Genomic DNA, 144,179 nt, shown 5'->3' with positions numbered 1-144,179 from the left:
AGTTATGCCTGAGAAAACCAGACCATTTTTGTTAGCAATGAGCTCCACATAAAGCAGCCTGGTTTCTCTGAACACCTTTCCCAGTACATATAAGACCTGTGCTAAAGCAGTGAAAATATTATTCAAAAGACACAGGATAAATGTTACAGATTCTGGATTTTTAAACCCTCTCTTCAAACCAAAACTTAACCTTTATCTTAAAAAACTGACTATGTGTATTTGGACTAAGAGTACCAAGCGATATTTTTCTTATAGGTTGTTTAAAGGGAGAGTTAATATCTGGGTTTTATTCTTTTCTTTTAGCCCTTGGGAAAGAGAAACACAATATATACACATTGAGAGAAAAAGCACAGCAATCTTTGCAGAAAGAAAAACCACAGAAATCCTTGCAAAGCCATCATTTTTTTTCCTTTGGGTATTTATTTTTGGTGATGTCTTATCTGGGTGACAGAAAACACAAATGACAACAGAAAACAGTGCAGAGACTGGCAGCTGTCTGCATGAAATATGACAAGGTTTATGCAACCAGCTCTGGTTCATTTCTCAACCCATTATTCAAAAAGTGTTACACACTGAACCTGCATGACTCTGATGACCAGCAGCATGCATTCAGATCACCTCCAGGGACAGAGCACCAGGGCTGCAAGTCACCAGATCCAGGGTGGCAGGTCAGGAAGTCGGTCAAATTGTGCACTTATCTTTTCTGTGTGCTTCCAGTTCCTTGTGAATGAGAGGAAAATACAATAATTCTTCAGCAATTTGGGAATAAAACTGAATTAAAATGACCATACTCTTTTAAGAAATTACAAATTACAAAAGATGGGTTTTTTCTTTATTACCATTTTTTCCTGAAATAATATGTGTCAATTACTAGAGAACTTATTCCACTAGGGAATATACATAACCATTTTGAAAAGCTGAAAAGGCAGGGGAGAGATCTGGGCTGACCTACCAGAATCATAGTATAATTTAGGTTAGAAAATACCTTTAAGGTCAGTAATTCCACTGTTAACCCAGCACTGCCAGATCTACCACAAATCACAACATGTAATAATGCCCTCAAGAAAATATCCCTGAGATAAAATATCAGCAAAAAATTTCCTATGGAATGCAGTTTGTAAACTGACAGCTGAAGAACAAGCTCCCACAGATAAGTGCTGCAATATTCTGAGGAAGCACTTGGATGTTTGAATAACTACTTGATGAATAAGTGCAAGAATCTAACTGTATTTCCATCAAAAACCTGCTTTGTTTGGATGCAAATAGAGTCCAAGCTGGACCCTAACATACAGGATTGTAAATAGGCCAAGTACTTCCTGATGGGAAGCAAAATTTGATATAATTCCATTCTTTAACAAATAAAGATGTTCAGGAAAAGGCTCTGTAAGATAACTAAGTCAAGCTTCTTCCTCACCATGTCTGGCATCCCCTCCTGTCAGGAATTGTGTGTTTTGTAGGCAATTGGCTGTTGAAGTGCATATCCTTGTGCACTAGGTGCTTTCTCATTCTCAGGCTCACAGACAACAGTAGCTTAATGCTGCTCTCAAGGTGAGTCTCCTCTCCATCTCTAACCTATAATACCTTCTTATCTATAGACTATTTCTAAAGATTTGCACTGGTGCTAGCACAGGTAACAGCTTGAGAGGTTTTAATATTTTCAGACTCTGCTCCCTTAAGCCAGCTGCAGTGAAATGCAAATACAATACAGTTAGCAATGGGCTAACTGTTTGATCCCTATTTGCATATCTGGCACAGTGGTCAAGAACTGTTGTTCCAAGAACAGCAATATTTTCAGGCTTTGTCCCAGAGCTGGTCAGCATCATTGAGGTGGTGACACCACATTTATAACATCCTATTAGTGTTAGAAGTAAACAGTGAGATTCACACAAATGCCCCAGAAAAGCAAAACAGAATGACTTGCTTCTGAAGTCCAGCGGGTCAGGGGAGGGGATTCCACCCCTCTTCTTTCTCCTGATGAGACCCCATGTGAAGTACTGCGTCCAGCTCTGTGGTCATCACCACAGGAAAGACATGGACCTGTTGGAGCAGGTCTGGAGGAGTGTCACAGAAGTGGTCAGAGGAAAGACTGAAAGAGTTGTAGTTGTTCAGCCTGGAAAAGGGAAGGTTCTGGGGACACTTTACTGCAGCATTTCAATACTTAAAAGAGGGCTTATAAGAGACACAGAGAAAGACTGTTTTAGCCGGGCCTGCTGCAGTAACACAATGTGTAGTGGGTTTAAGCTAAAATATGGTACATTTAGGCTAGCTCTAAGGAAGAAGATTTTCACAATAAAAGTGATGAGACACTGGAATGTGTTGCCCAGAGAAGTAGTGGATGCCTCATCCCTGGAAGGGTTCAAGGTCAGGCTGACCTAGCTGTCCAGAGAAACTTGATCTAGTTGAAGATGTCCCTGACATCATTTCAAGAGAGTTGGACAAGATGACCTTCAGAAGTCCATTCCAAACCCAAACTTTTACATGATACTGTGATAATGTCTGGGCCTATAAATAAGCACAGTATAGGCTTGGCCCATTAAAATTACTTTCCTTTGATAACAAATGGAAAAGTCATTTAGGTATGTTTCCTGTCTTCTGCTCAAATCACTAATATAATAAAAAGTTGCTCATATGAAGAACAGGCACCCAGTGGAAGAGCCCCAAGCATCTCGTTTTCTTTCTGCTTTCACTATAATTAAAATAAAACATTAGATTTTCTTCTAGATAACACTTAGACTTGGTTTTCTGCCATGGTTTGATTGGATTTCTGAAAAATTTTTATCCCACTGTTGTACAGGTGAAAATCTATATATGACAATCTTTCAAATTAATAGTGTAAACCTCTGTGTTTGCACTAGATAGTGTATTTTCTACAGTTGAAATGACATGAAAAATATATGTGTAGAGAACACAGTATGAACTGTCAGTCATCTGCTAAGCAGGGAAAGCTCACAGACCTGTGGGCCTCAACAATACCATGTGAAGGATGCAAAATTAACTTTTGAGGTAGGAAGGAAGAATATGCCCTTTTTTATTGATGCATTTTCAGGTACTGACTGATCACTGCTAAGCTTAAGCACATAAACATCACAGGCATGGGGAAGAGAGTCTAAAACATCCCTGTGAGATTGCCAGCTCTGTATTTCCTCCCAACAATCAAACTCTCGATCAGCTCCTGACGCACAAGTAACTCCCTTCTTCCAAATCCCTGCAGGTGTTGACTCACCATGAGATGCAGAAAATCTGCCAAGGCAGCTCCTGACACAGAAAGTAACTACCAGGATACATCACTGGGTTTGAGCAAATATTCTTTATTTCTTGAAAGGTTTTTTTTAATTTTTAATGCACTTGCACCATGAATGCACTGTTATTCTCTATTCTCTATGTATCATCCAGGCTTGTCCTTCAACAGATCTATAATACCACTAGCTGGCATAACTGCATCTGAGGAGGTGAATGAAACTTCCTGGCCTCTCCTTGTCGTGGATTTTTTAGATGACAGAATTGCTCCAGTTTACATTTTCTTTAAGGCCAAAAAGGCTGTTTTTCTTTCCAGAGTGCTTTTGCCAGGGAACCAGTTGCTCTCTGCTCACAAACCTTTTGTTCTGTACCTATGGGAATTTCAACAGCCAAAACAAACCTAAACAGCTTAAGTCACCAGAAGGATATTTTCCAAATACCTGGTGGGACTGAAGATGTAGCTCATGTTACAAAATGCTGGTCTAGAATGCAGTCCAGACCTCTCACACCTAAGCTAGCATGAATTGCAAGAACTGGTGGTTCCTTACAGGCCCAAGTTAACAAAGAAGATTCTTAGCAGCTGCCAAACAAAAGCCATGCTGGCATTGTGGCTAAAGATCCTCTGACATGTATTTAGAAGGTTTTTTTTGTGCGAAGAATCACATGAGGAAGAAGAATGACCAGAAGATGCCAGAGGGGAACCAGAGATGGAGAAATAATGAGTCATCTTAACAACAATGCCAATTCTTTCCCTGCTGCTTTCTGACACAAAGGGATCAAGTTCAGCACTTGGAGCCCCCAAGAGAGCTGCATTTTGCAGCAGCTGTATTTCTCTTCAACACTGAACTTTTTATTCTGGAAAGGGGCACCTCCCTTATCCCTGGTTTAAATGATGATTCTCTTCCAACTCTGATCCTTTTTCTGAAAACCTAAAATATTTTCCTCCCATGAGGGGAGCAGCAATGACACTATCTGACAGTCGAAACTCAAGTGAAGAATATAATCCATGTTCTGGATCCCAGCTATTACAGCCAAATGCATCATATCTCTCTATTAATTGTTTGTAAAAAATTCATTTTGAAACAACTAAGGCTTCTCAATCTATTATTGACCTACCATTTCCCAGCAGGAGACTGTTAAGGATTGAATTTATGCAACAGGAAGCAATCTCTCAATCTCTAGTGTGTGCTTTCAAGAACAAATTAAAATTACTACTGATAAGCCCCATCTTATCTTGATAAAACATTTAGGAATATGGGCAGATATGTATTTCACCCATAACTATTCAGTAAAATTGTTTGCTTAATAAATTCTTCTTTTTTCAGTTTGCTGCAACATCCCAACAGGTTAAGGTTAAAGAACAATTGTGTCTGATTTTGAAATATGCTGCACAATAAATAGCTTTAATTTACAAAAGGGTTGGAATTCAGAGCCTTCTAGAAATTTAGATGCTTTTAAAATGTCCTACTTTTTCTTATTCAACAGTCTGGAAATGCATTTCTTTACAAATTCTCCTTATCTTATAAGCTTACAAGAATTGCTTATAATTTTATTTGCAGTGTTTTTTTCATGCTTCCTGTGCATCTGAAAGTCTGTCTTCTGGGATATAATCCCTTTGCTAAAACAAGATTAACGTCTGAAATTGCTCTTTTCATGATTCTTGCCCTTTAAGTCCTGTTTGCCTGCACCACTAGTACTTGCTCACAATCCTGCACTTGCAAATCCAAGGGAACAACATTCATCCTTGCTCCAACAAACCCTTAAATGAGTTAAGGAGTGATGCTGTAAGTTCTGCTCACACATATGGGAGCTCGGGCTCCTCCAAGGTCTGTAATGCAGCACCCTCTAGTCCAGAAGGCAAGAGTCACAGTGCTCAACCCCAAGGGCCAACCTTCTCAGCAGCTTGGGGGTAAAGTATCCAGTAGGTCACCACTTACCCTACAAACTGGGAGCATATGGACACTGTGTCAGTGTCCCAAAAGGATGAAACTGTGATCAGAACCAGTGACAACAGCTGTGAGTTGAAGAGTTTAGAGTTTTTTGTTTCTTTCTTTTTTTCTTTTAAACATAAAGCTAAGCATGGGTTTCCGTCACCTCTGTCTTGGGTCACTGGTGAAATTCTCCAGTTTTCACGTGTTGAAGTAGGGGAGTAGCTTTCCCTGCTAGTGGGTTATGGAAACAGATTATGGATCTGAAAGGTAAGTGGTGCCCAGAGGAGAGTTTGCTGCCAAGGCTTTGCTGACAACTGCAGGTACACCAACAGCTTCTGTCTGAGCTCTGCAGGTGTCCTGCTAGTTTTCAGAGGCTGCCTGATAGCTTACTTCTTCCTCATTCAACCTCGTTTAATGCTGAAAATCATTTATCTCTATTTAACCTCACTCACAGTCTCTTTAACTTGACAGTGGTAATAGACACTCACCTGGCTAATCTTTATATAAAATTCCCAGTTTAGATTTTATTTAACTTCTATTAGTTTAAATATTTTTAGGAAACCTGAAGGAAATTTCCACTGAAATGCCCTTGTGAAAGATAAAATGTTATTTTTGAAAGATAAACTACCCATTTTTCAGCTTTCAAACATCATACATAAAGCACATGTCATCCAAAGTAAATGTGATACTGGAATAAGCAGAGAACAAAAGTTAAAAGGAAGCTAGACAATAACGTTCACATCATAGAAAACATTTTTATATTTGCAAAATAAAAGAAAAAAAAAGAAAAATATACTTCTGAAATTTCCTCTGAGAAAATGCATTAAAATCTGATCATCTTCACTTTTAACCTTGCTGTGAATAGTGTCAGCTCTGGGTCAGCTTTGCAGTAGTGACCCCCGCCCTCCCTCCTCTACCGCTTCCCTTCCTTTCTTGGATTCCACAACAGAGCTGGTATTTCTCCTATCTCTGTTAGTCTTTCCCTCATCTAAACACATAATTTCCTCCCCTAACTCCCCCAGTTACCAGATCCTGGTAGTGCATGTACTACTGGTAGTGCATGTACTGTATTACTCCAAGTAATAATTCTTGTTGATCTTGGCAAGCTACATTGCTCTTCTGGCTCCTTTGAGTGCTCTCCAGAGCAAAACTGGGTGCAAAGAAACCAGGCTTGTACCAAAGCATTTTCCTATATTCTCTTTCCTGTGCCCTGTGTTGCTGTAAAAATTAGTCTGTAAAATGTTATTCTTTATTATTTCAATAGTGGCCATTATGTTTATTTAGTTTTATTGAAGAAACAAGTATTTTAACCTGCTCTTTCTCTTTTGAAAAGGACTTCAATGTCATATTACTATTTTCCTCTAGTTCATTCCTTAAACTTATCACAAAGCAACACCTCTTCCACATGTTTGCTAGAGACATGTTTTTTGGGAGACCTGTAAAAATGAAGGAGAAAAGTAATCCCAGACATAGTAAGTATAAGAAAGAACTGCCCAAGAATGCATTCCTGTGTGCTACCAAACAGGAATTAATTTGATATTCAACATTTCTATGACTGGTTTTGTTTGCCAAGACTGGAGTGGCTGGGAGTTCTCATCAGAGCAGGGCACTACTATGGGAGGCACTGTGCAAACAAAAGGGAAAAAAAGACACCTGAAAAACTAAGTCACAAAATAAACCACTTGGGATCTGCATAGATGTAATTGCTGAAGTAAAAACCCTCATTGTTCTGCCTGATTTAGTCAAAATAAAATTCCAGCTGGTACAGAAGAATGCCTTCCTTCAAGGAAAGCAAAGTCTTAAAGTACCAGGCATGAACTCATTAGGCAAAATATCTGGCTCCTCATAGTCCAGCCTGAACTGTGAAATCCAACATTTATGTTTGCATTTTTGCAAAAGCTATCAAGACAACATTATAAAAGAAAACTGAAAGAAAATTAAGTGAGATAGAAGGGCAGCACTGCTGTGGAAACAAATGTAGGAGTGACATCAAAAGGTAGCTGTGCGTGGTCATGAGACTGGTCTCCTTACAGAACGAATGTGCTACCCTGGTTCACTGCTGTGGCTCTTTTGGAGGTTGCAGTTTCCCAGCTATGCAGCAGTAATAATGACAGGAAAAGAATGCCACTGATATTTGACAAACAGTATTAGGGTTTCCAGGTGAGGTACAATGCTGAGTATTTAAACAGCTTGATCTGGTTTGCTGTGGATTACCGCTTATGTCCTTGAGACCCAGAGCTAGAAGTGCTTGCTTAGACCTTTCTTGTTCAGCAAATGAGAAGTTCCCCTTGATTTAGAGGAAGTTTTTGGTAGAAACAGAATCTTTCTTAGCCTTTTTTCCTCTTTTTTTTTCTGTACTCAAACTGGCTTTTTCCTGTAAAAAAAGAACAGATGGGAAAGGTTTTCTACAGGCACAAGTGTATTAGTGGCTGAGTGCAAGTTTCCTTGAAGGAGAAAACTTCACCAAAGCTTTGAATCCACAGGTTAACTCTCATTAGCTTTTAAAGCCTGTCCAGTTGGTAGACACAAATCAAGAATTTAAGCCATTTGCTCTTCTACTTCTTTGTCGTCAACTTTTAACATATGACCCAACTGGAGTAAACACATAATAGCATAAATGTGTATAAAACAAGGAAGAAAGGGTAAAGAAAATTATTTCATTCACACCTCCAGGGCAGACCATAATAGTACACACAGCAATGACATTGTGCAGTCCTGTACACGCTGTTTCAGGCAACTTGTGGGGCTTGAAGCATGGAGCAAAACAGAGAAGGGTTTGGAGATGCAAAAAAGCCTCTGGCAAGATATTTCAGTTTCTGACATTCCTCATCTTCTGAGATAAGCACTGAGGCACTTTTTGTCTGCTGAATGCTAACCATTTTACAGATAGTCACTATCAATCAGTAGGAATCAATCAGTATTTTATTGTAGATCAAACATCACTGGATATTTTATTCATATGTGTTCAGTTAATAATTTTAACATGAAAATTTATTTCCTCTACAAAAGGATATCTGGGGCCTACTTGGGTAGGTGAGGTGATCAACTTTTCAAGAAGCAGGGAAAAATGAAAGCAAACATTAGAATCAGTTTGGGTAGATTATATTAATCCTCTGACTCCAGTAAGAACACTATTTCATCATGACCTGATTTCTGTATCAATAAAAACATTCACAATTTTACAAAGTTTTATTTTAAAAGTCACTTGAGAAAAAAAATACAACATTATTTGTGTTATCTTTATTGAGTTACTTGGGAATTAACTTATCATTGCAATATTTCATTTGCCAGAATTCTTTTCATAAGTATTTTAAAATTTATCTGCCTGACTGTTCAGGGAATACAGCTCAGACTTAAGTACAATGAAAGAAATCACTGAGAAGGCAGAATTTTAAATGCAATCATGTTCTTTTAGCCCACAAAATCAAGAAAATTTTACATCGTTTCTTTTTTTTTATTTTCAACATTTAAAATAATTATCTCCACAAAGTGATCTGGACTCATGTAACCAAGTCTTCCAAATGGATTCATTTAAACCTCCCCTGTTTCTCACAGCTCACAGAGATTCAGCCTAAAGGTGCTGTGGCAGTGTAAGGTAATTAAAACCACAACACAAGATGACACCTTTCTTTCCATGGAATCAATCTAGCAATTGGTCTGGACATATTGCTGTAAAAACAGATCTTTAGAGCATGATGAGGAGTCCTCAAGTTAGCATAGCATCCTTACCTCAGGGAAATGTGAATTACTTTGAATTACTTTGGCTATTTCTCTGCATTATGCAATGCCCAGTTAGAAGAGATAAACTAGGATTTCTTAGCAGCTGGAATTATTTAACCTGTGGGATTTATTGCATCTGAAAAATGAAGTCAGTTCTCTGGAGGGAACACACAGTTACTTAGAAATACATGTGAAATATTTAGGGTGAAGTAATTAATCTGGAATGGTGAAAATTTAATTTCTCTCATTTAGTCCTAGGTCTGTAACTGTACTTTGTTTCACAGGAAATTTTAGGAATTATTTTATTTGACTAGCAGTATGGAATCAAAACCTGAGAATGTTGAAAAGAGGCTGGTGTGGGAAGGAGTCTGGTGCTAAAGCACAGCTGAGGCCCAACCCCACCAGCAGAGCATGCTGGTGTAACAGTACTGGCTCCAGAGGAGTAACACTGGAGAACCAGCCCAGGAAATTGTTATGGAGGGCAAAAATTAAAGAGCACATACAAAATATTTTGTTCATTTGTGCTCTACAATTTTCTGCATTCAAAATCTTGGTCCTCAGATTTCCAGCTAACCTAGGAGATTCTAAGTTCTGTAGATACCTACATTTTTTCCTCTAAAGTCCTAAGTGAATAAAAGTCTTTTAAACAAAGTCAGAAGTAAACAAACATCTCTCTCATAACCACCCTGGTGAGATTTACTAAGTTGTCATTCTTTCATGTCTCATAATCATCTAGACATTGGCATTCTTAGAGCACATAAATGAAGAAGCCTTGCACACAAAGAGGCTATGGGAGATGGGTGATGAATCAGATGCTGGAATCTGACTCTAAAGCTGGTTTCCTTTCTTTTGAAAAAGCAGAAATTCAGATGGCAAATACTTAAACTTTTCATACAAAATGTTCCCTGCTTCAGGTTTCTGGAATCCAGCTCTCTCTCTCTTTTTTTTTTTCTTTATTCCATTGGGATATAGTTATGTTTAATAGCATCTTTCTCTTTCAATGAATACTGAAATATTAAATAATTTCAACAAGAAAGATTGGGTTGGAAGAGATAGGCTGTATTGTGAGGCTAGAGTGTTTAAGAGGAATGTGTGGTTTTATAATATCTTAGCAGAGGAAAGAACTGACTCTGGGTCTTCACATCTATGCAAAGGCTGTAACCATTGAGCTGATGGCTGAAACAGTAGGAACAATATTATTTAGCTCAAACTTCCCTGCAAGGAAGAGCCTAGTGGGGTGTTCCTTGCCAGAACGACAGGCCAGTACTCTGCTAAGACTGAATTGTGTCCCACTGTCCCACTTGAAGACTGCTTTTTACTGGCTACCTTAAGTGTTAGCTGTGGTAGATGCTACTTCTTCAAAATTAGATTAAAAAGACTTCTTTGTCTTCCCCAAGTACAATTTAGGGGCCTCAAGAATGCTACTGGAGGTTATGTGTTTCTGCATTTGAACTGTGATGAGGCTGAATAAATATGCTTGAATTTATATTTTCTTCTGGTGAATCATCTTCAACTAATAATGAGGATTTTGAACACAGATTAATCTTTCCCGTAGACTTCTGAGCTTCTGCTGGCACCCAGACAAGCACACGTCATGGTACTGGCACCCTGCTCCTGGCAGGAGGCTGGGACATGTAGACTCCCACAACAGCAACAACCAAGAGTGCTCCAACACTTGCTTGGCCCATGGCCATAATGTGTTTTTGCCATCTCTCTAGAAACTATCGAAATCAGCTTCTAAATGTTCCCAGATTATTCTTCCTGGGGAGCAGAAATCTGATGGTGACACTGAAAGGCAAGACTCCCACAGGATTCTGTATGTCAGCCTGTCACAAGGCCCTGCAGCCAGAAATACTTCTTTTTTGTCTTAAGCTTTTATGTGGCCTTTTTACAGCTCGAAACAATGTTTTCTATCAGTTATAGAAAATATTATACATTCATTTATCTGTTCAATAAAACAATGAGTTTTAGGGCTAAATGCTACAGATAAAAAGGAGATTGAAGTAGCATGCACAGAGATGCAGCTAATACCTCTAAGCAAATGTCATGTTCACAGTATTCATGGTGAAATGACATTAGCCAGAGCAGGGTCTTTTCTCTCATGTCTTCCCAATAGCCACTGTTCCTTTCTAATCTGAAATTCTTCCTATCCTCTCATTCTCTCTATTAGTGACTCTGTAGCTAGGCAGAGACTTTCTATTGAATAGGCACACACTTGGAAGAATATCTTCAGGTGAGATATTTACAGACAGAATTCGATTAAAAAAATTTAACTTTCTCTAGTGAAAATTTCCTTCTCTTTCCTTTTACTTCATTCAAGTCAAGCATTCAAGAGGTTTAAGTGAAGAGGGAGCAAGGAAACGTCCTGTTACCTATCCATCTTTGGGGGATTTCTTGAGATACTCAGTGTAGTTACTCAGAAAGTCAATGGTTCATGAAACAAAGAAAATGTAGCTTACATCTAGGAAAACACTCAGGCAGAAACTCAAGTCATGTTGCAGGTATTTATCCCATTCAAAAGAAATCAAAATGGTTCAAAAGAGCTCCTTGCACTTTAAGCCACCAAGTCACTAATTTCCTCATCAGCAGAAAAGAAGCTTTTATGTAAAATACGGCAATGAAATCAGAAAATTTGCTAAAAAAGGGATCACTATGACTATTTCACTAAGGATGTGGTGCAGGTTTTCAGGTGGCACATCCAGGTGACCAGCTCTAATTTGTAGCTGCTAAGGACAAATTCACAGCAATATCGTGACAGCAGTAGGTGTGAGCTGTCATGGACACTGAGCTGGGATTTTTAAGCAACTAAGTCTTGTTGGGTGTATGCATTACAGCCTGACAATGCTGTACCTTGCTAAATGAGGAGCAAAATGAGTCACTCGCTATATGGCATTAACAGGTCATGCTCAAGGCTCTTGGTATATTTTCATGGGCATGAAATATTTATTTCTCAGATTACCTGCATATCAGAAAAATACCCATCACTTGAAAAGAGGAATTTAATTTGTCTAGACAAAAATAACCTCAAAGGCTCTGGGAGCTCTGAAGACAAACTCCTCAGTATTTCTAACAGGCTGAAAAGGAAAATTTTTCCTTTTCTTCTAACAGGAAGAAAAGGAAAACTTTCTGCCTTGATCTAATTAGAATCTTGATCCCTTTTGATCCCCATTTTCAAGCTGCTGTTTTTCAGGACCCAGTGAATTTGGGCTTTGGTCATATGGCATACATGCCTTTGTGCAAGCAGGGAGATGTGGTTGTTGCAGTGAGGGGATCTCCTCATCAGGTTTTGGAGAGTGGAAAGCAGAGTTGGGAGGGGGGGATACTGCAGCAGCTGGGACCAGTGCTTGTCCACGTGGGAAACAGCACAATTCAGAGTTCCTGCTCTAGAAAGGAAGAATACAGCCCAGCCCAGCACTCTGGAAGGTTTCCAAGTCCTTGCAGGCTGATGGGGAGGCACAACACAAAAAGTATGTGTCCAGTTTGGGAACAGGAGGTTCTTGCTGTGTTATAACGTGCAGGTCAGATCTCACAGAAAACTGGCTTTCCTGAAAGATGAGGCAATTTGTACTTTGAAGCAGTTCAGCATTTATGAAGGATCATCTCTGATTGTAATGAGCAAAGAGATAAATCTACTTTTTTATTGATTTTCAATTTGAGTGATATTTTGTATTTTTAAAAATTTCTTAGTCAATATATATAATTTCCCATTCTGTTTCCAGTAATTAGTGAAATGAATCTCACTTCATTGTTGGGTGTGTCAGCTCTGTGTAGCCTAGAACCAAATTGGAATAAAAAGAGGAATTATATGGGGGACAGGGTAATGTCTGCTCCATAGTGAAAATTCAGATTGTGTAGCTGTCCTGAAATGCCACATGATTTCTCTGTCCAAATCCAGCCCAGCATGATCCAAACCTTGTTTCTAAAAACACGTAAGGTTTGTGAAAGAAATGATACCACAAGGGCTGAGCTTCACACCACTGTGACAGCAGGGGCTGGCAAATCTGATGGACAGACATTAATTGTTCAAAGTGAGTTTATCCCCCTTTTGAGCCATGAAAATCTTTTCTCAAAAGCAATTCCAGGCAATAATGATTTTACAGACAGAAATGTTGTGTTTATTGAGACTGTATATTATACATTTTTGAGAGAAAAAAATTAAAATGGACAGTCATCAGGACAATTCAAAGGACTTTTTGAACTTGGCGAGAAATCCTTGTTATGGTAACAAAGGAGTTACTTTAGCATTTTTCCTGGTTGTTATTTTTTTAAGAACACTTCCTCGTTTAATTGTCATTGCTAACTGGTTTTCATTTTCTTTACCAAACGTGTGGGAAGAATTGAAAAATACTCTCCATCAATAGTAAAAGGCAGTAAAAAAGAGCTGAGTTATAAGGGGTACAAGAGTGCAAAGCAAAATTTTAGGGAAGCAAACTAGTGGAGAAAAGCTGGTACGATTTTCTGAAAGTTGCTGCTCATCATATTTGGTTACACCAGGGCATCCCTGAAATTGAAACTGATGAAGAAAATGGAAACATCAAATTAACTAAGAATGTTTGAAACCCAAATTCTATGGCATTCCCAAGAATTTCAGTAAGAGTGTTGCCTCAAAAAAAGACTAGAAATTTAGAATTTTGGCTAATAAGAACATGTGAGATGCTTCTGGGTTTGTTTTACAGAACATCATAAAACAGTGGGCTATAAAATCAGCACTGCATAATAGCAGCTAACTGCAAACACGCAAACACTGTGTAAGCCAATCTTTCTGTTTTAACTTTAGAGGAAAATTTGATTTCAGAAGTAAAGGAAACATCTATGTTTCTTCCAAATACCTCTAACTAGACAGTATTTTATGTAGTAAACTAAATGGGAGACAATAGCTTCTTTCAGTCTACAGTATGATAATAAACCTGAGTTTAAAAATATAAATGCTTAGTCCCAACATTATGACTTAACAGGAATAGCTGATTACACACATTTATCTTTCTAGAACCACTTTATGTGATTAGAAAAATTAATAGAAGGGAATTAATGTATATCCTCCTACATTCCTCAGTATAATTTGTGCTCTATGCATCTGTCTTTTAGATGACAAATTTTAGGGACCATGACTTTTACAAAATATCAAATAAGCTGTTCATCTAAGTAGAAAAGAACAGTATTGTGTAACAAGAAGAACTGCTGAGGAGATTTAACTTTGGAAAATAGCATGGCTGTTCATGCAGCTTGTAAAAAGTTGATGAGATTTTATTTTTTGAAACAGTTTTGAGATACAAGAATGGCTCAATGTGTGAGAAGAATCCCTCTGGTGTCTGCCTATGTCAAATATCGCTGCCGTAACTTTGCTTTCCATTATACTAGATTTCAAACCATTGTGTTTAAAGAGAAAGAATCCAAATATTTAATGTGGAACACAAAAACTCTATGTAAGAACAGAACAAAATATAAAATAAATGTGCATTGATATATAAAATATTTGGCTAATCAGACTAAAAGTATGTCCATCTTCCTTTTTGCAGATGGCCCAGCCTTGCCTTGCTCCTGCTGTGGTCTGGCTGTATTTGACTGTGTTAGTGCTAAAACCAGCTCCCTGTCTCAGAGCTGGTTTTCATGGCATTAGGTACCAGAATTACCCAAACTGAAGTTTGCCTGCTATCCCAGTCTTTCTGTTCTGTTTTAGACAAATCAGTTAGGTCCTTTATGATCCAACTTTCAGGCAATTTCCACTAACTTTGTGAAATGTGACTGTGAAAGGAACTCTGTTGTTCACAAGTCATGGTGAGTGGAACCAATGACTTATGACTTGGGAGACTCTGCCTTGAGTCCTAGCCATATGCTGGGTGCTGAGATGTCCCCAGTTTTCCTGTTCATTTCCTAGCTTATGTGCAGTGTTAAGAAAATGCAGAATGTTTTTAAGTCATGCAGGAAAACAGCAGCCTTGGTGCTTTCATGCAAGGCTGGGCTGGTATCTCCAGGCTGAAAGCCCTGGGGGTACAACACAGAGATGGATGATATGGCTCTGCAGGGATCTGGGCAGCTTCAGAAGCTGAAACTCTTTATGTTCACTTGTCCACTCAGCTTTAGCCGCAATACCTCAGATAAAGGGCACCATTCTGCAGATTAAGCATCTCTGATAAATACTCACAGTGGATGTATAAGAACCCTGAAAGGACTCCCAGGCCTTTCAATTCTTCAAAAGATGTAACACTGGGGTTTGTATTTCTTTGTGACTTCTCAGTCAAATGAACATAACAACTTTTCATCTACTAGGCTTCAAAAACTTCTCATTGATATGGAAATTATATACATGCACGGTATATAAGAAATCTCTGACTTGAATTTGTCAAAGCATTACAAAAGAAACACACTTTGTGTTAAGAAATATCAATCTGTGTGAGACTGGCTGTTTAGTGAGAACATACTACTCCACACATAGGGCAGAAAGGAACAAAGCATTTTGCTTCTTTACATGAAGGATGTTTTGGTTAGACTTGATTACTCTTGTTCTTCTTTTATTAAAAATTATATATTTGAGAGGAAATTCAATGTTATAAAAACATTATTTCAATTTACACTTTTAATTTTGTTCCAAGCCAGCCATAAAAGAAAATATTTGGAACTTGGAGATTACCCAAAGGACAGAAATTTGGGGTTATTACAAGCAGCACTGCTTACCAGGCCTGGATTTCACACATATTGAGTACTCTGATTGCTTCCATACCAGTTCCTTACTGTGTGGCCTCTGCAGGAGAAATTCCATCAGTTCACTTTTTACTCATATGTTGGTCATTCTCAACCATCAATGCATTTGTGAACCTCCCTGCTGTTTTACTAGCATGACTGGATCCACATGAACCCAAATCTCTGGCCTTTCCCACAATCTGCTTCAAGGCCACCCCATCAGAGCTTTCTGATTCAGCTGGTGCAGGGAACCAACGCAAGAACCATTTCACAACACATGAGGTGTATGTGTATTTTCCCACATTACTCCTCACCCATCCCAGCCACTAACCAAACATGAGGTGTGACAGAAGACATATTGTCAAACGTAGGTAAATGTGATAGATCAGTCATCTTCCTTGTCTTTGCTGTAGGATTACAGCTGTCCTGTTTTTTCAGTAGTCAATGAGAGAATTTAAGTCTCAGAAACTTATTGTGCTCCTTACAGATTTCCAAAATAAACAAAATCTTGAGCAACATATCTAGCAACTCAATTCTCTCTTTTGTGTTGAACATAAAAAAAAAAAATATTTGTATTTCCAGTTTTATTGCAGTCTATGCCAAAAATGTTAGCAAAAGTCAAGAAGTCAGTACAAGAAGTTGTGTTGGATGATGACAGGGACGAATTCAGTGCCACAGTGCCTCCATTAGCTGAACGGACTGATCTTGTGGGTGAAATGGCAGAGACCTTGAGGGTTACCACGTGCTCATTTCAGTCTCATTTCTGAGATTAAGTGACATAGTGGCAGAGTCAAGACATAAGCACAGAGAAAATAAAAATAACTACTACCTAAGGACAAAAAATAAGATATTAAAACCAGTCTGTTTATCCTGGTTGATATTTCAGAAATATTTTAATGTAATTGTATCATTATGAATAGAATGGTAACGGTGTTATTCAGTAGGTTTTCTGGATTGCCTTTTAATTGGATAAGAGGCACATATGAAATTCCACTTCAGTCCCACCTTCCCCCCGAAACCATCACCCTTACTTTATGCAGCACTGTAAAGCCTCTTGATGTGGTATCACTCCCTTAAATGAGCTGGCAGACTTATCTATTCTTGCAATCTTCACAGTCTGCCTTCATTAATTCTCCTTCTCTTTCATGTATGCAAATACGTATTTATGGCATGAGCCATCAGTTGAGTTTTAGATCTAATGAAAAGGCCGAACAATAGTGCTCAGATCTTTGAACACCTGCATACTTTTTAGTCAACTCTGTTCATTTCAGGTCTGACATTAAGAACCACTTGAAATTTCAACTTCCTTCAAAAAACCAGTTCTTTGTGTCCCAGCCTCAGACCACAAGCTCATTCCATACTGTGCATCAAGTAAACTTGGATATCAAAAATATTGTAGTCTTGGATCTTACTGGAACTGGAAGTAGCAAGGTAAAGGCTGTGTATTGCAGGAATCCAAACTATTCAGTATGTCAACACTGTTTGAAGAGCCACGTGTGCGTCATGTTCTTGTTTGCAAGCTAATTAGATTGCTTGTTTTGAAAGATGGATTAATGAATTAATCACAGGGTGTGGTAGATGTTTTTTCTTGGCATTCTGAGACTGATTTAATATAAAGTGTTTTATTTTTTTCCATGTATGATTCACTTCAGAACTCAAAAACACATAAAACAGAAATGTAAAAATGATAACTGTGTTAAAAAATGAATATTATAATCACTTTGGCACAGCCAGTTTTATGTTATCTCAAACTGTAGATAGTACCATCAATGATGGAAAGAGGGAATGATATGGGAGCTTTCTTGTTAAGAAATCAAAGCTGAATGGAAAAGGGTGCGGTTTTGATTGCACAAAATGTCAGATGGCTTTCTGGTTTGCAGACCTGAAAACAGGAGTGGTTCACATTTTGATGCTTTCTCGTACTGCAGTATTAATGAAATGTATATTTTTTTTTCTTTTCTCAAATCAATTAAATTTTGGCAATTCCTAATATTGCAAAATTTCACAGCCCCCAAATTCACATTCAAAAGCAGAAGGCAGCAGAGACTGAGACCTGGCTCAGTCTCTGACCATTTCTGGCTAATTCACCAAGCTGGACATTTATACGTGCACTTTTCACTTATTTTCCTGTTTTTCAGCTTTCCCATTCTAAACAACTGCCCACCTAATGGATAGAATTATGCACATCCTTTTCACGGTGATCCCACCTGCTGAGCACTGCATGATGAGATCCTGGCCCTTGGAACACAGGGAAATGAAGAGTCTCATGTTCAGCAATGCCAAGTTGTATGATTCTGAGCAGGACGTTTAGCATGAACTGTGAACCACCTGGTCTTCAACCACTTTGAAAATGAAAGGTGGAGCCAGATTTTCAAAGGTATTTACTTTAATAAATGAAGATAGATATAAATGTCCAACAACAGAGATACGGTGCCCTATACACTTTTTTAAGTATTTCCTGGGAAATTCTTGGGAACTCTATCAGTAGGGGTTAGAAAGCTATGCACTTATTAAAATCACACAAATCAAACCTTTGCAAATGCAATCTTTGCTCCCTGACCCCTTCTGTTTTCTCCTTCAGCTACACAAACACTCTGTGCAGATACAGGACTGTGCAGCTCCTTCAACAACAACCTCCTTTTCGTTCTTCTTCATTACTAAAACTGAAGAAATGTAACAGACCAAAGCACAGACTGCAAAATCTCTGCTACTAGTAAAGGAGACATTGTACACCCCAAACATATCCTATAATGTCATGTACTGAGTCCCATACCTGTTGATTAGGAAAATAAGCATTTTTCTTGAATACTGACTAACAGTTAAATGGAAATTTAGCAGAAATAACACACAGGAAGACTGAGTCCTAATTATGTATCAGACCATGACTATACAAACATCTGAAGGAGACATTATCAAACCACTGTGAGTGAATGCTACCAATAATCCGTAACACTGCTAGATATGGATTTAGTTATGAATTGCAATTTCTTTTCACATCTGCTTTGTTTGAAAGCAATAAAATAAAGAAAGCTGTCACCATCATCCATCTGTTCCAAGAGTCTCAAAATCATGCTTTAGTGTGTTTTATGGAGCTCTCACTGCTGCTGAGATTAATTCCATCAGCTGGAAAACAAATTTGTCATTATTTTGTGTTTTCAGTTGTCTCATGGTGAAAAACACTTCCTTTTAGGCTGTTGCCAAATATAGTGGTGCATTTCAAAACTCTATTAACACCCTATGCGCCCACCTGAGAGTCCAGACAGCCAATATTTTAATTTATTTTGCTTTTTGTACATTAGCTAGTGTGTGGTAGTGCTGCAATATGACCACATGACCAACAAGTTTATGATGTAGCACTCAAAGAATATAAATCAACACTGTTCCTTGGAATAAAATATGCAGCTTTTAAATGAGCATACTGTACAGAAGAGGCGGGGGGATGGATTTGGCTGAAGGGGCAGGGAAGAAGGGCTCTGTCACCAGCCTCAGCATTCCAGCAGGCTGGATCATGTGGTGGGAGCCCTGTGCTCACTCCTGCTCTCCCTCTCGCCATAGCCACTTCCCCATCCCCATCCCAAGTGATGCAGCCAGGGAGCTCAGGCCCTGCTCCTCTTGCTCTGTACCTCTCAGCTCATGTCCCTGGCAATGAGCTCCCCTAGATCTGCACAGCACTGGGACAGATGTCCTCCTCAAATCAAAGTCATACTTCTAGCACAGGCTGTGACTTGCACTGGGAATAGGGATTTCCCCAGGTAATGGCAATCCTAAGTGCCCTGGGTGTCCAGAAGTGTGGATGGACTCGGTTGTATCCTTAGTTTTTCTGTGATGTTCTCAGAAAACTTATTTGCATTTCCAGCATTATGTTACTCTTCACTTGAGGGAGTCACTCACACTCGTAGGAAAATTTGGAGTGAAAGGAGCTCAGACAATCTGGCTAATAAGCACAGAGAACATGGTCAGGTCCTGTGGTCACTGGCTTCTTCAAGAACATGGTGCAGACAGAGGCTGCTCAAGAGGGCAGAGGAGAAGGAAGTGCAGTGAGTCAAAAAAGGCTCTCCCCTCTTCCTTCCAGCACAGGATTTCTTAGCCAAGGAATGAGCATCGCTGCACAACTTGTAAAAATGTCTCTCATGATTAGCAGGGAGAATGCAAGAGCTGGGACTACTTTACTTTCCTTGATTTATCTTTCTCAAGAGCTAAAGGTATGTCCTATCTCTTTTCTCTCCAGAAAGCCATTTGAACTGTTTGTCAGTGGCTTTTTCACAGAGCAGAGGGTTTCAGCAATAAATAGTTTGAGGGCATTTTGAGGCTCTGAGATCTGAAGCCTCACCCTTTGCAGCTGAGACTCAGCACGCTCCTCCCTAACACTTTATGGGATGAAATCAGAAAGCTATTTTGAGAAATCAGATTTCTCAATAAGGAGAAAAAATAAAACCTCAAACTTCAATGCTAAGTGCTCACTGTCATATTTAAAGGTATATTTCTGTCTGTTTAGGATAGAAAAACTTCAGGTGTCTTTACAAAATGAGACAATGAAGAGTTGGATAATTCTCTGTCAGCTCTATTGCAATAGTTTTGCAAATAACTTTTTTACCCTATATCTGGAGTTCAAGAGCAGATTTCTCAATAAGGAGAAAAAATAAAACCTCAAACTTCAATGCTAAGTGCTCACTATCATATTTAAAGGCATATTTCTGTCTGTTTAGGATAGAAAAACTGCAGGTGTCTGTACAAAAATGAGGCAACGAAGAGTTGGATAACTCTCTATCAGCTCTATTGCAATAGTTTTGCAAATAACTTTTTTACCCTATATCTGGAGTTCAAGAGCAGATTTCTATCTGCATTACTGCAGAGTACAGTCTATAATATTTTTTCAATCTCAAATAAAAAAAAATGGAAATTGGAGAAAAAAGGAGGTGAGCACTACTTCAGTGACCCATTTACTTTTTAGTAAACTGAATTTATTTAGTAAACGTAGTTTTATTAAAACTTATGTGAGTCATACTGTACAGTTTTCTTCGTGTATTCCTTAGGTTATTTCACACTAGAAGGATACAAAACTGCACTTAAGGAACTCATTTTAATTGCCAGTACCAAAGGGGCATTTAGGTGTCTACTAATGTGTAATCTATTGGAAAGAGTATCCAAAATATCTGATGAATTCAAACATACTAAATTCCTGCTTCAATATAAACAGATCTCTAATTTTCTGAATATTGTTTTAGATTTTAAAAGAAGTCTTGAAAAAGGTGGAAGGAACAAATCCTGAGAAAACCTAATCAAGGAAACACCTGTAATATTAAAACAGATATTTTCCAGTGTTTTTGTAAAATAGGCTTCGTAGCAGTTTTCATTCTAACCCTGTTTAAAGATGTATTGGAGTAAAGCAATGAGTTAGTTGCCCCACCAGATCAAGCAATCACATTCACCAACTCTGTATGCACTGAAATGAAGTTTGGAAACTTTTTGTTTAGCCTTTGTTTAATTGCTTGCACCCACTGATAGACACTGGTGAAGTAGATCTCAGGTAAAGCAGATGCATGTGCTGCTGCAGGGGAACACTGCTCTGTGCAAGATCATGTTTCTGCACTTAAAAGGAGGTTATTGAAGTCTTTGGATTCACTCCAGCTCTTGTTGAAACCGTGGTAGAGTCCCTCTGGCTGGCACAGTGGAAATCGTACAGGCTACTTTTGCTCCAGTGCAGCAGCCTGGACCCATGAGAGAGCAGTAAATGCCATGTCATCACTTTTTTCTCATTGGACTTCCTTCCCACTTTTAGAGAAACAAAACAAAGGCGGGCGGGGGGGGGGCGGAGAAGACTTGCGAGTTGGGCTACTTTCTACTGGAGGCATTTCTATAAAGTGTTCTTTTTCAACATCAGTGAAATTCAAGATTCTCCCTGTTGAAAATTACTGGAATGATGGAAAGCTCCCTTCGGATTTGGTTATGTGGTATATTTTTCACTCTCTACTCTCTTGACTTTTTAAATAGCTTTTATTAGTATAATCTAACCTCTTTATCTTGCTTCCCACGCAGAGGGAAAAAAACTCACAGAGAACAGTTTTCATATGCATTTATTAGACACTATGAGTTTTATTACTGCATTTCACTCTGAGCCTTAATGTAAACAGGCATTGCCATCTTAGAAAAGCTGCTGCAAACTTCCTGAGTAGTGCTCTACCTCCAAAAAAGCTCACTGGGCAAAACCATTGTAACTCAGTTGGCAGATAAAGTACTTAACCTGTAGTTAATATATTAAGGCATTTCATGGGGATCTGGCCTAGGAAGTAATAAGATTTAAGATTCCTGTATGCTCACCAGCTTGAAGTTTAGCCCCACCAAGCCAGACAATGTGAGGTGTTTTGAGTAGCAACTGCATTTAAAACCTTTCACACAACAGCAGATAGGCACCTAATCTGATCAGTCTGGAAGAGCACCAGTTTTGTCCACATTCATCTGAAATTTTGGTCAGCACTGCCAGTACAAAAGGAACCTTCATTAAAAGTGACTTTTTTTATTCCCACATAATAGATACAATGCTCCACATTTCATAGATTAGTCTTTAACTTGCCTAAACTATCTTTCATTAATAGTTCACACATGAGCTAGGAACACTCATTTCTCTGGAATTTATTTGGAATTCACAGCTCACGATCACAACAGTGGCAAATGCTTTTGTGCTTCTTGTTTACATAGATTACTTTTTAAATATCACTGCTGTTCATTAGGCTGCATATGATTAACACCCCTTCTCCTCAGCAATTAAGCAATTTATCAGATAATAGACATTACTGAACAGGACCACCAGACACTGAAAACTGAGGCTTACTTCAACAAAAGCATGTATTTCTGTGCTAATTATTTTAAGTGACGGTCCTTCTTATTAGAAAGAAAATGAAGCAGATTTTACTTTCAATAACACTGCTGTAAATGCATAATCCTGGCACATCCACAGTGTGTTTTTTCCAGATTCACACAGTCACAGCTGGACTATGTTTCTCTACTGGAACAGAATTCTTATCCCTGCCTGGGTCAGAACAGCTGCCCTCAGCCATACGGCTGACTGCAAGCTTCAGGATAAAATCTCTCACCTCTGATCTGAAACACAAGTTTAGGGATTTATTTTTTTTTTAACATGGCCCATTGTTTCTAAAAAAATGTTTCTTTCTAAAAAAAAAGTTCCACGGTTTCCACCTACTCAACTGATGAGAAGTGACAGAGAAACAGGAATGCTTCTGGTAATCAGAAATCTGACTCCAAGCATTCAAGCTGAACTCATTGTCAGTTCACTACTAAAGTATGGAATTATGAGACAGCCTTTTATTGGGGCAAATCACTGTTAAAATTATATGTGCTTGCCATCATGTAGCTTATCAATAAAAATATTATCTGCTTCCACATGGATTTTTTTTCTTTTCTCTTTTTGACATTTAAAGTTCCATTGAAATATAAAGATGAAGCCAATCTTCTGCTCTGGAAACAATTTACAAAGCAATTCCCTGAGTACTGAGACATGATGAAGAATCAGTGCAGATTTTAATTTTTATAATTTTTATACAGTTCTTTGCAATATATCACTAAGAAATTATCTGGAATTATGGGTCACAAGGAAAGTTAAAGAGCAGGGATGTTGCAATGCAGTTTATTAAAATCTGCTTATTCCAGCAACTACTTTTCAGTGGCAGGTATGACTGTCCTGTGCAAATCACTAGTCAGGAGTTTCAGTGGCAGCTTGCCTATGCAAACCCAACTGATTATAATCACTGCTTCCCTCCTCTGCAGTAGAAATTTGCACTGTGACACACAATACCAGATGCTGGACATTGGCTACTATAATAAAAGTTAATTTGCAGGATGGTATGGCCTGCATTAATTTTCAATGTGGCAAAACACTAACAGTTGGCCCAACCTTGGGCCAGTGTTATTTCATCAGCAAACTGAAAAAGGAAGTAAGTAATGAATCACATAAAGGTCTTTAGATGACGAGTGTTTATACTAGTCAAACTCACGGTAGGCTGAAGGGATGTAAGAGTAACCTAAGAAGACAAAGCAGAGCAGCACAATGACAGCTGAAACTTTGTAGTTAAAAAAAAAATGAGATGAAGGCATTTACCTGGAAATATGGTACAATTTATGTAATAGCTTCAATAAGGAACTGAAAAAAATCTTCCATGAGCACTTCCTTTCCCTGCCCCACCTCCTCCAGAATACTCTACAGCCTGCTCACTATGAAACCCTGTGAAAAACATGGTTTATGTTAAATTTCTACATGATACCAGGTAGATAAGGGATTAAAACCCAAGCCTGTGATATTTCACTATGTACTTGAGCAGCAAGCCCTTAGCCTTTAAATTATATAAGAAAGTGCCCATGCAGCAGTGCATTACACAGGGTGCTGCAATGGTCACTGCAGCATCCTAGTCTATCAAGACAGCTCTTGTTGAGCCCCAAGTTGGCATGAACAGAGGAGTGCCAAACTCTTGGATCCTTTCCAGGACATGAGCAGGGCATGCTATGATGTGTGAGAAGGCACCCAATTCTGGATCAAAAACTAGAGTGAAGCTGCTCTCAGATTTGGGGCTCCCTTTAAATTCTAAGTCCACTTTTGCATCTCATCCAAAGATACTCCTGTGAAAGTCAAAGACACAGAGAGATAAGGACTAACAGTAATTCCTCAAACACAATTCCAAAAATTATATATATTATATAGCCATGTTGCTGTTAAAAGACAATCTTTTACAGTTATAAACTTTGTTTAAATTGAATTTCAACTTCCTAAGCAGGCTTATGTTTTTATAAGCCATGGTCTGAACATGAAATGAACACAGCCCTAAAAGTCAGTGTTAGGTATGAAAAGCTATTCAGAGGACACTCTGGGCTGCTGCTGTAAACAGCACAGCCAAAGTTCACAACCAGCAGGAAGGGATATGGGCAATGTCCACAGGTATCGTGCCCTGGCTCCCCGCAGGGAGGTTATATTGGCCCCTTTCTGTTTGAAGGCTGGATACCAAGAGGCTTGGCATGGGACAAACACTCAAAACTGTGTCACTAGTTACCTGCCATTGTCTGCCACAGTGTCCTCACTCATCTGCACCAAGCAAGAGATGATTAAAATAAAAAGGGGTTTTGAGACCACAAATCAGAAATGGAGTGACAGAAAGACAATGGCAAGCACAGACAACTGCTTTAATTGAAAATCTGGCAGTGAGAGAAACATCAATAACCAAATCAGATCTTGACTAGTTTGCCCGTCATGTTCCCTCTCCAAAAGAGGTTTAAAGCACACACCTGAATTATTCTAACTGAAAGCCAGTGAAATTTCAAACAAATAGCTTGTTACCCACACAAAAGCTATTCAGATAGTGCAACATCAAACAGGAGACCCAGCAGCAGACAATAAACTAAACTAAGCACCCCTTTGAGAGCAGGCCTTTTGAGAAAGCCAGCTGAGCTACAAAACTGCTGGGGATGATTAATATCAATGCAATTTATTGGCTTTCTTCAAATACAGACCTCAGTGTAAGGAAATAATTGAAGAGACAACTAAACTCTGTTAGAGTCATAATTAAGAAATTACAGGTTCCAGTACACATATTGGTCTATACAACTCATTCAGGATAATGACAAAACAAGCTTTTTTTTCACAAAAAAAATTTTATTAACATTACTTATGAAATATTGTAGGTGAAATTAACTGAAATTCAGACATGACTAAAATACAAAATATAAAAGAATGTGCAAAAGTATCACCATAGGCATAACCTACCATAAGAAATATAAAAGTGCCTCAAAAGAGGGATTACTCTTTTGTAGATGAAATTTGCAGAAACTTCTGCTGCTCTGCTTCAACAGCCACTGCATTATCACAAATATCAAAATCTTCTGCAGATGTAATCAGCATAGCTCCATTAAAATCAGCAAAACTATGCTGATTAATGCCATATGAAGATCTGGACTAACTTAGCAAAATTTTCAAATGTCATGGAAAAGTAACGGCTACATTTTTATTTTAATACTCAACTAGCTTATTCATTGCCTTAGTCAGAGTGTTTATCAAGGCAACCCTAATCCAAATTCTCTTCTGCAGGATGAGCTGCATTTAAATTTATACTTCTTTTACTGTTATGAAGGCTTCTGACAGTCTATCTAAATGATAGGGCCAAAGTATGTAAATGGCAAGGCAATAAACCTCTGAACACACTTGTGAAAATTTCCTTTTCTTTAGCAAGCAGAGGATGCAAAAAAAAATTAAATTCATGATAGATTTTCAGTGTTGGACTCTCCTTATTTCTAATAACAGATATTTGATTTTTCAAATTTTAATTGATTTGCAACAGCTGAAACATTCCCCCCATAAAAATATGGAAATCTAAACAAGTCTTTCCAAAATATTATTGCAAAGACAACACAGCAGAAGAACCAAACTTAGGTTCATTCTTCTATTAAATGCAGTTCCTTATAAAAAGGTAAATTGCATAAAAAGCAGCTCTGAATGACAGAACTATGTCAGTATAAAACTTTGTGAAAAATATCTTACAAAATAAAAAAGTGGAATTGATAAAAAGTGTTTCAAACATCCAAAAGCACATCAGCTTTAAGACTTCAGGTTATACATCTGAGACTTTTTCTTCAGTTTTCTCACTATTTTTCTGCGGGATACATTTGTTGGCTTGTTGATACTCAGTTTCTGATTTCCTGCTAACAAAACAAAGGAAGCAGTTAGGGAAACTCGATGAAAAAACTGTTACCACTTGTTATTGTTTGAGTTTTGTTCATGTTACACTGCTCACTGTCCAATAATAACAAACATACCAGCAACTGTAACATGTGTTCCTATTCCCTATTCTCACACTGTAAGGTCACCAGTGTGTTCACTTTGGCACTGGAATCCTACTTTGCTGCTCTTTTCCTGAGCAGGCATCAAAGCCTTATCCAAGGCTGTCCTGCAGTGACAGCAGAATGAAACTAAATACACTGTCCTCTGTTAAAAACAAAAACCAAAAAAAACCAAACCCAACAATCAAACCAAAAAACCACACACAAACAAAATACCCCAGCCTATTCTTATATTTTCCTAAACAGTGGGGCAAAGTTAAAACATAGCCAGTGCTTGTGGGAGATGTAAAGATAAAATTGAGTTTCTGCACAAAACTCACAGAAGCTGCAGAGTGGCCTAAGACAGTCACAGCTAATGCCAGATGTGCTTTCAAAGGCTGCATGAATTGTGTGAGAGCAATTCAGAAAACAAGTATTCTGCAATCTTAGCTAAAAATCTTAATCTTTATGCTACCTATTTACCAGCATGCAGAGGCCTACCTATTTACCACTACTGTGGCCAGTTCCCAATTCTTCTGCTGTCACCCCAATCCATTTGCTTTCTTTTCCAATATAACCTCTTAAAAGATGAAATTCATCACAAACCTTTTCACTCAAAACACTACAGATCAGTTTAACAAACAGTTGTATGTTTGCAGAGAGAAGGTCAACTGAATTCAACTTAACACTCCAAGAGGTAACATGAAAGCTGCTGAGGAGGAAATAATGGAAGCAGGAGAAGAGGAGTGGCTTAAGTTGCCTGAATTATTTGCTTAATGTTGCTGTGCACTCCCAAGCTACAGAAATGAATATGCATAGCACAACATTAATCAGCACTAATTATGCCCTTAACTTTGGTCTTCAGCTGCACCAAGCCCTACTGAACTGTGAAATCCCCGAGTAGATGAAAAAGCTCGTAGCTGACACTTTGCATGTGGCTATCTGGTGCTCCAGTTTCAAGAGAGACAGCATCTCCTTACCTCTTTCTTCCTCATGCACAACAATAACAAGAACCAAAGAAAAAAGAACAAACCAAACAAACAAAAAAAAGTGAGGAAGAGAGAATTGCCAGGTAAATCTGGCTGGGTGTGGGCAGGGGCAGTGTCGAGGTGAGATGCTGAAGAAGCAGTTTCCTTCCTCCTCTCCCTGCACTCTCCACACTGGAGCCTGGCCTGACCACTTCACAGGTAGTAATGGATGCAAATTAGATAAACACAAGCATCTCAGATAAACTTAACATACGATTAGAGACTCTCTCATAATACAGTGGCAGAGAGACACTCAGACTTGTCATCCACAGAAATATTACTGTCATGACTAACTGGCAGGCAGAACTTTTATTTCTGAGGACTGTGCTCAATCCTTGCCCCAGCCGTGGATTTCCAGCCCAGAACTGACAAATCATCTCTCAGCATAAGGCTTCTGACTATACAACTTCAATACTGAAGTTCTCAGATCTTGTGCTTATTATGTTTAAAACAGAGCTGCTTTTTAGTTTTTCCTTTTCCCAAAGACAATGTACAAGTTTGATACAGCCTTAAATATCTTTCCCATTAGTATCCATTTTTAAAATACTGCACTGTGTCTGCTTCCTAAGTGTTCTGGGCAACAACATACAGTTCTCCGTCTCTCTCATTTATTTCCCTATCAAATTAATTAAATTAAGAGTATTAAAACTTGCTATGGCTGCAATATGACTGCAAATAAGAGCACAACTGTTCTGATTTACAAGCACAGTCACTAGCTGGTTTGAATAAAAGCATTAGGAAAATCAATTATCATTCCAAGCTTTCCCCCCACAGCCAGAGAAGGAGCTGACGCAGCACAACTGGTGAGGCAGTAATCTTTAGTAATGTGAATCGGAAACATGAGTAGGCAACAAGGAATTGAGGAAGGATAGTAACTTCTGAAAATGCAAAAGAAAAAAGTAAATTGATTTCACAACTGACTTTAATTCTATTTAAAACTATCCAGAATAAAAGTATATCTTAATTAGTGGTAGTAGAGATACTGAACAGTTTAAAGACTGATTCTTGTAGGCTCTGTCTTTTTGTGTGTCCTCCTCTACACTTCATTCAAATATGGTGTAACTACCTCACATCACACTGATCTTGCCAGAAGGATTTAGCATTCTCTTTCAATTTTCCCTGGCCTTAAAAACATAATAGTCCAAAATGCAAAAAACATACCCCTGTAGCAAGCCAAGGTGAGTAAAAGAACACTATGAACACTTGTTACTGGTATGTGGATTGGTTTAACTGCTTGTGACCGACAAAATAAAAAAATAAAATAAAAAGAAACAAAAAACCCCAAAACCAAAAAACTCTTACCTTTTCTACAGACATTGTAGCAATCCATTTCAGTGACAAAGTTGTTGGCATTTCCACCACAGCCACTATATCTGAACTCTTTACATGATTTAGTCTTGGTGTCATAGTAATAGCGAGGCACAGAAGAGGAACACAATCCTTCATCCTTTGGGCTATAGCATAGCAAGGGGCCAGCTTGGGAAAAAAATGACAAAGGAAAAAAAGAAGAGAGAGAAAAGAAAAATTATATAAATGTAATCTCTGTATATGGCTTCTTAAAATTGATCCTGAAAAACATTTTGTGTCTCAAAGCTCTTTTTCCCCTTGAACTGACACTATTACCACTGACTTCAGAGACTCTCTACATCAAAGAAAAATTATATAAATGTAATCTCTGTATATGGCTTCTTAAAATTGATCCTGAAATACATTTTGTGTCTAAACAGCTCTTTTTTCCCTTGAACTGACACTATTACCAATGACTTCAGAGACTTTCTACATATTATTCCTGGTGAATTTGAGAAAGCAACAGATCATCCTAGAAAACAGGATTAGATCCCATAAGTGAAATTCATCAGCTTCCCCCATTTGTGGTGCTATACATATGACAGCGAAGATTTTTATGTAATCTTATTCTGTGTATACAGGAATACAGTAATAATTTCAGTGGAACAACCTCTATAGAGAAAAAAAAGACACAACTTTGCTATAATTTCCCAGCAAATTCTGCTTGCAGCAAAGAGTACAAATCCAACAACTTTCCTCAAGAGCATGTTTCTCTTTGCCTCAGCAAAATTTTATTTTTTCTGCTGTAGCCCCTTTATCAACTCATTGTACGTGCAACATAAATAATTCAGCTTTCACCTAAGAAAATGCTAATAATCTGTCATCAGCCACAAATAAATGTCATCATGCACTAATAACGCTTAGGGCAGTGACAGCTTTTACACATTCTGGTAGATCTTCAAAGAGCCTATCTTGAACTAGATATTAATCTGGTGTTCACGTCAAAACTTAGTTACAGTCACCTGCTCATAATTGCCACCAATTTTATCTAAAGCTCAAATGGACAGACAGTGAAGAACCACATCAGACAAAACACTTCTGTTAGAAGCTGAGCTGTTGAGTGCCAAAAACCTGAGCTGCCTACCACCATCTCTCAGGCCTGAATTTTAGAAAGGTGCTTCTGCTTTACATTACACTATCACTTCCCTGCATGTGACTGCCACAATCTCTGATACATCTTCCTCAACACAGACCTTCAACCTTATTATTTCTCTTCAGATACACCTGTACAGCTCTCTAGAAGTCAAGAAATTGATTTGGTATAGCTGTGGGCGTATTTAAGATCTCAGCATTTTTGTTCTTTCAGTAACAGCTAAGACAACATATTAAAATTAAAGTGGACAATATAAACATCTGCTTTACACAAGTCTTCAAAAATACCACTGTATGGGTATTCAGAGGAAAATATCAAATGAAGTATCATCTTCATATCACTTTCAAACCATCTATTTTATTAAAAACTTGGAACAACCATTACTTTTTTCTGGCAGACAGTGGTCCACACAAGACTGCAAATCTCTGAAGTTGTTGCCGTTTCCGTAACAGCCACCATAGATGAATTCCTCACACCTCATTGAGCTCAAGTTAAAGGCATATCTTCTTAGATAACTCCTGCAAGGTCCTCCATCAGCCTCCAGTCGGCATAATTTGGGCACTTCTGCAAAAAAAAACAATTTTGCCCTCTGTAAAGCCAGCCCTTCATGCTTCACATACAGAACTCATGGTAGTGTAGGCAGAACAGTGTTACTTCAGTTGAAGGCAAGTCCCAGTTTGTCCCAGCTGCTTTCTACTGGGGGAATACAGTGCATTAATTGGCAAGTAAGTTTAAGAATAATTTAAAATACTAATAGAGAAATTTCACATGTCATCTCCGTGTCAACTCACTCTGCATTTTCTGCCTAAAACTGACATCAGCAAGAAACTGCAACAAGCAGGAGGGTCATCAGTTGGACTCCACCATCTTAAAGGTCTTTTCCAACCTAAACAACTCTATGATGCTAAGACTCTGTGATATATCGGGCGGATGCAAAGCGTCCCGCAAAGCCAAGCAGCCTCCCTGGTACGTGGCCTCCAGCCCCCCTGGCACCCTGGAGCCCTCTGGGGCACTGCCGGTCCCCGGACTCACTCTTGATGGTCCAGCAGCTCTTCTCGCAGTCGTCGAAGGTGAGGAAGTTGTTGGCATTGCCGTAGCATCCCCCGTAGGTGAACTCCTGGCAGCTCTGCGTGTGCCGGTCGTAGTACCAGCGCGGCACCAGGGCGCGGCAGGGCCCCTCCTCGGGGGGCAGCAGGCAGGCGCGCTGCTTCTCTGCGGAGACATCACCCACCGCGGCTGAGGCCACCGCGCCGGGGGGCGGCCCCGACCCGCGGGGTCCCACTGAGGGCCCGCTCCTACCTATGAGGGGGCGCTGGGCCAGCGCGGCGCAGGCCAGCAGCGGCAGCAGCGCGGGCAGCGGCAGGCGGCGGCCGGGGGCCATGGCGGGCGGCAGGCGGCGGGGGCCGGGCAGCGAGCGGCGCTTCCCCTCCGACGGCAGCGCTTTATATGCGCCGAGGCGGCTTCCCCGGGCCGCCTCCTTGCGCAGGTGGTGGGAGGGGAAGGTCTGATTCAGCGGGGCAGGAGGTCGCCGCTGACCCGGCCGTCAGCGGGGCGCGGAAGGCTGCGCGGTGCGGCGGTCCTGGGGCGCGGGCAGCCCCCGCCCCGGGGAGCAGCGGGGGCCGGGCGGGGCGCGCCGCCGGGGCTGCCTTCCCGCGGAGCTGCGCCGCCCACAGCCCAGGGGCCTCCGCCCCGGGGCCGCGGCGAGCTGGCCGGGGTCCACCCCCCGCCCCACTCACGTTACGGGATGATGCTCAAAGAGCGTTTCCTGTAAACCGCGGCGAAATCCGGGACAGGTCACTTAGCGAAAGCCCCCCTCTCTTCCCTCGTCATCCTCGCCTTTCCCCCCGCCCCACCCCGAGGCCGCTCCCTTTTCGGAAGCTCCGGGTAGAGGACGGTGGGACGCCGAAAATCAAACGCTGATCCTGCTGCAGGTCCTGATCTAGCCGGATCGAGTGGAGGCTGCTTAGCGAGTGCCGCCGAAACAAACGCGCATTAGTTTACCTCCATAGTGTAAAACGCTGATGAACTTGAGAAACTGAGGCATCGTCAGAGGGCTTGGACCTTGGGGAAACTCGAGGGGCCGAATGGATAACAACAAAGTGCAAAGAGGGATGGATTTCAGGAAATATAATGACCTGGTTTATTGTACAGATTGTAACCCCACCAGGCAATGAGGTGTGATCTGTGGGAGGAGGGGGTGAGCAGCAAACAGCATACTTTCCCTCTCTAATCTATTAGACACATTGAATTAATTAGTGTTTACCCCAGATTGAATATAGTAAGAGAGATAAGAGTGGCTGCAAATTAGGCGTGTTCTCCATAGATAAGGACAAACTAATCTGATCTCCTATTGTTCTTCTCTGCTCCCTTTCCAGTGACATTGGGCCTCAGTCCTGCAGGCAGGCACTGCCCTCGATGGGTTGCAATACAGGGCCCTGGAAATCTGTGGCCTGCAGGAAAGAAGCCACAGATGGGCTGCAAGCAGGAGGCACTTCAGAGCACCCTGATTACTTGAACTGACTTTCTCTCCACGGCTTCTGTGCTTTACTTATGTCGTGGAGGACTACAACTTAGTTTCCTGACATAGTTTTATTTTATTATAAAGGCAAAAAAAGGAGCAAATCTAATCCCTACCCCACCTACAGGACTTCTGAAAGGGTATGAATGGCATCTCTTTCCCTCCTTTTTCAGAATCTCCAGTAGCTGAAGGATGAATGGGTGCTTTAGCGACAAGAAAATAAACCCTGGTGCAGCTTGAGTCATCATGATGGGACATATATCTGCCATACTTTAGATTCGTATAGCTACAACGGTTACTAATGGGTGTCCTCATTTTTAGCATTTTGTTCAGCTTATTAGGCAGAGCAGCTATATCAAAACTTATGTCCCTCCAGAAGAAAAGAACCAACAAACAAAAAAAAACCACATACTTTTTTTATTTCCAAAAGAAAGCAAAAGGTCATCTTTCTAATAGTGGGAAGCTAAAGTGGTTTAAATATGATGTTCTTTAATATATTGTCCTAGACTGATGTGCTTTAGTTTTCATCACATTTTTTGGAATTGCAAAGAAAGAAATTTAAATGCCACTTTAAACAACAGCAGCAAAGTGAATGCTGTAATACAAATACCATTTTCAATATTTTCCATTTCCTCTGTGCACAAACACATAGAAATCAAAGTCTGAATTAAAGCCACCTGATTAATTAAAGCCACCTAATTAAATCAGTGCTGCTATTCAGTTTCTCCTTTGCTTTAACTTAGATCACATAAATATCTCTAAAAATATATGAACCACAATAAGTTAACAGAGCGAGTGCTAGAAAGTCCATTACTGACTGTCATCTGCAGAGCTGGTCATATCAGCAAACAGGTCAGTGAAAGCTTTCCATTTCAGAGTTATGGATACCAAATTCTTCCCACCCTAACTGTGCCAGTGGTGTTCCAGAGTCCTCCTTCAGCTCACTCCTGCACCCTACACCTGCCTCCCCCACATCACATGCTTTCTGCCTCTCCACACCACAATGTTTCTGCTGCCACCAGCAGCCCAAGCTGTTCTGAGACACTTCTTCCACCAGCCAGCTCCTTCCACCTGTTTTGACTGGCCCAGGACCAGCAGCTGGTGGGGTTTGGGAATGCAGCTGTCAGTGTAGGTCATGGGGGTGTAGAAAGTGCATACCACCAGCTGGGGAGAGGAATTCAGGAGCCATAGGGAGAGGGAGAGAAAAACTGATCTTAGTGAACTGGCTGAAGTAAAACGAATACAAACCCCAAGAGCACTATAGGAGCAGCGCTGGAGAAGATGTAAATCTTACATGCTGCTGACAGCTGCTTACATCTGGTGAGTAGGAAGAGGTTGGAGAAAGAAATGTGTTTAATGGGAAAAACCAGAGGAGGAAAGAGGGAGGGCTAACTGCCTATAAAGATCTTTGAAGTGGCAGATAACAGAAGGACTGCAAGCCCATTTTAATGGCCTGTAGCTATGTTCAGTCTCAGGGGTCCTGAATTGTGCTTCCATTACTATTGCAGGAAAGCAGCTGCTAGGATGAGAGATGCCAGGTGCTGTACAAACATGCATGGAGGGACCACTCGGTTTCTAAAAGCATAGAAATCTATTTGGGATCTAGACCTCAAAACCATATGCAACCACAGGAGAAGAACTCCCTAGCTCCTTCTTGCATTTTCTGAATGCATCACTTCCCTTATGTTGAGTACTCCACCCCAACACCTGTCATAACTCCATGTGTCCAGAGACTTTTGTGCAAGCCAGGCACAATAACCCTCTTATCCAGCATTGCAATTCTGCTTTGCAGACATACCTACCAAAAAGTTGCAATGTCTGGCATTGATGGGCCGGCCACCTGTTGAGGCATTTTATATAGGAGCGATTTCTTCCCCTCTCTTAGTCCAGTTCATCGGTAGTGGTAATGCACAAGTATTGAGGAAGGTATCCATGCACACCACCTGCTTCTGCCTTAGCAGCTGGGGAGAAGAACACAGAGCCCAAGGATGCAGGTGGCACAGAGCATGAGTCATTTCTATGGCCAGGAGGAGAAGGTGGTGGGGAGAAAGATCTCACTGCTGGGCCAAAAGCCCCAGCCGACCTCGCTGCTCTTGCCCCGCACTGGAGTTGCAGAGGTTGAAGCCAGGGAGGTCTGCACAGGAGGGTCTTCCAGCTCCCGGCTCCTGCTGGGATGGCCGGACCTCCCTGTGCTGGCAGGCCCCTTGTCAACGCCCCGGCAGCGGGGCCGGGCCGGGCTCTAATCCGGTTAGAGGGGATTAGCGCGCAGGTTTAAAGGCCGGAGCGGCGCGGGGAAGGGGTGCAGGCGCGCCGGAGAGGGAGCGGCCGCGGCCGAGCAGCGGGGCAACTCGGGCGGCAGCGTGTGAGCGAGCCCGGGGGCGGGCCGGGGGCGGCCGTCCCACAGCCCCGCCACCGCCCGGGGGCTCCGGCCCCGGCGCCCTCGCTGCCCAGACGTAACCTTTTGTCCTCACTCCCTGCGCGCTCCGGTAGTGTAGACGATGCCAGCCATCAACATCGAGGACCTGAGCGAGAAGGACAAACTGAAAATGGAAGTGGAGCAGCTCCGGAAAGAAGTGAAGCTGGAAAGGCAGCCGGTGAGCGGGCGCGGAGAAGGGGCCCGGAGCTGCCCGGCGGGGCCGGGTGTGGAGCGGGGAGCGAGCCCGTTCCTCCCCGGGCGGCGGGGCCGGGCGCGCCAGGGGCTGCGGGGCTCTGGAGCTGCTCGTCCGTACAGCCCCAGCTGTTTTGGGACGGCCGTGGTTTGCACCGACGGGTCCTGCCACCGCTTTGGGTCAGGGGCCGGGGACGGCGCTGTTGGCACAGCAGCGCTAACAGCGCGTAGGAGCGCCGGTCTTTGCCGGGGGTGGCTGTGGAGCCCGGGGAAAAGAGCACACCATCCCTGGGATAAAGCGCTCCGAGGGGCTGGTACGGGCCTGCCCGCCGCGGCTGTTCCCGGTGGGTTTGGCACCCTTTAACTTCCCCTCCCCGTGAGTCCCTGGCGCCCGAGGCTGGCACAAGACCGCCTTGCCAGGCGAGGGAGGAGCACGTCGCGCTCTGTTCCCCTCTTCTGGAGGCAGAAGGCGCAGGGAGGTGCTGGTTCTAGGGGAGGGGTGGTGCTCCCCTGGGAAGCCCGGAGAGCCCTGTCGCGGCACTACACCCTGCCTGGACCGTAGCCGGGTCTCGGCTGCCCGCGTTCCCGTCCCGCTTCCCATGCCGTGCAGTGCCAGGCAGGAGCCAAAGCACGGCCCGTGTCGAGCCGTGACCTATCCAGCCTTGTTCCGTAGGCATTTAGACATTTACACTGATTGTTCCTTCCCACAAGTACTTTCCCCTTAAAGGTTTGTGGTTTTGTACATTTTCTGTAAACGAAAGATGTGCAGAACTGATCTTGCTGCATGATGAAACTAATTTTTTTTTTTAATTCTGCATGCCAGCAGAGGCAAATTACGCCTAAACAAACCCTTCAGGTTAGAACCAAATACATTTGTATGTGGGAATCAGTAACATTAATCATGTTGATTACACTGAAGGTCCAGGTTTTACCCCAAAAATAAAAATGCTGGAGTTATATTTTAGCTGTGAGTTAGGTATCAGTGATTGATGTTACAGTATAGTCTAAAGCTCCAGCAGTATTGAAGGCTCAACATCCAACTAGTGTGGATACCTATATCATCTCTCAGAGGTGATTCTTAGACAACTGAAATACACTCTGCAGAATATAAAGTTTTGGAAATAATAATAATAATTTTTAATACTTTTCCACATTTTCGGAATAAACCAAAACCCCGATCACTTTTTGAAAATGGGTATTTTTCAATTTTTCTGTGGTAAAGCATGCTTAATTCTACCAGTGCATTGTAACAGAAGTTTCACTGTGAGAATGAAATCGGTGTTGTAGTTGCCACAGTCCCCTAGTACCTGTATGGGTGTTACAGGGACTGGGAAATGCAGGAACCACATTACTGTTGGTACCAAAAGAAAAACATCAGCCAAAATTTTCTTGACCCCCACTAACAACTTTACGAAATAAAAAGGAAGTGGCCTTTGGAATGAATAAAAATTTCTACGTATGTATTTAAGCAGGCTTCTTTTCTTAGTAGTGAAAGTGATCCTGGCACTGCTGACTGAAGTAAAACCCTGGTATTTCATATACTTTGGCATGCAACTGTACTATGGTGTTAGGTGCTCCAATTTGAGTGAACAAAGTTTGCAGGGCACAGAAGAACAAGACACGTGTAATGGGATTTGTAGGTCCAGCTTCTTCTTTGCTCTAAGGCAGCTAGATCTTATTTTATGCACTGTTTAATTGGGAATTAACTCTGTTCTTTCTGTTGGCTTAAAGCTTAATTTTGCACAGGCCATTCTCTGTTGTTTGTGATGCAGCAGGTAAACTCATTGGTTCTCTTGTTGTAGTTTACCTTTGAAATAAAATATAGTTTTATATATTTTAAACAAGACACGTGTAATGGGATTTGTAGGTCCAGCTTCTTCTTTGCTCTAAGGCAGCTAGATCTTATTTTATGCACTGTTTAATTGGGAATTAACTCTGTTCTTTCTGTTGGCTTAAAGCTTAATTTTGCACAGGCCATTCTCTGTTGTTTGTGATGCAGCAGGTAAACTCATTTGTTCTCTTGTTGTAGTTTTACCTTTGAAATAAAATATAGTTAACAGAGGAGGCAAGGGGTCTTCAATTAGAAATACTAATCATCTAGCAGCCTGGCCAACAGCTGGTTCCTGCTGCTGACTCTGCACAGCAGTACCACTGCAGGGCCTGCGGGTAGGCAGGGAGGAGGTGGGGACAGAGCAGGAGTGTGTCCTCAGGCATGTCAGCTATTTGTGCATATAGGGACAGTTTCTGCTGACACAGAGAGCAAGAGATGTGTGTGCACAAGGAACCTCAGGAGCCCCCGATGTTCACTTGTGCACTCCCAGACACCACTACCACACGTGCTGCATGTGCTTTTGTGTCAGTGGACAGAAACTAAACACTCTTCCTCTTCATAGCTGGGTTCTGTGCAGGCTTACCTACATCAGTGCTGGTTTGGTATGAACACTATGGGAAGTGTTATGGTCTCAAAACACAACCGGCTCTTTTATTAACCATTGTTTGAAATAACCCCAGGTAACCAGTAAATAAATTGTCTTTCCTGGTTAGGCTCTCATTCAAGGTGCATCATTGCTACAGTAGAACTACAAAGTAAGAATTGGTATTACCACTGAAAAATCATTGCTGAATGTTTTGTTTGTGAAAAACACATAAAGCCATAATTACTTTGAAACTGAATTGAAAGTTACTGACCCTGAAACTATTGACCATAAGTCATGCTGATGCTGAGGGAGAGTGTGATCTGCAGCTTAATAAAACTAGATTGGCTAATTATGAACACAAGTTTAACTACGCAGCGACGGCTGTTCGGAGTGGTGTTTACATTCTCAGATGTACTCACATGTTCTGTCAGTATTAGGCTGTGAAAAGAGAGAAAGGAAGCTGAGCATGCACGTGCTTAGTGCTCTGTGGCCAGATATTTTATGCTCGGTGGGAAGGTGAATGAGAGAGAATATAAATTCATGGGTTTCTTCCTCTGTTGAACATTTCCCAAGACCGTAACGAAGCCACTTTTCTGTCCTTTCCCTCGAGGTCTCCAAGTGCTCCGAAGAGATCAAGAACTACATCGAGGAGCGGTCGGGAGAGGACCCGCTGGTGAAGGGGGTTCCCGAGGACAAGAACCCCTTCAAGGAGAAGGGAGGCTGTGTCATCGCTTAGGAGAAGGAGCCCCGCGCCTGCCCCTGGAGCAGGCATTCCTCCCGTACCCGTAGGGAGTGACTAGCGTGTCCCCACCGCCGCCAGTCCGTGCCGAGCGAGCACAGGAGCGGATTTCTTTTTATTTTCCATTTCTCCTTACAAAAATACAGAAACCGCGCGAAAGCTGCCGAGCCCCGCGCCGGCCGCTGGGCCGGGCCGGCTGTGCCCCGCTCCCCGCCGCGGCCGGCCTCTGTCGCTGCGCGGGGCCCGCTCGCCACCCGCTTGTCGGTCGCTTCATGGCTGTTCGTTGGCATTAAAGAAAAGCTGCCCGTAACCCGAGAGCTGCCGTGACTTGCTTCGGGGGCGAGAGGAGCGGGAGGAGGGGTGGGGCGGGGCGGGGGCTGCCGGGTGCCCCGGGCTGCTGTCGGAGTGCAGCGGCTGTCCCGGCCTTGCCCGGCGCCGGAACCGGCGGGGCCATGGCGCTGCGCGCCGGCGGGAGCTGGGCCCGCCGGGGCTGGGCGCTGCGCGGCCGCAGCTCGGGGCCGCGGCACGCCGGGGACACCCCGCAGCACCGCGACCTGCGGGAAGCCCTCCGGAAGGTACCGAGGGGGGACCGGGCAGCGGCGGGACACCCGGCCTCACCGCCCCGTGCGGGGAATGAAGCAGGGCAAGGGCAGCGAGACGACAGAACGGCTCGGGGTGTGCTTAAATAAGTAAACTTCCCTCTGGCAAGGCCAGAAACGGAACCGTGCGCGTTGCCTGGCTGTGTGTGACGCGCCGGCTGGCAGAGCCCTGCCCGGCATGTGCTGCCCACCGGGCACTGTCCCCGCTCTGGAGGCGCACCATGGATTGATAACAGGAGCCTCCTGCAAAACTCAGTCATAAATCAAGAGGAAGCGGGGCGCTTCTGGTAACGTAGCGTGTAGATTGAATGCCAAATGGCAACCTGTGAATAAGAGTAGTGCTGGCGAGCTCAGTGTGTTCCTGTCAGCGAGGTCAGTGTCACCTGCAGATCTCTGTGGTACTGTTCAGGGCACCTGCCAAAGCCGGAGAATCAGCCAGTTCGGCTGTAGGGAGCCCTGGTGTGGTGCCCACTGGGCTGAGCAGCGGTGGGAAAGAGAAATCCACCTTTAACCTATGAACCGCTGAGAAAAGTGCTGGAGTTCAGTACCTGCTGCAAGGGCCAAACACCATTATTGTGGCCACATAAGAACATACAACGGCTTCAGGAGAAGAGAATGTAAGGACTTGTCTCAGATTGTAGTCAAGTTTCTGAATTCTAGCTGGTCGTGCAGTGCTCTGCTGTAGTTTTTTTAAAAACAGTATGCTCTGGAAACACCATTATTGTGGCCACATAAGAACATACAATGGCTTCAGGAGAAAGGAGCATAAGGACTTGTCTCAGATTGTAGGCAAGTTTCCGAATTCTAGCTGGTTGTGCAGTGCTCTGCTGTAGTTTTTTAAAAACAGTATGCTCTGCATTGCCAGATACTTTTTGTGTGAGTTTGGAGCTATGCTGTCCTATCTTTCATGGGTGCTTTTAATAATTACTTGCAGAATCTTGTATTTCCCTGAATAAACTTAATTATTTCCGAATTTCACCTCACCTCCAGTCCACTGTGGACTGTGGATAGTGGAGTTCCTTCTGAATGAAGTGATATTTACCTTAGGTTTGATTTTTTTTAAACTTTCACATTTCAGTGTTAAAATATCCCAAACCGAGTGTAATTAATCAGATTTTCTATCACTGAGATATCTGTGATAGAAAATCTGATTAATCTGTTGATATCTGATACCTATTATCATCAAGCTTTGGGAGAAGGGGATGTATCTTCTGTGTTATAAAAAAGAAACATGAGCAAGGAGGAAAAGAGATGCATGATCTGTCACTTTCTTAGTAAATTAGTTTCATTGCTCTACATTCCTGGACTCTGCAAAGCAGAAATAAGATGATACAGAAAGAACCAGAAGCTGGACATGAATCCTCCTCCCTCACCTGTATTAATAGTGTAGAATTTTGTAGCTAATTACATTGTGTAAAATTTGTGCTGATTCTCTCTGGAGAGAGCCTTCATATATCTGCAGAGCTATCTGCCCAGTGAACTTGTTTCCTGGCATGCTGCTCTTCATTACCTGCCCAGGGACAACAACTGCATTAATAAAAAATTAGTGTCCTGAAATGCAGAGGATAAGGCCAGAGCTTGTGAAGGAGGTGATCTGGGAGATTTTAAGTCCTGCTTCTTTGCCATGGATCAGTTAAGGCACACATTGTTTTGTATCCCAAGTATTTGCAGCTGTGTATTTATTGAGGACAAGGTAAGTAGCTATATTAGTGTCTGCTAGTGCAGTAATGGCTGGTCTGTTGTGTGACACAATGCTTTTTTTGGTAAAACTTTCCCCTCCCTTGTTTTTATGCCCACCATGACTACTGAAGTGCAGTTAACAGTATGCTTTACCTTGCTGGGTTCAGTGCAGATAATTAAATCATGGGTTAAGAGGGAATGTGATGCCACATTTATCACATAAAGCCCTGTGATTAATATATTGTAGGATAAATCACAGTAGACAATATAAACTTGCTTTTTTCATTGTCCTGCATGTAAAAAATGCTTATGTAGTGCTTATTTTAGATTTGCTCTGATCATATTGGAAAGAAAGAAAAATCACTATTTATGTCAAATCCACTCTGATGTTGTTCACACAAAGCTTCTAGCAATCAGTGTTTGTTTTGTCTTAAGTTAAACCTTTTCCCAGTGATTTTAGGATAAACTGAAAAGTGTCCCCAAAGTCTTTGGAAGAGAGTCACCATTCAGTATCTCTAACACACTTTAAGTATACCTGCTATATATTCTGGGGCACTCTTTCCAGTAGCTAAATCCAGATGCGAGTACCTGAGAAATCAGAGAAATGAGCAGTGCAATTCCATGAGTGAGAACTGGGTTTTTGTGTTTGCTTGTTGGCATTAATTTTATTTTTTAGTGTATTAATGTACTTTAAATGATCTATAATTTCCCAATTGTTCTGAGCAGGATGAGGAAGAGACTCTTATAATTCCAGGGGGCTGTTTTTAGCAAGGCTATTGAAATAATTCTGTGAGTGGTTTCCTTTACAACTTTATAGGTCACCACCCTTCCTCTTGGAAATTGAAAACGTAACTTTTCCTTAACTTGTTGAACAATGCTTGCAGTACACTGATATCCTACAGCTTGCTTCAGTAATTAGTATAGCTGGTTTGAAGAAAAAAGTTTAACTTATTCTGTGTATGTGTGTCTAACAGTATTCATATACATACAGAATGTTTATGGGCTTCCTATTTGTCTTTTTCTCTGGCATTACTAGTAAGAAACTTTGGGAAATGGTGAAATTTGACATGTATTTTGCTAGAGTTGCATGTAATGTAAATGACATTTCATTTTATGCCCAGTGGTGACTGGGTATAGTTACATTGTTTTTGTGTGTCTGTAGGATGAGAATTTTCCCCGTGACAATGAGACTCCACTGAGGGACGTTGCTTCTTTGTTTGCCACTTTTGGCTTGTATGTCATGAGTTTCTGTTTATTAATGTATATCTATATATCTTTGCAGCAGTTAGTGTCTCTTTGTATTAGAGCATGCAGGATCTGAATTTAATATTGACATTAACTTTCTGGTAAAATTTCTGTAAATTTTCCATCAAAATAATATGTCTCTTTCTGACTACCTGCAAAATAATGAAGGGTGACCAGTATTAGCATTGGAGCACCTTGGATGGAGTTGGTTTATTTGTCGTTGTAAGAAAACATAAACCTCTGCCACAGGATGGTGAAGTAATAACTTGTTGGTATTAGGAAGAATCACTTAAATGCCAGTTTCTCACTAAGTTGGAAGAGAGAAAACATGCAGCTGAATCTGAACAATACATGATTAGCATCTGTAATTTTAAAACCTAATTTATCATGCATCCAAGTTAAAAGTTTCAGGAAGAAAACAGTTAGATGTGACACTGGCAAGGCTCACAGTTTCTGCACTGACTGCCATTCTGTCTAAGGGAAGCAAAATGTATTCCCAGCTTCTGGGGTGTTGCAGTAGTCTTTTTCATCTTGTGTCTGACAGAAACATCACACAAACATTTAGGGGCTAATTGTCTTGCTGGTACCAAGAAGTTTTGGTGGCAATTGATCAGAGAGGAAATCTTCATCATTGAATTTTGTTGTTATTGGAGGAGGAAGCTGAGATACATCACTGTAATATGAGAGACCATCAAGTACACCTACTAGTGCCCTACCAAGAAGTGCTTTTAAATCAGTGTAGAAGAACAGGAGAGGAAAAAAATGAGGTTCACTTTATTTAAGCAAGCTCTGTAAAAAGCTTTTTCTCATAATAGGAAAAATGTCACTTTCTGTACAAATGCTTCAGTGTGTAGCAAAAGTGCAATTAAGGCTATTTTGCACTCGGTGCTCCTATTTGTTACTTGGTGTCAGAGTAGAGCTGACATTGAGATTGAGTTGTTGTGTCCTAACACTGGATTGTTTTTTTTTTCCTGCCTCATATCAATGTTAGAACAAATTTCCACTGTATCTAGTTAGACTTTGCAGTGAACAGTTTTCAGTAGAGCTATGCCTAGTGGATATTTTTATGTCTCAGATCTAGCTATTATATTGCTTTATCATTGCCACATTTGATTAGGCAATACAGTTATACATTTATGACTACTAAAATGGTGTCTTAATAAGCATTTTATGCCTGAGGAAAAAGCTGGGGTTGAGACTGGTTTTGTCTGACAGTTCAAATGTGATGGTGTGGGCTGCAGTGAGAGAACTTGTTTTGTTCCTCCAGGGATGTAACCCAGATTCAGAAAGAGGATCCAAACCCCAAAATGCCAGCCTCTGGTGAACATTGCACTCTATCTAAGCTGCATCTCTGTGTTGGAAAGTATGATTTGCAGGAGCAAGAAAAGGTGATCACTTGCTCAATCCTGTATCTCTTTCATAACTCATTACAAGGAGCCTGGATATACTCCAGTAGCCAGAGCTCCCTGTCACCCAAAATGCTTGTCCCAGATCAGTGCCTAGATTGGCACAGCACACGTTTTTGGTCTTGTAGGACTACCCTGGTTTAAAAGCATCTGCCCTCAGATCGTAGGAATAGCTGTGCCCTCGGCACTCACTTTTTCACAAATGTTGGGATGCTCCCTTTTCTGCCATACTCTTGGATAGGGCAGTTGAAGGGGGTGTATTTGTGAGTGTGCAGGAACTGCCAAGACACTCAGGTCTGCACAGGAGGGATTCGTCTTTGCAACTGTCTTTGGAAAAATGACATAAGGAGGGAGAAGGTGTTGGCTGGGATCATGTGTGTTCCTTCCCAGCTGGAGCTGCCTTCCAGCCTCTCATTCCTCAGGAAATGCTTGAGCAGGGCTCAGCTCCAGGGTGGAGGGCTGAACCTTTCATTTTCTTAGTATAGTGATGATGTGTGCCCTCTCTGCTTCAGCAATGGGGCTCCCAGATGTGCCAGCATCTGTATGGGGTGGAGGGCAGAACATACTTCTGCACTCCCTGGTGAACTTGTAGCATTTTAAGATTTCAGCAAGTGTTGGCAAAAATTCTGTAATTGATTCAGTGTTTGGATTTTTTGGTTTCCTGAAGTAAAAACTGTAGTCAGAAGTATGGGACCAAAAGATAATAAGTATTCAAATTTCTGAACCAGTAATCAGCCTTGCTTTATCTGTTAGGTTTGTTGCAAGGAACTGTGTTGCAGTGAAAAGGAAGAAACACAATGATTTAAACAGAAACATGTCTAGATACTGGCAAATGAATAGACCAGGCACAATTGCAGAATACTTATAAAGTGCATGCTTTTTCCCATGGAAAATCAGATTTAGTAAAAATAGATTAGGACAGGTATGCTTTATTGTGCAATGAAAAACTGCCAGCTCTTACATTATAGGGTTTTTCCCTCCACTATTTTTTTTTCCTCCGAGAAAGGGAAAATTTCGTTTAGTAACTGTTTGTTCCTGTATTTGGTGATCACTGCAGTCTTTGGTACTCAGTGCAGTAGGAGATTGCAGATTACTTTGTTGCCTGTGGCACAGCTTAATTGAAGGTACAGAAAGGAATTGTTGTGCTCTGATTAATCAGTTTTAACTGCATGCATTTCCCCTTTAAGCCTTATATTTTCCAGCTATTAGCAAAATTTTCTGTGTTTTTTCTTTATATAAGCCTACTCAATATTGGTTTAAAATCCATTGGAAACCTCTCTGGAAGGTCAGTTCTGGCCACAGCTATGTGAAGCAGCATTGGAGAAACCCTTTTTTTTTTATTCTCAGTGATCTATACCAGCTGGCTTGAAGTGTCCTCTTCATCCAGTAGGGTTTATTTTCTCTGTGTGGGCTACACCTTGTCCTGCAGGCACCAAGTAGAGCCATTGGCTTCTGCATATGACATGTATGAAAAGCTGGGGAAATCAAATGTCTGAAAAACTTTAGTCAAAATTCATTTTTGTTCTTTATTTTAATTATCAGGAAATTCTACATCCAGGACTTTTTTTTTTCTGCCACGTTTTTTACAAGGTCGCAAAACTTTTAAATTGAACTTTTTCAGTTCAACCCCATATCCTCCTGGGAAATGTTTTCTTGTCTTGTTTCCTGAAACAGTCTGATGACAGCTCAGGGTACAAAAGTTTCCATATCGTCATTGAGGCCCAGCCTCAAATCCCTTATGCAAATACGGTAAATTTTTCATTGACAATTCTTGTGGCTGATCATTTGCCCATTTGTGTCATATGATGTATTTGGCTGGGTAGCCAGCTGGGAATATTGAGTAAGAGATGCATATTGTATCCAAATGCCAAATCTTCTCTATTGTGGGCAAGAGGAGACTTGTCTTTGAGGCAGAGAAGTGTTTTGGCAGCATCTGGGGCATTTGCTATCTGGACATGACCCCTTGCATAGTAGTGAGTTATATTTAACATAGATCTCCCAGGTGAGCTCCTAACTAATAATAATGCATGTTTTTATAGGAGGAGTGAGGCCTTGTTTCAGTTAGCATTAAAAAAAACCACAAAAACAACAACAACAAAAAAACCCCCAAACAACCCCCCAAAAAACCCGTAAAAAAAACCCACAAAAACAACAACAAAAAAACCCCAAACAACCCCCCAAAAAACCCACCCACAAAGAAAACAATCCCCAGAAAACAGTCCTGCAAAACTTCCTGAAGACCTTTGCCCTGTGCTGGTGGTGCATCCTGAAAGAGGAAGCAGTTGGCTGCAGCTTTGCTCTCTCGATTACTGCAGACCACAGGCAAGCCTGTAATAAAAGATTTTGCTTGCCAGAAGAAAATGCACTAAATAACTTTGTATGAGCCTGCAAGGTTAGCACTGCAGAGAACATTTTCCGGCTGTTGTGTGGTTAAATCATATTTGTTTAATGGAGTTATTTTTAGCCTGTTGTGGTGTTTTAAGTCACATACTGCCTCTGCTCCTGCACCCGATGTCATCACAGACTGAATGATTGCCTCTGCTGCTGCTGCACTGCGCCTGTTGGGTCAGGCTCTCCACCACCATGCTGGGTGACCCTGGCACATGGGCAGCTCCTGGCATCTGCTAGGTTCTCCTGGCATGTGTCATGGAGGCTGGAAGCACAGCCAGTGCTGGAGAGACTTCATAAATGCAGGAGGGACAGAAGGACATGGATTTGCCTACTGCGTGCTGTAGACATTCTCATCAGTGAGCTGCCATGGCAGAAGCTCAGGCTCTCCCCAGCCTCTCTAGTAGGCAGCAGCTACAAGGAGCTGACCTGCCTCTCTCACACACCTATATTCTCCCTAGTTCTGTCCTGAACATGTTTCCACATCTCAGTCTCCTTCCCTTTCCCTACCTTTCTGAGGAGTATTACTGGGAAAGGATTTAGGGCTTTGGAAGAGTCTTGAGAGAGTCAAGGAGGGCTGTGACCTCCAAGCCCAGGAGTGAGAAGAAATGAGTAATATATTCTGAGAAACTCATTCAGGTGTGCTTGGGATGCATACCTTGGGGGAACCAAGAAGGAGATCAACATGTAGGAAGTGGGCAGCTGCTCTTTGGACTTAGGACTTTTTTCTTCCATGTGTTTTTCGCAGGGTCATGAAATGGATGTCTACTTTTAAATGGAACTTTTTCAGTTCAACCCCATATCATCATGGAAAACCTTGCCTAGGCGGGAGTTGAGAAGACCTGCACAGGCTGCATGTGTAGTTTCAGTCTTTTTTCTTCCACGTGTTTTTCGCAGGGTCATGAAATGGATGTCTACTTTTAAATTGAACTTTTTCAGTTCAACCCCATATCATTATGGAAAACCTTGCCTAGGTCCTCCTGGGCAGGAGCTGAGAAGACCTGCACAGGCTGCATGTGTGGCCAGCGGGGTGGTCCTGGCTGCCTTGCACCCCTGGGGTGGGTTTCAGTGTCCAGGTTTAGTAGCACCAATGTATGGCCCATGTGTTTTCCCACCTCAGCTTTGCTTTTTTTTTTTTTTTTTCCCTTAACATCTTTCTAAAGTACTACCTTGACCTCAACACAGTGTTGCTACAATGTTGAGTTGTCTCACTGTGCAGTCATTGTTCCTTGTGGTTTTGATTAGAACTGAAGGACAAATGTTGTTTTGAAGGCTGTTAATTATTTGCTTTGTTTATTGCTGATATAGAAAGTGAAGGAATCTCTGGTCTATTGTCTCCTGTTCAAGATATTGTTGCGCTAATGTCTAGGTATAACCACGCAAGAACTGTTATTAGTGGTTTGTTGTTTATTTACTTTTTACATTAATGATCCTATTAACTGTGTCATCTTTGGTTATTATGTCAATAGAGCTAATTTCAGTTGCTGTAACTTGATTTAAAAGAGAAAAAAATGCTGCTTCTAACATAATATGGAACAGTTATGTTGTAAAATCATAGAATCATAGAATGGTTTGGGTTGGATAGGACCTTAAAGATCATGTATTTGCAGCCTCCCTGCTCTGGGCAGGGATGCTGGACACCAGATCAGCTTTCTCAAGGCCCTTTCAACCTGACCTTGAACACTTCCAGGGATAAGGCATCCGCAGCTTCTCCTGGCAGCCTGTTCCAATGTTTTGCCACCCTCTGAGTAAAGAATTTCTTCCTAAGACCTAATCTAATCCTGGCTCCACAGACTCCATTTAATCTTCTTAATACAAAATACCTTTTTCTAAGACATTTTTCTTGCTTCTCTAATAAATGAGTCTAATCTCATCTGAGGTATAACTCACAGGAAACTGTAGTAAAAATTTGTGTAATTTTTTAAGAATTCAGTTTATTGTTTCAAAATTCATCATCTTGCTAATAGTGTGCTGAAGCTGTACAGTGTATAGTCTGATAAGGGGTACTTAGAAGAAGCACTGTGTGTAGAACTGGTGTGGTTTTTAATTTCTGAATTGCATGATAGAAGATAAACATGCTGGTCAATAATGAAAACTAATCTTTAATTGCTGTAAAGGACATCTGTACATACTCTCAGTACCCAAATGAATTCAGGTACAGTTTCTACTGTTGTAGAATGCATTTATTTTAAAATTCAGAATTAAATGGCATTTCTAATGTTTCTGGGTAGTTGCTGATGCAACTACAATATCAGCGCAAAATACTGAGCATCAGCATCATATATTTTTGTTACTTTTCTCATTTAAATGACATACTAAGTTTCAGTGGAAAATAGTCGAAACTGTGGCAGTGATTTAGGGGGATATTTTCATTGCTCTTTGCTGAAGAAAAATTAAAATTACCTATTTCTAAAAAAATCTGAATTTATGTTTCTGTCCCCTCTCCAACCCTGCCATAGCATTTCCCCAGTCCTGAGCAGGAAGCTACAGGTGCTGTTTTCACAAAACTTTGTCAAGACAGTTTGTAATGAAAACACTTATTTTTCTTACTATCATTCATCATGAAGTAAGTTTGTTGGCTTGATTAATTTCCGACTGGGCAAGTATCCAGAGTGTTTTTAATAATTCACAGCTGTTAACAGCCCTGAGGCCATATTTTGGAGGCTCCCCAGAGAGCATCCTGAGCTCCTGCTGGGATGCAGGCTAAACCAAGGCTGCCTCCAGAGCCTAGTCCTTTAGGTTTGCATCTTTATTGTTCAGATGAAGTAGCCTGGGAAAAACACCAGTTCCATACATAAGACTTACTATGCCCTTGCTGTCAGGAAAAGAATAGTTTTTGTTGTGGTATACTGGTACTTCAGCAGGTGGGAAACTTTTATGGCTTCTTAATCAACTTTACATCCCAAATGCCATTGAGATTTGGCCAGCTAGGTCAGGTGGAAAGATTTATTTTGTGGCTGGGAATATCTGTCAGATGACATCTGTAGTATGCTGTGCTAAATATTTCTACTGTTAGAAGTTTTAGATCTTGCTATAGTTGGTATCCTGGTGATGGAAGTCTAAATGCTAGCTCCCATGATTTCCATGTTTCTCATGATAAAGCATGTATAAAGAAGCAGACCAGCTGCTCACATACTGCTGAAAGCTTGCCTCTGTGTAATTGCCAGACACTGCATGGATACCTTAGGGTTTAAGTTGAGATGCCTACATAATATTTGCCTGCAGTTCAAGTGTGAAATATTTTTCTGAGGGCACAAATGTGAGGAAGTAGCTAAATCCAAGGGATGGGACAAATCAGATGGTTAAAGTACAAAGCATTGTTTGACCTGTCTTCAGCAAGGTTTTAAGCAAGTGTTTAATTTTGTGATCATTCAGTCACTGCTGGCTTGGCCCTTTAGAAATACCTCTCCTTGTTTCAATTAGCTTTTCTAGGAAGGGATGACAATACCCAGTAATCAGTGCTGAAACACCAGCCAGTTGAGGAGTACTGTAGTTCATCAGGAATTTGGCTTATGTTTTTATGAGGTTGTACAAGGGAAGATGTTCCTGCAAAATGGCAGTGAATGGTCCAATAGCGAAGAAGAAACTGTGGCTGTTGGTATCTGGACTGTGATTAAAAAAAAATTAAAGCCATATACAATTTATGGTTTGTGCAGTGAGGTTGCCTTTGGGGGTTTAATTGTTGTGTCATGCAAGGAACATCTTGTTTTACTCAACGTGGCAAACCTCACCTGGTAATAAGTCAGTTCTGTTAAGCAATTTGAGTTTTACTCAAAGGCACAGGAGCAAACCTGCAGAAATCATGGTTTAGTCATTCAGAATCTGCTTAACTTCAAAGGTGGCTTTGTATGTAGGCTACAAAAAACTTGGCCCAATACCAGCTACAACAAACAAAACTATATGTTAGTATATTCACCACATATTTTTGCCAAGATCCATCAAAATACTGGATTAACTTTTTGTATGCTCTTTCAGGTATTCCCCTGGGTGTTATCCAATGAGCATTGCCAGAGGCTATTACAGCCAAAAAGGTGTTTCACCCCCTTCAACACTGAGGGTCAGCATCTTAGGATCTGAGCATATGGGATATGGTAATAAAGAAGAGAAATGTGAGCTCTCCTAGATAGGGTTCTGCCAAGTATTTTTTTTTCTCTTGATCATTAGGCCTGTATTAATCAATATAACAATGGGAGAGAGATAATAATTACTGAATGTAATGGTTTTCTCAGAATGTGGTGAGAGAAGTCAAAAAGTGATTTTCCTGCTACCAGCATTCAAGTGTGCTTATTTCTGTGGCCAACTGGATGACAGAAAGCAGCCATATATGGGCTGAAATTCTCCAAAGAATGTGTTATAAATACATAGTTTGGAAGAAGGTTTCGTAGGGTCTCAAGAACACAGCAGTCATGGAGGGAGAAGATTCTATTTCCAGCTCAAGAAATAGTTAGCACCACAGGACTTGTTTATTTAGTGGGAAAAGAAGACTAAGAGGAGTAAGTTCTTGAAATAACAAATTCTCTCTTCATGACACAGCATAGCAGTAAAATCATGGTCCCAGGTTAAAGGCATTACCTTTCTATGGGAACTGGTGTTTGTTTTGGTAGGGTTTATTTGGGGGAGGATGTTTCCTGTTCAGATCCCCTCGTGAGGCTGACCGAGCTGTGTGGTGCCCTGGTGCCCATGGCAGAAGCAGCCTGTGCCAAGGCCTGGTTTGGGCTGCAGAGCTGGGTACAGGTGGGGACAACCCAGCTGCCTCATGATGAGCTGGTAGGCAGCAAGAACACACTTGCAGGCTGCCCACTTTGCTCCTTTCCCATGGCCATGGAAATCTGGGACTTCGTGGAGCGAAACATCCAGCTCTTGTGCCCTGGAACCTGACGGTGTTGCTGAATGTCGTGGCTGTACTGCAGATGTGTGTGGCTTGCAAAGGCTGGAAGGGAATGCTGCAGCCTGAACAGTGTAAGGACTGCAGTCAGGCAGCTTAGGACACTGAGTTTTGGAAAGTGTGCAGCATTAGCAGTAGCACAGTCAAGTGTTGCTCAGGGACTAGATTTGGAATATTATCAATTCTGGCAGAAGGTCTTACTTTTCCAGTATATGTTCTGTCAGACTTGTGGGGAAGTCTAAATATAGACTAGATGTAAATGCCCCAAAGAGCACCAACTTCCTTGAGAGTGTTTCAGGCAAAGGGAGAGGAAATGAATCTCTTCTACTTGACTTTCTTAGTACTGTGTACAGTCATCAAGAACAAATCAACCTTTTTTGCCAAGTTTCTTTTCAGGAAAATCCAGATTTTCTTTCCTGTCACTTTCTAGAAACTGTACCCAAAAAGGTAACAAATAATGAGGGAAACAGCCATTTTCATAGACCTTGGAGAGGCTTAAATTAGCCCTGATGCCCTGTTCTAGTAGTAATTGCTAAAATAATTATTTACATTTGCCTGATTACATTTGTTGTAATAGCTATGGGTGAGTGGAAAATAAGGATATCCATCAGTAAGTAAGAAAATTAGTGGGCTTTTCTCTTTTATATTCTCTTTTATATTGTTATTTATATTGTTTTTTCTTTTTCTTCTTGAATTGCAGTTTTTAGATGAAAGTCAAAAGTTTTTGTGCAGGATGTCTGTGTTTATAACTTGTACAATTTGTTTTCCAAATCTAGATCATTGACAAGGAGATTAATCCCTTTGTGGATAAGTGGGAAGAAGAAGGACAGTTCCCAGCACATAAAGTGTTTAAAATCCTGGGACAGGCTGGATTCCTTGGTGTGGATAAGCCAACAGGTAGGCGAGTGTGTAACTCCTGACTATTATTAATGATAGACTCAAAAGATTAATTTGCTTTTGTCCCAGGTCAAAGCATGTGTTGGAATTCAGTGCAAAGTTTGCTTGTATTCCTCAGTCACATACATGCTGGTTACCAACTCTGCAAATACACAAAATAACATTGTTGAGTACTTAAGTTGATGTTCTTCTAAATACAAAGGTTAAAATCTATATGACTGTTATTTTAAAATTAGGAAAATGAACATCACTTCAATTTTCAACATAAAATCTGTGTAAGAACTTTTCTTCTGCATCCAGATATGTATGAAATAATCCAGGTCTTCATTAAGGAAACCACAATTTGTAGGCATTTTAAGCATTTTAAGATTTGGCTTATTGTACTTCCTGAACATGCAATGTCTCAGTCATTTCAAAGGATGAGGATAGTGTGGCCTTTAGGCCATTATCCCCTAGATTGTCTTTAAAATGCATTGTTCCAGCCCACAGAAGCCTGAACAGAACAGGACACTGATGACACAGAGAGCAGGTTTTTGTGTGTATGTTTATATATTTAGGTGACCCAAAAAGTCCAGAGGAATAGGAAGTATTTCTGCTTTTCAGCTAAGGTACATATTCTGCTATCTATTTTTTTAATATGTGATATAATATATACTTGTTTTCTTTTCAAATACTGCTGTTACATGTTCAAGTCAGAGTTTTCGATGATTTTTTTACCCATTTTCCTACATTTAGAGCAGCCTGAAGTGTTTGACAGTTAACTGCAGATAATTTTCTGTATGGCGTGGCTCACATAACCTCAGCTATGCCACACCACATCATGATGTTGCTAAGGCACAGGGTTCTATGCAACACATTATGTCTTTTTATCACTTAATTTCAGAGGAGATATTCCCTCTTGAAGTGAACTCAAATTCTTATAATGTGGAAGGTTGTCCCACAGCTGTTAGATCTCAGAGAACTGTTGGGCTGTGATTGTCTGACAAATCCAATTAGGTCTGAGCTGGTATTTCTTTACAAAAATGCTGACAGTTCAAGATTATGCTTAAGATCTATTTAAAGGACAAATAGGATTACTGGGGGAGAGAGAAAACCTCTTCTACTTTCTGCATAATTGTTTGATAGGCAGATTTGAAATGTATCTCAGTGGGTCTCCTTTGCATTGCTGAGATTCTTGTTTGGTGTAATAATGGTGTATTGCATGGCTGGCAGATTTCTGTTCTGCCTTCTTATATTCATCTCAGGGCATGCAGAGGCTTCAGCTGGGGTAAGGAACCTGAATGCTGAAGGTGCTGCTAATAAAGCATTACAGAGGTGGGAACTTGTCTAATGCTCACAAAATATCTGGACAAGCAATAACTGGAGGAAAATCCAGTGAAGAAGGGACTCGTGGAGGTAAAGGTGGCACAGAAGGTTACATGCACTTATAACACTTGTCATAGTCATGTTTAAGACTATTTTAACTTTGGCTTTGATGTTTGTATCTAGCTGTTAATGTAATTTATTTGACCTCTGCAGCTACTTTTCATAAAAGGTATAAAAAAATTGATAAAATCCTCAGCAACCTGTGATCCACCTCAGTTCAGTATTGTTGGGCACAGAAAGTGCACCAACTCCTTGGAAGCTGCTGTCTTTGCAGCATTCAGTTGTGCAACAGGATGTCACCAGATCCAGCTGTGCTCTGTAATAGTTAATGCCACCAGGTACATCCTGAAAGCCCTGAACTTTCTCCTGATGGTAAGTCAAAGTAAGGTATGTAACAGCACAGTGTATGTAACTGCAAAGCTTTGGCAAAGCCAAAAGCTGAAATTCTTTGTCTTCTACACTTCTGCACAGTGCTTAGGCTTGCTGTATGATTATGTAAAATAGAATTAAAATATTTACTTTTATACTCTGCTCAGCCACTTCTGTTATTTAGTTACTGTTTGCAGAGGAGGAGAAGTCTTATGGAATTTGAAGAAGAACAGCCAGGAGCTTTGGAGGGGTGTTGCAAGAGGTTTGAAGAAGGGAGGTTAAATTGATTTGAGGAGAGCAATTGCAATGCAGAGCACTTGTGAGTTAACAGTCTGCCCTACTTTCTCTTTCACAAACCAAAATTATCATGTTGTATCTCTTCAAATCCAGATCATAAGACATTCTCTTTAAAGAACACTGATTTTTTTTAAAGTTAATTCACTTAAGTAATAGCTGCAATTTTGAAATACAAGTTTTATTGAATTTGTTTTCCAAGATCATTCTGTCAAGTATGGAGGGTTTTTTTTCCTGCAGAAATAATTTTGAAGCTTTCTGATTGGGCAGAAATGGGTCACAAACTTGTTTTGCTTAGATAGAAGGAAACATCTGTTGGATTTTAGATTTGTTGAAAGTAGACTTTTTCCTGTGTAAACACCATTCCCTTTATGAACAATAAGCTGCTTCATGGGAGTCAGGTTTTTAAAAGAGTGTGCCTTACATGTGTCCTTTATCACTGGAAACTTTCTCTGTGTGGAGAACTGATTTGGGGCACTATTTCTATTGCAAAAGCTCCATCAGTTCCCACTGTATGCAGTTGCAGGCTACAAACTTGCAAAGCTTTTCCTGTACATTTTTTCACAGTTGTTTACACAGTAGTTGGTTCTAGTGAATATTGGCTGTAGTTCAGGATGTTCATTGGAGGTCATGTAAACATTGTGGGCAAAGCTCAGACATGCACCCATAATTGGAGAATTTTTAAGATCATCAGTAGATTTAACTTACTGTCTGGTCAGTTCTCTGCCAGAGAAAGTCTTCTCTTTGAATAATTTTTCTGCTCTGGTATTCTTTACATGACTTAAAAATAGTGCATATGTTAGTTTTCCTTAGGAAAGGGTTTGTTTTCTGTTACATGGCAGGATTCTTCCTACTAGTAAAATACATGGTGAAAAGTGAATATCATTTATGCATAAAAAGTGTATTTTTGCTGCATGCAAAATGTGTTTTACAGAATTACTTCATTCAGGTTTAAGAAGAAAAAAACAACATCCCTATATGCTTATTATTCTTCCTTTATGTTTACTGTGTATTTCTTCATAAATTATAAAATTCTTCTGCATTTATGTTTACTGTGTATTTCTTATAAATCATAAAATTCTGAGTTACTGAGCTACTGCCAGTCCCAAAACTAAAGGTGGAGAATGTTAGGGCAGGCAGCAGAAATATTTAACCAGTCTTGGTAGTTTGCCATTGTCTGTTTTGCTAAGGGAAGTGGGCAAGACATATTCTTTGAACTGTTCTATGTGCAGATTAGATGAGATACTGGATTAAAAGTGGAAAGTATCTGTCTGGTTATTTGTGATCTTATGGTTTATGAATCAAAGCCTTGGCTGTTGATAAATTTTAGGATGTATTGCCAAAAATGCAGGCTCAAAAGGTACTGTGTGCCTGCATATGCCAATGTAGATCATTAAAAGTTATTTTATCAGCTGATGTAAAAGCACAGGAATTCTGTAAAGGATGGGAGAGGAGGGTTTGTGGGAGGGCAGTGTTTGCTCTGCTGGCAAACACTATATTCACATGGCATCACTGTGAAACATGAGTGATAATGATGCCTGCTCTGGCTGTTTCTTTAGTGTTTATACTGGCAGTACTGTAGGAATATTTAGTGGAAGGCATTAGCATCTAGAAATAATGATGACAAGTTTGTCCGAATAGTAGCCTTCATTTATTACTGTCAGACACCTAGCAGTGAATGTAGAAAATATGTTCCTGTATATTTCAGGAAAATTAAGTAACTGTGATACGATTTGCACATGGATGTAAAGTGTCTGGGAAAGTGGGACACTGTCTGTCCCCTTTGCCTCCTGCTGGGACAAAGGCCACATTTGGGACTGGAGAAAGTAATAATCATTACCTTCTTGTCATTTCAAACAGAGAAGCATCTGATAAAACAAAAATAATGTTTCAAGTGTATGATTGCACTGCAACTGGAAAATGATACAATGCCTTCCCTACAGAAAGCCTGTTTATCACAAGTGTCTCTATGTTGAATGTGAGGAGGGAATGTAGATCTGTACTATCCTCTAAGGTTAATTCTGTTGTTTTCTTTGCAAGTATACATTTCTCTGGTAAAATGAGACCTTGTGAGAGTTTGGGCATGGAGAATCACTTGGAAAAAGTGTATAGGGTTATTTTTTCCCCTTTCTGTAATACTAAGCCTTGTTATTATACAGAACAAGCTTTGAAGGACCTGGGAGGAGCAGTAACTAGAAAGGGATTTAGTAGTTCAGGTCAAACAGGATTTGATGGTAACTTAGAAAGTAAATGGAAGATGTTCGGGCACTTCTGTGGATAGAACTAGGAGGAATATATTTGTCAGAAGTGAATTAATTTACGCCAAACCCTTCCTATATGGCAGTAGTGGACCAGCTGCAGTGCTTGTTCTTGGTTTAGTAGATATAAGTATAGTCAGCTGAATCGAATGCTTGATCTTTTTCCCACTTACAAAAGAGTGCAATAATCATTAATAAATAGTAGTTGCACTCTAAAGGTTTGCAAGAGAAGCCTTTGGGCCGTGTTTCAGACACCAATGAACCAATAAATCAGCACTCTCAAGTGTTTACCAGCTATAATTTATACCTGTTTTGCAATCAAGAAATAATTTTGATAGGCCTTCAAAAACAGTAGACCAAATCAGTCACTGCTTTATTTGAATTTATTTGATGACAAAAATTGTGATGTGTGGCAGGGGTTTGAAGACCTTGATCAGGTAAGTATAAGAAATTTCAGATTCTTATTGGACCTCCTAATTCAGTGAATTGAATTGAAATTTCAGGAAAACAGGGTTTTGTACGTGTATATGCACCTGAGTTCTGTGTAGTTGAGGCTTTTTTTCCCTCCTCCACTGTTGTGAAATGCTGACTATTCAAGTCCCATCTAGTATCTTGCAAGTGCATGATGAAATTCAGTTGAAAATGGTGAGTGGGAGACAGTTTGCTATACTTCACAGACCATCAGGTATTTCTGATAAGACAGGGAAATGAGCACTTGAGTTCATCTTTGGTTTTTCTTTAACTGTGAACCTGACTTGGGAAATGGTTGTGTTTCTTTTCTTCGTGGCTGGTTGGGAAATGCAATAGTAACTCTGGGAATAGCTTGTTCAGCTATCAATAGCAGCCAGCAGAGAACTGACTTACTGAAGGACACCCAGTCTTTGCAGAAGAGATAATCTTCCTTTAAATGTGTTGTTGCTAGAGGGATCAGATTAGTTCCTGGGATTCTGCTTTTGTGCTTCAGATAAGGCAAATCCTCACAGTTGTGGCTTGTAATGCAGAACACAGCAGTATTTCATGCAGTTCAGGTGTGCTAATAACAATACCTTAGGGGTCAGACATGGGAATTTCTGAAATATGGTATGTGTAGAGGTTATGTCAAAATTCTATTGAGAAGGCAATTTAAAATGTCTCTTTCCTGGAGAAAGTTAGAAGCACCTAACTGGTAGCAAATGCTCGGTTATGTATGTGCAATTAATGCTTGAGCTCTTGACACACATTTTTCTCACAGCAGACCTGCCATGCCAATTTCACTTCTGTCAATCACAGGCTTTTCACAAACTGTCAGACCCACGTGGTGTCTTCAATCTGACTTGGAGCACTTAGAATCTGAGTGTTACAAGTAGCTGTCCCTGTTCTGTCCCTGTTCTGCCCCTGTTGTACTCTGGGTTGTGCAGGAGAGTCTATCCTCTGTTGTGCTTGACTTTCCTCCAGTTTTGTAGGAAATTGTTGGGCTTGGGGATTTTCAAAGAGATATATCTGATAAAAATCTGATGTTCTTGATTTTATAATTATGAATAAGAGAAGAATGCACAGTGAAGAGAACAGTTAAAGAAACATATTAAAGAAATATGAAATAATATAACACCTGGAAAGAATACAGGGATTGAGATATTGTCAAATAAGACATACATCAGGAAGTTTTTATTAGAGGAGTCTGGTTTATTCTTTACTTCTGTAGATCAAATAGCAAGACTGTCTCTTGACAAAGCTTGGCCAATGAATGAGGTTATACTAAAATAACCTGGGTATTGCAAATATGTCTAATTTGCACATAACTGTCTTTTCCCAGTCTCAAGATTCTTTACATCTGTCATTTACATAAATGGCACAATTTAAAAGCTTTCTGAAAGTATAAATGGACCTGTTACACTTACATGTAACACATGTCACACATTCCAAGTGTGGACCAACTGTGAGAGACGGTGATAAGAAAAGTGTTCTTTCAATCACCAGAATTGTACATACACTGAAATTTAAGTTTTCTGTTTTACAGAAAAAAAAAAAATTAAATAAGATCTCAGTGTCAGGTTTTTTTCTGTTTTTTTTTCCCTTTGTTTTGTTTCTTAAGCAGAGGCATGGGAGGCCATTTGTGATAAACAAAATACTTCTTGCAGGACAATGTATTTCCTGAAGAATGTGTCTGTTTGTTCTCTTTGTGCCTTTCTTGGGTGGCCTAGAATTGCTGATTTCTGTTATCTCTAGTGCAGTAGCTATAGTTTCCCATAAGGCTACAAACCCACTCTGTGGTCTTGCCTGCCCTGGGAGATACCTTCAGTGCTGGGCAGCAGGAGCCAGGAACATGGCATGACCCTGGAGGAGGGCAGGAACTTCTTGCGTGGGACCTTTGTCTTGCCTGCCCTGGGAGATACCTTCAGTGCTGGGCAGCAGGAGCCAGGAACGTGGCATGACTGGAGGAGGGCAGGAACTTCTTGCGTGAGACCTTTAGAACACCATGACCCGTGTACATGTACTTCCCTTGAGCCTGAGAACTGGCAGAAAATGGGCACTTGCCCAGAGCCTCAACCACTTACAAATCTACTTCACTTGTACACCTGAAAGGGGGAACAAAGATAGAATTAATGAAAAATTTCCATGAATGTGTATCACAGGAGAAAGTGTTTGAGTTTTTTGTGGCATCACTGAATGCTTTAAAATTAAGGTGACTTTAGTCAGCATTTCTTCTGTTTCCTATACTGTGTGTCAGAGGAAATGAATGGGACTGTTCTCACCCTTGCTTTATCATTCAAGAACAGGGGTCTCTCAACAGAGCAGAAGATCAGTGAGTAATAAGCCTTCTGAAAGGAATTTTTTTTCCTTTGTACATTATGTATAACCCGTGAAACTCATTCCACGGAAATCACAAGGAGCAAAGTTTAACTGGAATCCAGAGAATGTTAAATAAATGTACAGATGGTGGCACCATCCACAGTTATTACAGGGAGAGTAACTGTACTTCTGATCATCAGCTGCTCACTTACTAGGTGAATACACCATTTCACAGCTTCTTGTGCTCCGTGGCCTCACCAACTCCCCCCTGAATAGCACATCTAGCACTTCTCCATGGGCTGGAGTCTAAGCCTGGCAAAAACACTCACAATACATATTTCGACTTGTTCAGGATCATTTAGCCCAAGAAAGGAAGCCTTTAATTATTCACAGAAGCATAAAGTTTGGAAAAGACCTCTTAGATCATCAAGTCCAACCATTAACCCAGCACTGCCAAGTTAATTTTTGTACTTTTGTGTGTTGCTTTTGTATGTTTGAATGGTTGTGAACATGTTTTTTACAGGTCACTACTATCCATATTTCTTTTCTAAATCTTACCAACTGTTTTCAGCCACCTCTATCTACTTGTGTTTCCCACTGAGCCTGATATCTTTCTTCTTGCTTTTTTTCCCTCTTGAGAGGATTCTGGTGGGTCCTTGTGTAACTTCCCTAACAACTTCTGTTTGCTGCTTCTTCTATTTTAACTGACTTTGAAAGGACTGAAAACAATAAAAATATTTTGCAAAATAGTAATGAGAAAGGCCTCTGAATCCATTTTACTGGCTTTTTGGGCTTTGACTGTTTGTTTGTTTTGGGTAGGGGCTGTTTCCCCTCCCATCGTCCCCCCCCCCTTTATTTTTTTTCCTCTAAGAGCGATAGCATGGGAGCAATTTGCTCTTCTGTAGCTGGTGTGAAAGAGCTGTTATTTGAGTTTGTCACTCAAAGCTGGTCAGGAAATTCTTTCCAGTGTGTCCAGATGCTTCCTGTGCACAAAGCTGCTGTCATACTTGGCACATGATTAAAAAAAAAATCATACTGAAGCTATTTTTTATGTTGCTTTTAACCAGGTCCTTTGGCACCATGGAGGGAGGACAGTTTTGCTGTTGGGACAGTGACACTGTGCTTGGGGTTGTTTAGAAGAACAAATACGAACCATGTAAAATTTATATTTATTTATTTTTAAAGCCTTACACTAATTCATATTCTGCACATGTCAGGTTCTGCATTATTAAAAGAAAATAGTTATGGCAGCTGATACTTGTAGCAGTGCTGCATTTAAGAAGAGATTTTGGCATCTTTGTATTCTGGGGGCATTTGAGCTGATCATGATGCATCCTCTGACCTCCTAGTGGATTGTATTATCCTTTTACATGCTTCTGCATAGGAAAAGTTGTGTAAGCTGTATGTTCGGGTTGTTCCTGTAAAACCTGTGGGCTGCTGGACCTATAAAGGGAACAATTATGCACTTGTTACCTTTGGACAGGTCTCATCTGGACTCCCTGGCACCACACTAATGAGATGCCCAGATAAACCTGATTCTCTCAAGAATAAAGCCAGTTTCCTACATTATAACCTATGTTCTTACAACACAATGTTGGGAGTCCCGTTCTCTATCTCTGCCCAGGTTGAAACTGTGTGTCATCAGATTCCATAGGAGGATCTGGGAAGAGGAGAAGACAAGAGGAAACAAACACCAGGAGTAAAATTCTTTACAAGCAACTCATTTTGACAGGAAATGTTTTGCTCCTTCCGGCAGAACTTTGTAACTATTTTCAAGATACTAATTTCACTTTGTTTCATTTTTGCATTTATGTCTTGCTACTGGGAATCCAGTTTCTTCTCTCCTAGGAGATAGATTAGTATTTTGGTCTTTGAAAAATTTGCTTCATCATCAGCTTAAAGTCACCAGCAGATCTTTAATGCACATGAAAGATAGTACATTTAAAACTGAAGAAACCCTAGGTGTTTGGAGGTGCCCACTGAACATGCTTCTGCAAACTGATTGTGCAAGAACTGGCCTGGCCTGTAAAGTCATTGCATTGTGTAACTCATAAGCAGCTCCAGGGATTTCAGAGTATCATCTTTGAGATGGATCAGAATCTGACCACTGCACACACTCTGTGGGGCTGCCTGCTAAATCAGGGAAGGGAGTGAAAATATCCATTTTCTGTTAGGAAGCTGGAAAAACAGTGGAAGATAATGAATTGGACCTTCGCTAAAGATATTTTTCAGGCAGTTTAGTTAGGTGTCTGAAACAAAACATGTAAATGCAGAGGATTAGAAAAATCTTCCAACTTTGATCTTGCTAAAGGTTTCACAGGTTTTAATTGCTCCCAGGTTTCAGACAACGGACTTTGAAACAATCGAAGATGCAACAACTAAAATGATGAGATTATAGGAGATTTTTTTACCTTTGCAGCGACCACTATCTAGATCTATAGCATAGTGTGGTTTCTGCAAGGAAAAATGCACATCAAAGTGGGGAAGGTGGATGGAGGGGACACATTTTATGTTGTGCCTTGTGCCTGCATGATGAGCATTCAGGAGGCACCCTCAGGTCTTCTGTCATAGTTTCAAGCTGTCTGGGATTCATGCTGAGCTCTGTGGATAGGCTGTCCAATATGGCTTTAAAATATTCTGCCTGGATTTCAGTAGATGTGTGTTTGTGGTGTGTGCAGTCTTCCAGTGATGGATTTAGTCAGGAGAACCTGAATAGAGAGTGGGTACGTGGACATGGCCAGGAGATCTGGGGTTTGAACCTGCTCCCTTCTCCTACCACTCCAGCAAGCTCTGTAATTAGCTTGTCTGTAATGAAAGGTGGAAAAAGCCTCCAGCAGAGACTGTCCATGTCCTGATGAGAGATGAAGCAGCACCTGTGAAGGGTGGTGGTCTCTCACAGTGAGACATCATCTCCTTTCCTGTAATTTGAATGAAGACACTGGTAGTGCTTGAAAGAAAAAAATAGCTGATATTTTAACATAATTTTCCCTTCATTTCACTATTTTATTTATTTAATGGGTAGTTGTGAGCTGTATTCTGTAAATGCCTCCACATGCTGAATGATCTAATTTTCCATGTGGGAGTACAGAATAAACTTTAGAACACAAAAGGTTGCACAGAAAGGTGGCATTAATTATACAAAATTACTATCAGAAGGCAGAATATTATACAGAACATTCTTTTTAACATTATGAAACAGCTTTTTATTTAATACTAAGTTGGAACTGACAACATTCAAAAAACAATCACAAAGCTTTAGAGTTTAATTTCCTGTGAGGGAGTATCCTTAGAGGTAGTTGTTGAAGCATATTAAGCAAGTTTAGGGGGAAAGGAAATTTAAATATAAGTTAGGCTAAATAATAATAAAGGGATTAATTGAAATTATTAATTTCTGGTCATAACAGAGGTTGGTGAGAAAAGATAAAATGGAACAATACCAAAGTTCTCTGAGTCTCAAATATCCATGAGCTGTAAATATGAGAGTAGCCTTGCAAAGAACACTGCAGCTGGGGGTATTGGTGGCTGAAAAGTTGGACATGACCTGGCAAATGTGCACTCATAGCCCAGAAAGCCAAAAGTATCCTGGCCTGCATAGAAAGCAATGTGGCCAGCAGGTCAAGGGAGGTGATTGTCCCCCTCTCCTCTGCCTTGTGAGACCCCACCTGCAGTGCTGCATCCAGCTCTGGGGTCCTCAGCATGGGGAAGATTTGAGCAAGTCCAGAGGAGGGTCATAAAAATGATCAGAAGGACAGAGCACCTCTCCTATGAGGAAATGCTGGGAGGGATGGTGTTGTTCAGCCTGTAGTAGAGAAGACTCCAGAGAGACCTTGTTGCATACTTTCAGTACCTTAAGGGAGTTTATAAGAAAGGTGGGGACAAGCTCTTTAGCAAGGCCTCTAGTGATAATAGGAGGAGTAATGGTTTCAAATTAGAAGAGGGTAGATTCAGATTAGATGCAAGGAAAACATCTTTTAGAGTCAATGCTGAAGCTCTGGAACAGGTTGCTCAGAGAGGTGGTAGATGTCCCTTCCGTGGGACATTCAAGGTCAGGTTAGACAGATCTAGTTGAAGGAGTCCATGCTCAGCACAGGAGGGGTTGAACTAGATGACATTTAAAGGTCAAGCCAAAACATTCTATGATTCTACATGGTTAATTTCACAGGCATACAAATGTAAACAAAAGCTTGAAAAGAAAAGGATTGTCATTTATTAGATGTATTGTTTAAAAAGTAATAAAAAAAATTAGGCAGCAAATAAGAGGAAAAATCAAAACATAAGAAGGCCACCGATTTGTCTGTGGCTAAAGTTGCAAAATGTGAAATAGACAGTGATGAGGTAAGACTTGTATTTTGCAATTACCCCTGGCTTTGGAATGGTACAAGCCCTTACATGTTTCCTTTTTCTCTCTAATTATGCCAGCTTATTAAAAAAACCAAAAAACAAAACAAAAAAACAACCACCAAAAAAACCCTAAAAAAACCAAACCAAACCAAACCAAAAGAAAACAAAAAACAACAACAAAAAAACCCAAAACAAAACAAAAGAAAAAAAAAGAAAAAAAAACCAAAAACCAAACAACAACCAAAAAAACCCCACAACCAAACCAAAGAAACCACCAAGCTGCTCCAAGAGCTACACTTACAGAATTTTTAGAGGCCACCAGTGTAACCAGGTCTGTGAGTCTAGGTGGATGGTGGGTGCCCACCTGGAGCCAGGCTTCACAGCTGGGAGCTGAAATACAGATATGGCAAAGTCTGGAGCAGAGCCAGAAAATGAACCCTAAATCTGGGAGTCGAGGTAGCTGTGATGAATGTGGGAGACAGGAAATTTCTGATCAGGATGGTTTGTGCTTGCTCTCAGACAATCCTGAGGGAGTTACTGCAGTCCAAGACTTGAAAAATCCCAACAGATGAACCTTGTGGAGAAGTGTTTACCTCCAGCATCTCCCATCATCCCTGCTTAGCTTTCAGCCACTCTTCCCACTCTTGTCTGTGATGTTTATGAGACAAGGTTGTTTGAGTTTTTCTTGTGAGAGTGGTAAATTTCAGAAAAAAAAGTTGAATGTTTTAAGAACATAGTAGAAAATGTTCTTGTTTGTTTGTTTTTGTTTTGTTTTGTTTTGTTTTTTTGTTTTTGTTGTGAGAGTGGTAGATTTCAGGAAAAAAAAATGTGAATGTTTTAAGAACATTGTAGAAAGTGTTTTTGCTGTTCAGGTATCATGCCGTGAAACCCCTTGGCAGGGGTGGTTTTATTTCAGTTGACTCTGGAGAATCTGAGGAATGCCACAAATGCATTTTTAATAGTCAGCTGCAATTTTAATAAGTAACAAATTGCAACTAATCAGGGCAAAATTTAGAGTGAAAAGTATCTCAATGGTATGAAGTCATTCTAAAGCACAGGGCCAGATGAAAACACCCACATTCAACACAGGCTTTGAACTCACTATGTTTGTGAAGATAGTTAATGAAGAGCACAGTCAAAACATTGCTCTTCTTTTTGGTGTCTGAGATGTGTGTCATCTGCAAAGGATGAAACTGGAGGAATTATAGTCAAGATTGGTTTTAAGTTGATCCTCTGTTAAAACCGCATGTCAACATGGATCTTCTTCATGCAACAGTATTTTCAACACTTGGGTTGCTGGCTGAGATTTGGATAATTGAATATAGCATCCCTCTTGCTTGCCTGTGTCTTTTTAGCTGCTATAGGTCAAATATCACCTTTCTTTAAATAACGTCTGTGCAATAAAAGGCCTGAGTTATTGGGTTTTAGCTCTGTTGAACATCAAAGAGAATTGGGGACATACTTGCAATTTTAGTTTTTTGAAAACTGAGATTGTAATGAGAGAAAGGAAACAATGTGATAAATATGCTTTCTCTTTGTTTGCCTCCTTAGAACATCTTTCCTTGCTGGTTTCTACTAAAGACTTCAAGCTACCTGGAACCATGTAGCCAGATCAGTCAGTCTGTCCTGGGTGTGTGTCTGCTGCAGACCTCCCCTGTCTCTCAGAATTATTGCACTGTTGCATTGCACAGCAAGGGAATGATGAGACAGGTGGCAATCACTGCTTGCAGCGATTTTAAAGGCAGAATCCTCACTGACTTTAATAAACCCTGGATTAAAGGGCAGGAGACATCTAATGCAACTTCTCTGTAATAAAGGGAAGCTCTCTGAGCCACTCATGGACATGTCTCACAGGGGATAGGCAGATGTCACCATGCCTGCTTTCTAAGTTTTTAAAGTTTGGGCAGAGGGATACCTGTGACAAAATAACACCAATGCTACCTGGTCTGCAGCAGTGGTCTCTGGAAGCAAGGGGGGGACACTGGAAGCTGTTTTTATGAAGCAGTGATGTGGTTAGAGTTTGTTTCTGAAAAAAACTCTTTATTAAGTGCTCCGTTTCCTCTAATACTTTGGAATATTACGAAGTTTAGCCAGATTAATTTGAGGTCCCAAAGATAACCAGTTCCTGAATGTCTGAAAAAGTCCTTAATGGGTGAAAGGAGAGACAAGAATGTGTGCCAACAAGAAAAGTAATGTGGTGTGAGCTGAAGCTGCCCGCCCCCTTGGCCAAGCTGGGGCAGCTGCATTTGGAGCTGCTTACCCCATACACCCCAGCCTTTCTCCAGGCTGCAGCCCAGGGAGCTGGAGTGGGAAGCTGCTGGTGCAAAGCCTGAGACAGAACAGGGGGAGCAGAGCACCCTGCTGAGACCGTATTTCCCTCCACATGATGGCAAAAAAAATACCACAATCTAATTATTTTTTGTTTGCTGGGTCACCAGGCAGAGTAGTGATCATCACTGATGCCATAAATATTTATAGAAAAAAATTCCATTTCATCTTCCACATTCAATGAGGTATTTATCCTGAGGTTTCTCTGTTGTCAAGTTACCCACCTGATTCATTTTTCATCACTCTACACTTGTGGGCTACTGCAATGTTGCATATATTCAGATATCTGTGAGAAGAATGACTATACAGTTTTTGCAGGAGTGCTTTTTTACGATATATTTTGCATGCTGGTAATGGAGTGTTTCTATATTGCTTTGAGATGGTACATTATTATTGTTGAGTGTATTTTTTTTCTTCTTTTGGATATATTATCAAAGCCTTCACTGGTTTGGTTTTTCTAAGAAAATCATTATAAATCCATTTTCAAAGCTGTGCCTTGCATTTATACATATTTTACACAGCCTTAATATGTTGAAGAAAAATCAGGGGTCAAGAAGATGCTCACAGATCCAATTAATGAGTTCTAGTAAATGCCCTTAAATCCTTTGTGCATTGAGAGTAGTGCACCTCTCTTGATGCTTATTTTCACTTATTCCTTCAATATTTAATTAGCATGGCTTACTCACTAATTCCCAGTGAGTTTTGAAAATATTTAATTTGAAACTAATTAGACTAATTCCCTGAGTATTAATTACCCAAATGTGCAGATGTAGGAATGGTAGGACATCAGTTCATGTGAAGACACTGGGTGCAGTTTTATATCAAGGCTGAGTCTCAGGTGTGGCTGAGCAGATTTAGGCAAATCTCTCCGGCTTTCTCTGTACCCCTTTTGTCCTTCAAAGGAGGGAAGAGGGGAGTGGCATAACAACCTCAATGTTGTGCTTGGCCTTTGTCCTGCAGGGAGAACCAGGTCAGCCCCAAGCAGTGGTGTTCAGTCATGTCTGAAACATGAGTCAGAGTGGCAGGACATGTTGCTGGTGCAGAGATGTGCATACCAGCTGTGTGTCTTATGGCACATGCATGTTTGTGTGTGCACATGCACATCATGACACGTCACAGAATGTCTCGAGTCACAAGGGACCCACAGGTGTCATAGCGTAGAGCTCCTCTCAGGACTATCTAAAACTAAACCATGTGACCAAGAGCATCATCCAGACACATGCATTTTCCAATCTTTAAATGAATGAACAACTTTCATTTTGCCATAATTTTAAAGGGTGAAATAATTGTATTGCTTGTGGAACATCATCTTTTTCTGAGGCTCTCTCTTGACTGGATTTACAGATATGGGAGTCTGTACAGGAGGTCTTGTTTTTTCAGAGGTTCAATGTCCTGAACTAGACATACTGCTAGATGGAAATGCTTGTTTGGTAATCAGCAAGTGAAATTTCAGTGAAGCATTACAATCATAAGTTTTCCATTCATGCTTATGGGCAGATGGGCAATAATGTAATCTTGCAATAAATGTGTCATGAAATGTGTTACTGAAATTTGTAAACTTGCCAGCTTGATTGAAGTGAGGAAGCTTGCTCATGCTTCATAACTTGTGGTTTTGTATAAACATTTCTTAAGCAGTCTCAAGTTGTCATAAGGAGTCTCCTTATGACACCTGAGTCTCTTTTTTTATTTCAGTAAAGACACAGAGGCATAGATCTCACTCTTAGAAGAATAAAAAAGAAAATTATGTGGGTTTTTCTTTTTTTTTTTTTTCTTTACATTTTCCAAAACAGTGTTGTCCTGTCCATTTTTCCTGCTGGTACCTTGGTTCTCACCTGATACTTTAGTCTTCCATCTTGCTGTGTGTTTGGATGTGACTTGCTAGCAGTGGACTTGCAGGCATGGAAGCATTGCTGCAGTGTGCTGTGCAAATCCTGCCCAGCTAGTTGTTTTTCCATAGACCTGCAACCCTGCCAGGCAGCAAATGTGTGGATGGCAGAGCAGAGAGCCTGTCTGAGAAACCACCATGCAGCTGTGGGGTCCGGTCGTGCAGAGAAGTAGGAATTAGATTTTTCTGTCCATCATTTGTTCAAATGGCAGCATGAACCCCACTTCTGCCTGATCAAAGTCAGTGCAGCAGTAACTGATAGGAAATACTAGCAAGATTTATTTCTGTGTGTTTACAACACAATAGGTGTTCCAAACAAGTTGCTGCAGGTGCCCTGCATTTTCAGAGACCCTCAGCTGCTGTGAATTGCAGTCGTGCACTGGGACTTTCAGTGTTTGTTCTTCACACTGACAAACTGTGCCTGCTTTCATGCTTGTCTCCCAGCCTCTCATTGCAGGATGCAATGAAAGAAGCTGTCTCCTGAAACACGTAGGAGATGAAGTGCATCTTATTTTCATGAGAATATTCATGAGGAGCTGCAGACTGAACGACTTGAGTCTGTAGTAGTAAGGGTGACTGCAGTTTCTGTCACCCTTCATATTTGGATGACAGTAAGATGACTTACTTGGGGTAAAATTGCACCTCCATGCACTTGGTTTCTCGAAATCCCAAGTAGCAATTGAGAATATTCTTAAGTAAGATGTCTTTTAGTCTGTTATCTAGAGTTAATGCAGTTGCATTATTGGCTAGGAAAGCTGTGGTTAATTTGTTTAAAACTGTAGAAACAACAGAGCCCTTTTCCTGGCACATGCCGTGTCTAGTGGCAATAATAAAATAAAAAAATAAACTTAGATCAGTTTTTAATTTTTTAATTCACCTTAGTTTCCTATGATTCTTTTGTTTTTCCCAAATACAAAATACTGGAAAATTACTGTTTTATATGCTGCTAGAGACAAGTAATGTACTTTATCTAGTTTCATTTAGTCTGTGATCTTGATTTAGTTTTTTACCCATCTGTTAGTGAGCTAGAAAGACATTTTTGAGAGGTCTTCTTGTCTGACTATTGGAATAACTTTGCTGTGGTGCTGGGCTGCTTCTGCCAGTGAAAGACCTAAGTTCAGTAAGTAGCACTGAAGCATGTTCTGCTGCAAGAGTTTTGCGGTTATCCTTTATGTTTGAGCAGAATTTGATCCCATTCTTTATTTTAAAAATTTGTTTTCTTCTTTCTCTTTGCTATAAGGCTGCTTTTCTTTCTGCATCCGTTTACCATTTTTGTTGCAGAGGTCATCACTGTAATTTCCAGTGAAAGCTCAAAAAAGAGCAACTCAATCTTTTCTGTGTTTCAGGGAATTTTCATCTACAACTCTTAGAACAAAAACTAAATTAGCTGCATATTTTGCTAACACTGAGGACAGATTTGGAATGGAAGCTATTATCTGGGCATGTCTTGGCCTGGGAGTTTTTGGCAAACTAATGAGGTCAAGGAAGAAATTAAGAAAGCTCAAAGGATTGATCTGTAGGAACAAGTGAAGGGCTCTCCAGTTGAACTATGGAGTGATTAAAGTAATGTGATTACAATGTAAGTGTTTGGCATAAACAAGGAAATGAGGACCTGTTTAGGACAGTGGAAGAAAATGAGAAATATAGACTGAAAAACTGCCAGCAAATGAAATTCTGAGATTATCACTATTCACCAAAAGTTGGAAAACCTTACTGGTGAAGACATACCAGATGTATTGACGGAGAAGACATGCTGTGACTCAGTCTTCTGGGACCTTCTGTAGAGGTTCTTGGCTTTCTTTCTCATGTCCTCAAGTCTTTAATCATTGTTAAGAGCATCTTTATAGATAAGACAGAAATAAATAAGTCTCTTTTCAGTGAACAGTGCAAGAGTATGAATAATGGAAAAAAATCAGGTTGGTATTGCTAATAGGCAGCTTGTCTTAAGAACCTCCATATATTTGTTCAGAAAAAGTGTTTATTAAACAATTTCAAGCACATTTATAAGTTTGTTGTCTATTAGCAAACAGGCAAAAAGACCATTTCTGACTGCAAATTAGTTGGTATACACATTTCAATCACATATACATTTATTTTATAAAAAAATTTTTCTCTGTGTCTTTGTAAAATCAACCTGGCTTATATCATCATTGAAAGTAGTGAAAAATGTTAAGTCATTTATCATGCTAATGAGAAAATAATCTCAACTGTAAACAGAAAAAAATAAGTAAGGAAACCATCAGTCTTTAGTTTTCACACTGCTCCCTCTAGACAGCTTGTTAAGTCACATTGAAGTTAGAAGGTATGCCATGGAAACACTTCTAAAGCAAATCTTGGGGAACAAACCACCAAAACTGGTGTGATTTTGTTCATGTCTTCTGTTATTCTGTCATGTAAAAGACCCAGATAGAGTATTAAACAGACAAATATGAAACGTCTATATAGAGTTTGGGTATGGGACAGAAGGTTTTTCATACACATCTAGTTTGGTTTTATATTATTCAGACATCCCTGTTGGGATTGGTGACACTCATTAAAGAGTGTGTAGGGTGGCCATTAGAATTAGGAAAAAAGGGAACTTTAAAGTGGAAGCATACTTTCATGCCATAAGGGTTCTTAAAGAGCTGGTGTAAATTTTACAAATTCATTTAAAAAAGTATCCTTCTAATAGTTAAAAGTGGGGGCCCCTGTGTTGTGCAGGGAGATAGCATAACCAGTGAAGGACACTGTGGTATAAATTAAAACAATCTGCTACTTTTTACTACTGGTTATTTCATAACTCTTGTGTTGCTCCGGGCACTTGTGATTGTGTGGCTGAGGGATGGGGAAACAAGCAGCCAGAGACAAATTATGCTTAGGCTGGAATAACAGCAGAGCTGGTGGCAGCTCTACAGTGTGACAGCTGTGGCTGTTCCAGGAGTCAGAAACCCTTCTCCTGCTGATTTCTGCTTGCAGATGTAGTTCACACTTAGCGATAGTCTGTTACCTTCAAACCAGTCCTCACTGTGGGATAAGGAAAATGAGAGTCCCAGCTGGTGAAAGTCCCAAACCTTTACCTTTTGGGGTTGCAGTCTCTGTAGAGCCATGAGCCCTCACCCACTTGTTAGGTTAGTCCTGTACATGCCCATTTCCATGGAGGCCATTCTTTTACCAGACAAGATTATGAGAGGGATAATTACTATTATCCCTTAAGATTATTAAGGGATGGCAATAAAAAAACGTGGTCTGTTAAAACTGAGTTCCTCTGAGTGGTGGAGCTGGATTGTTTCTCCAATCTCTACCTGCCTCCAAAGCTTTTTCTTACTGTTTGCTTTTTCCAGGAGGAAACTCCAGTTAAAGCACACAAGAAGTACAACTGTTTGGCCTCTCTCTTCCCTAGCAGGAAAGACCTGATAGCAGGTACTGCCTTGTATCTCTAAGTGGAATCTGACCATCAAGACGTGGGGAGGCAGCAAGGCAGGGTGGGGAGCTGAAGGCTTTTTGCTTAGCACTTGGCAGAGCACAGCACTGTGGCTGTTGTTGACAGCAGTTGAGAAACTTAGCTAGAGGTCAGATGAAAAAAAATAAAAATTGAGTCAACAGGGAAAGATTTGGAATAATTAAATTCCAATATGATTAGTTTTTATATAACCTTGTTGCAGCACATTCTCCATTGCTGGCAGGCTAAACAAAAAGGTCTTCTGATCCTGCTGTAAAATCTGTATGAATTTGGTGCAGATTCTTCCACCTTTTCTGTGTTTGTAATCAACAAAACAATCAGATCAATAAGGCCCATTCATCTTGCTAAGATATTCCAAAAACATCCTGGATGTGGGATAAAGAAGATAAATCTTCATTAGCATAAGAAACAGGAGTGAGTGAAGCACAGTGCCCAAAGCTGCATTTACACTGATAAAGACTTTTCATTGTGGAAGAAATTAGAGATCACTTTCACCCCAGGTTAGAATGGAAAACACAAACCAGAGAATGGGATTTGTCTGAAGACACATCTTAGCTCTGGAAAGCTGGCATGGAAGGATACACTGAGAGATGAAAAACAAACAAAAAATCATATCAAAATTTGTTGCTTGGTTACTTAAGTGTATTCATCTTCAAATAAGAGTGACAGTCTCTTATATCTCTTCCTTCCAACACAGTAAAACTTGCTAGTTCTTCTCTTTTGCTTAAAGTTTTAGCCTAAAGTTTTCTGGAAGCTGACGGGCTGCACACATCTTTGCAACTGCAGGGCTAGATTAAACAGAACTCCAACAGCACTAACCACTCCAGCACAAAGTCAGAAGCAAGCCAAATCTCACAGAGTGAATTGCAATTAAATTGCAAGTGGAATACATTTTCCAGTGGTAAAACATTAGTGTGGGTGACCTCAGTCTGCAGCAGCAAAGCTTCCAAACAGCAATTTCCCTAAAATGGTAAAAGGTTGGGGTTTCTTTTGTGGGATTTTCTATTTCTTTCCATGGCAGTACTTCTAACACATAAGAAAAATTTGTGCAACAGGAATATGTATCTAGTCTTTCATGTAAACCTCCTTAAAATGCAGAGAACAGTGGCATGGTTTGGTTTGAAAATGTAATTGTTAAGGTCTGTCTTTTAGCATGCTATTTAGATGAATTTGTATTTGCTGCATTTTTCCTCTGTCTTGCTTTGTTAATTGCTCTTAATTCATACTTTAGCAGTGCTACTCCAAAATTTAGAAAAGAGGATTAACCATAGTTGAGAGAGATTTCAAACAAGAATCAATTCTTTATTGATGCTTGGTGGTGTAAGAAAAACAGAAGCTCAGTCATTACAGCTATACCATTTTTCCATAAATGAGATTAAAATAAATAAGCTCCTTTTCTTCCTTTGCTTCTGTGTTGGAATTTTTTTGAGATAGAAGATACACATTAATTCATATTTTACTTGTTTTAAGTCACCTGATTTGAAGTGATGAGGCTGTAGCCTAGAAGATGCTGTGATCTTTTCCAGACAGAAAAACTTATCTCACTTCCCTCTCCCTTTTTGTTGTTGCTGTTGTTTGGTTGGTTGCTTTGGTTTTTTGTTTTTTGTTTTTTTGGTTTTTTTTTGGTTTTTTTCTTAATGGAAAGAAAATTCCAGCTTTACAAGTGAGGAATTGTTCATGTAATTATGAACAATCATGTTCATAATTGTTCATGCTTCAACGATGTATAGCATGGCCTTAAATCTTAATGCTAAGTTTTAGTGTTCACTATTCAATGAACAATGTATTTGTCCTTTCCTCAACTATTTTAAACATAGGGTGAGAGTTGAGCATAAATTGATGTCTTTGGGCTTTCTCATTCTTTATGGTTCTGTAGAATGATACAACTATTTTAAACATAGGGTGAGAGTTGAGCATAAATTGATGTCTTCGGTGTGGGCTTTCTCCTTCTTTATGGTTCTGTAGAATGATGTAGTTGGGAAAAAGGAGGCAGAGTCACTGCTGCTTTACTCACCATTAATTTGCTGTTGCCAGAATCACTCAGTTTGGGCCTACCTGATGCTGAGAGATGCTATGCACTGGATTAATCATAATGAGTTAGCAAATAGTTCTTAAGGAGGAAAAGGATTATAATAATGCAGCACTGAAAGGATGTGCAGTATGCTCAGGATCATGAAGCTCATAAATTGTAATACATTTATTATAATTTTGTCTGAGACACTGCAGAAGCTTCAGAATGGGTCACATTACAGATGCTTATATATCACTGTGTTTCTTCAGCATCTCGCTCTGCACTTTGATCATGAAAAAGCTGCTTTGCACCCTTGAACAGCTGCCCTGGGCAGTTTATAAAGACAGTCTGAGTCAGTGTGGGCTTGGTGTCTCCTCCAGACTAAGGGTACTCAGAGATGTTGACCGTGCTGTATTCTTGCATAACTGTGAGATTCAAGAGGTGTGCTGGAAATGCCAGAACCATTTTTTAAGCCAGAACCATTCCAGGACAGACATCTGCACATCTGCTGCCTCCACTGTGCAGCAGGGAAAGCCCACAGTGTCTGAGCTGCAGGGGAACTCCAAGGGTCCAGCAGCAGTGGGCTCTTTGTGTGTCAGCAGGATGATCCCTGCAGCCTCAGTCACCTCCTGTGTCATGTGCTGCCCACAAATGAGGAAACAAATGTAGCCCAGCACCTCTTTAGGGTGCCTCTGAAATAATGGAAAGCTTATCAGCAAGCTCTTTGGAGATGTTGTTTCAGAGTAACAAGGAGGTGATGAAAAATATTTCTGTCTCTGAACAGAAATGTCCAGGAGACCACATGAAACAAAGGATTCATCAGCAATCTTACTTACAGTGGCTGCACATTGAGATGGCTAACTGTGATAAAAGGTGCTCATGGTAGTAAAATCCTCTTCAGTTCCTTTTCTTACAGGCCTGTCCTGCCCACTGGGGTCTCATGGCCACAGAAGCCTGCAGTGACAGATGCTCACAGGTGAAAATTAGGCAAATAGTTTGTGACTATTGGATGTCCTTCTAAAATAGTGCCTTTTATGAAATGGAAAGTTATGTAACTTGGAAACATGACAAGGATCCTTAATATAATGAAATAATTTTCTAATTGTGTGTTTTGTTTTCGGAGATTCTTAGACTACTTGCCAATAAATTGCATGGCATTTTATTTTTTATTTCACATGTTTCAATTACTTGTTTAGAAACAGTACACATAACACTTTATAAACCCCAGGTGTCTGATGGATGGTTGCAAGTGCTTTAAAAGTTCTTTGCAGTTAGATGGATCTAATGGAAATTCCTTCATACAAGACCAGTTAAAAACAATAGTCGCAAATTTGCACAAAAGCTTTTTCCTGCATGAAAAGGCTACTTTTCCCTCCCCCATCATTCTCACTTTTTGTCTACATGTAGACGTGTAGGAGAGGAAGAGCAGATGACTCTGGAAAATCTGTGTCCTCGGGAGGTGGAAGGTGGAGGGGACTCCAGCCTCCCTCGTTTGTTGTTGTTTTTCTGTTTGTTTGTTTGTTTTAATTTGAAAGGAAGGTGTGTTATTGGCTAGATGATTGAGCCATAAAGATAATTCAGGTATTTGCCAATACTTCTGAGATTATTTTTTAAATATCTCCTGGAATAATTTCTGAATTTCTATGAAGAAGGTGGGTTTTTTCCCCTCAATAAAAATTGTTTTGCTTATTTTATTTTAAAATATAAATATTTTAAATTCAGTTTCAGGGACATTCCATAATAATACAATGCACGTGCTGATTTAATGTAATTTGCCTTTCAGAATTTCATGGAGAAAACAATGAAATTTGATTCATTTAAAATTTACTATGTCACCACATATTCAGTATGTTGAATATGAAAATCACATTTATTGCTATGTAACTCTAGAGTGATATTTTGAGAACAAGAATTTGAAATAAAATTTGTTGTATAGCTAGTTATGAAAAAGTAAATTACTGAGATGAGGAGTGAACCCTTCTTGGGTTCCTGAATGGCCTGTATAGTCACAACTGGGAGAGATCTGACTTTAGTCTTAAGTGTTTAAATAGCAACTGGTGCAAGTGCATCCTTGCTGTAGACTTTAATTTGCTATGGATAAATCTATTTCTATTTCTGTTGTAAAAAAATACAGCTAAACTATATAGCAAAAGGGTACTTAACTACTGGGTGCATGGATTCTTAGGATCATTAATTATAATTCAGGTGGGATTGGGAATCAAGGCAGGCGACAAGGATATTCTGGGGAGGAGGTTCTGTTATTTTTCTGAATTCATCTCAGTCTGAACTCATCTCTTTAGCAATGTCATTGTTCCCTTTTGTCCTAGGTTAATCGTAGGTATGTTATGGACCCCAGTGGGATCACACTGGTAATTGTGTAATAGGCAGTTTGATGTGATTTTTATTGCAAACTGTATTATCATTTTATCTGGTCTGCAGCAGGGTGCTGTTATTCCCCCTTGGAACAGCCTGCTTTTCATTGGTTTGTGAGCTGATTTGTTGCTGGTTTCAGAACTAAATCTATAAGAAGAAAAATATAATCCTGTTCAATAATGTTAATAATTTCTTGGAGGAGACAACATTGTGTGATGAAATGCTTATAGAAGTAATATAACACTCTGAGTAGAAGGTTCTTTTGAAGAAAATAATCTTGAATGGGGAATTTTATTTGTGGTATGCTTGCACTGTGCTGAAAATAATTTCGGTTTTGGCCAGTAGCACATACAAAGAACACCTGCAATGTCAGCATAAATAAAAATAGTAGAGTAGCATATTTCACACTGGAGATTGCAGTTTAGATGAGAATCCTGTTGTGTCAGCTGTTCTACAAACAGAGAAGAATAATCTGTTTCATGATACAGTCTGGCTGACAAATCTTAAGGACAAGGATGCACACAGAATCATAGTGAAAATGAGAAATTACCTAGATATTTGCAGCTATAAATATGGTTTAAAACCATTATCCGCATTCTTTAAACTAAATAAAAGTTGCCAATGAAATTTTCTCTCCATTAAAATTGTCAAGAATAGAGAAAGCATGGAAATATATCCATTTTATGGAAATATTGAGTTTATTGGAGAAAATGAAGGTAAAGGTATTGTTCTGACATTGCAAAAATGCTTTCATTTTTACCCCAGAAGTGGCTTTTATTATGATCTTTCCTTTGTGTGTCTTTAAAAAAACCAAAGTTACCTGACAGAAGCATACAATTTAATGTTATAAAAATAATCAAATAGTTTCATTTTTATTTGACTTTTATTCCCCATTTGAGATCTAATCTATTGCCTTTCCTGGAAAACTGCAAATTTGTGTTTTATCTCAAAGAGCTCACCAAAATCCATTGCTCAGATCTAGAAATACTCTTTTATTGCTTTGCTTTTGCTAACAGAAAGCAGTTTCAAAACCAGTCAGGTTTCTCAACAATCACAAATACAGAAGATGGTCTTCTTTGGTTTCTGCTGTACTTGGGAACTGAAACCTCTGGAGGAGCTCCAGCAGCACGATGGGCTGTCCCACACAGTGGGTGCTTGGGAGCTGCCAGAGCCCAGGAGCTGAAGGCTGTGTCAGTGTGCAGATGCAGATGTTGCCAGCTGAAGAGAATTTATAAACAAGGGAATTATCTAATCACAGAGGGTGTGCTTCTGGCTACAGCATTACTTGATGGATGTCTCCTTAATAATCTGTTGGCTGTGGCTGTGCTGGGACTATGCTGACCTGCAATGTGGCAGGCATTTTAGGATGGCATGTTATCTTTTTCTTAGTATCTGACCCCAATATCTGGAGGACTTAAGAAGTCAGCCATGAATGGAAATTCGAATGGAAATTCATTTAGTCCTTTAGGTCTGTGCTGGTCAGGAATTCCTGTGGAAATCTCCTGCAGTGCACTTCTGTTCCAAGTTTGCTGCTACTGAACTAAAACGCCTGTGCTGGCCAGGCTTGCTCCAGAGCATGTCCAAAGTTAATTTCGTTATTCACTGCACACATGATGATTTTTTTTTTTACGTTATTTCAAGTTTCTCCCCCCATGCCCAAAATTAAAATTCTCAATTTATAATTCCATTTGTAGATTGCAATTTTTAGAAAGTGTAATCTAGTAAAATTTATGTCTTTGGGTGTGACATATTAAATATCTAAAGTTTTCATGTCAGAAAAATGTGAATTTCCGACAAGCTATTTATTATCTTGGACTGGAATAAAAAGATTTTGTAGGGAAGAAAATTAAACATAGCTTTCAGCTGATAAATATTTAGTCTTTGTATTAAATCTTAGCATAGAAGTTTCAATAAGTAGCAAATGTAATAAATCTGTAATCCTTAAATCACTTACTATTGCTTCTCAGTTTAATTATTTATTTACTTGGAACTCAGAAGAAACAGAATTATGTTTTTAATATTGACTGTATATCCTGATACCTTAAAGGAATTAAATAAATTGGATGCCTGAAAAATTGAAAGCAGTAAGTCTGCTTTTTGTTCATAGAGAGCTACAAAACCGAGTACAGTGACTCCTTTTCATCCAGCTTTTAAAAATTCCTTACAAATGTACATACTTGTATTCAGTCCTGTTACTCTTCTCTCTGTTGTGCTTACACTGGGGTTCTTTGTTCTTTGTATCTCTGTTGGTTATCAATTGATAAGTCAATTCCCATTTTCTTTCCCTGTTGACCTATGGATGGTTGAATGTCTGTGCATTACTGTATGTTCTTTATACTGTCTTTTTGTGCATTCACACTTAAGATCCTACTGGAAGAAAATTTGCCATGATGCAGAGTAACGTAAACTTTTTGTAGGAATTTGTGGCAGTCATGTGGGAGGACGAGTCCTGAGTAGAAGCACCAGCAACACATACATACCTGCTTCATCCTTGTACAGGTGTGGGACTAATTATTACCTGTTCAATGTGAACAAATACGTTTAAGACAGCTGGGCAGCCATTCAGACATTTTCTTGTGAGGAAGTGCACATTTTACATGGGGCTGACAGATGCTGATGACAGATTTCAGAGCCTCTGAGGGCTGACATGGTTGTGTCAGGAGAACTGCAGTGGACACACATATTGTTGAAGGATTTGATGCAGTGGTGGCCTGATCATCAGTAGGGTGGCCACCTTTAAGCTAGAGAGAACAAGCATTCACTGCTGGATACACTTGACTCAGAGAACTTACTTTGCAAGCAGAGCTTAGAGCAGGCTGGCAGCCTGCTGGTAGCAGCGTGTGTGCTGGATGTACGTAAGGAGGCTGGCAGCTGTTGCTGGTTGACTGACCTCAAGCAACAGGCAGGTTGCAAAGGTGATATCCTTGAAATGCATTCTATGATTTGTTTATGAGTTTCCTTCCCAAAGAGAATCCTGATGAGAAGTAACACAGCTTTTCCACTGAAACTCAGGAAGGGTGATAGTCAGCCTTTATACTTCTTGACTTCATTTTGTGTGTTTTTGATGTTGATTTCATTTTCTTTTTGCTGTGACATTTAGTTTGACTGACATTTTCAAATGTACAGTAATTGAGATCTGTGCTCTTTAACCTTAAAGAAAAAGCTATAAGCTATTTTGATTAAATTCCAATTTTTTGGAACAGATGTTGTATCAGAGCGGAGTGGGGGGGAAATAAGCTCCATTTAAAACTCCAGGCAAAAGACACCTGAGGAGTCTGTGAGCAGGCATTGCTTAAAGCTTTTCTCTGGCTTGGAGTTGATGCAATAGCTGGTGCCTGGCGCTGTGTGCACTTTGGATCTTCTTTCTCCTCTTTTCTTTTTTGGCTGCTGCATCTTTTACATTGTTAATGTGTCTTATGTTGCCATGTGTACATTTTATTCTATTGTACTGGGCAGCTTAGCTTTTCCTTCCCCATAACATTGTTTGCACACATTTTTGGGGGTTTGTGTGATACTATTTTTAAAAGCTCTGATAACCTTCTGAGTTCAAAGTTTTATGTAAATGTGGTTGCTAACTCAGTGTCACTGGGTGATTCTGCATAACCACTTAGAAAATGAGGAAAATTGAAAAAATTTTTGAGGGATGTTTTAGCAATAAGATGGTAGTAAGTGCAGGCATTGGCAGCTTGGTGATTTAGAATATACTGCTCTGGCTTTTTAAAGTGTTCTATACAGCTTTGAACCTTTTTTAAATGTATCCATGCTGTCCGTAGCTGGGGCCAGGTCTGTGTGATACATTTATCTGCACAGTGGTGGTATTTATCTGCTCAGTTGCAGGCGCTGCCAAGTTCCTGTGTGGTATTTTGTGGTGGTGTCATAGGAGAGTTTTTATCCTTACACTGTGTGAAAAGTTTCTCCTTTATTTTACAGTATATACCAGTCTTGATCTGGTCTGCAATCACCTTATTTGCCTCAGTAAATTTCATTTCTGTGGTGGCAACTGTGATGACTTCTGTAGCAAGAAGGAACAGAATACAGAATACAGTGCAGAATAATGCAGAATACAGAAGGAGTTTTGCAGGAACACACATTTTGCATTGTCAATTGCTCTTGGGATTGTATTTGTGCTGCTAACCATGAGTGCTTGAAAAGTAATGAGAAACCAATCCATATTTTTCCTTTTCCAAGGGCTACTGGATCATAAGTGATACTAAAAGTTTGGTTAGCAGCATAAGTCCTTACCTGTCTTGAAATTTTTGGATTAAGTAGTATCTGGGAGAGAGCAAGTACTGAAGATGACTGTGATCTTTCTAGGATCAACCAAATAAAATAATGAAGCACTATAATTTTTCCTGGTTTGGGACAAAATTTCATTCAAACTGAGGGAGTTTGGTTTCCCTTACTAAGGTAATCTGTTAAAAGGATCTTTGCATCTGTTGCAATGGTTTATTTGTGTCTGGAGGTTTTTCCTTTGTCGGTTTTTTTAGTTTGTTGCTTTGTTTTGATTTTTTTGTGAATTGATCTGGGGGGAAAATAGCCCAAAACCACATATATCTTAATCCCCACAAGGCTAAAGTGGACTCACAGTTTTTCTGTTACTCTTAATGAGAGGTTTTTTCCTCTACACCCGTCCAGAAGCAAATAATCAAGAAGGCAGGAGGTGTTTTCTGAACTTCATCAGTCCCAACTTTTCAGAATGGATTTATGGGAAATTACACAGGACAGAGAGTGCACCCTTGCTAATTCTTTAAATTCCTTCAATATAAAGTAGAGGAAAGGAACTATGATATAGATTTCTGTACTGTCCTACTTGATGACATTTGCAGTTATGTAGATTCAAGGTTCTTTGTACTTCTCTGGAGATGAAATTCTTGAACCATATTTATGACAGGTGAATAAGGTTTCAACACTTAAATTTTACTTCTGTTGATTTAAAATTGTAGGCTGTGATGAAAACTAGCAATTAGCTTTGTCATCCTAATGTCAAATATAGGAGTCTCTCAGACCTGTCTTCAAACTGGGATTCGATTAATGTTTTGTCTTTGACAAATATGAGAGCACACATTTGGGGTTTTTTTTTGCACTGTGGTAGATGCCCAGAGTAGAAATAATACTGAGTGATTTTCTTTGGTGTAGATACACTTCTTTGAAACTTTGGAAAGTATGTAAGCAAACAAGATAAATTATATAAGCATTTAAAATGGAGTTCTGGATACCACAGATATTGTCATTCCCACTAACAGCTACTAGATGGGGTTCAGAAGCAAATTCCAAGTAGAGACACTTGTAAACTCTTACAAATTTTTAACTAGAAACTTCAAGTCTCATCATGGAACAGTCATATTGGAACAGGGATCTTGAACAAGTGGCAAGGAATGCTCTGGTCTTCACAAAAGTGAAATGATTATATGAAAAACTTTGGCTTCTCATTTGCCTTTATGACTCCTTTTTCATAGACTTTCTCTGCCTTTGTTTTTCCAACTGGTCTTCTCAGAAGTGCTTCTCTTTTGGCATGTTGCAACTGGAGATCATGTCTTGCTCTTTTATTTGTAGTTTTGGGCATCATTTGTGCCACCTACCCTGAATTCATATGTAATATTCCTGATACCCTAAATTGTCAGATTTAGTAGAATGTACACTTGTGTCTTTTAAAACAAATGTTTTTTAAGATTCGCTGTGTTCTTTTGGATTCCTACTCCACTGCCAGGATCTACAAACATGGCATGTAAAAATTTGCTGATCTGTATAAAATAAGGAGCTTTTGTGGGTTGGGAATGTTAAAATAATGTGATGGTGGTGATTAGTAGAAAAGCAGAGATCCAATTTAAAGGAATAGGTTAATATACTGACCATGGTGTGGTGGGTTCATCTTGGCCAACCACTAACTCACTCTCCCTCTTCAACAGGACAGGGCAGAAAATACAATGCCAAGGCCTGGCTGTCGAGGAAAGTCAGGGAGACTGGCCCCCAGTTACCATCGCAGTAAAAAGCAGACTTGGCTGGGGGAAAATTATTTTAATTTCCTTCCAGTTAAAGCAGATATGTGTAGTGAGAAGCAAAGGCAAATTAAAACAAAATGTTCCACCATCGTCTTCCCCTTCTTCCCAGGTTCATCTTCCATTCTTCATTCCTGACTCATCTACCTCAGTCCCCACCCCCCGTGGCACAGCAGGATGGGGATGGTTGTAGTCAGTACATAGCACATCCTCTCTATTCTTCCTTCCTCTTCACACTTTTTCCTTCCTGCAGCTTGGGTCCTGCCCATGGGCTGCAGTGCAGAATCTTTATTTATTTGTATGTTTCTGTGCTCTCTGCTTTGGGCCTTATATGTTAATTGCTTTGTAAAAGAACCTGACATCCAACAATGTGATATTGTATTAGCCCATTTAAGAGCTGGAAGTTGTGCTATTATCATCAAAACTGTAACAATTTAAACATAGCTGAGTTGTCTCTTTCTGCCTGTTTTCAGCTATAAAAGCAATAGTGCATTAGACTTTTTGCCTAGTTTAATCTACTTTGTGCTTTGTTATTTTAATTTTCATGCAAATTAAAAATGGTAATGTAGCCAAACAATTCTCTAAAGGTCCCTCATCTCATTTTAAAGTAAACTGAAATATTTACCCCAGAAATGTTTTTACATGTGAATATTTAAATATTTGTAATTCTTGATTTGAAGGTTTTTTTGGTATGGGTTTTTTGCTGCTTATTTTGTGTGTGTGTGTGTGTTTGTATGTTTTCTAAAGCAATCAAATCTGGAATTGATTTGGTTTCTTTCACTGTGCATTTTTCACCAAAATTTTCACTCCTATGTTAGGCATGGTGTTTGCTCTTCTGAATTAAAAATTAATTGACCTATTAGCATTACATCATTGTACAGATATTTCCAGGAAGTGATGTTTGTTGATGAGACTGCAAATACAAACATACTACCCCCAGCATATTGCCTTTTTCACAAATAAGAGTTATTCCAAAAAGTTCTTCCCTCTTCCAAAAAGAGTTATTCCCAAGTTCTGTTCCAAATCAAAATTGAACATTAATTTCATGAACCTTTTGCCATAATCACTGAAGCAGATGGAAATAAGAATGGCTTGGTGGTTTTGTCTCAGATTAAGAGCTGCGTCCCATGACATGGAGGGAAATGTGCTCACACCAGCCCCAAAATCTCTGTCTGGAGTGCTGGCAGTGGGTCTGTGGGCACCAGGCTGCCACTAGGAACTGAGGAAAAGAGGAAATTCCTTTGGTGCTTGTAGCCAGCACTGCCTGCTAATGGTGTGTGTGACACCACTGGCAGCCTGGCTCAGTGTGGAGGGCCAGTTCTCCAAAGAGATGGGACACAAGTGTGTTTAGCCACGGCCTAAGTTACCTGAAATACCAGGGATATAATGGCTCACACTGCTCTGACAAATCAATCTTCACCTTGATCAAGTATTCGGGGCTTAAAAAGACATGCTCTGTCATTGTCCATCAAATCACTCACATTTTTCCATGAAACTTTAGCTTCTTGGCTCCTGGAACAGAACTGATGAAAACTTAGGTGTGGTCTGATTAATGGTTTTACCATTTGCTTCTGCCCTTCCTGCCTGCATCTGTGGTGGCCTCTTGCATTATCTATCCCCAGATTATAAAATCTTGAGATTTTATCATCTCTTTTCCTGGCAGGTCTTCCCTCTCTACCTCCAGCTCTCAAAGCTTCGTTCTGCTCCTTTATTCCCTTTGGTCAGAAATTCGTTCATTGTTATTCCTTTAAAAGTTGGCCTTTTGCAGTATTTTGTTTTTACAGTGTACTGCTTAGTAATTTATCTCGAATGAGAGCAAGAAGCATCTGTTATGTGACAAAATACAATGGCTTGTGGTATGCACAAATAATGTCTCTAAGCTGTCCACTTGGATAAAGTAGCCCTTCTTTGGGTCAGTTTTTGTGCATAACATTCCTCCTGGGAAGTTACTTTGGATAAATCAAGAAACTAAGGTTTTGGTCTGTGAAATTTAAGTGCAAGATGGGAATATAACTGCCTGGTAGACAAAACTAAAGATAAAATCAGTAATAACAGTAGTCTGGCAATACAAGCATTGGTTGATTTAAAATAAAATCTAAAAAATCTAATTAAAAGGATTTGTGAGGTGCCAAAAATGAGGTTGTCTATTATAATTCTGCTATAGATCCATACCAAATTAGCAAAATCTCTCATGACAGATATCTTTAAATAGTCTTGCCTTTGCATGCACATACATTCCTTGCTGTTCTCCGAACATTTATTTATTGATACGGGCTGTGTAAAGGCAAGAAAATTAGATTATTTGTTATGTTAAACACATTTCCACATTGCTGATGTTTCATTATACTGCTTAAGCTCCCAGCAGGAACTTTAATTTTGTGTGTATTTTTAAAAAAACATTCCAAGCAAAAGCTTTGAGAAGCAGCAGTTTTATAATTCTGAGAGTCTAGACTATTCAGTATAACTTAAGCAGGAACTTTAATTTTGTGTGTATTTTTAAAGAACATTCCAAGCAAAAGTTTTGAGAAGCAGCAGTTTTATAATTCTGACAGTCTAGACTATTCAGTATAACTTAACGAGAAATGTTTTTTGGAAACAGAACTTTATGCTTATCCTTTCCTGTTGTGTTTTTCCTTTCAGTAAAGAAAGGATGCACAAAGATAGATTTTGTGGGTTTAGGAAACAGATGATAGCATGCAAAGCCTCATGTTTATATGCACTGTGGTGTTTTGACCTTTATTTAATGGTGTTTTTTGAAAACTTCAGAGCAGGTCAGTGAAGGGTGTACTCAGTGTTTGAGGTCAGCAAGTGAAAACAGACAAGGGTCATCTGCCCCTTATTGTGTGTGTGAGGGGTGACGGTCTGTATCTATTTATTTGAAATTTTCTTAGCCAGTCTTCAAAAGAGCTAAAAGAAAAAAAAAAAAAAGAAACAACATTATCTAATCAAAGCTGCTCAGTCAACTAATGACGTCAAGTAGTAACCTTAACCTTCACTTTCTCACTGTATTTCCTTTGGACTATAAGCTATTTAATATAGCTAAAAATTACCTCATCCATCATAGCAATGTAGCCTTTTTCTGTGCTTCACTGTGTAGTGGGTTTATCAGCACTGGGCATGGGAATGAGGTGAAGAATAATTTCTTCTTTAATTGAATTTGCAGATTGGAATGTTGGGAGGAGAAGGGGCAGCAATGGGCTGTGCTGGCACTGGGCCAGCACCCCAGGTTGTCAGTTCCCTGTGAACCAAGAGTGCTTTAATGACTGCACAGACTGGGTGCAGAGTGTGGAATAAATGCATTCAGTACTGCAGTTGTATCTAACATGAATTTTGAGCTACAGCAGTGATTTAGAATAGAAACATGACCTGTGTGTGGTTGTGGTCCGTGCTGACTTGGCTGCTGTGTCTGAGAAAGATGATTGCAATGTGTGATGAGAGCGGGTGTCAGGTGCTATCATGGGGAAATAAAAGCACTTATTACCTTGTGGTGTGATTTGTTCATATGACCTTGCTGTTGGAAAGAATAATTTTGCCTTCTGGTATCATTTACAACAGCATGTCATTTCTTCCTGCTGTTTCCAGTAAAAGTAATGAGGCTGCTTAGGATACTCAGAGGTGACCTGATGTGCACATTGATAATTAGAGCAGGTGTCATTCTCAATTCAGTTCTCAGTATTGTAGAGAATAATGGGGTATTGCTTTTGTGAAAGGGAAGCTGGTAATTGTCAAATACTTAAAAATTAGCAGTTAAATGGCAGTTGGCAAGTCCTTGCAGTAGTAAAATCTTTTTTTGTTGTTTTTCTCGTTGCTTATGCCAGTCTAGAATACGAGAATCACAGATTTCTTTTTTCCTCAGAGTATGGCGGCATGGGTTTGGACTTCTCCTATAATATTGCAGTGGCAGAAGAGCTGGGAAATATCCATTGTGGAGGTATTCCCATGGCCATTGGAGTGCAAGCTGGCATGGCTACCCCTGCTCTTGCAAGGTAATTTTCAGAAAGTTTGGTTTAGCCTAAAACCCAATTGTCATGAGTAGAAAAAAAACAATACTGTGTAGATTTACTGCCTACTTGCTACTCAGTAATGCCTGAGGAAAGAACCTATTCTCTACTTCTCTCAGTTTGCTTTAGGGGAGAAAATACTTTCTCTTTTTTTTTTTTTTTTTAATGGTTGAGTTATATTGATTATATATTAAAACATAAACCTTGTTGAGTTGTAGATAATATGTTTACAAACATAAAAAATTGGTACCAAAACCAATTAAAAAATTTAATTCCAGAATCCAGTTTGTTCATGTTTTTATTTTTTCTTATATCCCAGTGCAGTAATACTAAGGATGCATTTAGTTGTAATGATTAGGATCAGTCTAATTCTGCTTTATAATTTACTTGCTCTTTTTCCAGCTTTGCAAGGTGTCAGTCCTAAAGTTGTAGCACATATATCATGCTTCCTAACTATGCTCATTCTAGGCAATTAATAATTTTTCTTTTTCTCATCAGCTACATCAGTGTACCCATTTTAATCACGTATTATCATTCAGGCTCCTGCATTTTCTTAATCTGATTTGTTGTGTGTTTTTCCTCCCTGTCTTGGTTTGGAAAGACAGGTGCCTGCTAAGGAAGGCAGGAGCCTCTCCTGAAATGGAGAATATAAACCCCCTCCCGCCCCCCTCGAATTGCTATGAATTTTAAATTTAGGGGCTCTCACTGGAGGTCTCATCTACAACAAATTTTTCTTAAAGTTCTCATCTCCTTTGCATAATGCAAGAAAAGCTTGCTAAATGCAAGGAGTTCAGTATGTCTCTTGCAGCAGTGGCTTAACTATAGTCCAACTGAGAATAAGAATAGTATTTTAAAAGACTTTGGACAGTACTACCTTGCCCCCATGACAGCCTTTTATTTAGGGGTTTAAAGAAAATCTGTCAGTAAAAGAAGATGGGATTTTGTTCCACTGCAGACTTTTCGCCTTGTGTTACTCTGTTCTACTGTAGTAAAACAGTAAAGTTATGCATATTTGTGCTAGTGAAATCCTAAAGTGGAAGTTCTTGGAAAATAAGACTGAAATTGTTGTTAACTTGATAAAATCTTTAATTGAATTTGTATCTGCATTATTGAATTTCTCCTCCACTGCTGAGCCAATTCCACTGGCTATTTATACAATGCCTCCCCCCTCCCCACCACCACCACATGTAAAAGTACAACTTGGTAATGAAAAGAGAAAGCTGGTTGCTACAAGAAATTTTGCCTGCGTGCATCTTTATCTCATGCTGTGTGTGGGAAGATCAACTGCTTGTCCTGGGTCATGGATTCAAATGGCACCCATGTCCTGGATGGTTTCTTTAAAGGTATCTGTGTGCTGTGGGAATTCTAAACGTGTTCATAGAGATAAGTCAGATTTTGCATCTTGGCTGTGCATTGTTGCACAAATCAAACAATAATGTGGGAATCAACCATCAAACCCTAAAAAAGCCTCTGTAGCTTTTTGTTGGCTTTCATAAACTTGGGCTTTGTTCAGCATTCATGCCGCACACATTGAGTGTACCTACAAACTCAATGAATGTGATTCCTGTAATTCCAGGAGTCCCCTAAGTGAAGCAGTAAGATTTTCTAAATGTAAGGACTAAATAGAAAATGCTCTGTCCGCAGTGATCTGACTTTGATGGCTTGGAACTTAACTTTCTGCCAGGTCTTTCCAAATGCATTCAGATATAATAGTGCCCTTCTTGCTTACAAATAGAGTGGAGAAAGCAGCTCCTGGCTGAGGCAGTGAATAAGACACATTTCCCAGAGTTTATAGACATGCCTGTAGGGTGTCACATCACCAAATCAGTTTAGAGCTGCTAGTCTCAGCAGTAGGCAGTGAACTTTCCTTTTTTTTTTTTTTCCCAGTTGTTCATAGGCAAATAGTAAGCAAATTTAAGATGGGTAGAATTTTACAAAAGTGGCATGTTTTTAACAGAAAAGCTAGCAGCTGAGCAAGAAGCTAGCTGTCTCCTGCAAGGCATAGAGACCTACCATCTTCTGAAGATAGTGTTGCCCAACCAATTTGGTTTTTTTTTGATTGCAAAATAACATCTATAATCACATTTTTGGAAAGAACTGAACTGTTTTCTGGAACTCCAAACAAAGAAAGACATCAAACCAAAATATTATTCTAAGCAAAGTTCTTGCTGTGAAAATCCTCTGTTGAAATGCTAAAGGTTAGCAAAGTTTCAAGCATTAGAAAGCATTGCCAAAAATCACCACTATCTGCTCTCATAATCTGATTTTCCATGTTGTTGGTTGGGCTGTTTTGGGTTTTTTTGATGATGAATGTGCAGCTAGCCATACTTGATCAGGCCCCATGGAAAATTAAAAAACAAAGTTTGCTGCCTAACAGACATGGGTACTTTGCTCTAGAATGCTAGAGGAAGGAGTAGGCACTTCAGACTTGCTAGTTGAATTTATTTGGGATTGCTGCTGTGATTTTCAGCAGGGACAGGACTAGGAATTGAGCTCCTTGTGCACACCAAATGGAAGTGTCTGCCACATCCCTGTCCCATGTCCTTTGTGCCAGGATTGTTTGGAGGGCATGACTTAGTGTTAGCTTGAATGGCAAGCCCCTTTGGAAGTAGTGGGACAATGTTTCAGAAGGAGGCCCCAGCGAGCCTAAGGAGGTGAGTGGTGATGATGACCTGAGAAGCCTCACAACAAAGAGGAGGCTGAGGAGGAACTTGAATTTATGGATTCCTGGACACCGAAGACATTTCGTGACCGAAGGAATTTTTCAGTGGCACAAGAAAGGTCTGAGAACTAGATCATGAACTCACTGTTCACACTGCAAGAAGAAATCAGTGAATTCAGTGAATTTTAATTAGGACAAAATCAAGCATGAAATGAGATATAGCATATCTTGAATGGATGCAGTCTTCTAAACAACAGGAAAACAGCGTGTGCCTTTTAACTGAATTTAAATACACCCAAGTGAAATTTTTGTGTTAAAATACCATCCACAGTTTGCTGTTTCCTTTTTTATTTTTGTGGAGATAAAAGAACAGCTGGAAGAAGCATTAATGCATTTTACTGTGTCATTTAAATGTAGTTGTGAAATAGAAATAATTTAAATACAGGTATTTGCAGATTGTGGCCATCACATGTCAAAAGTTTTCATTCACCACTAAAACCTGGCAAAGAGATGGTGCAGAACACCAGAGACCAGCAAGTCCTCCATCCTGTTGGTTGCAGAGTAGTGCAGGAGCATTGAGAGGAATCCTCAGGGGTTATATTTATTTAGATCTGGAACTATTAAAGTAACAGCCATGAAGATAGATTTTGGCCATCTAGACCACACGTTTCTGTTGGAGTAAGATGCCTGAATGCTTTTTAAAACTTCTTTGAAATTATTGTGACTGCGCTTCTGGTGAAGACTGAATCACAGCTTTGGAGGGTATTTATTCTATCTTTTGGCTCTGGGACAGCTTTTACCTATTTATAAGAAAATTGATCACTGTGTGGGTAGAACAAAATTTGTAACTAACTTCTGAATAAAATTTACCTTCATAGGGTTTTAATATCCTATTTTTTTCGTTATATTGTTGCAGGTTTGGTTCTCATGAGTTGAAAAAACAGTTCCTCGTACCAACTGTAGCTGGTGATTTTGTGGCTTGCTTGGGAGTCAGTGAAGTTGGAGCTGGGTCAGATGTCGCAAGTAAGTTAACCTAGCAAACTGTCAGTTTTAGACAGCCTGATGTTTTAATGGAAAGAATCTGTTTTTCCTGACCCTTCACTTTTCCCCCATCCTTTGTAAGAAACAAAAGGAAGGAAAGTCTGGTGTGGCGAGGGCAAAAAGTAACATTCCAGGAATATAACACATCCTTCTCATGCATCCAAAAGCAATCAATTTTATCATATTTGTCAGGTGAATAAAGGGAGTAACCTTGTATAGGCTGAGCACAATAGATTAATGCAACTTTTATCCTGGCCCCAATTTTCTTCTAGTGCTGTCCTGCTCTGTGCAGGCTCACTGCTGGCAGGAGCACTCCAGCACCTCATCAGCTGCACAGCCACCTCCAGTACAGGGAACATCACCTGTTCAGCTGCCTGGACAAAGACCTTTCCACTGAACGGGGGAAAACTACAGAGCCTCTCTGCTCTGAAAATGATGGCATCACTTTTGGAATTGTTTCCTCTTGTTCATCCTTACTTCACCTCAGCCCCTTCTGTCATTCCTGTGAAGCAAAAATATCTCTCAATTGGTGATTGCTTTATTTAGAGCTAATGAAGGATTTACAATGTCAAATCTATTATCTTTTTGATTAAGTGACTTTGCATGCAACTCTTTTTCTTGGTTTAGCGCAAGAATATGTTTACAAACCTGGACAAATGAAACTATTATTCTGAGGTGCCTGAGGCAGTCTAAAATTTGAAAAATTAAATTAAAACATATATGGCTGAAAAAGAAAAGATGTCTCCTGTGATGATGAATCATGGACTTCACGGAAAAGGGAATGATAAGTGACGACTTTTATAGGTTTAGTTGTTGGACAGAGCATGGCCAAGTTGACCATATTGTGTTCTTACAAATTACTGAGACATCTTCCCGCAGACAAACTTGCCAAGTATGACAGATATTTTTAATCCAAGCACTCCTGTATCCACCTCTGTGACTAAACTCCTGTTGTTTTTTCAAGGCAAATAGACAAACATCCAGTGCTCGAGCAAGGTTGCAGCAGGTAGATTTCAAGAACATTAATTTAGATAATGAAATAATGGGACTAAATCTTCCTGCATATTTTATTGCTGTTTTCCTTTCTGGGTTAATTGAGTTTATTCATAAGAAGAATTCCATAATTTTAGTAGAGGTGTTTATTAAATAGTACTTATTAATAATACGTATTAATTATGAATAATAAATATAAAAATATTGAATTTCAATATAATTTAAACTACATTATTGTTTGTTATAATGTAAATATTATTAAGAATTAAATAACAAATCTTATAATAGCACTTAATAATTTATTTATTAAGGTAATTATAAATTTGAATTTTGCTAATGTAAGAAATACAACATCATTTATTTTAATAAATGCCTCTCTAGTTTAATTAGATGACTATCAGAAAATTCTAAATAGGAATTTAATTTTCTGGATGCAGTGTTCCAGATAATAAGTAATATAAATATTCCTTCAATCTTATTTATCATCTAGTTAAAGTGGTATGATACACATAGATGAATGCAGTTAAAAACCAATTTGGAATCAAAGAGGATTATCTACTGAACCTGTGCTGCATCTTGGAGACACACTACAGGATGAAATGTCCCTTCCCTTCCCGTGTCCTGGAAGATTTGATCCCTGATATAAATGCCAAATCCAGCTTAGATTGCTTCTGAAGGGCAATTAAATGAGCAACAAAAGCTTGTGTTCTGAGTTGCACCATTTTACACCATCTCCAGATGGCCCAGCTGTAAACAGACTGAGGTGTGTGAAACTGCACTTGGTGCTTCCCTTTGTTGCTGATGCTATTGGGATGTTTGTCTCCCTAAGAGAAGTGAAGGGCTGTGGCTGCTGTTCACAGATGTGAGTTGGGGATGTGCTTCTGCCATATGAGCCAGTATACTTTAACCTGAAGAATGACACAGAGTAAGGTATCTCTAACATTTTTTCCTGCAGTTCCAAAATAACTGAAGGTGATCTGAACACAGAAAACAAAACCAATGTTTACATGAGAACTGAAATGTGCCTCAAACTAACTTATTCAGAATTCAAGAGAAGAAAAGGGACTGTGTATATTAGTCTAATACAAGATTCATGTCAATTTGAAGGAACACCTGTCTCCTTTCAAGTGTAGTTGTTCTATATTGTCCGTAGTAGCGACCATGTGCACCAAAACTAGCACAGAATTGGCTTGAGAAGAAAAACAGAGTGGTACAGATGGTACACAAAGTGTCTTTAGTTTCAGGATTCTGGTACTACAAAGCGTACACATTTGTGTCAGTTTGAATGACATTGTCTCATTCTATCTTACTCTGATCCCACAATTTATAGAAGGTAGTCTGTGGGTATATATAAGAGCACATCATGGAAAACACGTCCTCTTTCTTCAAGTTATGTTCAGGTATCTGCAGCTAGTAACACTGTTCGTGTCTACCTCTTCAACATAAATATCTTGCTCCATTTTGTCTCCGTGGAATCCAGCCTTTCTGCTTTTCTGGATTGAGGTTGTCTTTTCTGAGCCTAAAACCTCAGAATTTCACATGGTGTCTATAATGGCACAAATACATTTCCAACCCTGGTAGAAGTATTACTCTCCAATACATGATGTTACACAACAGCTTGCAGACTTGTGAATCCTGTGATTAACTGTGGATCATCCTCATTACCAATTTGCTATTGAAACATGGCAGGATTTAGCAATCACTTTTGCTGCTTTGTGTCTGAGTACTTGTACGTGCCATGTTGCATTTGAAAACTCGAGGTTGTTCCTTTCTTGCTGGGCCATACTTCAGTTGTCTCTGTTGGTGATGTCTCCCAAGTTTTTGTCACAGGCAAATTTAATTAGTGTATTCCTGTCCCTTTAAAGATCATTATGCAAATATTCAGTAGGTTTTGTCCAGAGGCTGATATCCAGGGAGGGGCTTAACTGGTACTCTCCCTGCACATCAGAACTTCTTCTTTTAATGTAACCTGATGCAATTTCTGCTTTGCTGAGTTCCTTATGCACGTTTCCACTTTTGTCCTAATTGTTGTATTTTCAAATTTTAACTCAGAGTTACCTAGTAGTGTTAATTTCACTTGCTTGGATCCAGTAGGATTTTTCTCTAGAAAATCCTATTTCATAATAAATCAGGTTGGGTTTAAATAAGATACCATGGGTAAATTGAATTATCTTTTATTTCCAAGTGTATTTTGAGGCTGTGCAGATTGCCAAAACCGGAAACCTCTGTTTTCACTAATTTTAATCTTTCTTGTAGGTGTTTTGCTTTGTCAATCATATTTGAATCTGTCTGTAATCTCCTGTGAAATATTTCTTTTTTTTTGAAGTATTCTCTATATGCCTCATTTTTTCCCATCCTCTTTTCATTTCTGTGGCTGAAGCAGTTTTGTTTGCCACCACAATCTTCTTTGATTTTGTTGGTTTTCATTTGCAAGATTTAACTTCAACCTATTGCAGTACTTATATTCTAACCTCCAAATTGTAGCTTACTTTCGTGATTAATCTTGTTCATTTCCTGCAAGTAATTTCCTGGTTTTTGAAGTGATTATTCATTCAGTTAGACTTGAAGTATTTCTTTAAAGTTTTGGGTTGGGCTTTTTTTCCTGTGCTGATGATGTAAATTTCAGATATGTGTTCTTCATATTTTACTTTAAGGATGTGTGTTGCCTATCTTTGACTGTAATACTGACCTTAAAAGTTGAAGCCAACCTTACCTTTAGTCAGATCTATTTAAGTGTGTGGCTGGACTTGAGTGCAGTAGAGAAGAAAATTGAGGCTTGAGTATGTGTGATTTGAACAGTGGTGTGACCAGCCCTGGCTGCTTATATGGCACCAGCTGTATTACTCACCTCTGGAGATGCCTTGTGCTCTTTCCTAGAAGGGCTTCTCAGAGAATGCTGTATAAGAGGGTGTGAGAGTCAGTGGTGTGTGCCTCCAAAAATGGGTTATGGAGCACCCACTGAAGTAGCCTTTTCCCAGAGATATGCTCTGTCAGGGAAAATAATTTGTCAAATATTCCAAATTATCTTCATAGCCATATTCCTGAGTCCATTTGACCACAGTAAATTGTTAAGTAGGTTTTCAAAGCCTGCTATATTTTAAACATATTATATATATACATATATATATATATATAAAGCATATAATATTACATATTATATATTGATTTGATAATCTTTATTGATAATCTCTAATTAAAGAGAATCAATTCGTCACACGACCATTTAAAATACTTATTTCTCAAGTGTTTGAAATAAACTGTGATCAGTTGAATCTGAAGTACTTGAACATTCTCATTAGTAAAGCATTTGTTCTTTAATCTGTATTTGGGTGGTTAGGCCCCTGTGACGCCATGCCTGCAAGAACTATTTACATTTGTGGTAACATCACAGCGCTCATTGTTCCTTTGCAGACCTTCTATGGGACTTCTATCTAATCTCTTCAGTGGCTGTTCCACAACAAAGGGATGTGTGATGTAAATCACTGTGTATGCTCCCATCCCTGTCACACCATTTCAGCACAGTCATATTTCTTGTTCCAGCTCTTGTGTGTCTTTCATTTATTATTTAGTCTCCATGTATATGAGTGTCCAATGTCTGTGTCCATGTATTATGACTGCCAATACTTCAGATTACTTAAGCTTCTTGGCATTCATTATTATACAGATTTCATATTGAGTCCCTTGGACAGATTTGCCACAGTCTTTTTATTGGATTAATTCCTCTGTGTCTGCTGGTTTTATCCACATGATTACCATCTCTTTCCCTTGCTTACATTCCTTTAGCCATAGCTATATCCCATACTTCCTTATTTTATACCTTATATAATTTTCTCCCATCATTTTTCTCCTATGCCTTCATTAACGAAAAAATTTCAGCCATGCTGACCTCAGTCCCAGTTTATCTCCTAAATTAAGCTCAGATACTTGGGTTTGCTTTTGCTTTGTGTTTAGAGCCCTAGGGAAGAATGTGCATGTGCAGACTGAGGTGATTGTGTATGAAAGTGTAACCAGATGACTTAAACATGCCTGCCCACTCCACTTGGTGTCTGACTCCTACCCTTCAAGTCTATGATCCCCCTTCAGTGCATGGTCTCTCTTGGATTTCATAGTCTTGTTGGATTCACAGGTGCAATTAGGAGTGTGGTAGGGTTCTCTTATACCATCACCTACTTACAGCTGGATATCTGTTAGAGAGTCTTCGTCAACTGGGGGGGCTCTTGTCAAAGAAGTTTAATTGCAGGGAAAAGAAAGGATCCCTTTGGAAACTCTGCTGGAGGATAAATAATAACTAATGATTCTCTCTGGCTGTCTGTTGCAGGTAGGGCTGTTTGCAGCATGATGTGAACCATTGCAGATGAAAATAAATGTTACTGCATTTCATCTGCAATAAAATAATTGTGTTTAGAACTCCTTCAGACACTCAATGCATTCAGACTTGGCCTTTAGTAGTTTACCAGCTTTGAACAAAATGCAGCACAGTGACCAAGAGCATGCAGGAAGTGCATGTTGGTTTATGTTTATGCATTAACAGATACCAAGGCTTGTGTTTGTTTAAGTCATGACTCTGGAATTAATGGCCTCCTCAGGACTAAGGTACACAGTAAGAGAAACTCTTAATACATCACCTCACAATGAAATACTTCTCTCGCAAGTTTCTGACCCCCACATTTACCGAGGAAGTTTTCTGCTCTTATCCACTGGGATGAAGACTCCATCTAAAGGAAGGTGGGAGAAGTGGTCCTGTTTCCCCAGCTTGCCTTCCCTGAGTTTTCCAGACTGGTTTGCCTTATGGCCTGGAAGGCATGTAGGACAGGGGAGTATGGGGGAGAGCCAAATGGTTTTCTGTCTGAGAGCAAGGGAGTGAGCCTGCCAGTCATACCTGGACCGATATACCCCTCCTTCACAAGAATAACCCTTCCTTTCCTGTGTTTTGAAATAGATATCAAGACAACGGCTGTGAGAAAGGGTGATGAATATATCATAAATGGAGGTAAGATGTGGATTACGTCCGGGAGCCAGGCAGACTGGATGTGCCTCCTGGCAAACACCAGCGAAGGACCTCCCCATCAAAATAAATCTCTCATATGTCTGCCAATGAATCTACCTGGTAATAAATCAAAACTCTTTGTCTTCTTATTTGATTTTATCGGTATTCTTTATATGCCTAATACAAGAAGGAAAGGTGTTTAACCAAAAATATATTTAGAGAAGTTGTTCAGATACATTTTCATGGCAATGATTCATAACCATATGAAAGTAAAAGGATAGAGAGTTTAGAGATGAGATTTCAAACTTGGGAAATACCTCTCAAGCCCGGTGGGCTTGCTGAAGAGAATTGCAAGCATATTCAGGGTGTTTCATGGCTGTGCTGTGCAAAGGGATCCTTTCACCAGGGTGCTATTACCAGTTAAATTATAAAAATAGTCTAAGAGTTAAATGTGGGCTGGAATGAAAGATTCAAATATCCTGGAAGTAGGGACTTGGTTTTGAATAAGACTAGCAATTCAGGTGGAGACATGGAAGAAATACTTCCTGAGCTAAGGCTACCAGTTTCCGTGGTACATCCACTCAGTGTCTGTTCCAGAGTGCTCTGCAGACCTTGCAGAATGCACCAGTGCTATGTGCATGAAGAACATCATCCAGAGAGGATGCAGTTAAGATTGCACTCATGGGGATCTTTTGCAGTTTTGACACCTGTCCAAAAGTTTTTAAATCTTTTCAGTTCTGACTCATTTTTATATTTAAAAATATTCAACATATTAATTTAGGTTAATATACTATATAATATATAGTATATTTGGTGCTTAATTTTTAAAATTAATGTTTATTTTATGCGAGAAAACAGTTTAATGCAATTTAATAGTTATTAAATCTAGGATATTGTATATGAATGTATTTATATATAAGATATTTATACTCAAGGCCCTTTTGTTCATTCAATTCAGAGTATTTTACACACAAAGTATGTGCCATTATTGGCATTTCACATGTAGGAACACCACCACAGCAGTGAAGGCAATGTCTCTATGTTCACTTAGTGGATTAGACTGAGAACAAAACCCAGGTCTCCAGTGTTGCAGAAGAGGATGATGAGAGCTTCTTAAGGGAATGTCTTTTAAGTGAATTTAAGCATGGAGTAAGTCAAGCAAGTGAGTTGCCTTGGGAATCAAGCAGGTTCTGAGTGAACTGTGAGCTTCTGCTACCTCTGCTCATGCAAGACAGGCTTTGAATGGGAGTTTGTGAAAGACAGACCTGAGCTGCTTCACTAGTTGTGAACTTCATCCTTATTGAGAAGTGATGAGCAAACATGTAACTTGCATCCAGAATTGCTCTGAATTTCCAGGTAAATTCACTTATCAGCCATGTGATGATAAATGAATGAAGTCCTTGTGATTTTTCATGGAAGGGTCAGAATGCAAATGCAATACTTCTTCTCTGAGATCAATCTTCCTAAAACAACAAAGCAGCTGACCCACAGTTGGTGGCAGATAAAATACATAGAAATTGACTTAGAGGTTTTCAGCTATTGGCTCATTCCAAAAAGGCACAAGTTGTCTAGAGGAGGGGAGATGTTAGATCTCACAGCCTACACACAGACCTTCTTTACCAGCATTAAATAGATTTAGAGTAGAAAAATTGTCTGAGACACCTTATTCTGATCTGCAGAAGTGTAGAATTCTTCCTAGGAACAAAATTTGTGCTCCTCAAAATGCATATGTTTTAATTCTTCTGTGATGATACACATATTTATCTCCAAAGGGGTCACAGTACCAAGATTGGTGACCTTTTGAAATGAGGTATTAAGACTGTTGATTGTGCTCTGTGGGTGAGTCATATCAGAAGTGAGATTTTTCAGGAAGCTCCATCTGGTTTGATACATCCTAAGGATGTCTGTCTGCTAAAGATTGTTCTCCATGGAGGGCAGCAGACCAAGGCTGTACGGGAAGTGTCTGGAGGACATCACAGAATGATGCACCCTCAAACGTCTGTGGATGTATGTGTGTCAAAGCTCAAAAACAACTGCAATAGGGAGCAAATGTGTTATATCTGACTCACCTCTGCAAGCACCAGCCTGTATGGCTGGGTAAGGAAGGATCTGTGGTGTATTTTTGCTAAAAATCTAAGTTGTTTTGTATTTATATTGTGTGGTGGGGGAAAAAAAAGAGAGAAGAAAATTCCAAGTCTGAAAATGAATTATTAATTTCAACAATAGATAGTTTATTGGATAGACAAAGTAGGATTTGCTTCTTTAATTTTAGGTATATATACTCTCTAATCTGGGCTGAAGCAAATCATGGTCTAGATTTGACAGACACTGCTGAATACATTTCTCATAAAGGAAGTTTGGATAACTGCACAATGGATCCCCAGTAAATATCCAAATTTGGTGAATACTCCTCATACAATAACAATGTCTTTAAAATGCAGCTGAATGTTTAATATAATGAAAGGGAATCTAGCAAGTTGCAAAATGTCTGTGTATGAGGTATATAGACAAATGGCTTGCAGCTCTGATATAGCAACTGTTTTGTCCTCTGGTTTGTCCTCTGAGTCCTCAGATAGCTCTAGGGGAGATTGCAAGGAGGAGTTAATAAGGAGAAGAGCAACCATGAAAAGAGAAAGAGTGTGTTTCTTGGATTGCAATTTAAAATGTCTGTTTCCATTTGTAATGGCACTAAATGGTGTCAGGAGAGAGCAACTGCCTTTTTCTCAAAACAGAATACAGGAAATAAAAGAGATTGTCAGAAGGCTGGAGGAATGGTAGAAAATGAAAAATCAAAGACACTTGGGAAGATCTGCCCAGGGAGAGAAATAGCAATCCATCTCAATGATACTGGTGCAAGTAGCTCAAATGGCTCTGTTACAGTGATTTTAGTAAGACGGGTGCTTGGCCTTGTTAAATTCAGATTTGTGAGTTATTGTGTGTAATTTGTTTAATGCAGACAAACACCAGGAGTTATCTGGGCCAGTAATTTCTGCTGCTGGTGGTAATTTTTCATTTATAGCACTCCTTAGGAAGAGAAGGAAGATAATTACACGAAGGGAGATTTTGATGCCCCCATAGTGGCCAAAGAGATGATTATGTATGATTGTCTTCCACGATGTAAAGCATGTGCTAGCCTCAGAAGGGGCATCCCATGAGATTGATGCAGCTTGGTCTCCTTGTGGGTGAGAGCCATGAATTAAGAGCAAGTGAAACTGGTAGGGCATGATAAAGGGAGATGCTGCTGGACCTATGAATATTGAATGACAACCCAATCTGGAAGAATTACAGGTAGAAATCAGCAGCATATTTAGTTCACTAACCAAGCCTGTAAGAGCTTTCTTCAATAGTTGTGGCCAAAGAGATGATTATGTATGATTGTCTTCCACGATGTAAAGCATGTGCTAGCCTCAGAAGGGGCATCCCATGAGATTGATGCAGCTTGGTCTCCTTGTGGGTGAGAGCCATGAATTAAGAGCAAGTGAAACTGGTAGGGCATGATAAAGGGAGATGCTGCTGGACCTATGAATATTGAATGACAACCCAATCTGGAAGAATTACAGGTAGAAATCAGCAGCATATTTAGTTCACTAACCAAGCCTGTAAGAGCTTTCTTCAGTAGTTGTTGTATGTGGATCTGGGAAGTAAACAGCAGGATTGATTTAGCAATATAATAATGAACTGGCAGCAGTTGTGCTTTCTTGAGAAGAGTCCTTTTAAACCACCCACTAACAAGAGCAGTAAGTGCATCTTCATATGGAGGAGGAGCAGTGATTACATAAAGCCAGTTGGCTTTAGACCATACATGATCTCTGCAACTCTCAAAGAAACCAAATAGCAGTATTCCAATGGGAAACAATGTTCCAGATTTCATTTGGGCTTCTAAAGTGCTCAGTGTGTGGTTATTTAGCTCTGTTTTTAATATGGAAACAAACCACAAATGATTTTTTGGCTGACTGAGTACAAATTGCTGGATAATTTTCAATTCAAAAGTCAAGAATTTTCATACAGCTGTCCTGATTTTACCGCTGCATTGATCATATATCAAAGCAAGTATTTTTTATACAAGCTGTTTACAGCTCAGTTGGTGGAGAAAAAATCTTGAGTGGAACTTGTGGAAGTCCATGAACGTTGTTCTCAGAGAAGTCTTGGCATTTGTAAATAATGTCAGTATTTTATCTCTGTGAAGAGATGAAAATTTCCATAACCTTATTTAGTGCAGCCAGAGAGAGTAAATTTGAAGGAAATGACTGCCAACTTCGTCTGCCTACAAAACCAAAGTAATTTTCATATGTCTGAAGGCCTCCTGTGAGTAAAGGGTGAGATGTCTGTATTAGTTCAGAAAGAGATGTTTTCAGAAAGCTGTGATGAATAGCAAGATGTGAACAAGGACAGAGGAACCAGAACAATCTGTGTGGTGACCAACCAGATTCTACTGAGCCATGCCAGAGAGCAGTGGAGGATTGAAAAAGAATAAAGAGGAAAATAAGAACAGAATACCTTCTCATCACAAAGCTGGTTGGAATAACATGGACATGAGTAGTAAAAAGCTTTGGTTTTCTGGCAAAGATACATATGCTGAGTTGGAGGACTTTTTCTGTGTGTTTTGCTACACATACAGACTCGTCAGATGTAATTAACGTGTTATGCACAAATCCTTATGCCTGGTTGCTGTCCTCCTTTTGCTTTTGAAACATTCTTGACTTTCACCCTGAATATTTGAATTAGCTCCAGATCAACAGGGAGATAAAACCTGAAGACAAGAGAAATGCCTTGGGAAAACAGTAGGTGCCTGTTAAACTCTCATTGCACAGGGATAAGCCATGCTTGCATCTGAACAACAGCAGGGAAGAACTTGTAGCTATGAAAAAACAAACCATGGGAAGGAGTCCTGCCCAGGGTGACGAGGTAGCTGAACCCTCATGTGGCCAGACCTGAATGAAAGAGGCTCATCTTCAACAGACCAGCGCACATGGGGTCAGAGTCAGTGCTGTGTAGAGAGGTCTGTGGGGAAGCAAACCCTCCTCACAAACATATACACAATGAAAATTGAGAGTGATCACTGCACCAGAAAAAATCAGCATAGGCTAGGAATGGGAGGATAAATGAAGAAGAGAGGGAAGGAAGAGGATTTCCAGGAGGAGAAATACTCTTAGCTGCAGCTTAAAATGTAGCTCTGTTTTTGTCCTTACTGAATATTTGTGTACTGTTTCACAGCAGTGCAGGCACTTGGCAAATACTGCCAAATTGAATTTCAGCATTTTATTCTAACACTAGATAAAAATCAAACATAAACAAATAAATATTGCATTGTTTGAAGATCTGTGTGGAGTATTATAACTAGTAAATATTTATTATTTGGGGATATAATAAAAAGTGGGAATTTTACATTAAAAATTTCTTATTTGCTGGTTTAGTAAAGTGGAAATATCTTTTATAATAGGATTTTTACTCCAGAATACTGTTATGTTTTTCTTCAAGGTTGCACTGTTGTCTTGGAACATACATTCACATCTGCAGACTTTTCTTTCTGAAAACAGTGTATTTGTTCGTAGTGCTTCTATTTTTTGTGGTCTTTCTCATACGCCTTTCTCTTCAGGCATTCATATTGCTAAAAAGATAGACAAACTGGGTATGAGGTCATCGGACACAGCTCAGATCTTCTTTGAAGACGTAAGGGTCCCCTGCAAGAACCTCATCGGTGAGGAAGGAAAGGGTTTCATGTACCAGATGTTGCAATTCCAAGAAGAGCGGCTGTGGGGAGTAGCCAGTGGTAAGTCATCGTTCGTGCTTCTGCAGCCGGGCAAGGACACAGGGGTCACTCTTCGCATGACTAACAGCACTTTTCTCTTCTTGTAAGTTGTGATGACCTTTTAGGATCTGTTTTTGAAATCCGTCATAGCCTGGATACAGACGACATTCCCTTTCTGTAGAAAAATTCCTTTTTCTTACAAAAACCCAAAGCCGAAAATATTTTGTGAGCCATTGCAGAGGGTCTTTCTTGCCTTGTTTCTTTTTCTTGTTCCTACTCTGCTGATAAGAAAATATGGCATCATGTTATGTCTATTACAAATGTAGTGCAAAGGCTATCAAAATATCAGCATGAAATAGGACGGTGACTTTTCCTGTAGTTTCCTGTGTATTATGATGCTGACCACGGATTTTAGAAAATTATATTATTGGCTGTGTAAAGTTAAGTGGCTCTTGCAGGATGTCAGAGCTTTGTTTTGCAAATGTGTTTTACCTCTGTACACTTTGGACATAAGTTGTACATTCCTTTCCCTGAAGTTATATTGTTACAGAGTTTATGTTACTCAGAGCTCAGGCTGTACTCAAATCTATGTATTTGGGTTATATGAATTCTGGATATTCCAGGAAACGAGATCCAAGTCTGGATTGTCTGCTTTCAGCCTGCAAACTTTCTCGCTACCCCTCAGTGTTTGCTTCTTCAAGTTAAATATAATGTGGTTCACTGTAAGAAAATTGGTCCTCTTTAGATTCCAGGGTTGTCTAAATAATGTCACTGCATTCATGCTCCTGTGCATTCCCTGTCTGTCACTGTCTGTGTGTGGCTGGGGGATTGAGCATTCTTAGAAGTGGTGTTTTGATTCAGTGAACAAATAAAAAAAGCACTCACTGTTTTGGGTTCATCACAGACCAAATATTTTGGAGTTCAAATGCCTTTGAAAAAATCGTTTATTGAGACAAAGTTCTTAGTTCAGCCTGAGATAAATAGTACATGTGAGAGTAGTTTTAGCAAAGGACAGGAGGTTACACTTGCTGAGGATGTCACCGCAGACTCAGGCAAGCAGGAGTTGTGATCCTACCACTGCTTCTGCTTTAACTGAGGTGTAGACAGACTGCAAGGATGTGCATTGTGCATTTTTATGCTCAGTTTGAAGTCTAAATTAAACAAACCATAAGAAGCTCTGGGCTGCAGTAGACTCCCTAGACAGCAGAGTAGCCGGCAGCATTAGTCATGCCCCAGGCAAAGTGACGCGCACTGACAGCATCAGCACACAAAGCCTGGCAGGTTAGATCACTCCTGTTAAACCACGGGCAGCTTGGTACTGTCCAGTCTTGCACAACTGCCTGGCTGTCACTGTGCTCTGCCAGGAACTGGAACACCAGGTTTCAATTCCTTTTTTTCTCCAAAAAAAAATGCAGCAGGAGCAGGTGAACCCTTGCCCTGGATGAGCAGCCTGGGAAGGGCATCTCTCCTTGTCTGCTACAGCCGGGCAGGGGCCAGCAGGGAGGAAGAGTCCAGGAGCTCACCAAGGAGAGGGAGCTGCCTTCTGCAGTGGCTGCTGTATAAACCTTGCTGGACCCCTTGGGTTTGCTTTTTTTCAACTATCTGATATAAAATGCATTAAAGCACTGCCAGCAGGGACAAGACCCGTGGTTTGGGCCAAGCTGCAAACTTCACCAATTGTGGTAAACAAGAACAAGAGTAACCAGTGTTCAGAAGGCAGCCCAGTACTCGATGGGTGCAGTTTGTTGTATCACAGCCTCTAGAGGTGTTATCTTCCAGTCCTGCAAATAGTTTCACATACATTCAACCATGACTGCTCAGGTGAAGGCTCAGATGTGCAAAACTATGTGAGTGCCTTCAGGAGTTTTGTGATTAGGTCTGCGTGTTTAATCCTGGTCTTCACTTCTGCCTCTCAGTAGGACATTTCTGTTCCTTCCCAGTTCATGACTGTGACATTGAAAATCATCAGTCTGCTTTTAAATGCTTTAGGCACCAGTCCTGGGATCCTCACTTTCACTGCTTCCTTTAACTTAGAAAATTCAGTTGACTTTTCTGTTTGTCCTTTTTGGGTGTTACTTTGTTATGTTTGGGTTTTTTTGTTCTGTTTCTCTTTGTTTTGTGGGGGAGTTTATGTATTTTTAGTTTCAAGTATCACATGCTCTAGACTTCTTTTGTTCATTAATTATCTTTTTTGTGGCCAGTATCTTTCTTCACTTGTTTGGTTTTTTGGTTTTTTTTTCTTTTAAAATCTGTTTTCAGTCAAACAGGTTTAAAATACAAATGGAAAACTAACTTCCTGGAATTGCAAAATTTGGTCCCAGGTGTGGTCTCTTCTTTTGAGTGACATATCATCAAAGATATTGGTCAAAGTCACTGTGTTTCTTGCTTCATTGAAAGAAAAAAGATGCCACGTGTGTCCTGTGTTGTGACACTTGGTAAACACTGTCTGTTTGAGGACCTGTTGCACTGATCACAGGAAAAGAATGTTGCTATGGCAAAAAAAGCAAACAGTTGTCTTGTGAATTGCTTAACTGAGAGACAAAGAGGGAGTTCAGTGTGCATGTGAGAGCAGAATGGCACTTTTCTAATAAATTCTATTTGCTCCTGCAACTTCAGTTTTATGAGCACCATTGAGTCATGGCCAGTAAGCAGGATGACAGATCCTTTTGCATAGGCAACACACGTCCTTAAGAATCAGATTGCTCAGCTTAGAGCTCACTGTACATTTCATTAGAGAGTGATCATTCACAACCTAGGAAAAACATTAATTTCCTTTTCTTTTGAGAGGAAAGGCAGCAACTAGACAAAGTGTCTTTACAGTGAGCAGAAATTTCAAGTGTAATAATATAAGTTGGATGGAGTTACGAGGAAACTCCGTAAGTTGGATGGAGTTGCTGAATTTGGCAGCTTCAAGTGCTTTCACAATTCTCAGCTGTGCAGTAGTCCATACATTCCTTAGGCTGCTTTAGAGTGACATTTCCTGCATGTGCTGTCAGTTGAATCCCATGGGGCTAAGTTTGTCTGAGGATGTGGGGAACATTGTGTAGGAAAAGGAAACAAATACACAGAAAAAGAGGGGCGTTCCCTATTATGAATGGCATTTCTCTGAATTCCTATGACTGGGAAAGTGCTGTCTGCTGTTATCTTGTTGAACATGGCTGGTGGCTGTCATGGTATTCGTGATGTGCTGCATTTTGGTGCTGTTTGCTACACAGCCAGGCTTTGCCATGTTAGAGCTGTGCTCAGAGCTCTGAGCACCTGTCATCAGCATCACAGAATGGTTTTTAAAGTTCATCACGTCCAACCCCTCCACCATGAGCAGGGACACCTTTCACTAAACCAGGTTGCTCAATGCCCATCCATCCTGGCCTTGAACATATCCAGGGAATGGATGTGTCTTGGGGCACCCACAACTTCTCTGGACAACATGTTCCAGTGTCTCACCACTCTCATAAGGAATTTCTTAGAATTGTAAAATGATAGAATAGTTTGGGTTGGAAGAGACCCTGAAGATCATGTAGTTCCATTTCCTTTTGTTCAATCTAAATCTACATTTTTTAAAATTTGAAACCAGTCCCCCTTGTACTGATACTACAGGGTCCAGTAAAAACTCTGTCTCCATCTTTCTTATAAGCTCCCTTTATATATCAAAAGGCTGCAATAAGGTCTCCCCAGAGCCTGCACTGCTCCAAGCTGAACAACCCCAACACTCTTAGCCTGTCCTCATAAGAGAGGTGCTCCAGCCCTTTAATCTTCTTCAGGACCCTCCTCTGGACGTGCTGCAACAGGTCAATGGCTGTTTTGTATTGCGGGCTCCAGAGCTGGATGCAGTACTCCAGATGGGGTCTCTGGAGAACAGAGTAGAGGGAGAGAATCATGACCCTTGACCTGATGGCCTCTTTTGAAGCAGCCCAGGACAGTCCTTAGATTTCCTCTGTTTGTTTCTGTGTGCAAATGACAGTTCCTGAAATAAGAAGAGCAGCAAAGGAAACAGAAGGCTGAATCAGCAGGGGCAGGAAGGAGGCGGTGAATTGGAAAAGTGGACACTATAAGAGCAGTTTTCCCAGATCCCCAGTCTGAGCCATGTGTGGTGACAGCCTGACCAGAGTTTGGCCAAAGTCCCTTCACGATCTTTAGACCTTTTGCAAGCAGGACCTGAACAGTTTCTGTCCTGTTTCTTCCCAGCTGATCTTGCTCCTGCCTCCTCTTTGCTGTTTCCCATCCCCTCTTTCCCTGGTGCTGGATGCTGGGAACCACACAAGCTGTGCTGGAGCACCTTGCACTGACAGACCAACACAAGATGAATCCCTTGTCTTTATCCCTTCCACCTCCCTTCTGCTCTCCTAGCACTGGCAGGTACTGTTTAGTTTCCCACCCAGCAGCTCAGACTGCGCTGTATTCTTCCCAGATTTCAGTAAGAGGGAAAGGCACAAGTGGTGTCTGGATATTCCTTCCTGTTTCCTTACATTTCTCAAGCTGGAGACCATAGACATAGAAGTAAAAAAGCTGTTGGTGTTATACATGCTACAGTGTTTTGTGATATTGTCCTTTGGAAGGACAGTATTTCTATTCCACAGATGTTCCTGAAAACAGAAATTTATTTTCCTGTCCAGAAAGCCAGCATTTGGGTGACAACATAGTGTGTTAACACAGAAGAAATTAGGACATTCCTGTATATGCTTTTCTGAAAAAAATAAGCATTGAGGTTAGTTGTATGAGAAAGGAAGGGGAAATATTTAGGCAAGGAGAAAAGCTGATGACCCTATGGAGTGTGGAGACATTATGTGAAAAATGGTGCTCTGTGGAAGTGATGGTGAATGATCATGGCAGGGGGAATTGGTGGCATGCAGAGTCTACACAGGACAGGAGTTCAGAGATGAAATTTAAATAACAGTGATCTTGAAAACAAAGAAAAAGGGACGTGGAACCACATCAGGCTCCTGCAAGGGACTATCATGTGAGTAACTGGCAGGTAGGAAAAGGGATTTCATAGTAGTCCAAGGCTTAGGTTTATTTTGCATTTCACGTTCAGAGTTTTGTGGTTTAGACTTTAAATGCAAATGGATGTGGATATGCATATTTTGAAAAAGAAAATGTGACTCTTCTCATACAGATAGATTTGTGAAATCATGCCCTGCTGCTTGTCATAGTAACAAGTCCATATTTGCCAAACAAAATTCTCCATGCATTCTGTATCCGCTGTTATCCCAGCTACACTGCAAGAGACTGATAGCTTAGTCATTCACTTCAAGGCTGGTTTGCCTTGGAAGAGAAACTTTTCCCTTTTTTCTTATTTAAAATGAGATATGTCTCAGTTTGCACAAAAAGCAGCAGCAAACTAGCTCTGCTTTTAAAGCATCGTATGCTGCCTCTCTCACCTGTTTTACAGCAGTACCCTTTTTTCATTCTGTTTTCCATTAGGAGAATTATTTAATTTTTTTTTAAAGTGGGTGTGATTTTTTTTTTCTTCTCTGTGCTGGGATCACAGAACACAGACATAATAAGCAAACTATTTGTGTTCCTTGATCTCAGAATAGGTTTCTGTCTTCTCCCTGAAGGCTTCCTTCAATTTACATTTCTACAGCCTTCCTCACCAAGCACACTACACTGCCTGCCTTCAGATTTTTTTTCCAGGATTTTAACAAACCGTCAGGACACAGGTAGCATGGAAAGTAGGAGTTGCCACAAGCTTTTGCTAACGCCCGAAATGAGACACTAAGCATAAAGTTTACCTCATCATGTTGGTACTGCTTTTTATGACTCTCCCTCTTTCCTGCCCACTTCTCTTCCCTCTCTTCCAGGTTTTGGCAGTTAAGGCTCAAGTGAGATAGATGTCTTCAAGGTACAAGGAAGTACCAGACTCTTCTCAGAATTGAAGCTGCATCCCAAACTAGGTGTACAGAACAATTTCCTTTATAAAACTAATGTGTTTGTTGTACAATGTGAAGAAATCCTTCTCTTTCAACAAGAAGCTAAACAGATCTGGCTAAAATGATGTTGTGTTCTGTGCTTTGTTTCTTCCAGCCCTGACACCAATGGAAAAAATTATACAAGAAACTATTGACTACACACGGCAGCGGAAGGTGTTTGGCCAGCCTGTCCTGCACAACCAAACCGTGCACTTCCGCCTGGCCGAGCTGGCAACCGAAGTGGAGCTCCTGCGCTCGCTGCTGCACCGCGCCGTGGGTGAGCTCCCTCATCGGCTTCCCAAAGAGCTTTGTCAGGCGGTCAGGCTAAAGGAACATGGGGAGGTGACTTCCAAAGTGACTGCTTTTTTATCTCTTCTTTTTTTATTAGCTCTCTATATAGAAGGCAACGATGTGACAAAATTTGCTTCCATGGCTAAGCTAAAGGCAGGTCGTCTGACCCGTGAAGTGACTGATAGCTGTCTCCAGTTTTGGGGAGGAATGGGATTCACCAGTGAAGTTCTCGTGAGCAGGCTTTACAGGTAAGGGAGTGATGAAAATACAAAGTGGCTTTAACTGAAATTTAGCCTCTTAAATGTCCTGTTAAACAATCATCTACTTGTAAAGAGCTCCAGCTTCTCACCAGTGTGAATGGTCTTGTTCCGCTTCATAGCATGTAACTGAAGTGGGTTGTGAATGAAAGGACACCCAGTGCAATTAACTTTGGGTAGACATGTGTTGGAACTTACTACTCTTTTGCCAAATCTTGGCTTTGCATTACAGTTCTGAAGTTTGAACTGCCCACAGGTTAGCTTAAGTGTCAAATGAAAGAGGAAAACTCAGTATTTTCCGTGATGGTCCTCTGGTATCTGCCACAGAGTAGAAAAAAGGGAGGGAATATTGAGAGCTACCAACCAGTGACTTTTTTCTCTTTGCTTTTTGTTTGCTTGTAATCTTGAGTACAAGAACAGAAATAAAACCAGAAGCTTTCTTCTAAAATGAATGAAAATCAACTTTACCTTTTCCCCAGACTTGTGACACTGGAGTTCCCCACTGGGCTTCTGCAGTAGTCTGTTCTGATAGCAGTCTCCACCCTTTTGGTCATACTAGATACCATGTGAGACATACAAGAGATGTAATTGCTTCCAGAAAGTTGTTAGATCGTTAAAATGGTACAGAGGCCTTTTTGCAAATTAATTGAAGTCCCTTCAAATTTTAGTCTCTATCTACTTAGAGCAAAGTTCTCCTTAAGGAAACAGTTTTCCTGGTATCTGGCCTCAGCATCTTACATTCTGTGGAAGGACCAAAATTGACCTTGTATTCTCTTGCAGTAACACCTTTCTGTTCAGCCCTTACATAGTCAATATCTAACCCAAAGTCAGCCAAATCAGAGGTTCAGTTAGTTGAAAGTTTTGGTAAATGAGTCTGTGTAAAGTGAGAGCAGAACACTTGAGAAAATCTGCAAAAAGCATGTTTCTTCTTGGGTAGGCTAAGTTACTTTTTCCATTTTTAATAGCATTTTATGACCAATAATGCCGTTGCAGTAAGTCAAGAGATCCTCAATATTTTTGACAAGTGGACTCCTGAAATTTTCTTAAAAAGGTACAGACAGCTTTATGATGGTGGTTTTAAGTCAGCTGTCAATATGATGGTTTTCCTTAGGTTTTTTTTTTTCACAGCCTTATTTTAGCAAGTAATGGTCACTGGTGATAGAGATGTTAAGAGCTACAGTAGGCAATCTGAATAAAATTAATCCCTGTCTTTGCAGCACTTAGTGTAAATTATGTAGTCTGGACAGATTAACGTGTACGTGCTTTTACATAGTTTTGTTTAAGATTTCCTAGCCCAGTATAGCAGTGCTAACTGTGAGCAGGGCTTTTCTGTGTGGATTCCAGAGTGATTTCCAAGTATAACAGCACAGTCACATTTTTCCTTAGAAGAAATCCAGAGTGTTTCCTGTTGGCATACACAGTCAATTGGCTAAAGAAATGTATCTTTATACTTCTAAAACAAATACTGTTATAAATGAGAGTAAAGACAGTGTGATATTTATACTCTGAAATTTTCTATGAATCAGTAAAATTCCATCATTGAGTAACCAAAGGTCCAGGAGGAAAGGACAAGGAGAGTTTTACCTAAATAAACAATTACACGTTCAAGATAGAATCTTGTTAATCTGTAACAATAAGCAAAGCAGCAACTTCCCTAAAGCCCTTCTTTTTAGTACAGCAGTCTGAGTAACCATTCACGTCACTGTGATGTTTGTCCAGTAGCAGCAGTATAATTGCACAGCAGGACATCTAGTCCTCATGTTCAAACATTTTTGTAGCATAATCTTTATGAAGTTCCCACAGAGATGCAGGTTAGTCTTCGACACACCAGGCTGTTACTCACTCCTCAAAGAACATACAGCACAATGCATAGTTAGTGCATGAAGTCTCTGAATTTTAGTTATTACAGTCAGTTAGAGATCATAAACAGAAACAGCACAAAACTGCCAACTTATTTTACTCATATCTGTCATTTAATCAGTTACATTTTAAACTTTGTAGAACAACTGGCATTCCTTAATTCCTGTTCTGTAGAAAGCATGAAGAGAGCTGCTTCACCATGTAGGTGTCTATACTGGGTTGATTTTATATATATAAATGTCTCACTTGTACAGATTCTAATAAAAAGAATAGGTTTAAAAAAAAAAAAGAAGAAGAAGAAGAAGCTTAGAGCCCAAATACCAAAAGGTTTCACAGAAAAATGCAAGCCATATAAAACCCATAAAGCATAAAGAATAGACTTTCCAAACTGTACCCTAATAGTAGGATTCTGGAGAAGGAAGCACTAGCCTGGAGTCATGCTTATTTTTATGTCCTCTGTCTAGAAGGCCTTAAAGACATCGTGACTTAGCAAAAATCTATTACTGAAGAGGCCCATCATCTATATGAAAAACCCAGGTTATGAGAGATACATGAAAGAAACCTTTTAGTATCAAGTTTATTGCAATTTTTCAGATTTCCTGTGTTTTAAAGATTTTCAGGTTGTGATCCATCTATTTTAATAGTAATTATGTGCACTTCAATTGTTATAGGAAGTACTTATGCTGTCTTAAAAGAATTTAGTTTCTTGAGTTTATTTTTAATTAACATTGTTATTAAGCTAAATATCTTGTCTAACTGCTTCCAGTTCTTACAAGTTTTTCTCCTGTGGGCTGTGATGGGGAGAATGCTATCATTTCTTTACTTGCTACACTGAAAAAGACTCAAGAAAGCAGTAGTGAAAAATATTGACTATTCATGTGAAATAGAAGTGTAAGTAGCATTGCAAATGCATAGCTGCAGAAGAAACACATTTTCATTTTTCTCCTCAAATGTCATGTAGTTATTGCAATATGAATGTCTATTTGTGATTGAGGATAGTTAAAAAACAAACTTCTGTATAATTTTAAGGGATTTTTTTATAAGTAATGTATTTCCGTCTAGATTTTTTTTTCCTTCACATGTTTAAAAAGTTAGTTCAAATACTTCATTCAGCTTCACTTTTTATTTCATTGTTTATAGTCTTTCATTCTTTACAAAACATGTCTAAACTTGAGTGAGTCCACACAACTGGGGAGTTTAACCAGTTTATTTCCATATAGTACAGTTGTACCAAACAAAATGAAACTTATCCATTTCTGCTGACGAAGACAATTTGCTTTGAAGTCTGTAGCTAACTGCTGAGACAAGACTTAATACCAGTTCCTGTCATCTGTGGAACAAAATCTGTAGTTTCCACCTTTTTCTGCAAAGCCTTTGAGACAGATGCCTGTCTACCACTTTGACTTTTGTGAATACCTTGAGAAGGAGTTTAGGGGATGAAGCGCATGACATCCACCTTTAAGACAGCAAATCAAGGCAGGTAACAGTACAGTGATGACTTGAAAGTAGAGATATTCTCAACTCCCTGCTTTATGCTCAGAGCAGGCCAAGGTGATGCCCATTCCCTCATCTTGGCCTTCAGAATGTCCCTGAGGGGGAAGGAACAGGGTCATGGGAACTGGCAGGCACAGCTGTGGGTTTGACCAGGCTGTGCCAGCCTGGTCAGAGGCCTGCTGCACTGGGTGGCACCAGCTCAAACTCTTCTCTCTAGAACAAAGCCCCCTTCAGATTCTGCTTAATTTAGACAGCCTATAGGTAATCTAGCTGAGTCTGAATATGGAAGAAATTACAAAATGTTAGGCTTGAGGGTTCATCTTTTTTGGAGATAATTCTTGCCAGTAATAAAACCTTAAAATGGTTAAAACCTGAAATTGTGAGTCATGAGAAAAAAAGGGTGAAGGTTTTGTAATCAAGTGCAGTTTATGCTGAAAAGCAGCAGTGGATAGATAGCCAGGGAAGCAGTGATGCTCTGAGCCATGCAAACCTTGGTAAGGTTTTTACTAATGGCCTTCTAAACAGGGAAGCGGAGAGCAGCATTTCTGAGGGACTGCTGCCATCATGCTAGGCTATTAGGGGATACCAGGGCTTAAATCACAAAAACTCACTTTCTTCCCCCTGTCTGACTGGTATTGATCACTGCCAGAAAGGAGAAAAAAATTTCTTAGTTTATTTTGGCAGGAAATTTGAAGTTTCATGAAGACACCTGCATCACAGATGGTGCAGCAGGTTCCTCTCAGCTTGTTTGGGAAAAGAAAGTGCCTCAATCCAATTCCATATGGTTTTCCAGAGGAAAATGTAGTGTAGAGCAACTCCTAGAGCACACCCAGCTTCTCAGCTGTAGGTAATAAATGGTACTGGAAGACACAACTGCAAACACCATGACATTTTACCAGCTTGAAGCTACAGACAGATTTAGTGCCATGAGCTGCATATAGCACATTACAAGATCTAAAAGTTTGCTTGTGCTATGAATGAGTACATGTCCCTGCTTTATGGCTGGGAAAATCACTCAGACTGGGATAAGGCCCCCATTTTCAGGAAAACTGGGACCAAAAGTTGTAGAGGCAGGGTAATAGACATGGCTTAGCTTGTGCAAAACAAGGTCCAAACGTCCGTCAGAGTGCAGAGGGGTCAACACCAGCCAACAGAGGAATGTTAAACTGCAGACTATTTTGGATTACACTATTCAGAAACACATTTTTAGGCTGTAAATTACAGGGTTCCTAATCATTAGAAGAACTTTGTTATCTCATAACCTTCAAATTAGGGTAGTCCAAGATTAAAGGGAGCTTGTTTTTTCTCCTTCAAGCAGCGCTTGACACATTTCTGAAGGCTGTGTGACATGGCTTCTACAGAGATGGGAAACAGGATTTGACAATGTGGAGGGCTTCTTTTTTCCTGTTGCTACCTAACTAGGAGTTATTGCTTACCTGGATTGAGTTTGGTGGGTGGGAAGGGCTCCTCACCCTCTCTCCTAAGTGCATTTTTTTAACTTGACATTGAAGAATTTTTTGCTTTTATTCATTAAAATATGGATTAATTTTTACCATTTATATCTCTTGATTTGGTTGAGTGAAATCTTACAATCTACAGTAAGTATTTCAGACACATGGGATTTCCTGAATGTAAAGAAACTCTTTACAGGGAATATTTTAGAGGGATACAACACAATAGTTGGATTTCTCTCCTTCCTCAGGTTAACTCCCACTCTCTAAAGAAAACAGCATCCAGTGACATTCAACAAGTAGCTAGAGGTTTGGTCCCTCAAAAGCAGACCTTTACAAACTGCCTGGTGGGCTGCAGGCTGGCTCCTCATGGTCCTTGGTTAGGGGGAAGCCACCCCAGGTTGGTGCTCACCTCAGCAGGGCTGCAGGTAGTTCAGGATGTGCTGCTGTCATGTGGCAACAAAATGGTGATGCAGAAATCAAAAGCAAAATGTTATTGTGCCAGATCAAAAGCCTTTACAGCAGTAGCCTAACAACGTCCCTTACAAAAGCAATCGAATTCCAATATTTATATATATATATTCAAATATTTATGTGCTGTATTAATAATGCATTCTTGATATAAGATAAACTATCAAACCATAAGCATATATTAAATAACTGATATAGAAGCTGACTTCATTATGTGCTCTTTCCCAGCTTACTTACAGAGTTGCTGGCAGGATTGTTAATCCCTTGGTCTCATCTTCTTATGATGAAAGCAAGTTTGTTTCCCAGAAGAGGGCTGCTGGATTAAAATCATTTGTGTCTTTTGTCATCTTGATCCGCCTAAATTAGGGGAAAACCTTCTGTCTTGGCTCCCCAGAGGAGAGATCAGCATTAGTCACCTGGCTGTAGATTCTCTAAGAAATATTCCTTATCTCACCCAAGGAGACAAAAATATAATTATCAGCAAATTTGTAAAGATATACACAAGCACAAAACATACAAAAGGTGTTCTGGTTTTTTGAGATGTGTCTTTATATGTGACAGCCTGACTTGTCTGTCACACACCACCAAAGCCAGATCTTACCACTGCCTATTTATAATTTCATATAAACAAGCCCCATGTGTCCAGGATTCCTGCTGCAGAGAGGATTTCTATTGACATCACAGAGGAGTTCAGAAGATTAGTTACTTGCTGTTGCTACAGTGAAGATGCCAAATGCTGAGCAGTGGTCGGGGCTTTCTGCAGCTTGACAAAGCAGACAGCACCACAGCACTAAGAACAAGCAACCTACCACTGTTCCAGGTCTGCTGCCTTCAGTAAGGCCCATTCAGTTACTAAGTAGAGGTAGTTTGGAATTGTTATGGTAGTTTTATTGGTGGTGTTTTTTCCTTCACTGAAGTAAAATATTTGTGAGTAAAATTGCTTGAGGCTGCAGTAGTTAGCACTCTGGCTAGCACAGGGAACTTAGGCAATACTTGCTAGGGTTGACTTGGGATGGTTATGGCAGATTTTAAATGAGTGTGATTAGAAATATCAAAGAGTAAATATTCTTGAAGCAGTCATTAATACTTAAAGCACAGATGATCTATAGATCATCTATATAAAACTACACTAGAATACTATGCAGAACTACTTGTAGTATTATACTATGTAACATTAAGGTTCTATATAATACTAATAAGGCTTTTACCAGATCTTATATAGCCATTAGAAAAACCTGGATTGGTTAAAAACCTTGAATGGAAATTGTACCCTTTCTGTGCAATTCTCCAATACCTCAGGTACTGGTTGACTCTTTCACCACAGCTAAGGAAAGTTAAATGTTGCAATGCTTTTTGCTGCTGGCCCTGGAAAAGCTCCCTCCCCTCCTTAGGTGCTTAGGCACCTTCAGGTTTGGGACGAGCCCAGCAGGGGTGCTGTGGGAAGCGTCACAGACCACCTGCCCAGGAGCCAGTGGATGAGGTGTTCTGCAGGCATGTGGTGTTCATATGCAGTGTGTAAATAATTCTGGGCTAGCTGTCCAGCACAGCACCATCAGAACAGCATGCAAATGTTTAAATCTACCCTTTATATTTCTGCAGGGACTTTAGATTGATGTCAATAGGAGGTGGCACAGATGAAACCATGCTTTCCATCATATGCAAATACATGGACATACTTCCAAGACAGTGACGCATCTGCACTCTTCCTTGAAAAATAAGAAAGCAAGAGCATGACTTGTGCTGCACAATGAAGGTGACAAGCAGCCAGTACACTTCGAGCAGAAAACAGATCAGTAATTTTGCAATCAGAATGCACATCAATGTTTTTCACCATTACCACTCTGTGTTTTCCAGTGTCAAATTTTTGTTGATATGAAGCACTCTGAAACCTTGCATTCTGTTTTCTCAGTGGGTTACCTAAGTTTTCCAATGACCCATGCTAATCAGACAGAAAAAAAATATGTTCTTTAATCAAGCTTTATCTACACTTCAGAGCATCTATGCAGACAATTACGAATCAGAACCTCCATACAAATGGAAGCTATGTAGCTTAATCTCATTTCAGTATAGCTTTGCTTTCAAGATGAACAATCATGGCACAAATTATTCCTTGCCATAATGAAACCCCAGAACAGTGCCTTTCCTCTCAATTACAGGTACCTTCCCTATCTTTCACTTTTAGAAAGCAATCATTAAAATGAGCTCTGTCATCTTTGCCAAATCCATATCAATTTGTACTCCACTCTGTCATGTATTTTTGGTGATGGGAGTTGTGTTAAATTTTTATTTGCAGAATTCTACTAACAACTGTTTAAGTGTATCTGAAGTTTGCAGAGGCCTGAACTTCAGCAGCAATGTACCATGTTGTGTGCATAATTATTAAGAAAAATATTGAAAATAAACACATTCATATGAAAACTGTGCATGATTACTTAAAAGTCTTCCTAAAGCAGCCATTTACGCTGGAAGAGGCAGCCTGTATTATTGTTAAAACAATAAAAATTGCCCCTAAATACAGCACCATTTCCAAAAAATACACTGGTATTCTACCAAATGAAATGTAGAAAAAAATGTATATAAACAACACTAGCTAGGATAATACTACAGGACACTTTATTTGTAAGTTCATAATTGGTTGTTAATGGTAACACATCATACAGTATTTCTAAAAAGGTTTTCCAAAACTTGTAGATATAATTTCAATATCTAGCAAACTTAATTTTTTTTGAATGTTCAACTCAGCAACGTAATAGCCTCAATAATTAGAAACTACTTGGTGAGCCAAAACTGTGTCTTCAAAATAAAATACCCTAATGTGACTGCACCTCCAACAAATGCATCATAATATACTTTAAATAAAATTCAAAATATCTGCCATCATGCACTGTAGATTTTAGGGACTATCACTCACTGAAAAATAAACATACTAATGGTTAAAGTTCAAGTGATTCAAATGAATCATTTCAGTTTTATATACTTTAAATATAAAGAAAACATTTGTACTGTGTCCATATTGGTTGGTCCCAATGATGAAAGGCATTTGCTTAAAAGAGTAGATGTGTAAACATGATTTGTCACATTTAAATTGAAAAATAAAGAATCCAGTTTTAAGTAACTTCTTTCCAAAACACTCAGATAAAGTTACTTAAACATCATCAGATCTAAACAAAAAAGTAATTTTTGTGGCTATCACTATTACATTTGCTAGCTTCAGGCCAGCCTTTGAAACTCCACAGGTAAGATCTGTTTAGAAAGATGCACATATTCTTTGTGTTCTTGCAACTGAAATTACTATATGCCTGAAACTGGAGCTCTAATTTAGAGCATGGCCCAGAATGAAAAGCAGAATGAAAACAAAAGCCTTGAAATTCTGCAATTACTTCATTTTTAAATAACCACTGTTATTTGAATTTTTTCTATCAATTCTAATAACTATTTTCCCCTAAAAAAATCCATCCTGCTATGCTGGCTGTTTCTGCATATTTACAAATAATCCCCCCAAAACAGGGGATGATGGGAAAACTCTGATACGTTAAGAAAACTCTATATAATTTCGCATTAATTGTTAATGCAATTTACAAAAATTTCACTGTTTTATCCACAAAATGTGCCACTTTAAATCAATGTCTTCATCAACTAAGACTACAGTTGAAATTATACAATGTAAACCAGAGGTAACATGCATCACCTCAGTTTAATAATCCAGTATATCACAAAAAAAACAAATAAAGAAAAGAGCATCATGTAGCATAATAGCTTTGTCTGGCTTCCTCTGGAGAGTGTTCTCAGTCTGCCCATAGTTGCACCTAGAAGTCCACCCGTAGAGTCAAAATCATTCTCCTACATTAAAAAAAAAAAACAGCCAAGCAAACAAAAGAACATGTTACTCTGAGAAAGAAATACTCTTACCACTCACTAAATATAGTTTTCCCTGTTTTTTCAGTTTCCAGAACTAAAATTATTTTAGAGGCAGAAGCTTTCACCCATTTATCCAGTGGTATTACTACCCCAAGCCGAAGCAAAGTGTAAGCAAAAAAGGCATTTCTGACTCCCTTATTTTTTGCTTCTTTCTTCTATTCTTGAATACAATTAAATATAGAAGTACCTTTTTCATGATACTCGACATTTGCTGATTGAAAACCTATACTCCTATCTGAAGCATAAAGATGAAGATTGTGCCTTAAGAGCAATGTATTTGCACATCTTATCCTTTTGAACAGAAATACTGGTACTGCTGACAAATCAGTCACATGTTACAGTCAACAACAAGCTGTCAAAATTTTAATACCAATGTTCATACTAAAAGACAGGATGCTTTACATTATTAACTTCCAATCCTGACCCATATTTTAAAGAAAGCTAGTTATTCAATGCTTACCATTTCTGATAACATTTTATTCTGGTTTTTAACTTCTGTTCCAATTTCAATGGAAAGCTATCAAAAAAAAAAACAAAACAACAAAAAACCAAAACAAAAATATTAAATATGAAGAATAATTTAATACATAGATTAGAGAACCCAGTCAGAAATACATGACATGACCAGCATTTTCCCCAGTGAAATACATGATATTTTCAAAAACAAAAACATGCACAGTAGTCTATCAATAACCCTTAGGGAAATAAAAGATTTTTCATCTGACTAGATGAGTCTAAAGAGTCACTGGAAGTACTCGATGCTCCTCTTCCCCTTTTCCAGATAATGCATTACTTGAATTATTGGATGGACTTTAAAAAACTCAAGATCTAGTCAAGTCTGAAGTAGCAATTACCCATTCCTGGAACAACTGTTAAAACTGCTGGCACACAACAGAGAGAATCATGAGCATTGGATTGACTCAAAGTGTTGCTGGAGTTGACACTTGTAACCTGCAAACACATCTCTTTTGACAAGCTGCTGCTGTGCTATAAACAGGACTTTCTTCAGTGAACCTGTGTAGCCCTTCTCTGTTTTATGTCACAGAACAGAAGGAGGAGGAAAGCTGCACTGGAGCCAGTCCTGAGACAGTGTCCAGGGCCAGCAACAGCCTGGGCAGAAGCCTGAGACAGTCCCAGGTCAAGCCAGAAAGTGAAGTCAGGTTAGGGTTGGAATGAGGGAGGTATGAGACCAGGCACAGCTGGAGCTGCAACATCACAAAGGTGGGAGCCAGCCAGAAGAGCCTCGGCTTGAAGCAGCTCTGGAGTTAAACAGGGGAGAACTGACACTGAGCCTGACTCTTAGTGGCCTTTCCTCTGTTATCAGCACGCTGGCCTTGAACAACCTGCTCAGCTCCTGGGGTGGAGGGAAATGCACTCCAGGCCCCCATGCTTTGGATTAGCCAAAACCCATTTGTTTACACATGTCAAAACTTGAGTCTCATTATCTTGTACTGATGCATTTCAATCAAGAGTGAAACTGATTTTACATGAGGCTTCTTGGATTATGTGAAGGCTATTCTATATGGCAAGATTATTGCATTGCACTAAAAGACACAACTCCAGAAATATCTCCTTGGGGAACCATGAACTGCTCTGTTGACATACACGGATTTTGAAATGTAACACACCACAGCAGGAGACAAGAAATGAAATTTCATAACAAAGGTCAAAGCTTTTTTTTTACCCTTTAACTTGCTCTATTCATATTCTAAACCTGTATCATTTCTCTTTGAGACTAAACCAATTTTAAGCAACAGTATTAGCAGTAAGATTCGAGTGAGTTCAGGCCTAAAAAATTCACTGTAACGTGCTTTATAAAGCTAAGCTTTTAAGAACAAGAAATCCACACAACTTTAATCTCAGAGCTGTCTTTCAGTTAAGACTTGTTTAAAAGAAGTCTTCAATCTCTGAAAGGAATCAGAACCATCAGAACACCAAACTTTTCCTTCAGAGGATATCAGCATGCTATTTCTAAGAGCTGTTTTCACATGACATCTTTTTTGACTGCAACTCCCATTCCCCATTTCCTTGTACCACTGAGGGTTAAGAAGAATAGGAAATTGGGAGTGAAGCTGAGCCCAGGAAAAAGGGAAAGGTAGTGGCAAGGCATTTTAAGTCTTTTGTTTCTCACTACCCTAGTGATTTGACTGTCAATGAATTCACTTCCCCAAGTCGAGTGTGTTTTGCTCATTATGGTAGTTGGTGAGTGATCTCTCCCTGCCCTCATCTTGAGGCACGAACCTTTCCTTGTGCTTTTTCCTCCCTTGTCCATCCACCTGAGCAGTAACAGAGCAGCTTTGGCAGTCACCTGTCATCCAACCAGGCTAACAATCACTCTTTTAAATTTCTGTTTCAAACTAAGTGTACAGCTTCCCTGATTCATAGAGCTGGATTTCCTGACTGGCAGCACCACTGCAGTTACGTACCGATTTAATGGCACTGACTTTTGTCCGCAGGCTCTCTGTGAGCCTGTTGTTCTCCTCTTCATAAACGCTGTAGCCACTGTTGGTGTAGCCATAGCTCCCTGCAGCTGCTCCATCACCTGCAAGCACAACAGTCAGAAGGCACACTTCCTTCAGAACTCCGTGCATAAACATCCATCCCCTCTTCAGGAACAGCACACAGCTGGGTGGCCTCCACTCCAGCCAAGAGGGAGCTGTCAGTGTGACAGAGGGAAGGACTGAAGACCTAAGCACTACCAAACGCCCACTTCTTAATGAGACACATCCTAACGCCTCTCTTGATTCACTAAGAAGCGTTCCAAGGTTTGTTTTATTTCATGAAAATACTACTGCACAATACAAATCTGAAGGGTAGGAGTAAATCTAGGGTAGTGTCAGACACGCCTGGTTCAGCCCTAAATACTTTCTAGGAGGAAGCCCCAGAACTCAGTCATGCACTGAGGGGTGTAAACATCTCCTAAGCTTTGCAGTGCCGTCACAGCACCCACATGGCTGTAGAACATGACGTGGGAGTTCAAAGTTTCCTTCTAGTCATCAGCATGACTGCTGGCTGAAAAATGAGGCCTAAGCTGCTCGAACACTCAGCAGGAACTCTGCAAGGATTTCTCAATTTGCACCAGATTATATCTGTAATAAATTCATAACAGTTGGGATTCTTGTTTTCTTACTCCTAAACATGGCAGGAAACCATGGAGAAGCACTTAAAAAAACCCCAAATTAACTATTTATGAATTTGGAGAGGAGTAGATAGAAGAGCAACAAATCTGCCTATAAATTGGAACACAGCTCAAACTAACATGGTATTAGAACAACAAAACAACTGCACAACTAAATGGGGCAAGGCTATTTACAAGAGCATGTAGTGACAGGACAAGGGGAAGGGTTCAAATTGAAAGACAGTAGGTTTAATGCAATATTAATAAAGAATGCTTTACTGCGAGGGTGGTGAGGCACTGGAGCAGGCTTCCAAAGAAGCTGTGGGTGCCTGCCCATCCCTGGAAGGGCTGGATGGGCTCTGAGCAGCCTGGTCCAGAGGAAACTGTCATGGCATGGGGGTTGGACCTACATGGCCTTTAAAGTCACTTCCAAACCAAATCCTGTAATTCTACAACAAAACACAACCCCTGCTCCGTAAATCCAGCGGGGCCAGCAGCAGAGGCCGAGGCGGGGCTGACGGCCTTTCCCCGCCAAAGATCCCGAGCCCCGCCACAACCCCGCACCCCGGCCCGGCCCCGCCGCCGCGCTTACCCAGCCCCGCGCGCCTCATGGCTCTGCCCTAAGCTGCCGCGGGAGGAGCGGGACGAGGAGGAGGAGGAGGATGATGAGGAGGACGACGAGGAGGACGAGAAGGGGCGGCCGGGACGCCGCAGGGACACGGCGGGTTTGGCGCGGCGGCCGCGGACCCTTCACCCGCGAGCGCCACGACAGCGCCGCGCGCGGCCCGCTGGGTGCGCGCCCGGGGCGCTCCGGGGCCGCGCGGGGGCTGCTGGGGGCTGTAGTCCTGGTCTGGGGCCGCACCAGACTGCCGAGGAAATTAAATTAAGTGCTTTTAGGAGACTTTAACTTCTTTTTTCCCCCATCCACTGTTTATTTAGAAGTAACAAGCGTGCCACTGCAGCATACAGAAAATTAGACTGGAAACTTGAAGATTATATTATTATTGAATTATTTAAATTTTGTTTTCAAAGATAATTTCTCCTTCATTCTTTAATCCCTTGAAATGCTTTAGCACGTATGGGTTTTTTCTGCTAATATGAAAGACATGACTCACTATACACCCGTGAACTGAATTTATTTGCTGGGATGATACCTGAAGGATTTATCAGTATTCCAATGTAAAGCAAACACCACTGAGTCATTCAGAATTTGCTATCTAAGGTGTGGTGTCCACTGGACTAAAGAAGCTGAACTGCCTTTCCAACTACAACAGGCTGTTTTTTCATTAGTTGCTCTGGTGTTTGTCTTTTGGTAGGAACTATGACCCGCAGTGTTGGACCAGCACCTACTTGCACTGTACACAGTATTTAAACACAAAGCACAGCTCCTTCTTCAGCGAGCTTGCAGTACTTCACCTAGGCAGGCAGAGTTGTAGAAGGAAGAGTAAAATAGTTCTGGTCAATAAGGAGGCCCATGGCATCCTGCTGACCTCCTGTGTAATTGCTGTAATGTCCTCATCATGAGAATTTTTGAAGAAGGGCTAGTATGATATCTATACAAACGGTATTTAAACACAAAGCACAGCTCCTTCTTCAGCGAGCTTGCAGTACTTCACCTAGGCAGGCAGAGTTGTAGAAGGAAGAGTAAAATAGTTCTGGTCAATAAGGAGGCCCATGGCATCCTGCTGACCTCCTGTGTAATTGCTGTAATGTCCTCATGAGAATCATGAGAATTTTTGAAGAAGGGCTAGTGTGGCAGTCTATACACCAAGTAATCAGAGAGTTAAAACTGAAGGTTTAGGAGGCAGTAGGAATACCACAAACACCACATTTACAAATACCACATTTAATTCTAAAGTTTCTTACAGCACAGGGTGAAAGTGATACTGACATGATTAATGTTTCAAATCCATTTTAGTCACACTGAATTTATGGTTTTTCATACATTGGAAGTACCTGATAGGAAAGTTAGATAATTCTGTAGATCTCCTGGCGTTACAATAAGGAAAAGGTGATTCCATCCCACAGCAGAGGCTGCACACAGAGGTCAGCTGGGTGCCATTAATATTCGCTGTGTTTATGTTGCATTTCCATGGAACAGCTTGTATTCGTGTTACCGATTTCACAGGGCACGTCTGTGAAATAAATACAGTTTTTCTGTTGATGTGATTAGCCGTACTGCTGCTGGCTTTCTGGCCCGCTCCCTGGCAGCTCCTGCGTGGGGCCCGTGCCCTGAGCTGCTCAGCCCTGCGAACCAGCTGTGCATGGTGGCTGGCAGGTGTGCCTGCAGCTGCTCCGTGCCTTCTGCAGCTCTTCCTGCCAGGAAGCCTAAAGGAGTAGTCAGCAAGTGGTTTTAAACGAGTGACTCAGCAATGTTTGGTGTACAGGAAGAGAAAAAGCACGTTAAAAAAAATTAAATAAATAAAGCCGGCAAGCTTACCTGTCTTGTAAACACTTTTACAATCTTTTAACAGTAGCCTGCTGCAGGCATGTCATTGTCAGAGACGCTGCTGAGGCAATGTGCCTGTCAGTATCCTTTCCCCAAAATATTAGTGAACAGTTTACTCTTAAAAAAACCAAAAATTATGTTGTTTATAAGAAGAGCATTCCACGTGTTCTCCCAGCTGTCCTGACACTGCTACCACTTTTACTGACCCTTTACTGACTTCTACTCGTTCTCTTTACTGACTCAAATTAAACTCGATTAATATATTTACATGACAAACAGCCCGCAGATTATATTAGTGGATTACTCCATGACTCTATTGCAAAAGCACTAAAAAGGAAAAAAACCCACAAAAACACAGGGAATCTGATTCAAACATCCTGTAAAATCAGTCAAACATCCTGCAAATACACAGCTGAAAGCCCATGACTTTTACTAACGTGATATAATAATGACATGATTTTAATCTAATTATTAAATAACTAACAAGAACTTCAGTTTTACATGTTTAAAAGCAGGTTATTACATCTTCATTATTAACTTGCTGCTTTCAACAATTATGGATTGTGTAAACAGCCTGACTAGTCACAGGCATCATTAGCAAGTTGAAAAGCAGATGTCACACAATATAATGTATCAAATATTTCAATCAATGTTTTGTTAAGCAGTAAGCTTCAATTATTAAAAAAACTCACTTGGTAATTAGATCTTGATCTACTGTGCAATTAAATAACAGCTAACCTTTCTAAATAAAACTGAAACATTATTGACAGAGAAGCAGTACAAAACAACAGACTCTTTTAGTTAGCCTCAATATCTTCAAAAATGAGTAATGTCAGCATCTTTCATCAGTATCCTTGTCAATTAATATCTTAGTTTTTTCTAAGACTCTTTAGCAAATAAGAACTCTGAAAGTGCTTCTGTTCCAACAAACCCAGTGAAATCATTCAGGACTTTGATCCTATGTTTTTATGCTGACAAAGCCTATAGTGGGCTTAGTATGTAACGAGCCTTGTTCTTCCTGGTTGTATTCTCCAAATAATGCTGTCAGGAAAATCAAATACTGTGTAAAACCACACCTTCTGTCAGACTTTAAATGGCTGAAGGTGTCTGCTGCTCAATGCCACCCAGATTGTCAAGCAAAGAATTAACTATCCATGTCACCAGAGGAATAATATGTGCAGTCATCATAAATTCTTTAATGATGAGAACATATGTAAATCACTGCAAGTACCAACAAACCTGTTGGTACTTCATCATGATGATTCAAAACTTTATTAAATACTGCCAAAGAGAACCATGGCTGGTTTTGGTCTTAAAGCAATTCCATCATAGCTGGCACCTTCCTTCTGGAATAAGGTTTAGACACATTTAATCTCATTTTTTATTCTAAGTAATTTTTTATTATGTTGTTTTAATAAGACAGTTATCAAGTATCTGCCTAAATAGCCTCTTTTGTCTTTAGAAAATAACCAAGAAGATATCTACCTGGACAAGATTCTGAGAACTCCTGTAATCTTTTACAAACCCATGTTGCTGGGAATCATAAGACCTTCCTTGAATCTGTGTAATCGTATTTATTGCTGCCTAGCCATCCTAAGCCTTTCCATACACAAGTTCAAAGGATCATTAACACTTTGTAGCTATAAAGACTTCCTATCTCATAGCTTTGCATATCAGTGTGATTACAGGTTGAAAAATCACATAAACCTATCATAACATTTTATAACTCAAAGTAAATATGCTTAGAGCAAAATTTCCAGTTGGTATTTATATAAAGTTGTGATGGAACACTTTCCACACAATTTTCTTGTTCCTGATTTCAGTATCATCTCCACTTTGCAGTCATAGTAGAGGTCCCTCAGGAAGCTTGGTTTTTCAGACACACATCAGCAGCGAAGAACCACCTGGGGGAAAGAGAAGCAATATCTGTTGTTGCATCAGCAGAAAGTGTCTAGTGAGAAAGTATGGTCTTTTTCACCTCTACAACACTTTTAAAATTTGTTAGCAGTGAAGGCATCTTTCTTCTCGCTTTGATATAAGTTGTATAAGGGAAGTATTGAGCTTTATATTGGCTCATGCACCATATAATTTAATTATAATTATTATTTACCTAGTTGCAAAATACTGTGATTATTCTTATTCTCTCCTTCAGTTGCTTTTTAGTATCGTAAACTGCTCTGAATCCTGTTTGATTCTGCAGGGAACACACCTAGAAATCTCTGCTGTATTTTTTATAAATTTCTTAGAGAGGTTATGGACACAACTGCTGTCTCCCTCCTAAATTTCATTATGTAGGGCTAGAATCAAAATTTACTGAAGTCATGGAGAATTTTTGTATTGACTTTGGATCAGGCTATAAATTTTTATTAAAAAAACACCTCTGCTGATTATTTATCTCCCAAGTAGTGTATGCTGTGTAATCTATGAATAATTCCAGTCATGATTTCTTTCTCTAATATTAAGGTACCATTTCTGATGTCAGCTTTGACTGGGTAATAATATCAGCTGAGTGAGTGATAAGAATTCAGAGCCATGGCAGAAGCCTGAGCATTAATAGCTGTAATGTCTAAAGAGGAGGACTAATACATTTAAAATAAAAAGTGGAAGTCAAAGTAATTTTTCATTTCAGTAGAAAAAATGAATGGAGCACACAGTCCCAATCCTCCATAAGATGCAATTAAATAGTAATTTGATGATTTGTGTTATGTTTATTTTGACCTTTCAAATATGTGGGAAAGGCTTTCACCAGTCAAAACAGAGAATTCAATAAAAACAGAGACTTTGAGCAGAATGAGTTTCAGTGAAGGGAGAGCTATTTTGAAGACTTGCAGAGCATTTTCCTACAGGGTATTTTTCAAGACAAATGGAGCAGACATCATGCTTGTCTCTTTGTTCAGCAAGGCAGAACTGAGAATGTGAATCAAGATTCCTGGATATTGGAACTACCTTTGTTCTGCTTTTGTGCTTGGCCACTGAGGAATTACTTAAGAAGGAAAAAACAAACCATCATGTTCTTCCTCCCTAAGAGAACTCTCTTTAGTCTTCTCACGAGTGAACAGATCATGCACAAACCAATTTATTTGATGACTAATTAGAGAAGCTAATGACTGAACATAAATCTGCAAAAGCTCTTGCAAGCCACCTGTTTTCCAGAAAGACCATTATAAGCAAATTGCCCATTCAAAGCACCTTTATAAAGATAATTTTCTTAGACTGCCGCATGGACTGCAGCAGCTGGGTTAATTACTGTGCTGGACAGAGCTAATGGGAAGATGTGACTTCCTGCCCTGTGGTGGCTCCTTCTGAGTTTTCTTGTGTGTTTCTGCATAGCACTACACTGGCCACAAGAGTACATATTTAATTTCTGTATTTATATTGTTTGTTTGATGCAGTGTAGCAAACTGGAAGAAAGTGTAATATTGTTCTCCACAAAGATGTGTCAATGCACTTCTAAGAAAAAGCTATTTTAACATACTGAAAGTCTGTGCACAATATCTAACTTCTAATAAAACTTAAAAAAAATACATCATTTTTTATGCCATGGGGTCAAAGACTGAAGCAATTATAGTGCAGAAAGAATCACTGAGTTTCAGAATTAAAAGTCATAGGTTCTCTTCATGGTTTTCTGTAAATGTAGCTAAAATCAAACTTAGGTTATATTTTATGCTACACACATGAAGGAAGATTCCATCTCCTGCAGACCATTCACTAACTAGAAGTAATATTTACCTGAAAATAACTTGAATATCATTGTCACTTGTGTGGTCAAAAAGGACATGAGTTAAAATTAGATTATATTCTATACACCTATGCCACCACACACAGACCATCCACATTGACACCAACTGTACTCAGAAACCCATACTTGGACAATAACCACTACCCTCTGTCACTTTAGTGACCGTGTTAGACAAAAGGTCTGGAGATAGGGTTAAAGGTTTCTACCCCATTTAACTCCAGTTCAAACCTGCATCCCATTGTGGATGGTTTGAGGTCCACCAGCCTGTATCGAGTGGTGGGCTGCTCCTTGGTTCAAGGTCCAGGAGCTGGTGCTTTGTTATGGGTTGGATCCTGGCTTACAGCTCAAAGTCTGCTGGACTGCTCTTCTGTCTTTTACTCTCAGTGCTGGCTTTGTCCTTAGACAAAAGGTCTGGAGATAGGGTTAAAGGTTTCTACCCCATTTAACTCCAGTTCAAACCTGCATCCCATTGTGGATGGTTTGAGGTCCACCAGCCTGTATCGAGTGGTGGGCTGCTCCTTGGTTCAAGGTCCAGGAGCTGGTGCTTTGTTATGGGTTGGATCCTGGCTTACAGCTCAAAGTCTGCTGGACTGCTCTTCTGTCTTTTAATCTCAGTGCTGGCTGGAACTCCATTCCCTGCTCTTTGATGTGTGACAAATTAAGCATGACTCTTAAATACTTTTTCGTTCCCTTTTATGCTTTGCTAAGGAGACCTTATTCAGTTTGCCCTCCTAGTCAACACCATTTGATATCCCTGCTGCTCAGATAATCCTTGAGTAATCTGTATTTCTTCATAGCCAAGTAAATATGGGTTGGCATTTTTGAATCCTTTTACCTTGAATCCAACTATTTAACTGGACCCAACTATTTAACTGGATCCAAATCTCTTCCCTGAAATTCTGAATCAGGGGAAAGAGTCAGGCTGATGGTTTCTAGAGAACATATTTTCCTGGAAGGGTTTAAGAAGGATGGAGAGGACACTAGACACAACAAACTCTACTCAGAGTGATGTTTCTGAGTTAACTCCAAATGCTAATTACTTGTACTTTTGTTGGAAATTGACGGAGTTAAAATACAAATGTTAGTTTACTAGAGCAGTGCTGAACGTCTATATACTCCACAGGTGTAAAAGAAAATGTAGACAGCATATCTGAATTTCATACTCAAGAATCTTTAGTTATAAAGATAATTTTTCTTTAAATGAGATTACTAGGATAACCTCATTCATTAAAATAAAAGTTCTTATTCAATATGACTGTCTTTTAAGTTATGTGTTCCATATATGTGTAAAAGCTATGCTTTAGGTATTACTTAATGACGTCTACTGGTACCCCCTTTAGAATCGCTATTTCCTGACAGGATATATGGTCATGGATCTGGCTCAAAAGTTTGTCTGATGGCTTCCTGCTCACTGGTGTCAGCAGTATAAACTTTAGACCACATTCCTCTTTCACAGGTCAGCATAGATCACAGACCACAGCAAAAGTAGGGATGATTCTGGCCACACGATCATGTTTTACAAGATGCAGTTTTCTGTATCTTGACAAATCATGACCAACTACAATATGACTGACTGTATATTAATCACAGAATATCCTGAGTTAAAAGGGTCCCACAAGGACAAGGATTCACAAGAATTACACCACATGTCTGAGAACATGCATTGTCCAATTTCATTGTCCAGATTGCTTCAGGCCTTTTCCAGAGACTACAGTTCTTAAGAAATTAGTAACAGAAAGACGCCTGGAAAAACCAGCAAAACTAGACAGCAAAAAAGGCAGGTCTGAGGCACCTGGTTCTTGTGCCTAGCATTTGCTTGGCACATACAGGTCAGCTCATCCTGTGCCAGATGTCAGACTGGAGGACTGGAGCCCCTGCTGGTGTGCAGGTTGATGTGAGTGTGACACATCCAGCATGTCATATGTGTGCAAGTCAATGTGCGTGTGCACATGGCACCGAATCCACCTCTCTCAGATATGACTCATGCTCTTCATTAATCACAGGAAACACAAAATATCCTGGGCCAAGTGTCCAAGAAAATCTTGGTGCCCTGCCAGGAGAGCAGGTCTGGCTCTAATTCCAGGTTTGTGCCTCCTAACACGGTGGTCCATGAGAAGTGAGACTCAGTGTGTGCTCACATGCTGCTGCCAGGAAAGGGGCAGTATTTCCTTATTTCTCTTGCAGCACAAAGTGCAAATGACAGCTCAGAAAATGTTCCTAGAAAGTGATATGCAGGATGGAGAGGGAGTATGATTGGATTCTAAGCTTGGAAAATAAATTCTGGGATGGAGCCAGAAACATCTCTGTTCCTCTTTTTCCCTGTCACTAAAATGTTACTTTCTTGCCAACAATGTTAAGAGGTTTATTTAATAATTTTTACTAATATGCTCTAAATGCCTTGAAACGGGGCTTAGGAAAGAAAAGTGTTATTCACAGTCAGTGAAAGAATAATGTCCACTATTTGTATTGCAGTAGAAACAATTACCTGATCTATCATGGAGATTACATAGGGAGACATAATTCTTTCCTCAGAGTCAGTGGGAGAGGAGTGACCCTTTTTTGCATTACAATAGAGTCAGATGATATGGTTCGTCTTGTATGTTTTATAGAAAGGCACACCAGCTTTCCTAGATGCCTTATAACTCTTATGACTTGTGGAGTATTCTATCCTACTGTGAGCATTAAATTTATGCCACATTTTAGCAACAAGGAGCCATTTGAAGGAAAAACATATAGAAGTGCAAACTGAATAGATATACATGAACATAACATAGTATATAAAATATATACTTTATGTATGTCTTCATAATAAAGTAGATTTTTTTTTTGCTAGAAATAATGCACATTTGATAAAAGAAGCTATATTCTTTGTTTTGATGTTGTTGCACCCTAGTTTCCAGTTTTAGAAAAAAGACACAGAATATGCAGACAAGTTTACAAAATCATGTTCACACACATCACCAAACAGCCATATATAAAGAGCTTTTGTGTGAGGTTCTTCAAGGTCTATTATGGAACAGATACAAATTCTGTGTGTGCACTTACTGTAATAAGTAATAAGAATCTATTCTAAGGAATCACATAATTTATGGAGCAAAAGCTTATTTTAGGAATTATGAAGAAATATTTGATACCAATCACCCTTTAAAAGATTCATAGGAATTTTTGAAAATGTAGATGAAGACAGATAAAAATAAGCAGATTTGTTCTATTGTATACTATGAACTGATTTTTTCAAAGCTTTCTCCTGACCTTTCCTGCATCTCCCACCCAGTAATTATCACAAAGAGAAAATTCATCTCTCCCTTATGGCACTGCCAGCAGGGAGGGAGGCAGCCAGCAGCATCAGAAGGATCCCTGCACCTTGATATCCTGACAGGGTTTCTACAGGAGGAGAACTGAAGACAGAAGAGCTGCAAATTTCTCTGCTGTTTCAGAGTGAGCTTCTTCAGCATCAGCTGCCCAGGTGCCCATGGCGAGGCTGCTGGGATGAGCACACCTGTAGTGTCCACTTTCAGCCAAGTCAGACAGCCTTGGTGCTGATCCCAAGGAAAAGAGAGAGAAGGAAAGGGCAAGAGAGGGACCTTGGGAGCTGCCTGGCATGTAGTCTACTTAGTCTGCTTTCCTGTGAGCAATGAAATCTTTCTCTTCTGTTTTGTTTTGGTTTGGTTTGGTTTTTTCTTTTTTCTTCTTTTTTAGTTGTTGTTTTGTTGTTGTTGTTTTTTTTGTTGTTGTTGTTTTTGTTGTTGGGTTTTTTTCTTTTGTGTAGCCTAAAAAGCTTAAGAGCTTGCAAAACACCTTTCCCTCCACTGGTGTGTTATTAGGGTCATTTTCACTGGTCAGGTCTCTGCAGGACACTTGTGGGAATTCCACACCAATAAGGCCAGAAGCCTGTTCAGATACAACAGCAATTACCTAGGGCTTGTGTTCAAATGGATTCAGGACAGAATGCAGTGTCACTGGGGGACTCTTCAGATAAGACTTCTCTCTTGGAGAAGTGATGGGGAAGAAAGAAGAATGGAAAGAGACCTCCTTAGACTGGAAGAAAATATGTGGAGGGGTAGAAATTACTTAAAGTCTTGTGCATGGTTAGTACAAATACAAGCGCAAGGAAGTGATGCTGAGGGAGCTGAGATATTCAACTGTCCCTACCCATCAGAATTCTCAAAAGATGTTGAATTCTGCTGGACACTCACATGTAAGGGATGTAAATATTGTAGGCAGCTGAAGATGAGAGTATGTTTCTTTAGGGGTGACTTTTGCTAAGAGTTCAATTAGATGAGCTGTTACATCTTAACTTTGATGTTTTTTGATGAAATTGTTTGTACAAAACTGATTTTCAGGCATCTCTTATATGAACTTGATAGTAATTAATTCTAGCCAAGACTTTTAAAATAGTCTAACTCATTGCCTTCAATTATTTAAGAGCTTTTTTTTTTCCCTAAGACTCTGGGGAATACTACCTTGAAGTCAAATAAAACTGTTTACACATACTGTGAACCATCAACAAAACAATTAAACCTCTTTCTAGGAGACCATAATACACTGACAGTTAAAATTTTATTTAATGGAATACTAACAAGGATTTTAAATGACATTTAATGGATTTGAAAAGATGATTTTCTTTCCACAGCTGAATTATTATCAGGTTTGTACTGAGTTGCAGGGTATCATTATTATTTTTACATCAGTAATGCCTTTCTAACCTCAATTAGCAGGAGATCAGAAGCCACGCTCTGAATCTTTCGCTGAAATGCAGTTGTCAGCTATGTAAATGACTTTATAAATACATCCCAAAAATGGAAATGGTTTATGCAAATTAACCTGAACCACAGTGTACAAGATTGGAAGTACAAGAAATAACTCAGTGGTTTTGGGAAGCGTTGAAAAGGCTGACTTGGAGAATCAGCTGAGTTCCACCAGAGGCAGGAAAGGACACCTCGCTAACCTTTTCAGCAGTGCCAAGGATGGAGAAGGACATTTCTTCTGCTCACCCTCTTTTCTTGTATTTTTTTCATTCTCAGGGTGTTTCCTCAAAAAGAATTATACTTGTAAATATATCCTCACCCAGCAGTGCCAAGGATGGAGAAGGACATTTCTTCTGCTCACCCTCTTTTCTTGTAAAGTATTTTTTTCATTCTCAGAGTGTTTCCTCTCATGTAAAAAGAATCATACTTCTAAATATATCCTCACTGATTGGAAAAACTCTACTACAAATGGAAATAGGCTTAACATTAATAACATTAATGTTTCATGCTCTTTAGTGGTAGCTGGCTCTAACAAAAATTTGGAAAGAAACATTAAAATCCTTGAAGCCTTTCACTTTGAGTTATTTGAAAGCTGGTAGACTGGCAAAAAGAAATGTAAATCTTTTCCCTTCCTTCAAAAGTCCTGAACATTTGCTAATATTTGCTATTTTATCTATTACATTAAAGACTTATCATGAGCATCTGCTCTGAATTTTCTTTAGCCACTGATTATTAATTTCTCACTTTCTGTCATGTGAGATTTTATTACTCAATGTCTTTCAGTAGGTTTAAATCAGTAAAATCTGCAATTGCTGCTCCTGGAAGTTTTTATTTAGACTGTGTTCATACAAATTGTGTGGAATTTCAGACCCAAAAGGTATTAAGACCTTAAGGAGCACAGAATTTTGATCCTGAAATGAAAAAAATAGCTGAAAGTGATCCAAAAGAGGATCAGAAAGATGTCAGGTGTTAGGTTTTAGCTTGTACATATGTATGTATAGATGATAAGATACACCTTCCTCAATTCTAGCAGACACGTTTCTCTTCTGTGAGGAATAGAGGACTCTGTCCCAGATGCTTTCTTGAAAGATTTACTCATTCTTTTAAACTATTGATTCAGAAAAGCTGAGAACTTTGTTAAATGAGTTATAGTTTCTGTCAAGATACATAAAAGTAGCCAATCATGGCTAGTTTAGAAGTTGACAATTACAATAGCCTTGTTAGGCCAGTGTTGCTTAATAGTTATTATTTCATAAAATGTTTATCTTCTAACTTTTTTGTGAGCATTTTAAAGTTGTCAGTTTACTGTTAAAATGTCATGTTGATGCATTCCTTATCTTCAATAAGAAAAGTTCCCAGATAAGCTGAGATATTGCATCAATTACTACAAAGTATTTGTAATGGTAAATTTGCCAAAGTATCAAAAATTGGAAGGGACCTCTGGTTCAACTCCATGCTCAAACAGACTCACAGCCAGAAGGCTGCCAGGACAATGTCCAGAAGGGTTTTTAATGTCTCCAAGGATGGGGATAATGTATTGATTATCTTGTGTCTCTTAATGACTCTTACAATCCCTCTGAAAGCAGGCTTAGCATTTTTGAGGAAACCTCAAGGACACTTTTGACTACTTGAGAGCTGTGAAATACACATTGATTACACTGCTGTACAGAGGGGTTACCTGAGAGTCTGGGTGGAAATTCCTGGAATATCAAGTGAACACACTGGAATGGTTCAGTTATATCTGAAGTTTAATATTTGCCTCCTACTGTGTTTCATATGTTTCACTGGGAGAAATCTGCTGAGGAATTTCATAAGCAGCTCTATTTTTTATTTGCGTTTTCAATTGTATTTCCAGTCCAGCCTTTTTATCAAACACACAGCAGGTTGCTTACAGAATTCACTGCTTCATTTCAAATGCTCCACTTATCACCTGGTTTCTGCTGGATGCTTTATCTATTTTTTAGAAAACACTTAATCTGAGATACCAAACAGCTTTCTTAATACTGAGTATGTATTAGTCAATATAGTAACAAATAGAAAGCTTGCACACATCTATTACACCAGACAAATAAGGCAATCAAAAACTTATTTAGCAGCAATTTCTGATAGCATCAAGAAATAACACTGATTGTAGGGCAGAGGATTTCTTCAATGTGAAGAAATAAATAGCCCTTAATATACAATTCTGTTGTATGTAGTTTATTTTCTGCTTTTCATAAACTGTCAGTTGGGTTTGCTATTTAATAATGGCACATTGAGAGGGGAAGTCAAGGTCTTAGGCTGTTTGTTTCTTAGCACAGAATTAGAGAACCTTTTCTTTTGTTTGACAGATTTGGACCTTTTATCTTGTCTGTATAGTATCCTAGCAGGGGTGTGTCTGTTACATCTCCCACAAACAATTCTTTAATTGCCAGCTGCTAACTCACAGAGATCCATGGACCACAAATATCCAAATGGTCAATGGAAGTGTTAGAAGTGAGAATCTTGCTGAAAACTTATAACCATATTTTTTCCCATGCCTTCTATGAAATAAACTGGCAGAACTGGTGCAGTAGCCCCCAGTCCAAAGATCAGGGGGTGAGGTGGAGTATCCTGCGGTTGTGTCAGCACTGACCATCTAATTTAACTCATTAAGGGCTATGTTCTCATTCAGTTATGAATACACTGGTCTTTGAATTTACACAAGTGTAATCTCTTGAGCTCTCACACACAATCAGAAGTGATAGCTAAGTGCTGCAGAATGACTCGCACAAAGCAGGAGAAGGCAATGCTGGAGCCAGCAGCAGCAGTGAGGGTGCAACAATGACAGCACAGGAACCACAGAGGAGGCTCTGGAAGCAGCTTCTGTGCTCAGACAAGAAATGGTTGCTGCTGTTCTCATAGCTGTGACCTATACATTCAAGCAGTCTGCAAACCAACATATGCATGGCTGTATATCCAGCAAGTGACAAGTGTTTCTGGGGCTGTTGTCAGGTCATGCACAAAAAATTATGGAATATAATTTAGATTGACAAATGCATTTAAAATGAAGAAAAAGCCCCAAACTGGTACTTGCATCAGTAGTAATTAAATTTTATGAATAATATTCTGAAGTCGTTTTATGAATGATTAAAAGAGAATTAACAAAAACCATGAAAAATCTCTTTCTGGTCAGTATTCCATAAGGAAAAGGCAACAATAATTATTTATGAAAATGAGCACCTCAGAGGTGATATATTTACCCATGGACAGTTGAAAGGATGTGGAAGTACAAATGTTCTACAGAGTCCTAAAAATCTACAGAGAAGTAATTATAAACATAGATGATACTACCTTAGACAGAGGAGTGAAAAAGTTAATCTCATCTATGCTGAATAAAGATTTTTTTTACTGCTACTAGGTTAAAAAGGAAATACATTGTTTTCGTTGTTAGTATTTAACATCTCACTATTTTACACATCAGAGATATGCATAGATGTGTTGTTAGAGTCCACTAAATATTGGGGGTTTGTGTTAATTTACATTGTGTGTCCTTTCAATGTCTGTTCAGTGTTTGTCCAGTAAATTCAGGAATCATAACTGATTTATTATTTGCATCTGCTCAGGGCCCAGGCTGCAAATCTCTCTTCTGTGGTTTACAGACCTATTGCAGTATTGCTTCTTGGTGTCAGGCTTCCATATTCAAGGGCAATTAATCTGTGCTGAAACAATCTCAGAATATATGAAGAATGTAGAAGGACATATGTACTTCATATATGAGTATCTAAGTGTTTACAAATATTTTGTCAGAAAGACCACTGCTTTTCTCAACTGTAAATGCAAATTATACCTTATTTATAAGGGTTCACTACTTTTGAGGTCTTTTTCAAATATTTTGTAGAGTGTTAAATGTCTTCTCAGAGTGACCATCAGGTTTACTGCACACAGGACTGCTCATGCATCGTCACACTTTGAAGTGAGTGTCTGAGCCTGCAGGTGCTTGGAAGGCTGGAGCTGCCATGGGGTGAACTGGTTCATCTTCAGTCCTTACATAGGGCAGGTTGCAGCTGTGTCTGAAACATCGTGCAGTCCTAATAATTTCCTTTACATTGTATGAATAGTGCAAGAAACTCTGGTATTTTTTCTGGTATATTGTGCTGGAAAATAAAAAAACAAAAGTTTAACAAGGGATATTAAAATAAATTAATAATAAAAAAGTGTGTATCTGAAAGAGGGATTTAGCCAATATTTAGCTTTCAAATCTCAAACAGGAATTTCAAGAACCTCTCCACAGCTTCTGTCTCATAATGCACACACCTAAACTCATAAGCCCCCCAGTCCTCTAGACTTTGAAGTTCTACTCAGACTCAGAAGCATTTCTGCTTGGACAAGGCTGACCTCCTCAGGATTTTTCAATGTAGAGATCAGATACATAAGACTTTTGGTGACTAGCAGCCAATCAATACCCTGATGTGGGTACTTCTTTTGATTGCTATATGGAATACTTTATCTCATATTACCAGTCATAAGTTTTATAGTGAATCTAAGGTAATTACTTTTTTTTTCCTTGCCTTTGTGTTTTTTTACATTCACCTTGGAATGATTTCTGGACATGTTTACCAATAAGTGTGATTTTTTTACTAAAATACCATTGCTTCTTCAGTAGTTTGAAAATATTAGCTAATATATGAGTTCATAAAAAGGTTCCTTCGTCCCATTTTTTTCCTAGCAATTCTTGTTGATATTGGCAAAGTTTTTGCTCATGGACTACAGGTATCATTTTTGCTATTCTGACTTATAATGAGCTGAATCAAACCTAAGGAGTAATCATTATGAAGACAGCAGATTTCAGTTAAGAAAAAGTGAGTTGCTGGAAGGGTGAAACCTTAGTCACACAGAAGAAACCCTCACAACATAGAAGTCCCCTCATACATAGTGGTCATTCCAATTTGGGGTATATACCACCAACTCACTGTGATAAAAAAATTGTCTGTCTTGAATGTCTCAAGGCTTGAGAGCTCATTAAAAAAAATAGATTCCTTGAAGAATATACATAACAATACCTCAAAGTTTGAATGGAAAAAAAATCCTAATTAGGACCCAGAACACTGTATCTTCTCTCAAAGTCAGAAATATACTCCACAAAAACAATACTTATTTCTGTCAACCACTGAAAAAGAATAACATTTACTAATTTGGTTGAATCCACCACTTTTTGCCACTTTCTCCTAACCAAATAATATATTTCAAATTTGACAGCTCTCTATATTATGATCTTGAACACCTTCCAAAATCTGTGGGCATATAATAAATTTTAAGTGAAGTCTGACTCAGATTTTTTTTTTCCCCTCTGATAAATGTTTGTACGTTTGGGTAAGGGAAGTTCTAAAGGGATGACACTTGTGAAGAAAAATGTGAAAATAGCTATTAAAAGTCATTATTCATGTAACTATGTTTTAAACAAATCTGCTGTTAAGCTACCATATGGGGAGCCTTCACTTTCAAAAGACACGTCTTAGTTTCAGAAACAGACAGGCATTGAAAAACCTTATATAGTGCTTTTGTTTTCTGTCATGTGACTGACTCTAAATGGAAAGTCTCTAGATTTAAAATGTTGTAGAAATACCAGATGGCAATGGGACCTGATTTTTATTTTTAAAGAACAAAAAATTGTTATTTGATTCAAATCAGAACCCATTAAATATATCTCAGCTTATGGGAGTTTGGGATTTTGTCTATGTGTATGTTTTATGAATCCATAAAATAGCCTGTGCCTTGCCTTGGAGTATTATGGTGCCTGTTTGTGATTACTGAGCTTATTTACTTTCTCATCAATGAGCTTATTATTTCCAAGGTGGGGCTATTAGCAAGTTGTTAGGAGCTAACAGCAGGTAAATTAAATAGATGTACAGAGCTACATGGTTCTGCACTTATTTGGGAACAGTTGCTCTAGAGAGGAAAAACGCAAGGCTTGAAGAACTCACAAGAAGTAATATTGTGTTAAGTCTAGAAGTGCTGAGTTTACTATGTTACCAAACTTGTGCTGGGATTCCTCACCAGCTCTGTGATTTGGTCCCTTCCAGCCTTACCTGTTCGGTGATCAGAGGCAGCAATGTTGTGGTTGTCTGGTGACTGTGGTGTGATTGCTCTTCTTTTGCCACAGGAATGTGTGAGAAGTGGTTAGTCTCCTGACCATTTCCAAGTGTCTAAAACTGAGACAGCTGGTTGTGGGTAGGAGTTTCCAGGGCTGAAGATAAAGCCTTAACCCTGTTTTATTCTGGTTTTCTTTCTATATTCTTTGTCTGTATTCTATATTCTTTCCGTATTTTTGGTCCCTCCTGGGTGTACTGCTTCCCTCTCTATTAGCAGAAAACAGTATGGGATATAGGACAAATTAATTGTTGCCCAATTTCATAACTTGCAGTCTGGACTAGATTCAGCTGAATTCTAGCTGATGTCAATTCTGACTCTGGAGTCTGTTGTGAAAAAAACCCATACAAAATCTGGACTCATGCTTTCAGAGTTCACGATGTTCTGATGTAGCTTGAACTGAAGAGTGGTTTACAGTTTTACAACCTCATTAATGTCTGCAGTATGTCCAAGTAGTGTGCTGGTGGATTACTGACAGTGTCTGGTATGAGTTCCATGGATGCAGTAAATTAAGGCACATAATGTACAAATCACTTGTTCAGGCCTCTTTAAAATGTCACAGGGAAAAAAACAGAATAAAACTCAGAAACAGAGTTCCCATCTTTTACCAAATAAGCTGAATAATATGTGATTAGGGAAAAAAGACTACCCACAAACCAGGTATTTTTTCTGGACTGCTTAAGCATAATTTGTGCATTCTTTAATAAAACTGGAACATTTTAATTTTGTATGCTTTCATGTCTGAAAAAAAAGCAGTAAAAGTGAATACTGAATATAGGGTGAGAGTTCAACTGAAGCTTGCTAATGAGGCTTAATTTAAGTCATTCTGTTTGGTGCCTTTTCATAAAGTCTTTCTCTGTTCCTTTTAGCTGAAAATCTTCCTTTGTTAACCTCAAGTAGATATTAATAAAAAATAAAATGTAGCTTAGAAATGTACACCTCATGATAATTCAGGCGTGCAGAGGTGTGCCTGCAGTGAGACGTACATGCCCTCAGCAAGCAAAGAAAAGATCTGATTTCATTTGTTCTAATCAACAATGGCTGTGAATCCACTGTGGTTTGGGACCTAATTAGATGATTGTTAATTGCCTAATGTGTGAAGGAAAAGTTCGTGATACGTAAGAGAATCTTATGTTGCTGATTTCAAAACCCGTGAGTAATCCTCAAGATTAGCAGTGGGACCATGGCTGACTCAGCTCTATGTGTGTCTGTAAACACATTAGCAAAGCAAGAAGCTGATGAATTATTCTGGGGAGAACTCAAGGGGAAAGTGATTTCCTCTGTTGTTAGTCAAGACAGAGCAATAAATGTGGTCTTGCTTTAATTTGGTGTTCTTGGTATACTGCAGATTTTCACTGTCCTCTATCATCCTCTCCTTCAGCATCGGCTTTGTGCTTACCCTGCCAGCCTTCAGCTAGGAAACATGTAGACTCTGGCTCTTGTTAAACCTGAGAGTAATTATAAAGTTCTGGATACTTTTTAAGCCAGAAGGAACTAAATCAAAGGTAAATTAAGGCCATGGGAAATCCAGAAGTTGTGGCAGAAACTCGTATTGACCAGGAACCTGGATAGAGGAAGGGATAAATTAGAGGAGCAGAGCCACTGGTGCAAGTAGAAAATGGTTCTTAAGGCACCCCTAGATACAGATTGGTGAAGGGTAAGCATTTCCATGGTGACATTTAAGGAAGCAGAACAGACCTCCTCTTAAAGAGGGAAATTTGGGTTTTTTTATTCCTTTTCTCATTTTAGAGGCAGAGATGCATAAGGGTTTCCAGAAACGAGAGGCAGGAAAAAAATGAGTTGGGGTCAAAAAACTGTTTGCTTATGTAATGCTTGACCTTTTTCCCATGTTCCTAAATAAGTTGTAATTATAGTCTGACTTATAGAAGAAACAACTGTTTGAAACATAAAATAACTGAATTCTGTTTTAGACAAGTGTCAGAAATTGTGTATGTGATGACCCTAAAACATCTCTTTCAATGTTTTATTATTTTACTAGAATTAAATACTTTTGGCAAAGTGCATCAACTTTTATGGGTGCATTTTTCATTTTGAAAATACTTAGAGTTGGAAATAAATAGGTTGCTTTCTTTAAGATCTCTAAGTGTGTTGGAGTATGTTCTACATGTGAAAGACCATGTGCGTTCTTTTGCTAAAGAGCTCCTAAAAAACCACCACTATGTTATCTTCAAATCCAGAGGATCACAGAGGCCAATGTTCAAATTGGAACATTTGAAATCAGCTTGTACTTAGATCAGCTCATTTATGCACTGTGTTTAAAATTAATTGCTGTAGGTTTTGTGCCAGTATTGGACAGTATGGCCTGTTGCTGACCTTGCAGAGCTGATAAATGGAAAGTTTTTATTTTTCTGAAGAATGGTATGTATGGCCTACTGAGTTCCTATGAAGGAAGCAATGTTTTGCATCTCCATAGTGATTTTTAGTAGTACTTAACTCTTCATGTAAACAATTTTGCTGTAATTTCTTCTGCTGTAATTTTTTCTCAGCACGCATCAATGGAAAACTGTAATTTAAGAGTTCCTACTTCAAAAGATACAAAAGTTCATAACATTTGGTGTTCCATCAAATATGGGAAAGTCTTACCATGAAGAGCTTTACAGTTAACACAGTTACAGCTGCAATTCACAATTCAGTCCAGTCAATATCAGAAATTACAAATCCAAATTGAAGACTTCCCACGGGCTCCTGTGAGAGCACAACTTCATAATCTTGTACTTACCTACTTCTCACTAAACTCATGTAGACAACCTCTACTTGAGAAAATCACTTCTTGCTTGTTTATCAGCATGAACTGTGTTTTTTTCAGTTCTTCCCCCTCCTGTGCTGAAGCATGGATTGCTGCAAGTCATCATCTGGCTTTTCTAGCTTTCTAAAGGTGCCTTGCTTGAAACCTATATGAAAAGAAGATTTTTCATTGTGCTCACCCCTCTGTAACAAATGCAACCTCGACTAAAAGCATTAGGTTGATTGTGATCTTAGCAGCTGTTTCATCTGAACTGCACTTTCCCAGAGATCACTCTCAGGTTCATTCTATCACCTGTGAGACAAAAAAGAGAGAAGTTCAAGCAATGAAGCAATTCAAGTGTCAAAACGTATTTTGGCAAGGCGATTGTAACAGACTATTTGCAGAGTTCATGATCACACTGTAGTCAGCAGTGGAAAAAAGCTACTGAGATTAATTGTTTCCTCTGAACTGTTTAAGATAATTCAAATATCTCTGGGAAACAGTCCCCTGTGGCTTTCTGTTTCTATAAGCTTCCAAAAAAATGGCCCAAGTCTATTTCACCAGAAAGTCCTCAATTTTACTGCCAATTGAGAAAAATTCAATAACATCAGGATAAAGCACCCTTGAGAGTCATTGATGGCTGACAAAGCTGTTAGTGTCTACTTAGAGTAGAAACACCTGGTCTGTTTTGGTTTTTATATGCAATGCACTGAAAGCATAGCTAACAGATTAAGGTGCTCAGCAAGACAGAGGCAAGACAGGCCCTTTAGGAGTGTGCAGAATCACTGATGGCTTACTTTGCATTAATAAGCACCATTTTATAGTAATTTTTTTTTTCCACTCAACATTATCTAGATATATGTTCTATTGGTTGCAAAGTATGGGACTTAAAGAGAACATCTTGGTAGTCACAAAACTTGATTCTCCAAAAAAGTTTAAAAATACTCCAGATCTAATAGATCAATTAAAAGACAAAAAGGGGATGAGCAACAGGGGTAATTTGTGCAGTCATGCAGCAAAATTAATACCCATAAGGAAAATTCAGACCTGTGAGTACAAAAACAGTGCTCTGTTTCCTCATCAAATTCTTAAACCTTAGGTGTTCACTGCCCATGAAAGTCATTACAGTATTTCTAATTCTAGAACTGCGTTATATAGACACTAATGGTGTAAGCAAGGCTAGCAGAGGCCACTTAAGGAGCAGAATATCTTCCTTAGCTGCTCTAAACAAAAATATAAATTTCCATTGTCGGGTGGCTAAGAGCAGCATGAGCTGTGGACCTTGTGCAGGTGCAGTAGGGTCTCGTGTGGAAGTTTTGACCCCATCAGGAACTAGAAGGATATTGAGTGTCACTCTGCGAGTGGCTAAAAAGGTGTCTAACTTGCTTTGCTTTACTGGTTCAACTTTTTCTTGAATTTAAATAGCTGTTTTCTTCCTAGCTGCATTGTGGGAAAACAAAATAGTTGTGATGGCAAATGTAAAGACTAATTGAAGTAGTTTTTTTTTATACTGGAGCACTATTGTATTTGTAAACTCAGCAGAACATATTAAAAAGACAGCTAGTAGTCCAAAATTTTGTAGTCCAATTTTGTAGTCCAAAATTCCATATACTCTACTTCAGTCACATCCTGGAGAAGTTTCTTTCTTAATTGTCACACAATGATGAGGATTTCACATTTCATTAGACCAGGTTGCTCAGAGCCCCATCAAAACTTTCCTTGAACACTTCCAGGGATTTGGGATGCAAAACTTCCCTGGACAAAATTTTACAGGGTCTTACCACCCTCACAGTGAAGAATTTCTTACTAATATCTTTTCTAATCTACCTTTTCTCAGTTTAAAGTCATTCCTGTTTGTGAATTACCACTACATGCTTTTGTAGTAATTTCCTGATCAGTTGCTAATGTCATGATCCTTCAACACTTCAGTTATGTGCTCCAGGTGACAGAATACCTGGGGAGAAGGAGTTGTTGTTTTGTTTTGTGGGTTTTTTAATGCTTTCTGACATGTATCAGCTGAGGCATCTTAGAAATTATAAGCCATTCAGAGTCTTAAGGGAAATCATTCAAAAGAAAATTGGTATTTTAATCTTATGCTTCTTACAAAATAGTGAATGTTTGTTTAGGATTCCTGACAAAAACTTAAGCAAATAAATATCTGAAATGCTCCACAAATAAAAGCAAAGATAACAGGATTTCAGTTGCATGTAGGCAAATTATTTCTGTGTGTGTAATGACTGCCTAAACAAACAGGCACTTGAGCATGCAAGTGATAATTATGTATGGTAATGTCTTGTTATCTACCAAACCACGCATCTTGCATGAGTAAGTGCTTTTTGTGTAGGAGCAGATTTGTGTAACCTCTGCAAAAGGCCTTTCCTCACTCTTCTCCCAGCTCATGGGAAGAGATTGATTCACCTTATATTATTGGGTGCTTAGTACTCTGCAGCTTTTGCCCATCTGATTCAATTTTCCTGTTTTTGGTAATGAAGTTCCCATTTTTCAATACTTTCTAAAGCAGTAGCAGCCTTTCTTAAGAAGGTTTTTGCAGTTTTTATTAGGAAGTAAAGGAAAGGCAAAAGGAAGAGAATCAGAGATGCAGGTTCTACAAAGCACTGAGGAGTCCCTGTAAGGACCTTCTGCCTCCACTCAGGACAGCATTACCCACCTGGCTCTGCATCTATATTGCAGACCTGCTTTAAATAAATGTTCTTCTCCAGCTTACCATTGCTTATGACCAATGAGAGCTTCAAAGTGTGTTTTGCTTGAAGAGCTCTTGCTGTAGCATTCCATTACACATGGACTGCCTCGATGCTCTGGAATAACACTGGTCCATGAATGTATCCCTTGCACACAATAAAGTACTTGTTCTTAGTCATGAAACTGATCCAAAGTTGATCTGTACTGAAGTTCTCTCATTTGAAGAAAAAACTTAGTAAAGTAACAAGTCCTCAAATAAGTCATAACACATTCAGAGCAGGAGAAAAGTGGGGAGTGGGCAGGTATGGTGCCCACCATACCTTAAAGGAACAGGTGATTCTTCTGTTGCATAAAGGAACCATCTGATGGTGAGCAGTAGCTGCTAACTCCCATGCTTTTAAACCTTTTCTTTCATAATAGAATAGGCCAAATCTACTTCAGTCAAAGAGTATAATTAACTGAGTTATGTTGTTGTACTTCAGCTCTGTGGAGAAGGATCTGGGAGTCCTGGTGAACAAGAAGCTGTCAAGGAACCATCTGATGGTGAGCAGTAGCTGCTAACTCCCATGCTTTTAAACCTTTTCTTTCATAATAGGCCAAATCTACTTCAGTTAAAGAGGATAATTAACTGAGTTATGTTGTCATACTTCAGCTCTGTGGAGAAGGACCTGGGAGTCCTAGTGAACAAGAAGCTGTTCATGATCCAGCCAAGTGGATCCAGCCAAGGAGGCCACTGGTGTCCTGCTGTTCAGTAGGAAAAGCATCAACAAAAGGTCAGGGAAGGTGATCCTTGCCCCCTGCTCAGCCCTAGTGTGGCCACACTTGGAGTGCTGTGTCCAGTTCTGGGCTCCTCAGTAGAAAGGGGGAATTGAGCTGCTGGGACAGGTTGAGCAGCAGGCAGCAAAGATAATTAAGGGACAGGAACCTTTCTCTTATGAGGAAGGCTGAGGGAACTGAGTCTGTTCAGCCTTGACAAGAGACAGCTGAGACCTCATCCACATCTATCAGTATTGGAAGGGAGGGTGTCAATAGGATGGACCAGGCTCTTCTCTGGTGCCAGGCAAGAGGACAACAGACAATGGACAGAAACTGATGCACAGGAAGTTCCACCTGGGCACAAGGAAGAACTTTATTGCGCAGCTGACCACGCACTGGAAGCTCTTATGAGGAAGGCTGAGGGAACTGAGTCTGTTCAGCCTTGACAAGAGACAGCTGAGACCTCATCCACGTCTATCAGTACTGGAAGGGATGGTGTTAATAGGATGGACCAGGCTCTTCTCTGGTGCCAGGCAAGAGGACAACAGACAATGGACAGAAACTGAGGCACAGGAAGTTCCACCTGAACACGAGGAAAAACTTTACTGCGCAGCTGACCACGCACTGGAATAGACTGCCCAGAAATGTGGAGTCTTCCTCACTGGAGATATTCAAGAACCATCTGGACACAATCCTGTGCCTTGTGCTCTAACATGAGCCTGCTAGAGCAGAGAGATTGAACCACATGCCCACTGTGGTCACTTCCAGCCTTAACCATTCTGTGATCCTGTGGTTCTGTGATGAGTAATGAACTCCTCTGTCCTTAAAGGAGAGTCTGCTGTAGTTGGAAAACTGCATCTCACATTAAATTATTACAGATTAATGAACTATCTAATTTTAAACTCAAACAAGCCAGATAGGCCCTGAAAATGTTCTGTCATCTCTGTTGATAGTTGCCTCTATAGATCTGTCTCCCTCTCCTTGCCTCTCTCTCATCTTAGTAATATTTGCACATTTCTTCACATTTTAAATCCTGTGCTTGTAAGCTTTCTAAGGAAGCTCTGGGTCCAGTGTGCCTTCTGGTGGTGTACTGCTCTGTTCTCACAACATTCCTGTGAATCAGCATAAGATTCTCTAAGAAGAGAGATTACAAAACATGAGCATTTATCCAGAAACTGTGCTTGAGTTTTTGTGCTTCCATATCAGTCTTGAGTTGCAATGTTTCTGTAGAAGCTAAGCTGAAGGAAATGAGTAAGCATAAAAGGGATAATTCTGTCTTGCAGAGAAATTCTCTTTAATTTGAATGTGGACCATGGCTTGCTGCCAGTATATTGACCTGTTTTGCACTGCAATGAAGCATAAAAGAGGACCTCAGCTGTATGAAATTCCTCTGGCCTTTTCCACTGCATCATTCTAGGAAAACTGAATTTGGAATGATACTAGTTGGTACAAAGACACATGGAGGCTGTCTTCTGTCATGTTAGAGCATTTCAAGGTGTGCTTCTCCAAGACAGGGACAGCTGTTCTCACTGCAGAAACCATTTCCTTCCAGAAGATATCTGCAGATAAAAGTAATGCAGGCCTATGAACCTGATTCTGTTTCAGTTTTTCATCTTTGCAGGTGCTTCATAGTACAGCCAACAGAGTGAACGGCCTCAGAATAAAGAAAATCTTACAATGTTTACTATTTTACATCTTACAATGTTTACTATTTTACATCTATCCAGAGAACCCTCCTGGTGATATGCATATTGTATGTGTTTAACCAGGAGCAGTTAATCTTTACATTCTCAGGAATATTTTCAAGAGTATTTATCTTAAAGAACTGCTACATCAAATGATTATGTAATGCCTACAAAGGTAATTGATGGTAATATTTTAATAAGGAATCTCTCAACATCATGTTTCAAAGTAAATGTAGTAATCATTGCATTACAGTTTTTCCCCCTTTAGCCTCTAAGAAGCTTTATCAAAAAACTACTACTGGTAACCACCAAAAACTTGGCATTTGTAGGAGATTCAGGCTTAATTCTGTACCTGAAGGATGTTGGTGCCTTGAATCAGTCCTAGGT

At 39.7% G+C, this 144,179-nt stretch overlaps 5 protein-coding genes across 6 annotated transcripts; 3 read left to right on the top strand and 2 right to left on the bottom strand.

Moving 5' to 3' along the window:
• Positions 1 to 24,758: 24,758 nt before the first annotated feature.
• TFPI2 (tissue factor pathway inhibitor 2) lies at positions 24,759 to 31,458 on the bottom strand. Of its 2 annotated transcripts, none has more exons than XM_039711888.1 (5): positions 31,149 to 31,458; positions 30,882 to 31,061; positions 30,234 to 30,413; positions 28,712 to 28,885; positions 24,759 to 26,261 (listed from the first exon to the last, which is right to left on the bottom strand). In XM_039711888.1, the coding sequence occupies exons 1-5, from the start codon at positions 31,228 to 31,230 to the stop codon at positions 26,161 to 26,163; spliced, it is 717 nt and encodes a 238-aa protein (XP_039567822.1). In that variant the 5' UTR covers positions 31,231 to 31,458; the 3' UTR covers positions 24,759 to 26,160. The 2 variants fall into 2 exon arrangements, with proteins under 2 accessions (XP_039567822.1, XP_039567815.1); XM_039711881.1 differs by having other exon boundaries at positions 24,763 to 26,264; positions 31,149 to 31,450.
• Positions 31,259 to 32,370, top strand: LOC120503415 (dirigent protein 10-like). Its single transcript, XM_039711901.1, has 2 exons — positions 31,259 to 32,024; positions 32,225 to 32,370. Exon 1 carries the CDS (start codon positions 31,296 to 31,298, stop codon positions 31,767 to 31,769), a length of 474 nt encoding a protein of 157 aa, XP_039567835.1. The 5' UTR covers positions 31,259 to 31,295; the 3' UTR covers positions 31,770 to 32,024; positions 32,225 to 32,370.
• Positions 32,371 to 34,618: 2,248 nt separating this feature from the next.
• On the top strand, positions 34,619 to 38,441 carry LOC120500550 (guanine nucleotide-binding protein G(I)/G(S)/G(O) subunit gamma-11). Its single transcript, XM_039705577.1, has 2 exons — positions 34,619 to 34,961; positions 38,003 to 38,441. Exons 1-2 carry the CDS (start codon positions 34,866 to 34,868, stop codon positions 38,126 to 38,128), a joined length of 222 nt encoding a protein of 73 aa, XP_039561511.1. The 5' UTR covers positions 34,619 to 34,865; the 3' UTR covers positions 38,129 to 38,441.
• A 50-nt stretch (positions 38,442 to 38,491) lies between these two features.
• On the top strand, positions 38,492 to 114,243 carry LOC120500538 (probable acyl-CoA dehydrogenase 6). Its single transcript, XM_039705553.1, has 9 exons — positions 38,492 to 38,706; positions 51,111 to 51,231; positions 84,516 to 84,645; positions 88,239 to 88,345; positions 94,296 to 94,463; positions 99,940 to 100,113; positions 106,117 to 106,278; positions 106,390 to 106,540; positions 113,425 to 114,243. The coding sequence occupies exons 1-9, from the start codon at positions 38,584 to 38,586 to the stop codon at positions 113,513 to 113,515; spliced, it is 1,227 nt and encodes a 408-aa protein (XP_039561487.1). The 5' UTR covers positions 38,492 to 38,583; the 3' UTR covers positions 113,516 to 114,243.
• Positions 114,244 to 114,416: 173 nt separating this feature from the next.
• On the bottom strand, positions 114,417 to 119,653 carry BET1 (Bet1 golgi vesicular membrane trafficking protein). Its single transcript, XM_039705564.1, has 4 exons — positions 119,454 to 119,653; positions 118,170 to 118,285; positions 116,204 to 116,260; positions 114,417 to 115,665 (listed from the first exon to the last, which is right to left on the bottom strand). Exons 1-4 carry the CDS (start codon positions 119,470 to 119,472, stop codon positions 115,510 to 115,512), a joined length of 348 nt encoding a protein of 115 aa, XP_039561498.1. The 5' UTR covers positions 119,473 to 119,653; the 3' UTR covers positions 114,417 to 115,509.
• Positions 119,654 to 144,179: the final 24,526 nt, after the last annotated feature.

The sequence above is a fragment of the Passer montanus genome, unplaced genomic scaffold, assembly GCF_014805655.1.
Source record: "Passer montanus isolate IOZ18808 unplaced genomic scaffold, ASM1480565v1 scaffold10, whole genome shotgun sequence".
NCBI lineage: Eukaryota > Metazoa > Chordata > Aves > Passeriformes > Passeridae > Passer > Passer montanus.
Note: the sequence above shows the minus strand (reverse complement) of the source record. Positions and strands in the feature narration are given on the sequence as shown.

Excerpts from the sequence above, each read along its gene's own strand:
- TFPI2 (XM_039711881.1), bottom strand. The coding sequence starts at position 31,230 with ATGGCCCCCGGCCGCCGCCTGCCGCTGCCCGCGCTGCTGCCGCTGCTG. Across the intron at positions 28,886-30,233 it reads CCACTGTCTGCCAGAAAAAA|CTGGCCCCTTGCTATGCTAT; the intron begins GTAATGGTTGTT and ends TTTTTTCCCAAG. Across the intron at positions 26,265-28,711 it reads CTACAATGTCTGTAGAAAAG|CAGGAAATCAGAAACTGAGT; the intron begins GTAAGAGTTTTT and ends TTGTTTTGTTAG.
- LOC120503415 (XM_039711901.1), top strand. The coding sequence starts at position 31,296 with ATGCGCCGAGGCGGCTTCCCCGGGCCGCCTCCTTGCGCAGGTGGTGGG.
- LOC120500550 (XM_039705577.1), top strand. The coding sequence starts at position 34,866 with ATGCCAGCCATCAACATCGAGGACCTGAGCGAGAAGGACAAACTGAAA. Across the intron at positions 34,962-38,002 it reads TGAAGCTGGAAAGGCAGCCG|GTCTCCAAGTGCTCCGAAGA; the intron begins GTGAGCGGGCGC and ends CTTTCCCTCGAG.
- LOC120500538 (XM_039705553.1), top strand. The coding sequence starts at position 38,584 with ATGGCGCTGCGCGCCGGCGGGAGCTGGGCCCGCCGGGGCTGGGCGCTG. Across the intron at positions 51,232-84,515 it reads TGGTGTGGATAAGCCAACAG|AGTATGGCGGCATGGGTTTG; the intron begins GTAGGCGAGTGT and ends TTTTTTCCTCAG. Across the intron at positions 106,279-106,389 it reads GCTGCTGCACCGCGCCGTGG|CTCTCTATATAGAAGGCAAC; the intron begins GTGAGCTCCCTC and ends TTTTTTTATTAG.
- BET1 (XM_039705564.1), bottom strand. Across the intron at positions 116,261-118,169 it reads AAGTCAGTGCCATTAAATCG|CTTTCCATTGAAATTGGAAC; the intron begins GTACGTAACTGC and ends TTTTTTTGATAG. Across the intron at positions 115,666-116,203 it reads ATAAAATGTTATCAGAAATG|GAGAATGATTTTGACTCTAC; the intron begins GTAAGCATTGAA and ends TTTTTAATGTAG.